General features: G+C 42.4%; 1 protein-coding gene across 3 annotated transcripts; it reads right to left on the bottom strand.

Annotated features, from left to right (window-relative positions):
* Positions 1,138-114,629, bottom strand: TMEM150C (transmembrane protein 150C). Of its 3 annotated transcripts, none has more exons than XM_005681828.1 (8): positions 114,238-114,629; positions 21,889-21,985; positions 20,737-20,790; positions 20,576-20,608; positions 20,041-20,108; positions 9,799-9,926; positions 6,868-7,045; positions 1,138-3,333 (listed from the first exon to the last, which is right to left on the bottom strand). In XM_005681828.1, exons 2-8 carry the CDS (start codon positions 21,966-21,968, stop codon positions 3,125-3,127), a joined length of 750 nt encoding a protein of 249 aa, XP_005681885.1. In that variant the 5' UTR covers positions 21,969-21,985; positions 114,238-114,629; the 3' UTR covers positions 1,138-3,124. The 3 variants fall into 3 exon arrangements, with proteins under 3 accessions (XP_005681885.1, XP_017905138.1, XP_017905136.1); XM_018049649.1 differs by having other exon boundaries at positions 114,376-114,599; XM_018049647.1 differs by lacking the exon at positions 114,238-114,629 and adding an exon at positions 113,973-114,094.

Here is a 144,179-nt window from a genome sequence, read left to right on the forward strand (position 1 = left end):
GGTCTTTGTCTTTGGTTCCTGCCAAGAGCTCCTAAAACTCTTGGGATTTTCCAAGTGATAGGGGGAGCTTTTGTTTTTCATAATGAGCCCCTCTGACCACACTAGAGTTTATGCTCATGAGATCACTATGGGTGGGGGCCTCTAGATGGCCTCAGGGTGAAGCTGGTCACCAGGAAGACCAAGTGGCCAGATCTCCTGCCGGACCTCCAGGCAGGGGTTGGGGAGGGGGCTGGAGGGGAAGGTCTATACCCACTTCAGCAGTTGAGATTCAGAGAGCTTCTGCGTTGGTGAGCACGTTGAACCCTGGGAGGATGGTGTGCCCCTGAGTCCCTCGCTTTCCTTGTCCTTTGCATCTCTTCCACTTGGCTGTTCTGAAGCTATAGCTTTTTTTTAAAAAAAAAATTGGTTTCTTTATCTTTGGTAGCACTGGGTCTTTGTTACTGCACCTGGGAGACTGGGATCCACTCTGCAGTTGTGATGCACGGGCTTCTCGTTGCAGTGGCTTCTAGCGTCACAGAGCACAGACTCTAGGCACACAGGCTTCAGTCCTTGCAGCACGCAGGCTCAATGGCTGTGGCGTACAGGCTTAGTTGCTCCGAGGCATGTGGAATCTTCCTGGACGAGGGATCGAACTTGTGTCCCCTGCATTCATAGGCGGATTCCTATCCACAGTGCCACCAGGAAAACCCAAGTGATATCTATTGTGATAAACCAGCAAATTGAATTAAACTGTCTTCCCAAGTTCTGTGAGCTGTTCTCAGGAAACCACTGAAGGGAGGGGTAGGGAGTTGTGGGAGCCCTCCAATTTTATGACCAGGTTGAACCTAAGGTAATCTGGGGAACTGACGCTTGTGACCAGCATAGGAAGTGAGGGCAATTTTACAGGGCTGAGCCTTTAAGCTGGTGGAGTCTGACAATAACTTTGGGTAGTGTCAGAATTGAACTGAATTGTAGGACACCCAGTTGGTGTCTGGAGAATCAGAGACTTGGTTGTTAGTGTTGCCAAACACCCTAGAAATATGCTATCGGTGTAACACTGAAGTTCATTTTCAACATAATGTCTCATTGGGTTTACCTATGCTTCGGTATTAGAGAAGAAATGTTCTTTGAAGAGGCCAAAAAAAAAAAAAATCACAATTCTGCATAAAAGAATTTTATTTAGCGATCAGATCTCAATGAATAATGCCAGTCATTGCTTGATTCTGTTAAAATGTGCTATTAGATATACTCTTAAAAAGTGTACAGTGCATCACCAAAAGCTATTTAACTTGGATTGTGTAGAGTAAAAGAAAACTTCATAAATCTTTGTTCTTTGATAAAATTTTTAAAATATAAAAATGAAAAAAAAAAACCCTCCAAAGCAGTATTCAAAAATAACAAATGTCACCTTGGACTATTTACAGTAAGATGCCTTTTTAATAGGAGAACACTCTTTTTCTCACATTTTACTTGGCTGTTAGAGGCATTCTCCGTGCACTGCCTCATGATTTCTTCCATTCCTATCTTGCAGGAAACGGTTATCTTCTCTCTCATTCATCTTTGAGTCTTCTCTGATACACCCTTTTCCTACTCTAAATTACCAGGAATTCTAGTCAACAGACGTTGGTTGAGCACCTAATGTGTGCCAGGCACTGTGCTAAGAAGTGGGGATAAATACAGAAGTGAAAAGTCATTGAACCCCCTCCTCAAGAAGCTCAGAGTTTGTGTTTAATTAAAAAACATTGTTCACATTATAGTCCTTGAAATCTCAAGTCCCTGCGAAGTGAATTTGGGGATTTCTTGAAACAAAGTGCACTCACAGCGTCTGTCAGCTTGGCCCACTCCAAGACATTTTGAATTTAGAATTCTGCTCATTTTTATGAAACACAGCCTCTATAAAGCCCAGGCCTACAGTTTGAGTTCTAAACTCTTTGCAGGTGGAAACTGCATGCTGGGTTGTAGGGGACCAGCTGAACCAATTTGTTTTTGGGGAGGAGGGTACCCTTCTAATTGGCTCCTACAAATTCTGAGTATGAAAAGCCCTTAACCTCCCCCACCCTAATACAAAATTTAAGCGATAGGTACATTTGAGAAACTCCCCTCTTATGTGAACCTCCAACAAGATGCTCTAAAACTCCTATCTTTGACAAATGTCCAGAAGGAGTTCTTTTTCTTACCTTTGTGCTTTTCTGTGAATATTCTTAGCTTCAAACATAAAATTGAGCCTACAGGTGACCTTTCCCCCCCGCTTTATCATGGTTGAACCCCAAACAAGTTTATTTCTGGCATTTGGTCTACACCCTCTTTATCCATGAGACCTCGAAAGACCCATGGTAGTTACTTACGGAAAAAAAAAAAGAAAGGCAAATCATGAAGTAGAAAATAAAAACCAAACATAGCATACTATGGAAGCAAAAACGAAACCACACCCTGGCTGCCCCCATCTCTCCATGCCTGGCAGACCTTGGTCCTGCAGATATTCACACTGGGAAATATTTCTCAGTCACAGGAAGTCCAACTCATGTGGCGGGCTTCCCTCTCACAGCTTATAGCGTCAAATCTGGTCAGCCAACCGCTGAACAATGATGAAGGGAGTTTCTTTGGGAAAGTTCCATCCTTGATCCCACATCGTCTGCAGGTTACGAGGGGGTCACATCTCTATACAGTGCCTGTCCAAGTAAATGATACTCAGTCCATTCAAGAGCCAGATTCACAATTTCTTCATGAGCTGGTTCCAAGCCCTTTGGGTCTGAAGGCAACGTTGGGAGTTGGCGTTGTTCCCACGTCACATTTGGCCTGCCCTACCCAAAGTAGGGTGATCACGGTGGCTGGAGTACGTGAAGAGGACAATAAGAACGCGGGTGTTGGGACAGAGGGGAAAAGAAGTGATCATGCACAAGCTTCTTGCTCTGTCGTGCGGTATATTTTCAGTGTAACAGCATGTGTTTCGACACACAGGGCTTGTGCTTTTTCGTTAAATAACTCGCCCTGAAAAGCTCATTTGGCAAATGTGGCCATGAATGTGTGTTTTTGCGGGTGTGTGTGTGTGTGGTGTGTCACGAGGTTATGTGTCAAGTCCTATGGGTGTGTCCTGGCCCCTCCCTCGCTGCCACACCCACCTCCCCAGCAAGGAAAAGCTGAAGGGTTACACTTGGTCGGTTTGATATTCGGAAGCTTCAGACAGGCTTTCTGAGAAGCTTAGGAAGTTCTCCTGGTATTCAGAGCAAACGATCTCGTAGCGATAATGCCGGAACTCCACAGCAAAGGTGCCAAAGTAAGACAGGAAGCACATGACCAGGCCCCACTGGACCCTGGCGGCGTACATGTGGATGCCTTGCGCCATGAGGATGAAGTCTGGGGAGAAGTGGTCAAGGAAAGTACCTCTGTCGGCCACGTGAAGGCTGGGCTCTTCTCTGGGCAGAGACAGGTTACAGAAAAGAGCCAAAGAACTTGACAGGGCCAGCTGAGCCCTATCTACATAAATAATACATCATGCTGCCCTTCCTTTGTGCCAGACATGCTTCTAGGTGCTTTCATGGAGCACCTAGCTTGATCCTCACAACATCCTATTATCTTCAGTTTGTTTAAAGTAGGGAGCACAGACTGATGAACCTATTTTCAGGGCAGCAGAGGAGACGCAGACATAGAGAACAGACTTGGCGGACACAGCGGGGGAAGTGGAAGGAGAGGGTGGGACGAATGGAGAGGATAGCATGGAAACATCTACACCACCAGGTGTAAAAGAAACAGCCAGTGGGAATTTGCTGTATGGCTCAGGTTAACTCAAACTGGGGCTCTGTGACAATCTCAAGGGGGTGGGAGGGAGGTTCAAGAGGGAGGAGACATATGTATACCTATGGCTGATTCATGTTGATGTATGGCAGAAACCAACATAATGTTGAAAGCAATTATAATTAATTATTTAATTGTCAATTAAAAATAAGTAGATTAAAAAAATTAGAGAGTACAGGGGCACGTGTGCATGCTCAGTTGTATCCAACTCTTTGAGACCCCATGGACTGTAGCCTTCTATCGCTCAGTCACATCTGACTCTTTGCAACTCCATGGACTGTAGCTCGCCAGGCTCCTCCATCCATGGAATTTTCCAGGCAAGAATACTGGAGTGTGTTGCCATTTCCTCCCCAAGTCTCCTGCATTGCAGGCAGATTCATTACCTATTGAGCCATCAAGGAAGCCCTTAATATAAGGAAATGGAGGCCAAATGGGTAACACACGTATTAACCAGTGGAACTGGGGTTCAAACACAAGAACTCTGACTCCTTGCCCATGCATTTGACCAGTATTCTCCATGGTGACCTAATAAACTGTGAGACTAGCTAAAGGCTTATAATTCCAAAGTAATTATTTGGCCAGAAAAATAATGTTATATTTTTAAAAGACACTGCAAATGACTATGGAGCAACGTGTACTTACCAAAGAGTGAACTACATCCATGTAAGCTGTGTTTGTCTTTGCAATGCTACTAACAATGTTTCAGTGGCATTCCTTCCTCTCTCTAATTTTTATTATTGTTTTCAGACAATATTATGTAGGCTGCTTTCATTCCTGGTGTTGTATTTAAACTTGTGCCCAAATAAAAATAGGCAACTAAGAAACCAAAGGAACAGATGATATGTCTATGCCTGAATATATATGAAGTATATGCATACATATACACATACACGCACTTCAGGATACATAAAGGTAGGAGCTTGGAAGAAGAAAGGTTCACAATATTTTTGATTATAGGAGTTTGCAACCCCAGGTCATGGACCGCTGCTGGTCCATAGCCTGTTAGGAACGGGGCTGCACAACAGAAGGTGAGTGGCAGGCGAGGGAGCGAAGCTTCATCTTTGTTTACAGCTGCTCCCCATTGCTCTCATTACACCTGAGCTCCACCTCCTATCAGATCAGCGGAGGCATTAGATTCTCATGAGAGCATGAACACTATTGTGAACTGCCTGTCCAAAGCATCTAGGTTTGGCACTCCTGATGAGAAGCATCCTGAAACCATCAGCCTCCCCTCCACCACCCCAGTCCATGGAAAAACTGTCTTCTATGAAATGTCCCCGGTGCCAAAAAGGTTGGGGACCAATGCTCTAGTGAAAGGCTAAGAGGTCAAGGACTAAATAAAGTTATTTAGAAAGTCAGAAATGTCCCCTTAGAATTAATTCTACCTTCAGAACTTAGACTTAAAATCTTGGGTAATTTTCAGAGAGTAAAAAATATGTAAGAACTACTTCAGCTAAACTTTGCTCTCCTGACTAGACTTGAATCCATTCATCAGGGAACCAAGAAATCGTTCCAAGTCTTCAGAAATAACATGGATCAGAATTGTTTAGTATAAGCTCAAAATTAAAAATAATTCAAAACCCTCACATACTCTTCTGACTGAGGGTTCAAAATATTGCCAAAACAATATTATTATTACTTAATAGGGAAGGGATACATCTTCAGATCTTACACTGGCAGAATTCTGACCTGTTTACTCATAAAATAATTTTGACTTGTTTACTCAGATTACTAGTAGTAAACAACTTTTTTTGGCTTGAATTTCAAGTCCTTTGATGTTCTTTATCTAATGTGACCATAGAACTTCAGAAAACCCCTAAAATGACTGAATGGCAGTTTGGAAAGGAAGAAGAAATAAACACTTCTAAATAATCCACTAACTAAAGAACATCTTTGAACACTAAATGTTTTCATATTTTAAAGCCACTCTAAGTAAAAGAACTGAGCCTGAGTTTAAAACAAACTGACACATTCCATGTGTGATCTTGGGTAACTAACCTCTGTTACTATTCTTGTTAATGAGGATTTAAAGCGTAGACATATTTAAAGTTGCTTAGAATAATGTCTAGCACATTATAAGTGCCCAGTAAATACTGGCTATTCATGAAGACTGTAACAGTGTTAGTTTACAGTTTGCCATCTAGGAACCTTATTCCCTTTTTCTCCATGGTTTCCAGAGGACCTATTGGAGTGAACACTTAGGAATGATTGACTGATCTGATTGGTGGGCTCAGAACTGGCCTGCTTCCACTGGGCTCTGCTATAGTAGGTGGGGTCACTGTGCCCTACCCTAGACTAGTCCCTCTGCAATCTATTTGGGGTTCAACTGAATGAAGTGCTGTTCTCTGTCTTTCCCTGATTTCTCTACTTGTTACTGGGTGGATAAGTTGAATTCTAACTTGTGAGATAGGAGACCTGCACAATTCTTTCCAAGTTTACTAGGAATAAAGGCTGATTTCTTCACACCTATTTGGCACCCATTTGGCTCCTTGTGACTGTTCTCCATTGGTTCAAACTCCAAGGGAGGAAGGGAAATAGCACATCAAAATCTCAAAATTATTTGGGATAACAGTGCATGCCGTGGTAATCTAAATCTTGAATTTCTTTTCCAGAAAAGCTTATTTGTTTTTCTGAAAGATAGAAATGTATTTTTGTCTCTCGAAATTCATTTTTACAGTTTAATAAATTAAATGAAATAACAGAGCCATGATAAAGTCACAAATGAAAAAAATATTGTCAAGATGGAAGAAATAAAGCACAATTCTCTCTTGGATTATGCATTCTATCTATTTCACAAAAGGAAGCCTTACGCCATTTGTGAAAAGGAGGATGCATGACACCATTCCTACAGATTGAAACAGTTTTGAGCAGGCAGCGCTTGTTCTATTTTTAGTAATCCATCTCCTCTTTGGCATGAAAAGTAGGTCTGAGAGTTTTCAGTTTTTACTTTTACTTTTTGTTTTTGTCTAATATTCTGAGATGATCTGACAGTATATCCTAAGCAACTGAGAATGGCAATGTTCTCATCTTCTACAAGGACAAGTCATCTGTGTTTTAATCTCACTGGCAGAGACCCTTTTCACACTCAAAGGATACAGAGGACCACGCAGAGAGTGATAGATGCTGAGAGAATAACTCGTGGAATTCCAACCTTCCGTCCTTCATTCTTGATGTTGACTTTGAGTGTCAATGCCGCCTGAATCCAGCAGGTCAACGTGCCAAACCCAAAAGTCAAGGAAGTTCCGACATTATGGATTTCTTCATCATTTGTGAGCTAAGGGATGAACAGACAATGACCTGTGGAGGCCCATTCAGAAAACACATACAGGCCAATGGAACACATGAAGGAGAACGGAACAGGTAGAGAGATGTTCTAAGAGTGGGCTAACAGATTGTAGAGAGAGCCAAATTCTTTCTCTCCACTAGCTCTCTCTGTCTATTCTCCATTGGTTTGAACTCTGAGGGAAAGAAGGGAAATGACTGGTACCCTCAAACCTCAAAACATTTGCTTAAATGAGCCAATGAATGAACAGGCTGCGGTAATTTAATTTTTGAATTTATTTTCCAGAAAAGCTTTGGAGAAAAGTAAAAGAATAAAAACAGGAAAGTTACCCATAAAAAGAGAAATGTCAAGTTTCTACAGACATAAACCCCAAACTCTGTTCTCTAGATTAAGAAATAAGAACAGAATCTGGCTGTGTATTGACTGACTGAGCATGGTCAATTCTAAGCAGGTCAAGATTTCATTGGCCTGGACAACTAACAACGCTGGTTGTTATCTATTCTTATAGAATTGTCCATTTTCTGTAATATAGCCAATTATTGTTAATGGGGTTGAACTCGTGGCCCCTGCAGGGGAAGCATGGAGTTCTAAATACTGGACTGCCAGGAAATTCCCTTTTCTCCCCCATTATAATAAGAAAAATGCACTTATGAGCTTTCGCCATATCTGGAGACCCATTAAAAGGCAACAGTGTTTGAAGATTCCTGGTCAAGACCTTCATACAGTTAATAGGTTAAAGGAGACCCATTTGGGTTGTTTCAGTTGGAAGTCAGAGATGTAAACTGCTCAAATCATTGTCCACTGATTTAAAAAATATACAGTCGTGCAGTAGGATTTTTTTCTTCTTTGAAAAAAACCACCAGCCCACAGGTCAAAACATGTATTTTTAAAACATTTTAAATAATGATTCCCCAAGTCAAATTTTACTTCTAGAAAACTGGCTTTCCATGCTATACACAATCTGTTTATTTATTTTAAAAATCTAATTTTAAAAATAGATGGTATATTTAATTACATGGGTCAAATTTTAAAAAATTACGAAAAGAGTACAGGCAACTGCATTATTTGTTTCCCGTGTAATCTCTGTAGATACTCCAGGAAATGTTCTATGAAGAACATGTAGTGTCATCATTGATGGTTTTGAATATTTGTGGTTCAATCAATCAACCCCATCAATGGAATTCTTTAGCGAACTTAAGTGAAAGACAAAATGGCTACTCAGTAACTTCCATCCAAGACCCAGTTGAAAGAAATGATAGTTATTGAGCATTTTACAACATGCCAGCCCTTGTAGCACAGAAGCATAAGTGGAAGGAAGATTCCCACCAAAATCTCAATTAAAAATGCTCTGTGTCCTAACATTTTGGAGCTCAACAGATAAACTCTCAAATATTCTCCTGATAATTCACTGTCCAAGGCAATAGGTTCTAAGAATGCAGCTTTCTCATTATTGAGGTTGATGAGACCTTGGATAATTAGAGGAACTGGTGAGATTGCATGCCTGTCTGTCAGATGACCCATTAAGTAAAAAAAAATACTGTACCAGGGGATGTCCAGGGGAATGAGATACTAATTTAATGGATTATCAGCACTGAGGACTCAGGGCAAGAGTCCGTCTTAGAAAACCCACTAGCCTATTTTCAGTGAGAACATTACGAAATGCTCACTGGAGTGCTGAGTGTCTGGAATGCCTTCACCATCTGGATTTCACTCAGTAGACAAGGGAGAAGTTTAGGATCAGCATTTAATTGCAAGGAGGAGGTTTCTAGTAGCATATTTAGCAGGAGTTGGAGGATGCTGGGGAGGAAATGGAGGCAGGGAAAACAGACAACCACTGTAAAAATGCAGTGGTCTCCATGACTTAAAAATGAAGTCAAGAGTTGGGTGATGGTGTTGACAAGGGAAATTATGCTTAAATGACCTTCGGTGTGTGTGTTAGTCACTCAGTCGTATACGCCTCTTTGCGATCCCGTGGACTGTAGCCAGCCAGGTGCCTCTGTCCATGGGATTTTCCAGGGAAGAATACTGGAGTGGGTTGCCATTTCCTCCTCCAGGAATCCCTCTTCTAGGGATCAAACTTGAGTCTCCTGCATTGAAGGCAGATTATTTACCACCTGAGCCACCAGGAAAGTCCCTAAATGACCTGGCATTTTTATACTTCTGGGAAGAAGAGTTAGGCTTAGTACATCTTTATACAAGTCATATTCTAAAGAAATTCTAAAGAAATTCTGGATTTTCAAACTAACTCCCACGTGAGCCTGCTAATCTGAAATGCAAGCTTTCATCCAATAAGGATGTTCAATGTTTAATTATAAAAAGGCAATGGTCCTATTAGTTTTCTAGAAAGACAGATTAGGTTACAATTTATTATGAAAAAAGTAGACAGTACTTTGAAAGCCCTTGTAGAAAATACACAGCTATTTTAGTAGCTGCATTTCCCAGCAGCTGTGCTATATGTCCGAGGTACAGTGAGGACTTTCCCATGTATGGACAAGGGAAGCCTGGCATGCTGCAGTCCATGGGCTTGCAAAGAGTCGGACATGATTGAGTGACTGAACTGACTGAGGTGAGGCTCAATGATCAGACAGGCTGACTGCTGGAGAACCTGTGCATATTAGGAACCACTGTAGAATGTTTAAAAGTCCATGGAGAATTTTATGGGCCACATAGTGACTATACCTCACTGGCTGTGATAATCATATAGGTGAAGATGAGATGGAGATGAAAAAGGCCAAGTGAAGTACCTGAAAATTACCAAGTAAGGTCATTCCAAAGGAAGCCAGACAGAGAGCCACCAAGCCACTAATATTCAGCCACGGATTTAAAACCTTTGGTTTCAGTTGTATGAAGCGCAGAACAGCTACCACAAGAGCTGGGAATAAAACAAAATGTTATAATTGAAAAATTGAAATCACACAGCTAGACTAGGAAATGGCATTCTAAAGCCACAATGTGCAAAAGTAAACTTCTTGCCATTGTACATTTTTAAATCTCTGAAACGACCATTTTTAAAAGAAAACCTGCAGGCAATGTTTCTGATTATTGAGATGTTTTATTCTAGCTAACCTGGGGAAAGCAGAGAGGAACTGAAGCAGCAGTGTTAACATGTTACTTGGGTGAGGCAAGATGATAGACTGGTTATAGTGTTTTTCCCAGAGTTTTCAAAAACAAGGTCAGCACAAGACAGACTGGCTTAGGAGAGCATTGCAGAGGCTTGGCACATGACAAATCAGATGCAGAGAGTCAGCCCATGGCACAAGAATTCACTGATTCAATCACCCTTTAATTGAGAACAGTGTTAGGACAGACGGGGCAAGAAAAAATGGGGAAGAAGACATGGTTATCAGTCTAGACAAACCTGCTGGTGCCTGTGCCAGAAATCATTCCTGGGTACGGGAAGGAAGATAAAGCAAGTATAGAAATCCCTTCGTTACTAGTTTACTCCCTCTCTCCTCTGATTCTACCTGTGGGTGTTCATTGTCAAAGGACAAAGATAGTTCATCCAAATTAGGGCACTGGCAGTAAGAAAATCATGGAATCTGTATTTTAACAGAGCAGATCTGGGGGTTTGGTATGTATTAAAAATCATACTGTGATTATATTAAGAAAGCTCAGTTCTTCCAAATGATGTTAATTACTCATTTTAAAAGCCCACTCTTTTCAACCAAATTGTCATCAGAGAATCTGAAGAGAGATGAAGGAAGTTACTTAGATTTCAAATCTGGCTTCTAATAGTGACCTTGAGGCTAGTCCATACTCAAGCCATTAATGTAAGAATCCCCTTTTATTAATTGCTTACTGCAGGGATATTTTCATATTTATACAAAAAGTTGGGAGAGCCTAGTTTACAAGTGATTTTTAAAAAGCACTTACAATTAATATGTTATAGCTAATATAAGGAAAGGCAGTTACTACTTCCTAAGGCAATTTATTTTGACATTAAGGTCTGGAGAAGGAAATGGCAATCCACTCCAGTACTATTGCCTGGAAAATCCCATGGACAGAGGAGCCTGGTAGGCTACAGTCTAGAGGGTCGCAGAGAGTCAGACACGACTGAGCGACTTCACTTCACTTCACTTCCTAAGGCAATTTATTTTGACATTAAGGTTTAGCAGGGAAGATGATTAGGAATTCAGGAATTATCCTATTTATACAGCAATTCAGTAGGTAGTTATTTGCTAAAAGTCTACCTTGATTACTGGCCAATATTCAGTTCAGTTCAGGTCAGTTCAGTCGCTCAGTCGTGTCCGACTCTTTGCGACCCCATGAATTGCAGCCAGGCACGCCAGGCCTCCCTTCCATCACCAACTCCCAGAGTTCACTCAGACTCAAGTAGCCATTAATAAGAAACCATCCACAAATTTACATTTCTCAAGTCTGCTGAATTTAACAGTTTCAAGCTACGAAGTTAGTTCATCGAATTGACTTTCAGTTCCAAGTACCTTTGGTGAAAGAGTGGTATACAGCTTGGATAATATTTGGATTTTGGAAGCAAAATAGAAATAAACCATAATTTATGAAATCGTAAATTGTTTGGCTCTGATTTAGCTTTTAGTATATTTATATTTAGCCCACGATTCATCATCAGATTAATAGATTATACTTGAGTTGATAATAGTTTTCCAACATAATGGTTTGAGAGATCCAGTTGGGAGCTACAGTGCAATATTTTCAGAAGTCTATTAACAGTGACAACAGTTACCCTTGTTTAGTCGCAAATTCGTGTTCGACTCTTTTGTGATCTCATGGACTGTAGCCCACCAGGCTCCTCTGTCCACATTAGGAGATGAAAAAAATTTCTATTACTTTGGGGATGGAAATAGGAGGAAGAAGTGGGGAGAGGAGAAATTCACTACAAGCGCCTCAACACAAAGTGATCTTCAGAAAAGGAAGCCATTAGATTTAGACCAGAAATCTCCACACAGGCCATCTGGGAGATACTTGCTGGTTACTTGTGTGTGGATATTAGTCAGGGCATAATGACAAAATCAATCCTAAAGGAGATCAGTCCTGGGTGTTCACTGGAAGGACTGATGCTGAAGCTGAAACTCCAATACTTTGGCCACCTGATGCGAAGAACTGACTCATTGGAAAAGACCCTGATGCTGGGAAAGATTGAAGGCAAGAGGGGAATGTGATGACAGAGGATGAGATGGTCGCAAAGAGTCGGACACGACTGAGCGACTGAACTGAACTGAATGACAAAATACCAAGGCAAATATGACAAAATGTATTTGAAATACATTTCAAATGTGCTTTTAAAAATGGCTAGTGGGAGGTATGACTCTGGGAACTCTCTGGCTGTCATTCAGTTTGGAGGGTTAGGATGGTGCTGGAACTCTGGCCGAAGCCCTGACTCACTGCTGAGGCAGACACCAAAATGGCTCTTCATGTTGGCCAGCCAGGTAGTTGGTGCCACTGTACCCCCAGGGACACAGTCACTGCCACTCTTTATGTTACTCATTTCTCGCCAGTGAACTCCGGACGTGCACCATTCCCCTGGCTCCAGTTATTCTAGCCTTCTCTTTTGTAATCTGGATGGTAAATCATTTCATCAAGAATAGATAATGAAATTAAGCAGGAAGCAGAAATCTTCCTGAAGACAGGAATCAACCCAAAACTTCCAGAACTGCATTCCAAACACCACACTTTGCCCTTTTCACCTATTAACTCCATTATAAATCAGCTGAGGGCTTCCCTGGTGGTCCAATGGTTAAGAATACTCCTTCCATGCAAGGAATACTAGTTTGATCCCTGGTCTGGGAAGATCCCACATGCCCTGGGGCAACTGAGCCTCTGTGTCATAACTACTGCGCCTACGTACTACAACTCCTGAAGACGGTGGACCTAGAATTTGTGCTCTGTAACAAAAGAAGCCACTGCGATGAGAATCCCACACACACGAGAGAGTAGCCCCTGCTCACTGCAACTAGAGAAAAAGCCAGAGCAGCAACAAAGACCCAGCACAGCCAATAAATAAATAAATCTTAAAAAAAAAATCAACTGAGACAAGGCACACTTTCCTTTTAAAATAAGATCTAGTTGAAATTTTATGGTTGTGGAAATAATAAAGTTTCTAGTCTGTTAAGAATTTTATTAAGAGGTTTAAATGGAGGCAGATTCAGACTCTCTGTTATGAAGTCCACTTACAACCAAGTAGTGATTTAATTATAGCTTCTTGAAAGGGTCTTCTGGGCAGTAGGGCAATTTCAAAGCTATCTTTATATATGCAAACCAATTTTTACCACATTAACATTCTGCTCAACAGATCTTTTTAAAGTTTCCTTAAACTTTTACAATTTTACTTAGTTTTAGAAAAGATTTAAAAAATCCACCCATCTGTGGTTTTTGATACTTACAACAGTTCTTTGCTATAGAGATGCTCTTTTTAATTTATCTCTCTGTTAAAAAATACAAATATTAGAGAGTAATTGCTTATTTTCTTTGTTAAATTTTTTATGTTGAAGCTGATAGGGTTCTTCAAGTTCAAACTCAAAATAGCAGCACTTCACTGCAGTGGTAGACTGGTGCCTGGCCAAATTCTTCTTCATTTTGTTTAGCATCAATAATACCTATTTATTGATAGAATTTGTGCTCTAGGAATGGCAAACCACTTCAGTATTCTTGCCTTGAGAACCCCATGAACAGTATGAAAAGGCAAAATGATAGGATACTGAAAGAGGAACTCCCCAGGTTGGTAGGTGCCCAATATGCTACTGGAGATCAGTGGAGAAATAACTCCAGAGAGAATGAAGGGATGGAGCCACAGCAAAAACAATACCCAGCTGTGGATGTGACTGGTGATAGAAGCAAGGTCCAATGCTGTAAAGAGCAATGTTGCATAGGAACCTGGAATGTCAGGTCCATGAATCAAGGCAAATTGGAAGTGGTCAAACAGGAGATGGCAAGAGTGAACATCGACATTTTAGGAATCAGCAAACTAAAATGGACTGGAATGGGTGAATTTAACTCAGATGACCATTATATCTACTACTGTGGGCAGGAATCCCTTAGAAGAAATGGAGTAGCCATCATGGTCAACAAAAGAGTCCAATATGCAGTACTTGGATGCAGTCTCAAAAATGACAGGATGATCTCTGTTCATTTCCAAGGCAAACCATTCAATATCACAGTAATCCAAGTCTATGCCCCAACCAGTAACGCTGAAGAAGCTGAATGGTTCTATGAAGACCTACAAGACCTTTTAGAACTAACACCCCAAACAGATGTCTTTTTCATTATAGGGGACTGGAATGCAAAAGTAGGAAGTCAAGAAACACCTGGAGTAACAGGCAAATTTGGCCTTGGAATACGGAATGAAGCAGGGCAAAGGCTAATAGAATTTTGCAAAGAGAATGCACTGGTTATAGCAAACACCCTCTTCCCACAACACAAGAGAAGACTCTACACATGGACATCACAAGATGGTCAACACCGAAATCAGATTGATTATATTCTTTGCAGCCAAAGATGGAGAAGCTCTATACAGTCAGCAAAAATAAGACCAGGAGCTGACTGTGGCTCAGATTATGAACTCCTTATTGCCAAATTCAGACTTAAATTGAAGAAAGTAGGGAAAACTGCTAGACCATTCAGGTATGACCTAAATCAAATCCCTTATGATTATACAGTGGAAGTGAGAAATAGATTTAAGGGCCTAGATCTGATAGATAGAGTGCCTGATGAACTATGGACTGAGGTTCGTGACACTGTACAGGAGACAGAGATCAAGACCATCCCCATGGAAAAGAAATGCAAAAAAGCAAAATGGCTGTCTGGGGAGGCCTTACAAATAGCTGTGAGAAGAAGAGAAGCGAAAAGCAAAGGAGAAAAGGAAAGATATAAGCATCTGAATGCAGAGTTCCAAAGAATAGCAAGAAGAGATAAGAAAGCCTTCCTCACCAGTCAATGCAAAGAAATAGAGGCAAACAACAGAATGGGAAACACTAGAGATCTCTTCAAGAAAATTAGAGATACCAAGGGAACATTTCATGCAAAGATGGGCTCAATAAAGGACAGAAATGGTATGGAACTAACAGAAGCAGAAGATATTAAGAAGAGATGGCAAGAATACACAGAAGAACTGTATAAAAAAGATCTTCATGACCAAGATAATCACGATGGTGTGATCACTCATCTAGAGCCAGACATCCTGGAATGTGAAGTCAAGTGGGCCTTAGAAAGCATCTCTACGAACAAAGCTAGTGGAGGTGATGGAATTCCAGTAGAGCTATTTCAAATCCTGAAAGATGATGCTGTGAAAGTGCTGCACTCAATATGCCAACAAATTTGGAAAACTCAGCAGTGCCCACAGGACTGGAAAAGGTCAGTTTTCATTCCAATCCCAAAGAAAGGCAATGCCAAAGAATGCTCAAACTGCTGCACAATTGGATTCAGCTTACATGCTAGTAAAGTAATGCTCAAAATTCTCCAAGCCAGGCTTCAGCAATATGTGAAACGTGAACTTCCAGATGTTCAAGCTGGTTTTAGAAAAGGCAGAGAAACAAGAGATCAAATTGCCAACATCCGCTGAATCATGGAAAAAGCAAGAGAGTTTCTGCTTTATTGACTATGCCAAAGCCTTTGACTGTGTGGATCACAATAAACTGTGGAAAATTCTAAAGGAGATGGGAATACTAGACCACCTGACCTGCCTCTTAAGAAACCTGTATGCAGGTCAGGAAGCAACAGTTAGAACTGGACATGGAACAACAGACTGGTTCCAAATAGGAAAAGGAGTACGTCAAGGCTGTATATTGTCACCCTGCTTATTTAACTTCTATGCAGGGTACATCATGAGAAATGCTGGGCTGGAAGAAGCACAAGCTGGAATCAAGATTGCGGGGAGAAATATCAGTAACCTCAGATATGCAGATGACACCACCCTTATGGCAGAAAGTGAAGAGGAACTAAAAAGCCTCTTGATGAAAATTAAAGAGGAGAGTGAAAGAGTTGGCTTAAAGCTCAACATTCAGAAAATGAAGATCATGGCACCTGGTCCCATCACTTCATAGCAAATAGATGGGGAAACAGAGGAAACAGTGTCAGACTTTATCTTCTTGGGCTCCAAAATCACTGCAGATGGTGACTGCAGCCATGAAATTAAAAGACGCTTACTCCTTGGAAGAAAAGTTATGACCAACCTAGATAGCATATTCAAAAGCAGAGACACTACTTTGCCAACAAAGGTCCATCTAGTCAAGGCTATGGTTTTTCCAGTGGTCATGTATGGATGCGAGAGTTGGACTATGAAGAAAGCTGAGCGCCAAAGAATTGATGCTTTTGAACTGTGGTGTTGGAGAAGACTCTTGAGAGTCCTTTGAACTGCAAGGAGATCCAACCAGCCCATTCTGAAGGAGATCAGCCCTGGGATTTCTTTGGAGGGAATGATGCTAAAGCTGTAACTCCAGTACTTTGGCCATCTCATGCGAAGAGTTGACTCATTGGAAAAGACTTTGATACTGGGAGGGATTGGGGGCAGGAGGAAAAGGGGACAACAGAGGATGAGATGGCTGGATGGCATCACTGACTTGATGGACATGAGTCTGAGTGAACTCCGGGAGTTGGTGATGGACAGGGAAGCCTGGCATGCTGCGATTCATGGGGTCACAAAGAGTCGGACACGACTGAGCAACTGAACTGAACTGAACTGAATACCTATTTATCACAGCAGTAAAACATAACAATCAATATGTTTTGGCTGAAGGAGGGAGAGAGGCTGGTGTTAGGTGACCAAAATCATTCAGCTAATAACTTTATCTTCACAACCTCTCCAGGGAAGAAATATTTCTATTAAGAAGTGTGTCTTACAGCAAAAGAGATGCAGATGTAAAGAACTCTGTGGGAGAAGGTGAGGGTGGGATGATTTGAGAGAGTAGCATTGAAACATGTATATTATCATATGTGAAATATATCACCAGTCCAGGTTCGATGCATGAGACAGGGTGCTCAGGGCTGGTGCACTGGGATGACCCTGAGGGATGGGATGGGGAGGGAAGTGGGAGGGGGGTTCAGGATGGGGAACACATGTACACCCATGGCTGATTCATGTCAATGCATGGCGAAAACCACTACAATATTGTAAAGTAATTAGCCTCCAATTAAAATAAGTAATTAAAAAAAAAGAAATGTGTCTTAGATCACAAAAGTGCAGATTTAGGACAAAAAATATAAATAATTCTGTAAAGAAAATCACTGAGCATTTATTGGATCTTTGCTTAGTCCATCAAAAAAAACACAAGATTTTTGCTAACTGATTTTAATAAATACCACCCCAACTCGTTTGTAAATTATAATCTATATGGCTGCCAACAAGCAGTGATTTATATGAGGTCTTTGTTGTTTCTTAGGGCTTCTTCCATGCCTCAGTAGGAAAAGGATTCTTTTTCCCTCCCAGATAAGTAAATAATAGATGGTTCGCTCTCACTGAACACTAATCTTACTCAGTTTTGTGTCTACCAGATGGCACTGAAAGTGATGAAATATAATAAACACCGGACGCTGCAATACCTTAGAGCAAAAGCCAGTAAAAACTTAATTGTTTCTTGATGGAGCAGGGGAGGATTAGAGAATCAGATGCTGACAGATGTCATCTGCAAGAGGGGAACTTGTTTTCATGACTGTGTTTTTGGAACTGCTTTTATAACAAGTTTACCATCAGCTTTGTAAAGGGATAAATTTGTGAGCTGGGAAAACCGGCATATTTCAGATGTTGCGCTAAGGACTATTGGGACATATCAATTTGTCTTAAGAATACAAAGGGTAATCTGTGGCTTCTAACATGTTCACTGGTTTCTTTAAAGCCCCATGGAGGACAGACATCTGTGACATTTCCTTGTAAGGGAAGTCTCCGGTGTATTACGATTAAAAGAGGTAATGTTTGCAAAGCACTTAGCATTGTGCCTGGAATATTAAGGGACTGTCATTAATTACTGTTATTGCTGTGCTCCGTGGGGATGATGGTATGAGTTGCTACCAACCTGCCTATGTGGTGTGATTGCTGATGGACTGGGAAAGGTCTCTGACCCTGCAAGTCCAGAGTCACTCTTGGGACTTTGTGTTCTATTAGATGCAAATATCTCCTCAGAGGTCATTTACACCTTAGCATGAGTACATTTATTACACCTTTTCAGAAGGATGGTATGAAGAGTAGGAAAAAAGAGTGAGTACTGAGTTCCTGTGCAGGAGACGCGGGTTCGATCCTTGGGTCGCAAAGATTCCTTGGAGAAGGGAATGGCAACCCACTCTAGTATTCTTGCCTGGAAAAAACCATGGACAGAGGAGCCTGGCTGGTTACAGTCCATGGGGTCTCAAAGAACTGGACACAACTGAATGACTAACATGGAGACTGAAGGCAGTGAGGACAAAACCAGGCTGGCTAGCGTTTCCCCTGGGGCCTCAAGGGAACATTCCCCATGTTTCTCTGCCTTCTTTTTTTTTTTTTTTCTCTGCCTTCTGAACCAACTGAGATTCTGCTTGTGGTGCAGGTTGGACCAACCATCTCCCTTGATTTTGCAGGGAATTTTATAGGTCTTCCCTTTTCCTATAGCAAAAATTTAAAAGAAACATGTAAGAGCCAGTAGAAAATTTGGGGGGTAGGAAAGTTATAAATCAATGAAATAACAGGCCACCTCTTTGGGGGACAGGTGCTACAAAGGTCAAACACTCCCTCAGTAATAACATCATCATTAGCTCTCACTTGGAGTGGAAGTTTCAGTATCCAAAAGGACCATGTCCAGAAAACTGCTGTTGAAGGATTTAGCTATCACTGACTGGACCCAACAAAATGCCAATGGTGATAATTGGTTGACCTTTTTTTCTTTTTTTTGGGCACGCTGCATGGCATATGGGATCTTAATTTCTAGACCCAGGATCAAACCTGTGCCCTCTGCATAGAAAGCATGGAGTTTTTAACCATTGGACCACCAGGGAAGTCCCAGCCTGTTGAAAGACACAGAGGAGTCCTTGGCCTGGAGGAGATGAGCTCCGCAATTTGAACTGTGGTGCTGGAGAAGACTCCTGAGAGTCCCTTGGACTGCAAGGAGATTAAACCAGTCAATCTTAAAGGAAATCAACACTGAATATTCATTGGAAGGACTAATGCTGAAGCTGAAGCTCCAATACTTTGGCTACCTGAGGCGAAGAGCCAACTCCTTGGAAAAGACCCTGATGCAGTTGGTGATGGCATCACCGACTCAATGGACATGAGTTTGAACAAACTCTGGGAAATGGTGAAGGACAGGGAAGCCTGGTGTGCTGCAGTCCATGGGGTCGCAAAGAGTCGGACACAGCTGAGCGACTGAACAACAAGGCTGATTTGGAGGAAGACAGAGAGTATGGCTGGTTCCCACAGCCCCCGGAGAGAAGCACTCACAGAACAAAGAGGACAGGATATTAAATGAGAGCTTTAGTCCCTGAAGGAAAAGGGAATTAGGGCCGGACATGAGTACAAAAGGTTTCTGTCTGTTTTTTATAAACCTGTGTTCCCATTTGCCAGCTTGATATGTGTATAGGAACAGGGGAGGGCATGATCCTAATGATAATGCCAACCTTTAGACTGAAAGATGATGTCTATACACATCAATATTTATCTCAGACCCTATGCATTTTCATGCTTGCCAGTGAAAGACTACATAAAGCATTCTTTTTAAAGAAAACATATTGCACAATATTATAGTCTCATGCACGATTTTGTGGCACATGAAATATATTATTTCATGCAGCAAGAGAAATAAAGTCAAGAATTTGCTGTAATGATTGAAGATGGTAAAGGGAAAAGAAAATGGAAGGTAAGCAGGTGAATGTGAAGGGATTTATGAAAAAAAAAAGACCCTCAAAACAAAAAAAAGCCCACTTTAGCATACTGACATGATATGACACTAAATTATCAACTAAGCCCACCATACTTTTGATATGAGTTTTTGGAGACTTTAAAATAAAAAAGAAATATCCCAAAGCACGTAAAGCATTCTTCATGCTCTTCTTACCTAGGAATGCTGCCATGTTGATAACTTGACTAAACACGCAGCTTGCAGGAGGTTCATCACCTGCAATGCTTGAAAAATATGAAATGTTTTATTATTTCTATAGTATAATCTATGACTGTTTGGAAGGGACTGAATGTCTATGTCCCCTCAAAATTCATATGTTGAAATCCTAACCTCCCACGTGATGGTATTAGGAGGTGGGGCCTTTGGGAGGTGATTAAGTGACGAAAGTAGAGCCCCAGTGAATGGGATTCGCGCCCTTATAAAAGGGCCCCAGAGAGCTTTCTAGTCCTCTTTCTGCCGTGTGTGGACACAATGCGAAGACAGAGTCTGAAACCCGGCAGAGGGTTCTCATCAGACCCTTGACCATGCTGGCACCCTGATCTTAGACTTCCAGCCTGCAGAGATGTGAGAAATAAGTTTCTGATGTTTATAAGCCACCCAGTCTAGGCTACTTTATCCTAATAGTCAGAACTAATACACTCTGCCAACATTGCCTAAGATACAGCAGATCAAAAGAGAATTATCAAGTTACCTTATATATGGTGCATGCTTCACACCAGGTTTCCTGGATGACAGAAAAAACCCAGAAGCTCAGGTTAACACACAGTTACTTTTGCATAGTTTAACTTTACCAGTGGCAAAGGTTTGCTAAATCTACTGATGAACAATGAGTTACCCGGAGATAAACTTTACCTTTCAGCTGAATTTAATGGGAAAATTTTGTCATCTTCCACAGCTATGAAGTATCTAGGAAGAAAAAACAATAAACTTTATAAAACAAATTAAAAAAAAGACTTATCTGATTCCCAATATTACTGGACTAACCACATTAAATCATATTTGCTCATTTAACAGTCATTGAGTATAAGGACGTCCTTATACTCAATGACTGTTAAACAAGCAGATGTTTGAATATACGTATGTGTGTGTGCTCAGCTGAGTCTGACTCTTTGTGACTCCATGGATTGTAGTGCACCAGGCTCCTCTGTCCATGAAATTTTCCAGGCAAGAATACTGGAGAGGGTTGCCATTTACTTCTCCAGGGAATCTCCTCGACCTGGGACTGAACCCTCATTTCTCGAGTCTTCTGCATGGGCAGGCAGATTTTTTACCACTGCATCAGCTGGGAAGCCCAAATCTGTAGCAGGTTAGTGTCAAATTAGCAAATCTTGCAAATAATGAGTCCATATGACCAGTATTCAATATATGCTCTGCATAATTTATTACTCATACTTATTATTTACTTTGGGTGATAGAATAAAGAAAGGGAAACGGGGACTTCAGGAAGGCTGAGTTAGCAAACATTATTTTAAAGTATTTACAGATACATTCATGAGAATATGACATAGACAGTTGTCCATCTGTATTTGCCAGGGACTGGTTCCAGGATGAGCAGTGGATACCAGAATCTGTGGATTCTCACACAGTCAGCTCCATATCCTCGAACTCAACCAACCATGGACCACATAGTACTGTAGTATTTATTGAAAAAAAAAATCCACGTGTAAGTGGACCCTCACAGTTCAAACTACTGTTGGTCAAGGGTCACCCGTACTCTTTGCACATCCTCTTGTATACTTTCATTTCTAAGTTATTGATGACACTTAATACAGTAGTTGTAAAGATAAAGTAAAATGCCATATAAGTAGTTGCCAGTGAGCAGCAAATTTAAGTTTTGCTTTTTGGAACTTTCTGGAATTTTTTTTTTCCTGAATATTTCTGATTAGGAGTTGGTTGACTCTGAGGGTGTGGAGCCTGCAGACACAAAAAACGGGGGCTGTACTATCAAGACTTCACTTTTTTAATCTACATTACACCTGAGTCCTTAAAGAAGAGAATACTCACACTATCCACAATCCAGCAGACGTAAACAAGGTAAAAACAAGAGGTAAAAACATCCATACACTGCATTTCTTCCCATCCATGCCTGATGCCTGTACCCCTGAAATAAAACAAACAAGTTTTAATAACTAAGGCAAAACTTGATCTCGCTCTTTCAAGATAGAAAGGAAGCTTACTTTAATGAAGAAAACAAAAGCATATTTTATGAAACAAAGATTCACGAGTATCATTACTGTCAACTACGCAGGTTGGAAATCCCTTGAGCAAGTAACATGTTAGACTGTTTTCTATCACTACCTTAAATATTCCAGAATTTTAGTTGAGAATTGATGGAAACTTTCTCCTAAAGATGTGCATCCTTATACAAGCATCAGTGTATTCAAGAAAGGACCAAAGAGTTTGGGTTAGGACTTTCAGGAGAAAATCCAGATACCAAAAGCATACAACCTACTTTTAGTGCCGTTAATATTACTTAATATAGTTTTCTTTTAAAAAATGTTTATGGATTTATATGTCTGTGCTAGGTCTTAGTTGTGGCATGTATGATCTTTGATCTTCCTTGCAGCATGTGGAATCTTTAGTTGAGTTATGCAAACACTTAGCTGCGGAAGGTGGGGTTGAGTTCCCTGAGCAGGGATTGAACCCTGACCCTTTGCATGGAGAGCGTGGGGTCTTAGCCACTGGATGACCAGGGAAGTCCCTAACATAGTTTTCTAGTAATATGACATTTTGAAACTATCTACATTCATCATCTTTTTATTTATTTATTGGCTGCGTGGCATGTGGGATCTTAGTTCCCTGACCAGGGATCAAACCCATGCCCTCTGCGTCAGAAGTACAGAGTCTCAACCACCGGACCACCAGTAAGTCCTAGCACTGTTATTAACATTTATGGATTTATAGAGCTACGGACCTGGCATGCATATGTCTACAACTTGGCAGACAAGAGTGTGAGAAATGGTTACTAAACAAATCAGCTGCACAGAAAGAAATGACAAATGCTTTGCAAATCTGGACTTTCCTCATGACATGCTATTGAGCAACCATCTTAGAAGACTCTGAAGATGAATGCTCTAGAAAACAATGTGTTGTGGATAACTTTACATTTGCTTCAACCAACACAACAACAAAAAAAATACAGATGTCAGGCATTTTGGATATTGTATTTTCAAGGAAAAATATGTGAACAAAACATTCTCCACAAAAATGAAATGAAAACCAGAAGCTTCAGATATATCTGTGAAAAGTTATTGGTATAAAACAGAAGGAAGTAACGAATTATCAGTTTCCTTCTTTGCCCAAATCTATCAGACAAAATTGATTTGAGACACTGGATGCCAACAATCCTTAAGGCAAAAGAGAAATCTTGTTCCAAGAAACTAAAATGTCCTAAGTGACCTCCACAGGTGACCTGACAAACAGGATAGTGTGCTTAAATGCACCTCTAACAGTGGCTATTATTTTTGTTTGGCAAAGAGGGATGTTCACAGGGAGCTAAAAGCTCTGAATGCAGGTCTCTTGTTTGAACTGGTAGAAGGTCATGGAAATTTCCACCACCATCATCTTGCCTGCTTTAGCAACACTGTTTAGAAGACACGATGACAACTAAAAGTCTCATGGCCCAGGAGTAAGAGTGGATGGCTCAGACAGTAAGGAATCTGCCTGCAATGCGGGAGACCCAGGTTCAATCCCTGGGCTGGGAAGATCCCCTGGAGAGGGTAATGGTTACCCACTCTAGTATTCTTGCCTGGGAATTCCCAAGGACAGAGGAGACTGGCTGGCTATAGTCCACGGGGTTGCAAAGGGTCGGACACGACTGAGCAACTAACACTTTCACAAGGAAATATCACTGCTCATTATTAATATTTCGGGTTTTATAATTAACCACAAAAAGTTACTTACTGGGTTTGAACCAGCGCTGCCACATTTCTGATACCTTCATGATACCTGCTTTCATGTGCTGAGATTCCCTGGCTCTTCTGAGAGGGAGAAGACAGACATCCCTTCCAGGCTGCTAACCTGCGAGGACTCAGGAAGATCCTAGTTCTCAGAACTGACCTACCTGATTAGGTACTTCTTTCACACTAAGGCACAGACGACTGGCCTAACACTGTGTCAGTGAACAATCATGCTGTTGTCTAAACATCTGTCTGAGTAGGGGTGTTAAATAAATTACAGAATCTAGAAGTTGAAACACATTAGAGCCACTTTCAATCAATTTAATTCAATCGAATCCAATCCAAACCCATTCATAACTGTTGACAACCTACTTGTGACAGGTACTATAACAGGTGGTGGAAATACGCTAATGAATACAGCTATTTATAGGTAGTAGTCTGTGTAATATATAAAAGCTGTTCTATGAGCCAGTGGTGCATAGCTATCCAGTTAATATAATATGAAAAATGATGAACGTTTTAAGCATTCACAATACAGTTTTCAGTATCCATTCATTAATTTATGTACAGAATATTGTGGGCTCATTATAAAGCTACAAATAATGCTAACAAAAATAATTCCACCAGTACTCAAAATGCAGAGGGAGTACAGAAAATAAGGACGTTAACTGAGCATGTAAACCAATTTTTCTGGATCTGCCCCTGAAATAGGGTGCTCCGTCAGGATAAGTAGAGCTGAAATGGTTATACCAGAGTAATGGGTAGGAGACCTATTTCTCAACCTTAGCTTTGCCAATAACTGATGCTGTAAGCCTGGGACAGTTACTTAAATCAGTAATACCATATCTCCATCTTGAAGACTGAATTCTGACGCCCCACAGGTTGGTGTAATACCTTGGAAGTTAACCCAAGTTCAGTATCTTATATTTTTACAGTAACAGAATTCTCCAGTATACCCAGAATTATCAGCCATAGAAGAACGCACGCCTATTAACCATTGTTAAAATGGACTGGTGACAAAATCACAATGTCAACCGATTCATGTACAGTGAGAAACTCAACTGCCAAAAGGACAAACACTCGCACTGGATCCCCTTTTAAGAACATCTATATGAGAAAGCAAAACTTGCAAGTGAGAAGAGCGAGGAGAGTTAACTAGATGATTCCAGGACCATGGCATCAAGCACGGCAGCTTCGCGCACTCACTCCAGTGTGGTGGGCAGGAGATGGCATGGCAGGCAGGGGAGCAAAGCCCAGGCCTGGCATCTTGTAGCTGCGTGATCTCTAGCAAGTTTTTCCGACTCTCTCTTTTTATTTTTTTTTAATTTACTTTTTTATTATTTACTTATTATTTACTTTATTTTGTTTTACAATACTGTATTGGTTTTGCCATACATTGACATGAATCAGCCACGGGTGTACATGAGTTCCCGATCCTGAACTCCCCTCCCACCTCCCACCCCATATCATCTCTCTGGATCATCCCCGTGCACCAGCCCCAAGCATCCTGTATCCTGTATCGAACATAGGCTGGCGATTTGTTTCTTACATGATAGTATACATGACTCTCTCTTTTTAAAATTTTGGTCATACTCCGAGGCACGCAGGACCTTGGTTTTTCCCAACCAGGGATCAAACTCGTGCCCACTGCATTGGAAAGTGACGTTTTAACCACTGGACCACCAGGGAAGTCCTAAGTTATCTCATCTCTTAAGCCTTAGTTTCATTATGGAGATAACTATTTTGTAGGGTTGTTCAGAGGATTAATGACAAGGCAGGTAAAGTACCTCATACATAATGCATGTTCTGTAAGCGGCATCTCTGTCAACTCTACCTGGCAAGCAGGCCAATACTCCTATAAGGACAAAGTACTCTCCCTCCAGGGCTGGGTTGAGGACGGGTTAATGCTTTCTGCTCTGGGTTCATGCTTTTCTAGAACAATACAGACACCCTTCCTGGTAGTAATAGTTTCTTTCTTCAGAGGACTCTTCAAAAGTTAGTTAACACCTTTTCCTTGCATATATATTGAAGGCCCACCTTTCTAAGTGTTTACCCTTTGGCTACCTTTAAGTATGCGTTGCTTTTCTTATTTTGTTTTGGAAGCAGTTAAGGTGGCTAATGGCTACTCTCCTGAACTTTACTAGCTTAATTCTCACAGGAAAACCTTATGTTCAAATTAGGAAAAAACCAGACTGTATCCTTTGTCTAACAAGAAATGAAAATTTCCCTTTTTTAACCAAAGAGATGCCTTGGGAGGTGATAAGAATAAGTTTATGGATAATTGTTTTACTTGCTTCTAATGAATCTACTTTGTGCTTCTTCATAATGTTTACTTTGGTTATTTTTTTGTCTGTTTTAGAAAATTCCAAGTTCATGGGCAGTCGTAAGAAAGAATAGAGTGATCCTGTATATCCTTCACTCTTTATCCCCGTCCTGTATAACCACAGTACAATATCAACACCAAGATACTGACACTGATACAATGCTTCACTTTATTCAGATTCCATGAGCTTTACATGCTCTCCTTTCTGTGTATGTGTATTTTGTTGCTATTCAGTCACTCAGTTGTGTCTGAATCTTTGTGACCCCATAGACTGCAGCACGCCAGGCTTCCCTGTCCTTCACCATCTCCCAGAGTTTGCCCAAACTCTTGTCCATTGAGTCGGTGATGCCATCCAATCATTTCATCTTTTGTCATCCCATTCTCCCCCTGCCTTCATTCCTTCCCAGCATCGGGGTCTTTTCCAGTGAGTTGGCTCTTCACATCAGGTAGCCAAAGTATTGGAGCTTCAGCTACAGCATCAGTCCTTCCAATGAATATTCAGGGTTGATTTCCTTTAAGATTGACTAGTTTGATCTCTTTTCTGTCCAAGGGATGCTCAAGTCTTCTCCAGGACCACAGTTCGAAAGCATCAGTTCTTCGGCACTCAGCCTTCTTTATGGTCCAACTCTCACATCCATACATAACTACTGGAAAAACTATAGCTTTGACTAGATGGACCTTTGTTAGTAAAGTGATATCTTTGTTTTTAACATACTGCCAAGGTTTGGCATAGCTTTTCTTCCAAGGAGCAAGCGTCTTTTAATTTCATGGCTGCAGTCACCATCTGCAGTGATTTTGGAACCCCCCAAAATAAAGTCTGTCACCGTTTCCACTTTTTCCCAATCTATTTGCCATGAAGTGATAGGACCAGATGCCATGATCTTAATTTTTTGAATGTTGAGTTTCAAGCCAGCTTTTTCACTCTGTGTCTTTAGTCTATGCAGTTTCACATGCGTAGATTCATATGGCTACCACTATAGTCAAGGCACGGGGCAGACAGTTTCATCACCTCAAAGACCCCTAGTGCCACCCTTTTATAGCCACACCCACTTCTCTCCTCCACATCCTTCTTAGTGATCTCCAGCACTCAATAATCTGTTCTCCAATTCTATAATTTTATCATTTCAAGAAAATTATACAAATGGGATCATGTGGAATGGAGCCTTTAGGACTGAGCTTTTTTGTTTGTTTGTTTGTTTTTTAACTCAGCATAATTCCCTGGAGACCATCTAAGGTTTGTGTTGATCAGTAGTTTGGTACCTTTTATTATTGGATAGTATTCCCTGGTATGGATGGACTAAGTGTGTTTATTCACCCCTACAAGATACCTGGTTTATTTCAAGTTTTTGGCCATTGCAAATCAAGAAGCTATGAACATTAGTCTACAGGTGTTTGTGTGAACATAAGTTTTTATTTGTCTGGAATAAACACCCAAGATTGCAATTGCTGGGTCATTTGATAATACATATCTAGCCTTTTTTTTTTTTTTTAACTCGGTCTCCATAGAGAGTGTCAGAAATTGCCATTGCAGACTATATTTCAAGTCATCACAGTGGGGTATTGGGAAAAGCTTTCAATTAGCAATAATCACACTTTGGATAAACCTCATTGCCTACAAAACTGCCACTGTGCAAAGCTAATAAGCATTTAGTTCTTTCTTAAAAATAATATATTTATCTTAATTTTATTTTTGGTTGTGCTGGGTTTTTGTGGCTATGCTCAGACTTTTCTCTAGTTTTAGCGAATGAGGGCTACTCTCTAGTTGTGGTGTGGTGGCTTCTCTTGTTTCAGAGCACAGGATCTAGGCACACGGGCTTCAGTAGTTGCAGAACAGAGGCTCCAGAGCACAAGCTCAGTAGCTGTGGTGCACGGGCTTAGTTGCTCTGCGGCAAATGGGATCTTCCCGGACCAGGGATCGAACCTATGTCCCCTGCATTGGCAGCTGGATTCTTATTCACTGTATTACCAGGGAAGTCCTACATGTTTAGTTTTTAAGGACTTGGTCAAACTGTTTCCAGAGCAGCTGTACCATATTATATTCTTACCAACAATGTATGATTGATCCAAGGTCTTCATATCATCATCAGTACTGGTGATATCACTATCTGGTGTCATCATTAAATAATTGGTGTTAGGCAGTGCTGTCACTATTTGTTATGTTAGCCATTCTGATAGTTATATATTTGATATTTCATGTAGTTTTAATTTGCATTTCCCTGGTGCTAGTGATGTTGAATATCTTTCCCTGTGCTTGTTCGCCATCTGTATGCCCTCTTCAGTGAAATGTCTATTCTTTTTACCCATTTTCAATTTGGATTTCTTTTTTTTTAACAGTTGAGGAAAAAAAAAACCAGTTTGAGATATCTTCATATATTCTAGATACTAATCTTTTTTGGGAGGATACATGGTTTGGAAATCTTCATGCCTGTAGCATCTCTGTTCTCCTAAACAAAGTCTCTTATTAAAGAATTATTTTAAGTTTTTTTATGTATGTATGGTAAAATATACATGATACTAATTTTTTTTTTTTACTATTTTAATCATTGTAAGTGTACGATTCAATGGCATCAAGTACCTTCATATCATTATGTAACCATCACCACTATTCATCTCCAGAACTTTTTAAGTACCTTCATATTGTTATGTAACCATCACCACTACTCATCTCCACAATTTTTTCATCTTCCCAAACTGCAACTATATACCTATTAAACAATAACCCTCTTTCCTCCTGCCCCAGCCCCTGTTGCCCACCATTGTACTTTCTATTTCTATGATTTTTACTAGTCTAGCTACCTCATGTGAGTGAAATCATACAATATTCATCCTTTTGTGTCTGGCTTACTTCATTTAGTATAAAGTCCTTAACGTTCATCCCTGATGTGGTGTGTATCAGAGCTTCATTTCTCTTTAAGGCTGAATAACACACCATTGGATGTATATACACACACCTATTTTGCTTGCCCATTCATCTATCAATGGACACGTGGGTTGCTTCCACTTTTTGGCTGCTGTGAATGATGCTGCTATATATTACATATAAACAAACTCATGTCCCTGTTTTCAGTTCTTTGGGGTATATACCTAGGAATGAAATTGGTCACATGGTAATTCTATGTCTAATTTTTTGAGGACCCCTCATGACAGCCACACCATTTTACACCCACACCAGTGATACACAAGAGTTCCAATTTCTCCATATCCTCACCAACTCTGGCTATTTTCTGGTTTCTTGATAGTAGCCAACCTAATGGGTGTGAAGTGAAGTGAATGTTGCTCAGTCATGTCCGACTCTTTGCGACCCCATGGACTACACAGTTTATGGAATTCTCCAGGCCAGAATACTGGAGTGGGTTGCCGTTTCCTTCTCCAAATGGGTGTGAAGTGGTATCTAACTGTGGGTTTGATTTGCATCTCCCTAATGATCAGTTTTCATTCCAATCTCAAAGAAAGGCAATGCCAAAGAATGCTCAAACTATCGCAAATTGCACTCATCTCACGCTAGTAAAGTAATGAGCAAAATTCTCCAAGCCAGGCTTCAGCAATACGTGAACCGTGAACTTCCTGATGTTCAAGCTGGTTTTAGAAAAGGCAGAGAAACCAGAGATCAAATTGCCAATATCCGCTGGATCACTGAAAAAAACAAGAGAGTTCCAGAAAAACATCTATTTCTGCTTTGTTGACTATGCCAAAGCCTTTGACTGTGTGGATCACAATAAACTGTGGAAAATTCTGAAAGAGATGGGGATACCAGACCACCTGACCTGCCTCTTGAGAAACCTATATGCAGGTCAGGAAGCAACAGTTAGAACTGGACATGGAACAACAGACTGGTTCCAAATAGGAAAAGGAGTACGTCAAGGCTGTATATTGTCACCCTGCTTATTTAACGTATATGCAGAGCACATCATGAGAAACACTGGGCTGGAAGAAGCACAAGCTGGAATCAAGACTGCCGGGAGAAATATCAATAACCTCAGATATGCAGATGACACCACCCTTATGGCAGAAAGTGAAGAGGAACTAAAAAGCCTCTTGATGAAAGTGAAAGTGGAGAGTGAAAAGTTGGCTTAAAGCTCAACATTCAGAAAACGAAGATCATGGTATCTGGTCCCATCACTTCATGGCAAATAGATGGGGAAACAGAGGAAACAGTGTCAGACTTTAATTTTTGGGGCTCCAAAATCACTGCAGATGGTGACTGCAGCCATGAAATTAAAAGATGCTTACTCCTTGGAAGGAAAATTATGACCAACCTAGATAGCATATTCAAAAGCAGAGATATTACTTTGCCAACAAAGATCCATTTAGTCAAGGCTATGGTTTTTCCAGTAGTCATGTATGGATGTGAGAGTTGGACTGTGAAGAAAGCTGAGTGCCCAAGAATTGATACTTTTGAACTGTGGTGTTGGAGAAGACTCTTGAGAGTCCCTTGGACTGCAAGGAGATCCAACCAGTCCATCCTAAAGGAGACGAGTCCTGGGTATTCATTGGAAGGACTGATGCTAAGGCAGAAACTCCAATACTTTGGCCACCTCATGCGAAGAGTTGACTCACTGGAAAAGACTTTGATGCTGGGAGGGATTGGGAGCAGGAGGAGAAACGAATGACAGAGGATGAGATGGCTGGATGGCATCATTGACTCGATGGACATGAGTCTGAGTGAACTCCAAGAGTTGGTGATAGACAGGGAGGCCTGGCGTGCTGCAATTCATGGCGTTGCAAAGAGTCAGACACGACTGAGCAACTGAACTGAACTGAACTGAATGATTAGTGATGTTGAGCATCTTTTCATTTGCTTACCGGCCATTTATATTTCTTCTTTGGGGAAAAGTCTATTCATGTCTTCTGCACATTTAATTTTTTTTTAAATTGTTGAGTTGTAGGAGTTCTTTATATATATAAATATTAATCCCTTATCAGATATATGACTTTCAGAATTTTCCCCCATTATGTGAGTTGCCTTTTTACTTTATTGATAGTCACCTTTGATGCACAGAAGTTTTAAATTTCCATGAAGTCCAGTTTATCTATTTTGGTATTGTTGTTGCCTGTGGTTTTGGTGTTCCATCCAAGAAACCACTGTCAAATCCAGTGTCATGAGACCTTCTCCTTTGCTTTATTCTAAAAGTTTTATGGTTTTATCTCTGCCTATTCAAATCTTTGCTATATCTTGATTTAATTTCTGTATGTGGTACAAGATATCTTCATCTTTTTTTGCATATAAATATCCAGGACCATGTATTTAAAAGAAAGTCTTTTTCAATTTTAATAAATTCTTACTTACCAAGTTTTCCTTGTGTGGATAATCATTCCAATGTCAAGCGTAAGAACCCTCTGTTTAGTGCTTAATATAGAAGATCTCCTTCTGTAGTTTTTTCTGATAGATATATAGTTTTAGATTGAAATCTGTGATCTGGTTATGTCTTTAAAACTATGGATCTTTACTGTTTTATTCAATTGGATTAGACTCCCAAAATCACTTTGACAGGAGTCAGGAAATAGGTGATGAGCTAAATCAGTCTTCTGACCTAGTAATACGTCGTAAAGAAGATTCTTACAATGAAGAACATGTACTCATCCATAATATATACTAACGTCACTAGGTTCTTTGGCAATTGACGAGTATAGCTTAAGGACAACGATGAGGTGTATGTGTGTAAATAGCGGAAGCTCCCTTACTTCCTTCACCTCCCTACCCACTTTTGAGTTAACATGGAGGCCAGAAGATCAAAGTAAAAAGCTCTTTTAGGACCAGCTTCAGTTTTGTGGTGACTCAGATGGTAAAGAATCTGCCTGCAGTGCTGGAGATCTGGGTTCAATTGCTGGGTGGGGAAGATCCCCTGGAGAAGGAAATGGCTACCCACTCTGGTATTCTTGCCTGGAGAATTCCATGGACAGAGGAACCTGGCTACTACAGTTCATGGGATCGCAAAGAGTAGGATGCAACTGAGCAACTAACACTTTCTGGTTTTGTTAATCTACCAATGCCCCATCTCACATATCTTGATCCTTTTCCTTCTTTCTCTTTCCCTGGTTAGAGAACAACTGTGGTAACTGAACCTGGTAACTGAACAACTATGCTGTTGTTCAGTCACTAAGTCCTGTCTGATTCTTTGTGACCCCATGGACTGTAGCACACCAGGCTCCTCTGTCCTCCACCATCTCCTGGAGTTTGCTCAAACTCATGCCCATTGAGTTGGTGATTCTATCTAACCATCTCACCCTCTGCTGGCCCCTTCAATCTTTCCCAGCATCAGGATCTTTTCCAATGAGTTGGCTCTTCGCATCAGGTGGCCAAAGTACTGGAGTTTCGGCCTCAGCATCAGTCCTTCCAATAAATATTCAGGATTGTTTTCTTTTAGGATTGATAGGTTTGATCTCCTTGCAGTCCAAGGAACCCTCAAGAATCTTCTCCAGCACCACAATTTGAAAGCATCAATCCTTCCTTGGTGCTCAGTATTTCCTTACGGTCCAGTCCTCACATCCTTGACTACATGGACCTTTGTCAGCAAAGTGACGCCTCTGCTTTTTAATTCACTGTCTTGGTTTGTCATAGCTTTCCTTACAAGGAGCAAGCATCTTTAAATTTCATGGCTGCAGTCACTGTCTGCAGTGATTTTGGAGCCCAAGGAAAGAAAATTTGTCACTTTTTCCACTTTTTCCCCTTCTATTTGCCATGAAATGATGGGACCAGATGCCATGATCTTAGTTTTTTTAATGTTGAGTTTCAAGCCAGCCTTTTCTCATGCCTCTTTCACTCTGATCAAGAGGTTCTTTAGTTCCTCTTCACTTTCTGCCGTTAGAGTGGTACTACCTGCATATCTGAGATTGTTGATATTTCTCCCAATAATCCTGATTCCAGTTTGTGACTCATCCAGCCCAGGATTTCACAGGATGTATTTTGCACAGAAGGTAAATAAGCAGGGTGACAATATACAGCCTTGTCATACTCGTTTCCCAATTTTGAACCAGTCAGTTGCTCCATGTCCAGTTCTAACTGTTGCTTGATAGTCCATGGGGTGCAAAGAGTCAGACACGACTGAGTGACTAAGCACAAGATACCCACATACAGGTTTCTCAGGAAGCAGGTAAGGTGGTCTGGTATTCCCATCTCTTTTAAGAATTTTCCACAGTTTGTTGTAATCCACACAGTCAAAGGCCTTAGCATAGTCAGTGAAGAAGAAGTAGCCATTTTTCTAGAATGCCCTTGCTTTCTCCATGAGCCAGTGAATGTTGGCAATTTGATCTCTGGCTCCTCTGCCTCTTTGAAACCAGCTTGCACATCTGGAAGTTCTGAGTTCACATACTGTGAAGCCTAACTTAAAGGACTTTGAGCATCACCTTACTAACATGTGAAATTAGCACAACTGGTAGTTTGAACATTCTTTGGCATTGCCCTTTTCGGGGGTTGGAATGAAAACTGACTTTTTCCAGTCTCAGCAGTGGCCACTGCTGAGTTTTCCAAATTTGCTGACATATTGAGTGCAGCACTTTAACAGCATCATCTTTTAGGATTTGAAACAGCTCAGTTGGAATTCCATCACCTCCACTAGCTTTATTTATAGTAATGCTTCCTAAGGCCCACTTGGCCTCACACTCTAGGATGTCTGGTTCTAGGTGAGTGACCACACCATTCTGGTTATCCAGGTCATTAAGACCTTTTTTGTTTAGTTCTTCTGTGTATTCTTGCCACTTCTTAATCTCTTCTGCTTCTGTTAGGTCCTTACTTTTTCTGTCTTTTATCATGCCCGTTCTTGCAAGAAATGTTCCCTTGATAACTCCAATTTTCTTGAAGAGATATCTGGTCTTTCCCATTCTATATTTTTCCTTTATTTCTTTTCATTGTTCATTTAAGAAGGCCTTCTTATCTCTCCTTGCTATTCTTTGGGAACTCTGCATTCAGATGGATATATCTTTCCTTTTCTCCTTTGCCTTTCTCTTCTCTTCTTTCCTCAGCTATTTGTAAAGCCTCCTCAGACAACTATTTTGCCTTCTTGTGTTTCTTTTCCTTTGGGACGGTTTTGGTCACTGCCTCCTGTACAGTGTTACAAACCTCCTGTCGTATCAGGAGGTAATTACCTATAGTGTCTGTCAGGAGTTCTTCAGGCACTCTGTCTATGAGATCTAACCCCTTGAACCTATTTGTCACCTCCACTCTATAATCCCAAGGGCCTGTGTTATACACACCCAAAGAACGGGACTCTGTTGTAAGCCCCATTTTGTCCAAAATAACCTGTCTTTCCTTAGCCCATACCTAGCTGATAATGTGACCAAAAGAAACTGCAATAGAAAAAACACTGATGTGCTCTATTCTTTCTGTGCTGGAAGAGGATTCCTGGAGGTGCCAAGAGATGAAAGTTTGATTTCTTTAAAAAAATATTTCTTTATTTGGCTGCACTGGGTCTTAGTTGCGGCACGTGGGATCTTTAGCTGTGGCACGTGGGATCTAGTTCCCTGACCAGGGATGGAACCTGGACCCCTTGCACTGGGAGCCCAGAGTCTTCGCCATTGGACAACCAGGATAGTTCCTGGTTTGGTTTTATAAGCTGTTCTGACTTGGTAAGTTCAGATATTGACTGCAAATACCTTTCAAAGAAAAAAAATGAATAGGTCTATTGAATCAACTCTCTTCACTGCCTCAGTGTTACCTGAGAGGTGGTTCTCTTTTTCTCATCTTTCCTGACACCATTAAAATAAACTGGTCCAGTGCTTCCAGTCACAGAAGCAAGCGTCACAGAAAGTTTACTTACATTTCCTAGTAAGGACAAGTTCCACTCTTTCCCTGAGTTGTATCAATGTGGTACCTACCAGCTAGGAGGCCACATTTTTTTTTTTTTTTGCCTTTTTAAAGATAAGAGGGGAAGAAGGAAGGACTATGCCATACTTCTAAGATAGCTTTATCTTTGCATTCTGAATTATGTTTCTATTTAATGTAATATTTACTCCATTGGTATTAATCTTCCAATAATATCTCACAGGAAAAAAACAGGATAATTGCTCCCATGTCCCAAATAGTAAACTATATCTGGAACAATGTCACCCAATACATTTCTGACAAAAGGAAGAAAAGAACCAGAATTGCTAAACCTTCTCAAAAGGTTCTGGCATTTAGACTCGGTTTGGAAGATTCTCCTCCAAATGGTGTCCTTTATCCAAATGATTTGCAAAGCTGTTATCCAGACGGTCAAATCCTCCTCATGTGCCAGTACTGTTAATCCTCTGTACATTTCTACTGGGTGTTTGTTTCTTTCAGTAAATAGCAATTCCTGACTTAACTTTAACTTTGGAGAAGGAAATGGCAACCCACTCCAGTATTCTTGCCTGGAGAATCCCATGGATGGAGGAGCCTGGTAGGCTACAGTCCACGGGATTGCAAAGAGTTGGACACGACTGAGTGACTTAACTGGAAGATTCTCCTCCAAATGGTGTCAATGATTTACAAAGCTGTTATCCAGACGGTCAAATCCTCCTCGCGTGCCAGTACTGCTAATCCTCTGTACATTTCTACTGAGTGTTTGTTTCTTTCGGTAAATAGAAATTGCTCAAGTCTGAGGCCTCCCTAGTGGCTCAGACAGCAAAGAATCTGCCTGCAATGTGGGAGACCTGGGTTTGATCCCCGGGTTAGGAAGATCCCAGGAGAAGGGGATGGCTACCCACTCCAGTATTCTTGCCTGGAGAATCCCATGGACAGAGGAGCCTGGTGGGCTGCAGTCAGAGGGGTTGCAAAGATTCAGACAGAACTGAGCGACTAGCACACGAGTCTGAGCAGTCTTCACTGTCTTTCGTGGTGTCTGTGGTAGGAGGGACTGCACAGCGGGGACTGTCGAACACTTGGAGTCAAAGGCTGAACACTTCAATCTGCTCCCTGGTCCCCTGAAGCTCTCCCTCTTCCTCAGAGAGAAAAATGAACTGTCAAACGCCTGCAGCGGCTCTGCCATTGCCACTTTTATTCCTCCGTAAATCTGATAGCTTTTTAAAAATCTTCTGGCTGTGCCATGGCATGCAGGATACAGGATCTTAGTTCCCTGTGTGTGTGCTCAGTCATGTCCAACTCTGCGCCCCAGTGGACTGCAGCCCGCCAGGCTCCTCTGTCAGTGGGATTTTTCCAGGCAAGAATACTGGAGTGGGTTGCCATTTCCTTCTCCAGAGGATCTTCCCCACCCATGGATCGAATCCACGTCTCCTGAGTTTCCTGAATTGGCAGGCAGATTCTTTACCACAGAGCCACCTGGGAGGCCCTCTTAATTCCCTGACCAGAAATCAAACCCTTTCCCCCTGCGTTGGCAGCGCAGAGTCTTAATCACTGGACCTCCATGGAAGTCCTAAGTCTTCTAGCTTTAATGCTCAAGGAACATCTGGTCACTTGAACACTTACAGTCTCATGGAAGCAAATAAAACGTTACCTTAAGCCCAAATTAGCTTGGCACCCAAGCCTCCAACTATGTAAACGTGATCTGAAGAGGGGGTCTTGATAATGGTCGTATATTCATATTTTTTATCATCAAATTCCAAACAGATGACTCATACAGTATTATCTACTGAAGCTACTTAAGTCAAAGACTATAGTGTACTGTTACCATGATAACCTTTGAAGACAAGCCTTCTGCTCTTTCAAGTGGTGGTAAAATTCCTCCAAGCCATGAATGGGAAAAAGTAAAGCCTACTAGATCATCTTCATTTATGGATTTTATAATTTTACCTAATGAGAAACTACTTATGACAGTGAAATGTCTCAAAAGTTAAGATAATATCTTCTGGAGCTGGAAACAATTTTCTTGTTATGAATTAGAAGGATTTTATAAAACAGAGGTTAGTGGAGAGATGCAGCTATAATTCATGGACTTGGGAGCCAGGTTACCAGAGCTTGGAATCCCAGCTCTGCCACGTATTACAGTGGGTGTGTGAATTCAGTTGTTCAGTCCCCTGTGTCTCAGTTTTTTCATAAGTAAAGTGGGTACAGTAATGGTACCCACTTCATCGGGTTTTTATGAGGATTGAAATACATTTAAAGCTCTGATAGCAGTGCCTAGCATCTGATGTCTTTTCAATGTCTTAACTACATACTACTGCAAGTGATATTCGGGGTCTTCAGTTATCTTTTTTTTTTAAATTTTGTAATTTATCAGGAAGTAAGCTCTCTGCCAAAGCAATTTTTTCATTCTGCTCTTAGGGCCAGCTGGCATGGAGCAAGAAAGATTAACAAGTCACTACTAATGACCAGGATTGTCAGAGGGTCTATGAACCCAGCGCATCTTCGATTTTTTTTTAACCTTCAGGGAATCTTGAGTTATTTTTCACATGTGTCATAGACAAATGTGGAGGGTTTGTGTTATTTCATAATTAACTTACAATTATAAATTGTAATGACAAGGACTATTTGTTTTGTTTTGTCTTTAAAATGTTTACAGAGTCTCAGATATAAGCCAGCATAGACAGACATCTGCAAAACAACAAACTCAATATGCTGGTGGTTAAAATTCTGCTTTCAATATTCTAAATCTGGGAAAGCATGATAGCTTGAGTGACCTGGTGTCACTCTAAAAATACACGACTTCCTCCAATCATAGAGATATAAACAATACTATTCAGGCTATGAGGTCAATTTCCAAAATAATTTCTCTGAGCACTGGAAAGAAACAATATATTAGTTAAAAAGGGAAATCTGTGAAATATTACCATCTCCAAAAGAATAGGATAATTTCGATATAGAACCAATGGTGATTGTTTTTTTTTCCCCAATGTACTCTTGATTTCAAAAATCAATCACTTTGGGACTACCCTAGTGGTCTAGTGGGTAAGATTCCAAGATCCCAATGCAGGGGGCCCGGGTTTGACAGCTGGGTGGGGGACTAGATCTTGCAAGCTGCGACTAAGACTCTGCATGCCACAGTGAAGATCCTGCAAGCTGCAATGAAGACCCAGTGCAGCCTAAATAAATATTAATAAAGAAATATTAAAAAAGATAGTCAATCACTTTCATTCAATTGACAGATGACTTATAAGGATCCTTTTATGTCTGTGGCCCAAATGATTCTTTTTCTCAGAAGTAGATGGAACATACTGACCTCACGTCATTCACAGAATAATCCCAGAAGGAAGTCTCTTCTTCCAGTATTTCAATTCAACAATATCCTCTTAGAGTTTCTATGCCAAGAACCTCCTCAGAGGCCATTTATATCTTCAATAATATTAAAAATATTCCCCATGTGTGGCAGATATAAATGCCAACCCAATAGTCATTTCTCGGCGTTGTCTTAGCTAACAGAATCTAGTTCAACTCAGGACACCAATGTGTTCAACCCAAGGGTCTAAGTCATGACCAGTCTAAGCCCATCATAGGTATCTCATTTTCCTATATTTCCAGACTCCCTTGCACCTAGCCAATGAGATGCAAATGGGAAGGATTTGCATCCCTGATAACAGAAAGTCTCTTTTCTGCCCACTCTCCTCGTTTCTCATTTGCAATGCTGTTGTGAAAGTATGATACCCAGTGCTACAGCATTCATCATGTAACCATGAGACCACAAATACAACGAGCCAAAGCCAACATACTGAGGATGGCAGAGCAGCAGATGGAAAGAACTGACCCCTTGATAGTATCACTGAGTGTCGAGGTCCAGCCTCAGCAGAGTCCAGGGAAATCCTCAGGATGAACGAGGTCCGCGAATGAAGAAAGACAGAGAAAGCAATAAGGAAAGAATGACACGGGGTGACCAAGCTTCAGTGAGCAAGGCCCGTTACTTTATTTTCAGAGAGGGCTTTTATACCCTGAGTTGTACATACAGCAAGGTAAAAAATGTAGAGTCAACTCAACATTCCATCAGTATTAACTTTTATCGATACCAGGTTCCTTCCTGCAAGAGTCTCATTTTTTGTACATTATCTTCTGGCCCAGAGGCCTGTTGATATTTTATGACCTCTTTTTGATAAAGGTTGGTCAGCCAGAACAATAATTTTCCCTTAAAGTGTTTTTTCTTAAATTCTTAGCCTGTGTCACCCTTAAAGTACAGAGTTACATTTTTATGGAGCAAAGATTTAGTGGGTTACAGCAAAGAAAGAACTTATTAACTCAAAGTCTAATGTTGCTAATGCTAAAGCTACTGCTTGTTATTTCTACATCCTGACCATATGCACTCCCAGGAACACAATGGATAAGGGATGTGAGAACTTGGCAGCAAGCATTGGCTCAACAATGTTGCAAGAGTCTGGATAAACCTGCCAAGTAAGCTAGAATGCTAACAGAGGGTTTGAATTGAAACACTCTTTTCATGCCCAGGAGATTTATTAGCTAGAGCCCTAAGTTGATTTTTTTCAGAGAAAGGTGGTCAGGGATAGCCCCCTGTTAATGTCAGAGGAGTTGGTGAAAGTCATGAAAAAACAGACAGATTTTGGTTTTGGGGTAGATGCTTGAGAAGGGGGGCCCCTCGAGGCCTGATCTCACCTTTGCCCGTCAGGCCTCTTCCTCATGACCTTTGTCATGGGTGGGATTCTCCATGCTGGCTCCCGGCAATTGAGACACTGCACTAAATTCTAGCTATCACCAGCTTCCAAATTTTTTTGTAATGTGAATCAATGAAGTCTTTATTGTTTTATTACTATAGGTTGGTATAGCATCAAAATCTATCCTCCCTTCTTTCATTATAGCTAGGCAAATGGCCAAGACATGGAAACAGCCTAAATGTCCATTGACAGACAAATGGATAAAGATGTGGTCCATAGATATAATGGAATATTACTCAGCCATAAAAATGCCATTTGTAGCCATACAGATGTACCCAGTGATTACCATACTAAGCGAAGTAAGCCAGACAAAGACAAATATCATATGATACCACTTATATGTGGAATCTAAAAAAAGAGATATAGGTGAACTTATTTACAAAACATAAAGAGACTCATAGACATAGAAAACAAACTTACAGTCATCAAAGGAGGATGGGAGAGGGATCAGTTAGGAGACTGGGGTTAACACGTGCATGCTACTATATGTAAAATAGATAAATTACAAGGTCCTACTGTATCACATGAGAAACCATATTCAATATTTTGTAATAACTGAATCATTTTCAGGTGCTGTACACCTGAAATTAACATGGCATTGTGAATCTACTATACTTCAATAGAAATAAAATAAGATAATTAGATAAAACTGTTCAGAAAAAAAGAACAGACACAAGAAAATTGCCTTCCAAAATTTGGTCTGTGCCAAGAAAGTCCCTTGATTCTTTAGAAGAGAAAAAGAAAACAAAAATCATCTGATATGTCTGATGGTGATTGCAGCCATAAAATTAAAAGACGCTTGTTCCTTGGAAGGAAAGTTATGACTAACCTAGGCAGCATATTAAAAAGCAGAGACATTACTTTGCCAACAAAGGTCCGTCTAGTCAAGGCTATGGTTTTTCCAGTGGTCATGTATGGATGTGAGAGTTAGACCATAAAGAAAGCTAAGCGCTGAAGAATTGATGCTTTCAAACTGTGGTGTTGGAGGAGACTCTTGAGAGTCCCGTGGACTGCAAGGAGATCCAACCAGTCCATCCTAAAGGAGATCAGTCCTGGGTATTCATTGGAAGGACTGATATTGAAGTGGAAACTCCCATACTTTGGCTACCTGTTGCGAAGAGCTAGCTCATTGGAAAAGACCCTGATGCTGGGAAAGATTGAGGAGGAGAAGGGGACGACAGAGGATGAGATGGCTGGATGGCATCACTGACTCAGTGGACTTGAGTTTGAGTAGGCTCTGGGAGTTGGTGATGAACAGGGAGGCCTGGTGTGTCTCAGTCCATGGGGTCGCAAAGAGTCAGACATGACTGAGTGACTGAACTGAACTGAACTGACAGGTGGGAAATGCCAATGGCTTCTCTATCTCAGACATCAGGAGATTAGAGATGAGAAAATGCATGCTGCCTTTCTCCTGAAGTCTACTGTTCCAGAGGCCTGCATAGAACTGCCACTGATTTCAGTGTGGGAGGCAAGGAAGTAGAGAAATAAGGCTCAAGACCCAGGGCTTGGAAAGGATTTGCGAAGAGACTTCTGGTCTATGAACTGCCAAGAAGTTAATACATCACAAGCCAGCTGAGTCTCAGAGGGATTTGTATTTGCAAAGGTACTACAGCCAAGCCAATAAAACTTTGACTGCTGTGCTGAGACCTCTGGCTGTCAGTGTGTAGAGAAAATAGCAGAACCACTAACAAGGGCATGTCTCTAAAGCTTGCTTCAGATGTGGCTAAAGGGGAAACTGAATAGGAAGAGCCTCCCCTCCCTCAAAGACGAGGCCAAAGGACACACAGAGCCATGGACAAGAGGGTCCTCCTGAAGAAGAGAGCCAGGGCCTAATCAGGGAACCCCCTCCTCTGCTAGGGCAGGGGTCTTGCCCACCACCTGCTCCATGGTACCAGCATTGCTATGGGCCAGGGGCTGCTATGTGCATTTCTTTCTCCTCTTTTTCAAATGGGAGTTCCAACTGAGGTTTTCTAACCTCTGTTCCGTCATTGTATATCAAGTGTGAGTATGAGTGTACTTGAGTTCACAGGTTGCCAGGCCATTAGAACCATATCCAAACCTGATGGAAGCGACTGTGCATTCCCCAGAGACCATGGAGTTTGAGCGGGTATGTCTACTGTGTGGGCTCTTGTCTGTCTCCCTTGGGATGAAGCAGCTGGGTTCTATGTGTTGGAAAGAGGGTATTCATGATACTTGGTGGCCAGAGGGACTGACTGTGGCAAGGCTTTAGCCATCAACCTAGGTGTCCATCAACAGAGGGATGTATAAAGGAAATGTGGTATATATACATAATGGAATATTATCTCATCCATGAAAGAGAATGAAATGCCATTTGCAGCGATACAGATGGACTTGGAGATGATCCTACTACGTGAAGTAAGTCAGACAGAGAAAGACAAATAGATGACATCACTTATAAGTGGAATTTAAATAAATGATACAAATGAATTTATTTACGAAACAGAGACAGACTCACAGACTTAGAGAATGAACTTATGGCTACCAGGGGGAAGGATGGGAGAGAGGGATAGATTGGGAGTTTGGGATGGATATGTACACACTGCTATATTTAAAATGGATAACCAACCAGGACCTACTGTATAGCACAGGGAATTCTGCTCAATATTATCAACCTAAATGGGAAAAAAAATTGAAAAAGAATAGATACATGTACATGTATAATTGAATCACTCTGCTGTACACCTGGCACTAACACAACATTGTTAATCAACTATAATATAAAGTTAAAAGTTAAACATTTAAAAAAATGATACAAATGAAATTATTTACAAAACAGAAAGAGACTCACAGACATAGAAAACAAACTTATGGTTACCAAAGGGGAAATGTTGGCGGAGGCGGGAATAAATTAGGAGTTTGGGAATAACAAATACATATTACTGTATATAAAATATTAATAGATAACCAACAAGGACCTATTGTATAGCATATAAGTAAGTGTTAGTTGCTTAGTCATGTCCGACTCTTTGCGGCCCCATGGACTGTGGCCCACCAGGCTCCTCTGTCCATGGGATTCTCCAGGCAAGAATACTGGAGTGGGTTGCCATTCCCTTCTCCAGGGGATCTACCCAACCCAGGTAACGAACCCGGGTCTCCTGCATTGCAGGCAGACTATCGTCTGAGCCATCAGGGCCATAGCTGTAAAGCATAAGGAACTATATTTAATATCTTGAAATAACCTACAATGGGAAAGAATCTAACAAAGAATACACACACACACACTATATATATATATATATATATATATATATATATCTGTATCACTCTGCTGTACAAAGGTAACTAACACAACACTGTAAATCAACTATATTTCAATAAAAATTTTAAAAAGACTAGCTGTCTATGAAAATCCATTCTCCCTTTCTTCCATCGAGTTAGAAGAACTAGGCGTTTGGCTGCCCAGCCTCCTCTGCACTGGGAATTATCCACCGGGTGAAACTCCTGCTAATGGGATGTGAACAGAGGAGTGTGTGCCACTTCCTGGCACAGTGCACACCTTTCAAACACTCATTTCCCGTGGGCTGAGCCGGGGATGATCAAAAGTAAGAAGTTATGTTGAGCATGGCTTGTCATGAAAGCCTCCTCTCCCACTGATGTGGGACACCCGCCAGGGACTGATACATGAGGAAACAGACCTTCATTTTCAAGGCACATTATTGCTAGGTTTCTTTTAACAGCAGCTGAATCTTTTACTATAGCTAACACATTCAGATACTCTGTTAACCCCAGCCCAAAGGTCTTATCTGATACCTGCCATTATTTCCCATAAAAATAATGAAGTGACTGTTCAGAGCTCCTGGAGAAGCACATGGATTCTGAGGTGATGATAATTTAACAGAACTTGCCCTGATACCCAAGAGCTCCAAGTGACCAGGTGTTTTCTCTAAGTATGGGAAATAATTAAGGCCAAGGAACGGCTTCCTCACTTAGCAGTGATTGATGTTATATATAATTTTTTTAAAAGACCTTACAAATACTCAAAACATATGTTTTTCCTAAAGAGTTAGTTGTACTTTATAGATCTGAAATCAAATGAATCCTCAGGACATCCTGGGAGGTATAATAAAGGTTGGGTAACATTATTAATTTTATAGATGACAATGAAGTGATTACTTTTAATATTTGTGATTCACCAGTTCTAAAGAATCTTCTCTAGACTTTTCGCCACATGCAATTATTTTATGAGTCTTTTGGTCCCTAAGGCAAAAAACAAACACATAAAGAAAAAAAAAAAACTATAAAGCAGTCTGATCATAGGCTAACTGAAAATGAAATCCTTGTGGTGGGAAGTCCCTGATTCAGAGCTTTGAAATAGCATCGTAACAAGCCTTTCTAACCCAAAGTCGCAGCTCCAAGAACCCAAAACAAACGACTCCTCACGATGCTGGCACTCTCTTGCCAGGCTCTGACACCAACGCCTCAGGCCTGAAACAGACGTGAAACAAACCAGAGCATAAAAGAAATCCAGGAAGATAGGTAAGTTCAGGAAGTTCAAGATCTGAGAAGGAAATGCAGGGAGAATCTTATGTGGCTTGCGGTAGGATGCTATGGCTAAGAAATGCTAGGTTACTACTGCACATAATCGTCAAGTCCTAAGCACGGAGCTTGGATCTCTTCATCCAACAAACAAGCTGCTCATAGAATAAGGCCAAAAGTGATGGTCAAAATGGTCCTTCTTCCACTGTCCATTACAGTGGGGACACAGAACTGAGCTGGATTCCTGAGAATGTGTCCCTGATCCAGAGACTCTGGTTTTAAATCTAGGCTCTGCCACTGAGTTGCTGGGTGAGTGAGGGATAGTTGCTCAGTCATGTCCGACTCATCGCAACCCCATGGACTGTAGCCCACCAGGCTCCTCTCTCCGTGGAATTCTCCAAGCAAGAATACTGGAGTGGGTAGCCTCTTCCTTCTCCAGGGAGTTGTTGGGTGATGCTGTGCAAATCCCTTAACCTATCTAAGCCTTGATTTTCTCATCTATAGAATGGGATCATAACAGTACCTCCTTCCTAGCGCTGCCATGATAATTAAGGAAGTTAATCCACATCAGGCTCTTTGATAAATATATGGCAAGAGCTCAATAACTGGAAGCCCGTTTTTATAAATTGCTGTCTTATTGTCGCTAGAGCCCACCCATTTGTGGTTGAGAAAAAGAAAGTAGAAATGCTGATTTATTCCAGCTTAACAGTGACTGCTTAGGAATTCAGTGAGGAGCCTGAAAGAGAAAGGAAGATAGGCTTTTAATGTTCTCTCAGTGGAGCAGGGTATGACCTTGTACAAAAATCCTTCAAACAGTCTCTTAGAAATTATGCTGATGATTTCTTTGGAAGGACAAAAAAAAAAAAAAAACATAAAATATCTGAGACCAGAGGTTGCTTTGCAGAGTTCAGACAGGCACCAGTAAAGGTCATATATCATCCTGCATCTTTCTCAAGGCCAGAGGAACTAATCAACAACTCAGAACCTGAACTCCCTCGAACACTCAGAACCGCTACATCACCAGAATAAAAATCAGGGAAACCAGTGACTTATAAAATGTTGTTAACTTGCCTGATGCCGAGTCTTCCACAGCCAGCTGGTGTTACACACACACTGTGTGAACAGTGACCTAAGGCAGTTTCTCATTTCACACAGTTCCCTTGCACAAAAAGCAACCTGGAGTAGACCTCAAAAATCATCAACCTTGGGGCTTCTCGGTGGCTCAGTGGTAAAGAATCCATCTGCTGATGCAAGAGGTAGGGGTTCGATCCCTGGTGCAGGAAGATCCCACATGCCTCTGAGCAATTAAGCCTGTTTGCCACAACTATTGAGCCCGAGCTCTAAAGCATGGGAGCCGTGACTAATGAGCCCACATGCTGCAACTACTGAAACCTGTGCGCCCCAGAGCCTGTCCTCCACGACAAGAGAAGCCACCACAATAAGCCTGCACGCTACAACGAAGTGTAGCCCCTGCTTGCCCCAATTAGAGGGAAGCCCGTGCAGCAATGAAGACCCAGTGCAGCCAAAAATAAATAAATAAATAAAATTATCAGTTCAGTTCAGTTCCGTTCAGTCACTCCATCGTGTCCAACTCTTTGCGAGCCCATGGACTGCAGCTTGCCAGGCCTCCCTGTCCATCACCAACTCCCGGAGTTTACTCAGACTCATATCCATTGAGTCGGTGATGCCATCCAACCATCTCATCCTCTGTTAATTTTAAGCACTTAGAAGGCTACCCTGTTGGCTCAGATGGTAAAGAATCTGCCTGCAATGTGAGAGAACTGGGTTCGATCCCCAAGTTGGGAAGATCCCCTGGAGAAGGGAAGGGCAACCCACCCCATTATTCTTGCCTGGAAAATTCCACAGACAGAGGAGCCTGGCGGCCTACAGTCCACGGGGTCGCAAAGAGTCAGACTCAGCTGAGTGGCTAACACTTTCACATTCAGAAGGCTACAGGGTATACTTAAGGGGCATGATCACAGAATTCAGAGCAAAACTAGGAAAATCACCAACAAAGGTGGCTCCATAGTGAACAATGACTTTAGCATTTAGAGGAGTAACACATCTGTCCAACCATACAATCTGTACACAATCCATACAACCTAGAAGCGAAGGAAAGTGAAGTCGCTCAGTCATGTCTGACTCTTTGCAACCCCGTGGACTGTAGCCCACCAGGCTCCTCAATCCATGGAATTTTCTAGGCAAGAATATTGGAGTGGGTTACCATTTCCTTCTCCCTGGATCTTTCCGACCCAGGGATTGAACCCGGGTCTCCCATATTTCAGGCAGACGCTTTACCACCTGAGCCCTCCCTAGAAGGCTGGAAGCATCTGCTAGCCTAGAAGCTAGAAGCATCTGCTAAGAGACTGGTCTGCTTCCCCACTCTCAGAAAGTAATGACTGGCGTGAAACTGGAACTCTAAACTGCTCAAGAGGGACCTCCCTGGTAGTCCAGTGAACTGCACTTCTAGTGCCTGGGACGCAGGCTTGATCCCTGGTCAGGGAACTAGGATTCCACATGCTGGGCGGCCAAAACAAACAAACAAACAAAATTCAAACTATGCTGGGCCCAACGGCTGGTCGTGCCCCTTGGTGGCTCTCCAAAGGCGCCAATGTCCTTCACCACACCAAGGATGCTTTGGCTTGGGTCCTGGGTTACTTTTCCAGGTCAGTGCTCTCCCAGCTGCCCACTTCCCAGCTCAGATGCCAGCTCCCTTCTGTGGTCCATCTCTAATTCTCTGTGAAGATGGGTCAGACGTATCCTGCATGCTATCCATTTCCTGAGAGTGAGAGGGAGGGGCACGGTGGAGGAGGGGAATCACCCCCTATGACACTCACACCATCCCTCCCAAGTGCCTCCTTTTGCTTTTGTTAAAATCAAACACAAATGGGACCATACTTGAAAATGCCCTGAGCAAAATCAGTTTAGTTACACAAGCAGAACTTAATTTGGTGTGTTTTGTAAGACAAGCAAGGCTAATGTGACCTGAGTCATTTCACGCTTCTGCCAGTGGGAAACTCAAAAGTGAAACTTCAATCCTTCTCTGAAACTGATAATGAGGTCATCACTAACCAGTTCCCTTTCATTTAAGAAAATTCTAATACTGTAAACAACCACTGTGAAGAATAAACAGCCAATACTATATAAGTTGGGCTTCCCAGGGGCATGGTGGTAAAGAATCCAACTGCCAATGCAGAAGGTGCAGAGGACTCAGGTTCAATCCCTGGGTCAGGAAGATTCCCTGGAGGAGGAAATGCAACCCACCCCAGTATTTTTGCCTGGGAAATCCCATGGACAGAGGAGCCTGGCGGGCTATAATCCACAGGGTCCCAAAGAGTCAGACACCACTGAGCACACACATCACACTGTGTAAGTTGCTTTATAACAATATGCCTCTGAACCTTGTTCCATGTTTTGGTTTGAGGGCTCCTGTCTTACAAACTCTTTATTTTTGGTATGTGCACAATAAACTTAAACTAATACAACTACTTCAGTGATTCACTGGTTTTACTTCTGCTTTTTTCCTAAACTTTTGACAGTTCACAGCATCCGAAGTAGAATCCAGAGAAGATCCCCAATGACTTCGAGGTCGATGAGCAACAGGTGCCGGGACCCAGGGAGCCCCCTGTGTCTGCTCCTTTCTCACGGACCCTGCAGTCTCAGGGGTAGGTCTCTCAGATCTGAGCTCTTCTCTCTGCATTCTGAGTTCTCCAACTTGACTGTGCACTATTGCTTTCTGTTTCTGTATGTGTAAGCTTCTTTAGAAGTCTGACTCGGAGGGCAGAAACCTGTGATTCCCCCGGGGTTTAGGCAGCAGTAGGATTCCTGGGCTCCGCATAGATTATTTGTTTCAGGAAAGTTCCACCTGATCTGAATCTCCTTCTCCCTTTGAAGACTTCCTCTTTCATATGTACGCCCACTATGGATCAGGATCTTGCGTCTTTCCAGGAAAATGAGTGAACTTTTAGATGATTTAGAATGATAGTGGCCACTATGGGGAAATTTCAATTTAGACAAGTCCACCTTAAGAGACACTCTTGCAAAGAGAAAGTTCCAAACTTCTCAGGGACAATGGAATGCATTCTTTGACTGGCATGAAGAAGCGTCTAAAAGACAAGATGACTCAAAAAGTATCTTCTCTAAAAGAATCCTTACAGGATGCCCCAGAAACCTTTTGCAAAAGAAGACTTTGTCCATCTAAGCAGGCTATCTTTGGAGAAGGCAATGGCACCCCACTCCAGTGTTCTTGCCGGGAGAATCCCAGGGACGGGGGAGCCTGGTGGGCTGCCGTCTATGGGGTCGCAGAGTCGGACACGACTGAAGTGACTTAGCAGCAGGTTATCTTAACTTAGTCCACCTCCCAGAAACACAGTTTGGATCCAGTTTTTCTTTTGAGTTTTGTATCTGAGATATGGCTAAAAATTTTAAGTGAAGGCTAAAAGATCTGTATTCATGTCTGTCTATGTTTATGTGTGTGTCCATGTATATTATTTTGGTGTGATATTTTAAAAAGAGTTATATTTAGTTGAGTTAAAGAAAAGCAATGTTTATATAAATTAAATTTTCCTAAACTTCTCAGAATATAAAATCTAACCCAAATGTTTTTCAGGCTAACATGATATGGGATAATCTTTGATAAATGGAAGCTAATTTAACTCCTAGACGAAAACATAGGCAGAGCACTTTTTGACATAAATCACAGCAATATTTTCTTTTTGGATCCATCTCCTAAAGTAAAGGAAATAAAAGAAAAAAAAAAGAGACCTAATAAAACTTAAAAACTTTTGCATAGTAATGTGAGCTATCGACAAAAGAAAAGACAACCTACTGAAAGGGAAAAATATTTGCAAGTGATATGACTGAAAGGGGTTAATATTCAACATGTATAAACAGTTCATACAACTCTACATAAAAAAGCAAACAATCTGATTACAAAATGGGCATAGAACTGAGTAGACATTTTTCCAAAGAAGAAATGCAGATGACCAACAGACACATGAAAGGATGCTCAACATCACTAATTAACAGGGAAATTCAAAATCATAATGAGATATCACCTCACACCTGTCAAAATGACTATCGTCAAAAAGAACACAAGTAACAAATGTCGGTGACGATGTAGAGAAAAGGGAACCCAGTGGACTCATTGATGGGAAAGTACATTATTGCATCCACTGTGGAAAACAGTATGGCGATTTCTCAAAAAACTAGAAATAGAGCTACCATATAACACAGCAATTCCACCTCTGGGCTATATATCAGAAAAAACCAAACACACTAGTTCAAATATACATGCACCCCAATGTTCACAGCAACATGATTTACAATAGCTGAGATATAGAAGCAAGCAGAGTGTCTGTCCCTCAACAGATGAACGGGTAAAGAAGATGCGGTGTACATATACAATGGAATACTACTCATCTATAAAAAATGAAATATTACCAACTGAGCAACGTGGATGGACTTAGAGGACATTATGCTAAGTGAAATAAGTCAGAGAAAGACAAATGCTATATTATATCACTTATATAAGTGGAATCTAAAAAATACATCTAAAACAGTTGTACTGAACTGTTACAGTGAATATAACAAAAAAAAGGAGTCTCAGAGATAGAACAAATTAGCAGTTACCTGTGCACGGGGGAGGGGCAACATCAGGGTGAAGAAGTGGGAAGTCCAAACAATTAGGTATAAGAGAGGCTATAAGAATGTATGGTAAGACAGCAAAAAAGACACAGATGTGTATAATGGACTTTTGGACTCAGAGGGCGAGGGAGAGGGTGGGATGATTTGGGAGAATGGCATTGTAACATGTTTACTATCATGTAAGAATCGAATCGCCAGTCTATGTCCGATGTAGGATACAGCATGCTTGGGGCTGGTGCACGGTGATGACCCAGAGAGATGTTATGGGGAGGGAGGTGGGAGGGGGGTTCATGTTTGGGAACGCATGTACACCCGTGGTGGATTCATGTCAATGTATGGCAAAACCAATACTGTATTGTAAAGTAAAATAAAGTAAAAAAAAAAAATTAAAAAAAAAAAAAGAACGTATGGTACAACTTGGGGCATGCAGTCAACATTTTGTAATAACTGTAAATGGAAAGTAAGTTTTAAAAATTGTGTAAAACTAAAAAAAATATTAATGAAAGAATACTTTGGAAAAAATGTAGTTTAAGTTTATTGGTTCAATAAAAACAGACGTGTCTTCAGAGTTGTTGACATTAAATGTAATAAAAACATACAGTTTTTCCTACCTGGGTTTGCTCTGTCACATAAGCTCATGCTATCTCTATGTTACAAAATTTGTCAATAAGAAAAATAACTTAAGAGGATGTTTAGTTGTTTGATGTCTAACAACTAAGAATGATTGTTAAAAACAAGTAATTTAAATAAACAAGATAAAAGTTTATACTAAGTTAAACTACATAATAGATATTCATTGAATATCTAGATTATTTCCAAATAAGATAATATACTGAGACATTGCTCATTAAACATGTTTATCTACTTTTGGCTTTTTAATTTTTACAGACAGACTAAAGATAATTGGGTCTATTAATAAATGTCTTTTACCACAGTAAAAGTTATACTATAAAAAACATATCTTTAAAAAGTACAAGTTTGCATAATTATACATTTATAAATTGGCTAAACTCCTGGTGGTGGTGCTCAGACGCTCAGTCACGTCTGACTCTTTGTGACCCCAAGGACTGTAGCCCGCCAGGGTCTTGTGTTCCTGGGATTACTGGAGCAGGTTGCCATTTCCGCCTCCAGGGGATCTTCCCAAATCATTCCCAAATCAGGGATCGAATTGGTGTCTCTTACTGTTCCCTCCATTCTAAAGGAGATCGGTTGGGTGTGTTCTTTGGAAGGAATGATGCTAAAGCTGAAGCTCCAGTACTTTGGCCACCTCATGCAAAGAGTTGACTCATTGGAAAAGACTCTGATGCTGGGAGGGATTAGGGGCAGGAGGAGAAGGGGACGACAGAGGATGAGATGGCTGGATGGCATCACTGACTCGATGGACGTGAGTCTGAGTGAACTCCTGGAGTTGGTGATGGACAGGGAGGCCTGGCGTGCTGCGATTCATGGGGTCGCAAAGAGCTGGACACGACTGAGCGACTGAACTGACTGACTGTCTCCTGCATTGTCAGGCATGTTCTTTACCACTGAGCCACCTGGGAAGCTAATCCCCCACAGGATGCTAACATGTGATAGACAATTGATAAGTACCTCTTTCCTAGCCTTCACTGGAAGGCAAAAGCTACTAAAGGTTAAAGTTTATAATTAATATGTAGGACAAAACTATAAGAAACAATGAAGGGAAACAACTTTCCATACAAAATATGGGAAGAAATTGGGATGTATTTTTAAATGCAGAGTATGCAAGGAATATAAAATGAGTTTTTGTTGAGGAAAAAGAGGGTAAAGGTGTCTAAAATAAAGTAACTACTTGTTCCAGAGTAAGAAAGGAAATGAATAAGACAAAACCTAAAGGAATATAGAAAGTCACAGGTTTGTAGAAAGGAATTTTATGCTGTGAAGTGAAAGCTGGGTGAAATTGAATGGACTTATTATAAAGGTTTTAAAAATAACCTTTAATAAGCAATGTCCTTATGTAAAACTAAAACTTAATATGCTTTCATCTGCTAAAAGGACAAAATTGTATTAGACCACTGGTCTGCTCCTAATAAGCTTCTGCAAGGTCTTTCTTATCCTTAAAGTAACCTGCCTAGAAAACAAGGATTCTGTGTTTTATCAAAATAATTTCTGGGGCTTCACATTGTCTTCATCACATTTTTGATTAAGAAAACTGAGTTCTCTCTATTAAAAGAGCTAAGGTTTTTTATAACTATATAACTTCCTCGATTATTCTTTGAAATCCTTTTTCACTATGGTTGAATAGATAACTAGGTATTGTTTACAATGACCTGTAATCCTATTTGTTCAAGTGTTTTAAACCTTTTGACATTTTGGACAAACTTCCCCAAATCAAATTCTGAGTTGTCTTTTTGACCTTAAACTAACTTTGGGATTTTCCAGAGGGCCCATGGAAGATCCCAAGAGATACTCTCTCTCTTCTTATAAAAGAAAAATGTTAATTTATTTAGGCTTATTTAATATGTTAAGTTGCATGGGAAACATGGTAAAATAAAAAGTAATGTTGTTTTAGATTACATCTTAGATTACATTTACATAGCTATATAAGTGCTCCAGAAATTACACAAAATTCCTAAAAATCTGATATGTCCTAGTACAATGCTCTCAGTCATAATTCCAGTTATTATTTTATAATACTGTATATCATAAAAATAACAATTTGTTTCTCAACTGTATCATTCAGGTGAACTTTCTCTCACAATATCCTGAACGATGGTTATTTTTAAGCCTTTTTATGCTCCATTCTTCTCTGCAAACATTTACAATCGCCTACAGCAAAATGAATCTGCAAACAGATTCATGGAAAAGATGCTGGCAAGAACTTTAGAATACAGGTTTCTGATAACTTTAAGATCATACTCCTGAACTGAGCAAGAATTTCTGAAGTTTAATGGAAAACTGATAGAATCATAAAGCTTCAAACCCAAGATGAAGCAAAACAAAAATTAATTACAGGAGACTGAATGAACTGATGTAGATGATTATAATTTTTATGACTTCATTTAAAATACTGTTGGTTCTTTAATGTTTTATTTTCCAGATTTAAAGGACCCTTTTTCTCTTTTCTTAAAAAAGCTATTTATACTCATATCTGTTTGATAAAGCATACTTCTGTAAACAAAAGTTAAAACATTTTTTTCTATCCAATCCCTCCAGAATTCAGAAACCTTTATTAAATATTTTTTTTAATTTTTCATGACAATATATGTGTTTATATAAGTCCAATAAGAATCTTTTCTTCTTGTAGTAGGACACAATTAGACAAGTTCTTAGCTTGGTTTCTTATCCTAAAGAAACTTTAAAAATTTAATCTGAGATTCCTTATTACCAAATAGTGTTAAAGAACTAAGGTTGACTTTAATCAATAAAACTTAGGCTAAAATGTTATATTTGAGAATATGCATAGAATTACTATTGTTACTACATTGATATGAATACTAAGACTAGATCTTTTGTTTTAACAAACAAATTAGTTTCACTGTAAATATCTTTGGCAAAAATGGGTAACTATAAAAATTGTATCTCAGTAGAAAACTCTAGCATACCCTTCTCAGATTCTGGTCCAGTTTGTTGTCATGGGGGCTGTGTTATTGACTTTAAACTTCAGAGACATCAGCACAGTAAATTTCACATGGACAACCTTCAGGCTTGTTGCTGTGTGGGCCACTCAAGAAAGTTCAACAGAACAGCTGACGACTTCATCAAAGATAGTCAAACTGCTTGATGTATGATGCAGGGAACCCAAAGTCAGTACTCTGTAACAACCTGGAGGGATGGGGTGGGGAGGGAAGTGGGGAGGGGGTTCAGGAGGGAGGGGACAAACGTATGTCTGTGGGCCGATTCATGTTGATGTATGGCAGAGGCCATTACAATATTGTAATTATCCATCAATTAACATATATATATAGTCAAACTGCAAACCAGGAAATCCATCCAACTGAGACTGCCACCCTCATTCCATCTGCTAAAGATGCTTTGAACTCAAACCTAGAAATATTCTCAACTAGCTGTTCTCCAAATTTTAAAACTGAATATATAATTTGCTGAAACTATTACCCTTGGTTTTCTTTCTGTTTCCATAGGAACACTTATTAAATTACCTGACAGTTCACATTACACAGACACCCAATTTAGGTGAGGACTCACCTGTAACACTCCCTCCTGAAATAAAACACCCTCACATTCATCCTGTTCTACGTAGTCAAGAGAATATGTGATTGCTCATACATTATGTTGGGCTATGTGAATCACTCAAAAAAGGTAGATTGACTTAGAAAGGTAAAGTCTGAATCTGATTATAACCCATTCGAGTTGTTTCACTGGTGAATCTTGGCCTCTGAAAACCTCTGCTCTGGGGAATTTTTCAGTCCTTGGCTACTAACCTCCTTATAGTCATTATATTAACCTTTCCAGTGTGTTGTATACTCTGAAGGGTTTTAAATACCTTTCGGCAGCCACACACACATCAGTGATATCCATCAGGATTAGACAACTTGAGGAACACAACGATCTGACCTCCCAGGTCTATGATGTTGATGCAACTGTTGGTAACAGCAATTACAGGACCCTCAATCATGATGACTATTGCATTCAGTGAATATGTAAATCAAAGATTCAGTGAATCTTCAGCCTGGCTACACCAAGAGTGGTAATCAAAAGTTACCAATTTGCTCATACTCTGTGGTATACAAGTTGCTCACATTCTGTGGCATACAAGTTGCTAGACAGGTTGCTCAGACTCAGAGCTTGCTGAGAGAAAGAACAAAGCAGGTAATTGTTAAAATCAAACACAAACGGAAACTAGACTTGAAAATTCCTTGAACGGACAAAATCTGTTTAGTTACAAAAGCGAAGATTAATTTACCTCATTTTGCAAGATGAATGACGCTAACTTGATCTGGGTCACTTCTTGCTTATGCCTCTGGAAACCATAAGTAAAACTAAAACTGTTTCCCTAAATTGATATGAGATCATCATGAACCAATTTCTTTCATTTAAGGAAATGTTAATATTGTCATGAAACACTGTGAAGAATAAACAATCACTGCCTCCACACTGTATAAGCTACTTTATATTAATAACAATATACTTCGGAGCCTCATTCCAAGTCTTGGTTTGTGTGCTCTTGTCTTGCAAACTATATTTTTGTGGTGTGTGCACAATAAACATACTAGTGACTTCAGTGATTCATTGGTTTTACTTCTGTTTTTGCCCCGCCTGAACTTTGGACAGTTCCCTTTACCATACGTAGACCAAGTCTCTTCCCAACTGTGGTTTGGCTGCTCAGTTTCTGGATAAGTACTGTTCTGTCTTTCAGGATGTGAGTAACACTTGCCTGTGTTACTTTTCCTTTTGCAATGGTATCTGCAAAATTCTCCTTTAAAGGTTCTGCAGCACTTGGCCCCCTTAGAAAAAACAAGTGGAAAAAAATAGTTTTCTTTTAGAAAGAGCTCATCAGCAAATAGACAATCTATTCTCTCTTTATATAACTAATTTCTAGCATATTATTCACATTTTCAAATCAGTTATATGTCCCTTAACATCTTGAATTGTTCCTTGCCCGGTGTAAATTAAGGACAGATTCTTTAACTGAGCAATTTGAACCATTAGAATTCTCAGTATGTCTCAGTATGTCAAAGTTTCTTTGATTCTAAAAGTGATTAGTTTTCCGGGGAGAAACAGCTTGACAGAAAAAAATAGCAATTTGCCAAAGTAGTCTTTTTTGATAGAAATATCCTCACTTCCATTGTTCTAAATCTATATTTACCAAGTCACATTTTGGCTTAGAATATGGTATTCTGAATGGAGTTACAAGAATGAATTTTCCTAAGCAAACAATTAATGCCACTTTCACCCCATTGTGCATACATTTCTATTCTGATTTAGAAATGTCTTATGAATTTGTTGATGTGAGTTGCCTTCCAGAGTTTGAGCACTTTCTGGTGAATGACGAAGGAAACCTGCAAAGTTGAGAGCTTAGACCTTGGTCTGATGGCCCTACCTTATCCATCTTTGCTGTTCGCCTTCTCACATGCACTGAGGGAGGGGCCACGTCATGCATTTTATGCTCCTCATATCACTGGATTTGTGGATTATATGCACATGAAAAATAGAAGGTGAAGTCCCCAATAATGCCACGCCCTAAACAGTTAATTGGTGGCACTTAAACATATGTTTTCCCAGGCTCCCCACCCCCATACGACTAAGTGTGAAATTTTTTTACTTAATATATTGTGGGCAGCTTTATACATCAGTAGACACAGATGTCCTCCTGACCTTGTTCCCCCAAACCTGTGGTCTCCACTCCTCATTATCGGTGGCTCCACCGTTTCTGATTCTCAGGCAAAATCCTCAGGGTCTCCTTCAACGGTGCAATTTCTCACCCACCCTACACTCTGTGAAGAAAGCTGAGAGCCGAAGAATGATGCTTTTGAACTGTGGTGTTGGAGAAGGCTCTTGAAAGTCCCTTGGACTGCAAGGAGATCCAACCAGTCCATCCTAAAGGAGATGAAGGACTATTTTATCAGTCCTGGGGGTTCTTTGGAAGGAATGATGCTAAAGCAGAAACTCCAGTACTTTGGCCACCTCATGCAAAGAGTTGATTCATTGGAAAAGACTCTGATGCTGGGAGGGATTGGGGGCAGGAGAAGACGACGACAGAGGATGAGATGGCTGGATGGCATCACTGACTCGATGGATGTGAGTTTGAGTGAACTCTGGGAGTTGGTGATGGACAGGGAGGCCTAGTGTGCTGCGATTCATGGGGTCGCAAAGAGTCAGACACGACTGAGCAACTGAACTGAACTGAACTACACTCAGTGTGCCAGGAAATCCTGATCCGAAACCTAGCCACTTCTTTGCACAGTGGTCTGGTCATTTTAAAACATAGATCAGATCACTGTTTACCTCAACTCCTGCTCAGGGTAAACACCAGCCCCTACCCTGAATGCTCACTCTGCTCTGACTTTGTCCATGTCTTTCTCCTGGCTCCAGACACGCCAGCCTCCAGGTGAACCTTGGATACCTTCAGCATTTCCTGCGCTACTCCCCAGAAATGGACATGATCGCCCTCTTACCCCCATAAATCTTCACCGAAATGGGACCTCCTTGGGGAGAAAGTGAAAGTGAAAAAGTGCAAGTGTTAGTCACTCAGTCCGGTCTGATTCTTTGTGAGAGTAGCCTGGATTGTAGCCCGCCAGGCTCCTCTGTCCATGGGATTCTCCAGGGAAGAATACTGGAGTGGGCTGCTATTTTGTCCTCCAGGCGATCTTCCTGACCCAGAAATTGAACCTTGGTTTCCTGTATCGCTGGTGGATTTTTTACTGCCTCCCTGAAAACCCATTTTAAATTACCCTCATGCCTCACCTCCAGAATTCCCTGAATCACCTTGCTCTATTTTTCTCAACAGAACCCAGAGTGATAATTTATCTATTTTATTAACAGACTTTCTTCTTTGGCTAAATATAAGCTCCATGAGGGTAGGGTTTTTTTTTTCTTTTTGGCCTGGATGTTTTTTTTTTTTTAAATAGTAGCATAGTTGATTTACAACGTTGTGTTAATTTCTGCAGTACAGCAAAGTGACTCAGATATATGTATGTTCTATGTACATATATGCTCTATATATTATATATATATATATTCTTTTTAAAATATTCTTTTCCATTATGATTTATCCCAGGACATTGAATATAGTTTCCTGTGTTGTACAATAAGACCTTTTACCCATTCATTCCATATGTCATAGTTTGTATCTACTAACCCCAAACATGAGGATAGGAATTTTTATATTTTATTTCTGGCTTCATCCCCAGTGTCAAGAACAAGGCCTGGCCCATGGTAGGGTGAATATTTGGTAAAGAGTGAATGAAAGGCACTCTGCTAGGAAATGGGAAATACAAAAATTTTTTAAGGCAAACAAAAGCAGAAGCGTTGGCCCAAGAAATGTAAGTGTGAAAACAAATAACTACACTCTAAGGAATAACCTGATCACTGCTACACACAAGTTGAAAACAAAGATCTATACCCATACTACAGAAAAAGTGCTTCATGCTGACGATAGCGATCAAGACTATGGTGGAGAGGGAGGCATTTGAGCTGGGTCTTGATGGGGCATAGGACTGCAATATGCTGGAAGGAAAAAAAGGTTATCAAGCAAGGTAAATTGTCCAAAAAGGACAGAAAATATTTGTGGAGAAGAACATGTGAGGCAGTGGGGCTGAGGAACAGAGAGGTGGGAAGTGCGGTCCCAGAGAGCCTGCAGCCAGGATGTGTGGGCTGGAAGGCACACTTGGGAGGGGACTACATTCTTGGGTAATGGGGAGGCACTGGCGGGTCCTCTATTAGCAATAATATGGTAAGTGAAAGCATTAGTCGCTCAATCATGTCAGTCTTTGAGACCCCAGGACTCTTGCCCACCAGGCTCCTCTGTCCATAGGATTCTCCAGGCAAGAATACTGGGTAGCCATTCTCTTCTCTAAGGGATCTTTCCGACAGTGGTTTAGGAGGATGACGTGTGCTATTTGTCTGCAGTATTCTCCAGAAACATGTGCTTGGTAACCTTCCTTTTCCTTCCAACATCTTGCAGTTCTATGCCCCATCAAGACCCAGCTCAAATGCCTCCCTCTCCACCATGGTCTTGATCGCTATAGTCAGCATGAAGCACTTTTACTGTAGTATGGGTATAGATCTTTGTTTTCAACTTGTGCGTAGCAGTGATCAGGTTATTCCTTAGAGTGTAGTTATTCGTTTTCACACTTAACACGGGAAAAAGGCTAGAAGGCTGTAGGAAGGGCTGCTATTCCCATTTCTAATCACACTTCTCTGCCTTGGGAGTTGTCTGGTTAAGAATGGTGAGCTAGGGACTTCCCTGGTGGTCCAGTGGTTAAGACTTCGCCTTCCAATGTAGGGGGTGCAGATTGGGTCCCTGGTTGGGGAGCTAAGATCCCATATGCCTTGGGGTCAAAAACTCCAAACATAAAACAGAAGTAATATTGTAACTTTTCCAGTAGTCATGTATGGATGTGAGAGTTGGACTATAAAGAAAGCTGAACGCCGAAGAATTGATGCTTTTGAACTGTGGTGTTGGAGAAGACTCTTGAGAGTCCCTTGGACTGCAAGGAGATCCAACCAGTCTATCCTAAAGGAGATCAGTTCTGAGCATTCATTGGAAGGACTGATGTTGAAGCTGAAACTCCAATATTTTGGCCACCTCATGCGAAAGGCTGACTCATTTGAAAAGATCCTGATCCTGGGGAAGATTGAGGGCAGGAGGAGAAGGGGCTGACAGAGGATGAAATAGTTGGATGGCATCACTGACTCAATGGACAGGAGTTTGGGTAGGCTCCGGGAGTTGGCGATGGACAGGGAGGCCTGACATGCTGCAGTTCCTGGGGTCACAAAGAGTCGGACAGAACTGAGCAACTGAACTGAATTGAACTGAATATTGTAACAAATTCAATAAAGATTAAAAAAAAAAAAAGAATTGTGAGGCATACCCTGTCCTTGTTACCAAAGTCCATAACTGACCAAATGAAACAATATGGAGAAATCAAACCATCGAATATTCTAGAAATGGTTCTGACATAATGGAAGTAAGCACCAACAAAACACCCCATAATATATTCTGAAAGTTAGTGGGGGTCACAGCACATAAACTTTTACTTCCTGTTGCATTAAATGATGGATTTACAAAGATAAAGAGGTACCTCTAGGTTTATTTGGGGTGCAAAGAAAATCTGACATCTTAGTGCATGAAATCAAAGCGTGTACTGTCCTGAGAGGCATCAGATAGCCAACTGTAGGGTCCTGAGCATTCTATATGATGATGACAGAGTGGCAGGAAGGACTTCCCTGGTGGTCCACATAAGAAATAAAAAACTTAAAGTGGTTCATTTTCAAGAATAGCTAGCTTTGAGTGACAGAGTGCTGATGTAATAGCCGATAGCCATACGGCTTACAAAACTGGAAAGTCCGGGCAAAGAAAGGGAAGGAGGGATGCGTAAGATTTTGGCGTGGGTTCATTCTATTGGTGAATTCAAAACATAAGAAGGAGAATAGGTGCATAGGAAAGGGGAAACAGGATGTCAGGCAGGGGGCAGCCCATAAAGAGGGAGGGAACAAACTTATGCAACGTCTGGCAAGATTTGTTCACTCCATAGAACTCAGCCATTGAGGAACTGGGGGAGGGACCTGTGTGCTAGGGATAAGACGCTCTGTGGAACTGCTGTGGGTGTGCCTGCCCATCAGACACCTGACCTTGCAACACCGTCATTAAAGCCTCGTTTCTCGCTGCACCTCATGTCTCCAAGTCCATTCTTTGAGTTTGGGCTGGTGAGCGTGTTTCTCACATCCAGAAGCTAAGACTTCAAGCTTCCAATGCAGGGGCCTGGGTTCAATCCCTGGTCAGGGAACTAGATCCCACAGGCAGCAACTAAAGACCCTGCACGCCGTAATGAAAATCGAAGATCCTGCATACAACAGCTAAGACCGGTGCAGCCCAAACAAATAAATTTTTTTTTTTTTTTAAAGAGAGCAAAGAGTGGGTAGGGTCAAAATAACCTACTTTGTTGAAACACAACACCTAAAAACATGACCATAATTCAAAATCGGGTCACAGAAACTAAGATTATCTCAGATGTACTATTTTACTCTTTGATCTTTTTTGAACAAAAACAAAATCTGTTTTTTTCTTTCTACAAAGACATTCATTGTATATTTAGGCAGGTATTACCCATTTCTAAAAAGAGTGAAGTATATCTTAGGAGCTCTGCTTTTTATCCTCTGACTGTGAAAGAATAACCCATTTCTTTTAAATTGCAAACAAGTTACTTGCAGCTTTCTCTAGTTTCTTCAGAAAAATATATAAGCAATTGTCTCCTTTATTCTCTCTTATTTATATACCAACCTAAAAAAAAAAGGAGTTATTTTTTTTTAAAGGAGATTTTGTTTTCATTTGCTCAACAAGTATTTACCAAGTGCCTTCCCTGGGTATATTTATGAAGAAGGCAAGGATTCTGTTATCAAGGTGTCTAGAGGAGGAGTGGGACAGCGTCAGATAATTAGACATGCAAATGTCATAGCTTTCATAATACAAACAAGCTCTACAAGCCCAAAGTCAGGCATGCCTAATCCCCCTGAGGAAGCTAGGGAGAGATGAATAGAGAAGGTGACATTTAAGATGGCCTGGAAGGAATTCACCAGGCAGACAAAGCTGAAAGGGAATCCTGGGCAGAGGAACAAAGCCATGGAAACACGATTAGAAAATGAACTTGTTTTACCACCAAAGAGGATTTCGGTATGGCTGTGGTACTGGGGGAGCCGAAAGCTCTTGTACTTGTCTCTCCAAGAGAGACACAGATCAGTTCAGTTCAATCGGTCAGTCGTGTCCGACTCTTTGGAACCCCACAGACTGCAGCATGGAAGTCTTCCCTGTCCATCACCAACTCCTAGAGCTTGTTCTGGAGACACGGATATCTTGAACCAAAGCAGTAGCAGTTGGGGCATCGTGAAATGCATGAATTCAAGATACTTTTTAATAAAATTTTTGGCTGTGTTGGGTCTTCATTGTTGTGCGCAGGTTTTCTCTAGTTGCAGTGTGAGGGCTTCTCATTGTGGAGCATGGGATCCAGAGTGTAGGCTGAGTAGCCTCACAGCATATGAGATCTTCCCAGACCAGGGATCGAACCTATGTCCCCTGCACTGGCAGGCAAATTCTTAACCACTGGACCACCAGGGAAGTTCGAGAAATATTCTGAAGGTGGAAGGTGAAAGCAGAAAGAATGCTTGAGGCGTTTCGTTCTTGGAAACAGCTGAGATAGGGTCTGCAAAATACACCTTTCAATGACTTGGAAACCTTTATTCTACTGAGGGAATTTTTGTAATTGGAATCAAATCAATTTGGGCTTAGAAAAGACATGATTTTTTTTTAAGAAGAAAAAAATGATTTCTTTGAAAGGATCCATAGATTTTGTTTTAAAGAAGTATATAAATGAAAATACATTCTGGGGATCCAATCAATACTGAGTTAGCTTAAAACTCAGCATTCAGAAAACTAAAATCATGTCATCCGGTCCCATCACTTCATGGCAAAAAGATGGGGAAACAGTGGAAACAGTGACAGACTTTATTTTCTTGGGCTCCAAAATCACTGCAGATGGTGACTACAGCCATGAAATTAAAAGAAACATCCTCCTTGGAAGAAAGGCTGTGACCAACCTAGACAGCATATTAAAAAGCAAAGACATTACTTTGCCAACAAAGGTCCATCTAGTCAAAGCTATGGTTTTTCCAGTAGTCATGTATGGATGTGAGAGTTGGACTATAAAGAAAGCTGAACGCTGAAGAATTGATGCTTTTGAACTGTGGTGTTGGAAAAGACTCTTGAGAGTCCCTTGGACTGCAAGGAGATCCAACCAGTCCATCCTAAAGGAGATCAGTCCTGGGTGTTCACTGGAAGGACTGATGCTAAAGCCGAAAACTCCAATACTTTGGCCACCTGATGCAAATAACTGATTCACTGGAAAAGACCCTGATGCTGGGAAAGATTGAAGGCAGGAGGAGAAGGGGATGACAGAGGATGAGATGGTTGGATGGCATCACTGACTCTGTGGACATGAGTTTGAGCAAGCTCTGGAAGTTGGTGATGGACAGGGAAACCTGGTGTGCTGCGGTCCATGGGGTCACAGAGAGTTGGACACAACTGAGCGACTGGATTGAATTGAACTGAACTGATACTGAAACTAAGTAATAAAACCAGAAGGGACTGTATTTCAAATTCCACTGCAGTGATTTTTCTCCAGTTAAAATGGTCACAAACCAGGAAATCTAATTAAAGATGGTGCGGGGTGGTGGGAGGGGGGTGGGTGGATGGTGGAGGGAGTGGATGAGACTGAAGATTTGCAGGAGATAAAGATTTATGAAAACTCAATGACAGTCAAGTAAAGAAAGAGGTTAGGATAGCTCTTTAATTAAAGGATAATATTTTGTTTGTTGTTTTTTATTGTTTAACAAAGATAAAGAAATATGCAGGTCTTTCTCTCAGGCAGAAAAAGGCTTAATAGTTTCTAATTATGGTTGTAAATTGAAACCCACGGCTGTGGGCGGACATTAGTCTATTTCTCCACGGCTCCACAGAACAAATCTCTACACTCTGCTTCAGGGAAGACCTACGACTGCTTTATTTTTGTTTAATTTTTAGTTTTTTTAAATTTCTTAATTGGAGTATAGTTGCTTTACAATGTTATGTTAGTTTCTGCTGTATAGCAAAGTGAGTCAGCCACACATATACGTAAATACCCTCTTCCTTGGATTTCCTTCCCATTTAGGTTGCCACAGAGCATTGCCCTTCAATAGCTTTAACCTCATCTCACTCCTTTCTGCTAGCACCTGAGGGTGGGTCAAGTGACCAACTATGGGGGGTGTGCACATGGACACCTCAGTCGTGAACAGGCCAGGAGGCTGGGGCTTAAGCCATATTAACTGCTGCACTTTGGGCTCTCAAACCATTCTTGCCCAAGGCTTTGTAGAGCAGATTGTAGAGAAAGGTTGCAAAGCCCATGACTTAGGCAAAGGAAAGAGAAGGTTTACAGGAAAGCAGAGGGATGAATTTTGGGGTTGAGCTGAAGAGACAAAGGCAACAACATTTAAATTCAAAGGAAAGATAAAAATAACAAGAGCAAATTTCTTCTGACAATAATGATCTTGTCTGCTGAGATCAAACGTATCACTGACTCTTTGGAACCAGCCTGCCTGGAAAGTATTTCTTAAAGAAACAATAGCAGTATCGGTAATAACAGCACCAACAATGACAATGAGATATTGGCAGCAGTTAACATACTACGTGCCTAATATTCTGCCAACCAAGTACTTGACATGCATTCTCTTATTAAGTCCTCACAACAGCTCTGTGGGGTAACTGGCACCATTATTAGTGCCAATTTACAAATGAGAACACAAAGGCTTGCAAAAGTATAATATTTTGCTTCAAGTCACAGGGCTATTAAGTGAGGAGTCCAAGCTCTCACCCACTATATTCTACTAAACTCTATTATCCTTTATTACACTCACTAGTATTCGGAGAAGGCAATGGCACCCCACTCCAGTACTCTTGCCTGGAAAATCCCATGGACGGAGGAGCCTGGTAGGTTGCAGTCCAACACGACTAAGTGACTTCATTTTCACTTTTCACTTTCATGCATTGGAGAAGGAAATGGCAACCCACTCCAGTGTTCTTGCCTGGAGAATCCCAGGGACAGGGGAGCCTGGTGGGCTGCTGTCTATGCGGTCGCACAGAGTCGGACACGACTGAAGCGACTTAGCAGCAGCAGCAGTAATAAAAAACCTCACTAAACTATAACGCATAAAGGATATTCTAATGAATTAAATTTAGATGGCTTTGTTTTAACTTTTACTGATAATCTTTCTAAAATCTGGCCTTCCTCAATAAAGATAATGTCCTCAGCATAATTACGCCTTTCACTGGTGACTGAGGATCTTGTGTTAAGAATCATGATTTGTCTCCCCTGGGACGTCCTCATCTTCCCCTATGTAATTCTTATCCATCTTTCTGGGACTAGTTCCACTGCCAGCCAATCTAAGCAGGGTTTTCCTTTATAATCCAGCTCACAGTGTGATTTTTCTTGCAAAATATTGCCTATATGGCAGTTTTCAGTTCGGAGAGTAAATCTCAGGTATTTCAGAATCATGCAGAGTACATCATGTGAAAGGCTGGGCAGGATGAATCACAAGCTGGAATCAAGCATGCTGGGAGGAATATCAATAACCTCAGATACGCAGATGACACCACATTTATGGCAGAAAGTGAAGAGGAACTAAAGAGCCTCTTGATGAATGTGAAAGAGGAGAGTGAAAACGCTGGCTTAAAACTCAACATTCAGAAAACTAAGATCAGGGCATCTGGTCCCATCACTTCAAGGCAAATAGACAGGGAAATAATGGAAACAGCAACAGACTTTATTTTTCCTGGGCTCCAAAATCACTGTGGACACTGACTGCAGCCATGAAATTAAAAGACGCTTGCTCTTTGGAAGAAAAGCTATGACCAACCTAGACAGCATATTAAAAAGCAGAGACATCACCTTGCTAACAAAGGTCTATATAGTCAAAGCTATGGTTTTTCCAGTAGTCATGTATGGATGTGAGAGTTGGACCATAAAGAAGGCTGAGCACTGAAGAATTGATGCTTTCAAACTGTGGTGTTGGAGAAGACTCTTGAGAGTCCCTTGGACAGTAAGGATATCAAACCAGTGAATCCTAAAGGAAATTGGTCCTGAATATTCACCGGAAGGACTGATGCTGAAGCTGAAGCTCCAGTACTTCGGCCACCTGATGCGAAGAGCTAACTCACTGGAAAAGACTCTGATGCTGGGAAAAATAGAGGGCAGGAAGAGAAGGAGGTGACAGAGGATGAGATGGTTGGATGGCATCACCGACTCGATGGACATGAGTTTGAGCAAGCTCCGGGAGATGGTGAAAGATAGGGAAGCCTGTCATGCTGCAGTCCATGGGGTCAGCAAAGAGTCAGACACGATTTAGCAACTGAACAACAATAACAACAGTTTCAGAATCAGACTCATGGATACTGTGGTGACTTTATAAGGTGTCAGCTTGCTAGCCTAAACTAAGTTTTCCCGAATTTCCTTCCTGGTCTGTTCTTGGTGAGAATGGGGCACAAGGCATATTTTCACATGAGATTTGGAGGCGAAAGTGAAAGAGCAGCCATTTTAAAAAAGTTTATTTTGAAGTACTTTTAGAAGCACAGAGGCATTTTATTTTCACTCTCAGAAGGTCAGGGCAGGTGTTTTTTTTTTTTCATTTTCGGCCCCACTGTGTGGCATACAGGATCTTGGTTCCATGCTAGGAGGTGAACCCATGTCCCTTGTACTATGGGTGGGAAATCTTAACCACTGGACCACCAGGGCAGTCCCTGAGGCAGGTGCTCTTACAGCTCCCACCTGAGGTTGTTTATCTGCTGGCCTTCTCTTCAGTGAGGGGCATCACTGGCCAAAGTTGCCCCCCTTTCCAGGATTCTCCTTTAGTGCCTCTGACTGCTGGGTTGGGAGTGTGTTCTGCTCCATGGCGGTGTCACTTGCTACACATGTGGGACATCCATATCATCAAGGTCTGAGGCGGAACTGTCCTGTTCCATTCTGTCCTTAGGTTCAAGTTCATGCTCATGAGTTCCACCGTGCACTTGTGGGGTCTGGTTTTCCTTCACTTTCCCCACATACTCCCTTTATAGCTCTCTCTCCCTTCCCAAATGTTGGCCCAAATGGGCTCAAGTTCCTGCATGCAAGTGAAGACAGTAGCTTTGCACAGTTAGTTTAATTAGCTTATACTCGTATGAGCTCAAATCCCTGTAACAATTATCCAAACACACACACACACACCCCTATATATATCTATCTATGGTTCTGCTCTCTTTGAACTCCAGCTGATAGATATGAACAGGTTAAACCCTTGAATCCAATGAGAACATTGCTTTTAAACAGTAAGATCTCACTGTAATGATTTATTCATGCCCAGAAGCCAGGTTCAAGGCAAGGAGGGAAGGAAAAGAATGGGTAAGAAGGGAGTGACAGGATGTCATGGAGGGCAGAATGAGTAAAAGTAATTTGTGATCAAGTAACATGTCTGCTTCATACCAGGCATCATGCCTCGTGCTTGAAATATGAAGATCAATAGTAACCCTGGACCTTATAATCTGCTGAAGAGGAAGGATTCTTAAAAAGCTAACTAAAATAGAATAAGTGCTATATAATTGGCATGGATAAAGTACTATGGGAAAACAGAGGAGGAAGTAATTAATTTTGTCTAAGAGGATTGGGGAGGGCTCTGCAGATGAGGTAACACTGATGCTGGGCCATGAAGGATGAATAGGGAATTCACTAGGTCAGGGATTTTCAAACCGTAGCAGGCCTCAGAATCTCCTGGAGAGCTTATTTTTTAAAAATATATTTACTTATTTACTTACTTACTGGCTGCGCTGGGTCTTAGTTGCAGCATGCGGGATCTTTAGTTGCAGCATGTGAGATCTAGTTCCCTGACCAGGAATTGAACCCAGGCCCCCTGCACTGGGAACACAGAGTCTTAGCCACTGGAACACCAGGGAAGTCCCTGGGGATCTTATACAAACACAAAACATAGATTTTTGGACCTGACCTCTGAGTGTCTGATTCAGTAGGCCTGGTGTAGGGCCTGAGAATCTGTATTTCTAACAAGCTCCCAGGTGATGCTGGCTGGGAGACTAGACACTGAAAACACGGCTCTAGTGTGGAAAAGTGGGTGGGGTGGTGAGCATCCCCAACACAGCAGGGGCAAAGCGGGAGAGGCATAAAAATTCACTGACAATTTTTTCCTTCCCAAGACCCTCCTTCTTCTGTTCTCCCATTTCTCTTACTATTTCTACTTTTTTTGCCCTCTCGGCCCATTATCTTGGACAAGTCAAGTTTTATGGAGTCTCTGAGGGATGAAAGCAGAGTTTTAAGAAGGCAGGAGATGATACAGGCCTGGCGTTCAGGAAAGCAGGCAGTCTGGACATATTGATTTGGGAGTTAAGCCTCCTGGTGACGGGGGAGCCATGAAAATACAGGGGAGACATCACTTAAGGAGAGTGTGGATGAGGGCAGGGGATGAGTGAGCGGGGAGGGAGCGGGAAGAGGGCAGAGCAGAGGGTGAGCTCAGCAGGGCCAAAGACAGGACCCGGGCACATCAGGAGGCGAGGACAAAGTGTGAGTCATCAGCCGGACAGGAGGACAAGGGAGAATGTGTTGCAGAAGCCAGGAAAAGGGTTTTTGCTGTTGTTGTTGTATTGGAGTGTAATTGCTTTACAATGTTGTGTTAGTTTCTGGTGTACAGCAAAATGAATCAGACAAGAGTAGCTGAAGGAAAATCAAAACGCCCAAGGAAACGAACAAGTATGATAATATGGAAAAGCTGCATCTTAAGAGGCCTTTGGGACATTCAGAAAAGAAATACACAGCTCAGAACAGAGGGTGAAGTTAAAGACAAGAGGTTTGGGAGTCAGGTCCACACAGGTTCAAGTCAAGATTCAAAGTTCAAGCCAAGCCAGCCACTGCAGTAATTCAGACAGCGTAGGATGAGAAGAGTTGACAGAAAATTAGCTGGTCTATCGAAAAGAAATGAAAATTTTAATTTGAGGGTTAAAATCTGGGAACAGCACCTCAGAAAGTTCCCAGAACTGTTCCACCCCTTACAAGTCAAAACACAGTTATGGAAGTTTTCTGAGACAGAAGGCTGAACATTAGATGACATATTGACAGTTTGCACAATCCAGATCTAAGCATCATTGTGGTCTCTTAAAAGTTCAAGAAGGAATGTTATGTTTTAAGGAGTTGTCTTGTCGATGCTGGGAAAAGGTTGCTGTTTATGGTTGAACGGGTATTTCTGCCAATGGGGGAAGTTTGGTCCTTGTATAATGCAGATATACAAGGTATGGTAGGGGAAAGAGAGGAGGCCAAAAGGCAGAAAAAATGTTTCATGTTTAAATTTTTCTTGTCTTTCTATAAAATATGAATTTTATTTTATGGAAAAAAGGTTGCAGAACACTCATGTTTAGAGGCAAGGGAGGAAGGGAAGGTTGCTCAGTGGGTAAAGAATCTGCCTTCAATGCAGGAGACGCATGAGACATGAGTTCGATCCATGGGTGGGGAAAATCCCCTGGAGGAGGGCATGGAAACCCACCCCAGTATTCTTGCCTGGAGAATTCCATGGACAGAGGAGCTTGGCGGGCTACAGTCCACAGTTGAAAAGAGTCAGACACGACTGAAGCAACTGAGCACGCACACACGGAGAAAGAGAGGCTGAGAAAACAGTCACGGAGGTTGAGCCTAAGGAAGAAAGAATATATTGTTAGAAAAGATGGCCAACAACATCAAATGTTTTGAGAGCTCAGCCAAGACCAGAAACAAGATGAGATCATTGGATCTGACAGTTCAGAAATCATTGATGATGCTGGCATGAATGGTATTCAGAGCACGGCTCAGAAGCTAGAGTGCAATTGGGTTGAGAAAAGAGTGGGGTGGGGAGGACTGTTTCAAGAGGTTTGGCTCTAAGTAGACAGATGGAGCAATAGTTCCAAGAAAAGCCAGAATCAAAGATCTTTGGGGATGGGAACTATGGCAAGATCAGCACAGTGGATTATATAAGCTGAGAATAAGAAGCCAGTGGAGAACAGAAAAGAGGAGTATAATTAAGACAATGAGATAACATGCTCGCTTCTTAAGTCAGAAAAATTTTAATAAAAATGACAAGAATTAGTGCTGGTGATAATGCATACTGGCATAACCTTTATGACTTTGTCAAATATTGTATGTAGGAAGGTGCAGGTCAGGTTATACTCAGGAATAAATGGGTGACCTTAAATATTTTCATTATAATAACAAACCGTAGAAAGAATAAAAGAAGCAGTCTCTTCATGAATTTAGGGGAAAAAAGACAAATATAAGGAAACTAAGATGGAGAATTATAGTAAAGCTAAAAGCAACAATCAATGCATTATAAAAAAGAGCAAATTAGCACAAAGAAAAATCCAAGAGCTGGTTCTTAAACCACCACTACCTCCCCCGCAGAAAATTAAATAAATCAAATATCTTAAGAATAAAAATATGCAAAACTACTGCTGGAAAATGTCTACAATATGTATTTACATTGACTGATGTTACCAACTAAAGAGTATCACTTCCCACCAGGCTCTATAACCTATAGCTCTATTAAGCAGTTCAGGCTCTGTCCTCCAACACATCCTGAAAGGAATTCAGGGCAGAGATCAGGTCATTCTGTGTTCTGGGGGAGACTGGCAGAACAGGCCTTCGGAGGGTTTGATATTTTCAGAAGAAAATTTTATGAACCCAAATTCTTTCACCTTCTCACACGTGGAAAAGCATTAAAATCATTAATGGTGACATCTGCTCCTTGTGACTAGCAGGAAGTCTCCGCCAAAATGTGTGCTTGACTGCACATACCCCCTTTGCCAAAGTCATATATATACTGACCTCACACCACCCCCACCTCTGCAGAGCAGGTCCTTGGACCTATTAAAAAGGCTGTCAGTTTACCCCCAATAAAACTGAACTCATAGCTCTTGGTTGTGTGTCTTTTTTCCCACTGTATACTGGGTATATATATGTGTGTACAGTTTTATATATACACACCATATATAAAACAAATAGTAGTTACTTGTTGGGAGGAGTGGGAATTAGGCAGATAGAGGACATAGATGAGAGGGCTTCCCAGGTGGCACTAGTGGTAAAGAACCTGCCTGCCAATGCAGGAGACGTAGGAGATTCGGGTTCGATCCCTGGGTCAGAAGGATCCCCAGGAGAAGGAAATGGCAACCCACTCCAGTATTCTTGTCTGGAGAATTTTATGGACAGAGGACCCTGGCAGGTTACAGTCCACAGAATCACACAGAGTAGGACATGACTGAAGCCACTTAGCACGCATACATGAACATAAAGGAAAGATATACATCACTATATAACTTCAAAATTTTTGATACTTGAATCATAGGACTTCAAAAATAATTTAAAAGAAAATTCTAGAAGATAGAGAAGAAAATACTGTAAGCAATTGAAAACTAATACATTTGGAAATCTCAATGAAATGGACTATATTCTGGAAATACACGAATTTCTAAAACTGAATCTAAATGTAGGCAATCCAAATGGATCAAATTTAGAAGGAACTAGTACAGCCACTATGGAGAACAGTGTGGAGATTCCTTAAAAAACTGGAAATAGAACTGCCTTATGACCCAGCAATCTCACTGCTGGGCATACACACTGAGGAAACCAAAATTGAGAGACACGTGTACCTCAATGTTCATCGCAGCACTGTTTATAATAGCCAGGACATGGAAACAACCTAGATGTCCATCAACAGATGAATAGATAAGAAAGCTGTGGTACATATACACAATGGAGTATTACTCAGCCATTAAAAAGAATACATTTGAATCAGTTCTAATGAGGTGGATGAAACTGGAGTCTATTATACAGCGTGAAGTAAGCCAGAAAGAAAAACACCAATGCAGTAACTAACGCATATATATGGAATTTAGAAAGATAGTAACAATAACCCTGTATGCGAGACAGCAAAAGAGACACAGATGTATAGAACAGTCTTTTGGACTCTGTGGGAGAGGACGAGGGTGGGATGATTTGGGAGAATGGCATTGAAACATGTATAATATCATATATGAAATGAATCGCCAGTCCAGGTTCAATACATGATACAGGATGCTTGGGGGTGGTGCACTGGGATGACCTCAAGGGATGGTACAGGGAGGGAGGTAGGAGGGGGTTCAGGATGGGGAACACATGTACACCCGTGGCAGATTCATGTTGATGTATGGCAAAACCAATACAATATTGTAAAGCAATTAGCCTCCAATTAAAATAAATAAATTTATAATAACAAAAAGAAAGAAATTGACACTGGATAGAAATTTAAACTTTTGTTGAATAAACGTATTTCTTTAGCTTTACTAATGTGTCACTTCTGTAGGAAAAAAAGTTGTGCTCAGTGGAAAACTGTATCATCTAGAGGATGGCCTTCCGGGTTATCTGATTCTATGAAAGCTATTTTATAATAATAAATTATAGGTAATTAAGAGTAACACAAAATAATTCTTATCAACAGACATGCATATTCTGTTGTGTCTGGTAGAAGCTCAACTGATTCCCCTCTTATCTGTGAAAAAACACTTTGTGTTTTCATTTGTACATTTATACATTCATTTCAATACTGAATATTCATTCAATATTCAGTACATTCATTTCAATATTCAGTATTGATCTGTAAATGCGTCCATTTGAAAAAGTTCACTTTGAACTGGTTATAACATCTGCCTGGCTCCCTCACTGACTACTGAGTATGAGTGAGTGAGTGACTGAAGTCGCTCAGTCATGTCGACTCTTTGCAACCCCATGGACTGTAGCCCACCAAGCTCCTCTGTCCACGGAATTTTCCAGGCAAGAATACTGGAGTGAGTTGCCATTTCCTTCTCCAGGGGATCTTCCTGACCCAGGGATCAAACCCAGGTCTCCTGCATTGCAGGTAGATGCTTTACCACCTGCGCCATCATGGAGGCCCCCTTTATAACAAGGCAGGGATATAATAAAGTCCATAACACATGTTCATTTTTCTATCTGTGTGAGTCAAATTTTTCCTTTTTTCTGAATATTATCCCTTTAACAGTTGCAAAATTTTAAGAAAAATCCAATTTTAAAGCTGAATATATTATATCAGAACATGAAAACTATGAGAAGCTACTCAAAGCTTTTTGAAAATTGGGTGTTTTTGATGCCAAAAACATTATCTCCAAGAAAAACTATAGACCAACTTCATTTCTGAATAAAAACAAAAGACATCAACTCTCAGTTTTGAATTGATGACATTTTATAATTCTTTACCAAAAATTATTAATTCTTCATTTTTCCACATATCCACAGTTTATGCCCTTATACCAAAAAAAAAAGGAGAAAAAGAAAAGACAATAATCATTTCTGTCCCTGGATCTTGTGTGTGAGTCTCCTGAGTGGACCAGAAAGATCTCTTTAGCTCCATCTTCCCAATCCACAGATTGGCCATTAGGGAACCACCCCAATACATGCCAGTAAGTATTCTGATAATCTTCTCAAATGACAACAGTTTAAGAAGTATTCAGCTAAATTTATAGAAACAAAGGAGACTCCAAGTCCAAAGCACACTCAGTTTCTCAATGAATCAGGAAACCACAGAAATGTTTTCTGATCAATTAGATGGCGCAGTGGTAAAGAATCCACTTGCCAATGCAGGAGACAGATTTGATCCTTGGATCGGGAAGATCCCCTGGAGAAGGCAAGGACAACCCACTCCAGTATTCTTGCCTGGGAAACTCCACGGACAGAGGAGCCTGGGGGGCTACAGTCCACGGGGCTGCAAACAGTTGGACATGACTGAGCATACTCACAAACACACACAAAGAATGTGAATCAGGAAAAAGGTTTATCAACAGGTTTTAGCATCAACAAATCTGGTTTGTGTTAGAAGAGGTTACCACCTAGAACTTTCCCTTTGAATTTGGCTCCATATTCAAAACTGAAGTTGGTGCCTTGCTTCAGTCTCCCTTTTTTTTTAACCCCCAGCTCTTTTATTTATTTTTTTTACTGCAATCTGCTTTTAAACCTTGGTCTTGACAACTGTAGTTGTGCCAGGCAATGAAAATTCTCACAGTTGGAGAGATTGCTTTTGTAAGGAATAAAACTCTGAGCGCAAGAAAAGAATAAGCTATAACTAGATATGAATTATTTCAGAAGAGTGGGGATGCCTTAGGAATTATATTAACATCCTTTTTCTCTTTTTTAAAAAAGAAAATATTATTATCACTTAAATAGACACTAAAAAGGCACTGTGTGAGATTTGAGGGGATCAGGATATGCCACCCCCAAATCTACCCCTTTGACATAGAACTATTGTGAAGTAAAGGTTTTGGAGTTCCTGAAATCCTTCATCTGCCTAAGGGATTTCCCAAGGAACTTCATTGTCCTAAATCCTCTCAGAAGCAACTGGAATCTTCTTTATGCACAGTAGAAAAGTCAGGCGTTGTCACACCATCTGCTCTCCCAAGGAAGGGCCGATTCAGCCAGAGTCATTTGCTTTTCCCTAAGTTCCCCTTCTCCCCTCCCCTTGGAAGTTAGGTATATATTCCAAATTCTTCTTTTTTTTTTTAATTGAGGTGTAATTGACGTACAACAAAATGCTTTTGTTCAGTTGCTAAGTTGCATCTGATTCCCATGGACTGCAGCATGCCAGGATCCCCTGTCCTTTACTATCTTCTGCAGTTTGCTCAGATTCATGTCCATTGAGTGACGCTATCTAACAACCTCACCCTCTGCCAGCCCCTTTCTCCTTTTGCCTTCAATCTTTCCCAGTATCAGGGTCTTTTCCAATGAATAGACTTGTCACATCAAGCGGCCAAAGTATTGGAGCTTCAGCTTCAGCATCAGTCAGTCCTTCCAATGAATACTCAGGGTTGATTTCCTTTAGGATTAACTGATTGGATCTCCTTGCCATCCAAGGGACTCTCAACAGTCTTCTCCAGCACCACCGTTCAAAAGTATCATTTCTCTGGTGCTTAGCCTTCTTTATGGTCCAGTTCTCACATTTGTACATGACTACTGGAAAAATCGTAGCTTTGACCATGCAGACCTTTGTCAGCAAAGTGATGTCTCTGCTTCTTAATAGGGTGTCTAAGTTTGTCACAGCTTTTCTTCCAAGAAGCAAGTGTCTTAATTTCATGGCTGCAGTCACCATCTGCAGTGATTTTTGAGACCCCCAAAATAAAATCTGTCACTGTTTCCATTGTTTCCCCATCTACTTGCCATGAAGTGATGGGAACAGGATCTTTGTTTTTGGAATGTTGTGTTTTAAGCCAGCTTTTTCACTCTCCTCTTTCACATTCAAGAGGCTCATTAGTTCTTCTTGGCTTTCTGCCATAAGGGTGGTATCATCTGCATATCTGAGGTTATTGATATTTCTCCTGGCAATCTTAATTCCAGCTTGTGCTTCATCCAGCCTGACATTTCATACGATGTACTCTTCATATAAATTAAATAAGCAGGATGACGATATACAACCGTCCCAATTTGGAATCAGTCCATTGTTCCATGTCCATTTCTAACTGTTGTTTCTTGACCCACATACAGGTTTCTCAGGAGACTGGTAAGGTGGTTTGGTATTCCCTATCTCTAAGAATTTTCCACAGTTTGTTGTAATCCACACAGTCAATGAAGCAGAAGTTTTTCTGGAACTCCCTTGCTTTGTCCATGACCCAGCAAATGTTGGCAATTTGATCTCTGGTTCCTCTGCCTCTTTGAAATCTAGCTTGTACATCCGGAAGCTCTTAGTTCACGTACTGCTAGCTTGAAGGATTTTGAGCATAACCTTACTAGCATGTGAAATGAGCATAACTGTATGGTAGTTTGAATGTTCTTTGGCATTGCCTTTCTTTGGGATTGGAATGAAAACTGACCTTTTCCAGTCCCATGGCCACTGCTGAGTTTTCCAAACTTCCTGACATACTAAGTACAGCACTTTAATAGCATCATCTTTTAGGATTTGAAATAGCTCAGCTGGAATTCCATCACCTCTACTAGCTTTGTTCATATTAATGCTTTCTTGCACTTCCCTGGTGGCTCAGACAGTAAAGACTCTGGGTGCCAATGCAGAGGACACAGGTCCAATCCCTGTGGTGGGAAGATCCCCTGGAGAAGGGAATGGTTACCCATGAGCAACTAAGCAGAGCAGCACGAATGTTTTCCAAGGCCACTTGACTTCACACTCCAGGATGTCTGGCTCATTGGTCCCTAGATCCTAACCACCCTTGTGAGTTATTCATCTCTGCTCACTCCCATGTGTAAGCAGGATGCACATGCTAATAAACTTGTTGGTTTTCTCTTGTTCATTTGTCTTTTGTCAGTCCAATTTATCAGGCCTCAGCTGGAACCTAGTAGGATAGAAGGAAAAAGAATTTTTTCCTTCCCACAGATTCTATACCCATTTCTTAATTTTTTTAAAAGGCAGCTTTAAGAAGAGTAGGAACAGAAGGCTATTTCCTTATCATGATTTTGTAAAGGTCCATAGAACAGCAACCCGGTGGCTCAGATGGTAAAGGGTCTGCCTGCAGTGCAGGAGACCCAGGGATCGACCCAGGTTCGATCTTCCTGGGTCAGGAAGAAGGAAATGGCAACCCACTCCAGTATTCTTGCCTGGAGAATCCCATGGAAAGAGGAGCCTGGCAGGCTAAACCTCATGGGGTCCAAAAGAGTCGGACACGGCTGAGCGACTAACACACAGAAGAGCAATGGCCAAAACTGTTCTTAACCACGAAACCATAGTAGAGACATTCCCTTTAAAATCAGGAATAAATTAAGGGTGAATCCTATGAGTGTTCGGCTTCCCTTGTAGCTCAGTTCTCCACAACAGGAGATCTGGGTTCAATTCCTGGGTCAGGAATATCCCCTGGCGAAAGAAATGGCAACCCACTCCAGCTGGACGTGACTTTGTGACTAACCTGCCACCTACGAGTGTTCATTTAGCATTGTTCTAGAAACTCTAGGCAACACAGAGACACATAAACTAGACAGAATAGTTTATGCTAAATTTAATGTTGTAAAGAAGGAAGCAAAAATCAAGTGTTCCCAGGTGCTGGGCTGGTTTACCAATCTCACTCTCCCCTTGTCCTTACAAAAGATTTAACTGAAAAACTATCAGGCTTAACAAAAGGACTCAGCAAAGTGGCTGGATAAAAAGCAAACATCTAAGAAATTAACAGCTTTCCTGTGTACTAGCAATAACAATTACAAGATATAATAGGAAAAAAAAAAACCCGCTCACAATGAGCAAGATGTAACATACGGAGGGAAAACTTGACTAAAAGATAAAAAGAATACCCAAATAAAGGGAGAGACAGTAAAAAGTTGTCAATTTCGTGCAAATTACTCCCAGCAGTGCATCTTTAACTGGGATCTAGGGATTACTGCTTTACAATCCCTCAGATGCTTATTAAAATTCAGATTCCTGGGCTGAGCCCAGACTTAAAAGAAAAACAAGAGGAGTAGTAATTTCAAGTAATTTCAAGAAAATTATCTTCTTACCAAGCCCCAAGTGATTCTAATACACATTAAAGTTTACCAACCACAGTTTTATGCAGGTTTCATAAAACTTCAAGAAGATTTCAACTTCATCTGGAATGAGAGACAAGAAGGGGGCGCCCTGACATATGTTACAGTGTATTACAAACTTAAAAAGTACACATAAAAACATCAAAAATTTCAATGATAAAAATAATGTGGCCTTTTGCAAGAAGCAACAAACAAATCAGCTGAACAGAACAGTCCCAAGAGAAATTCCTGCATTAAGTTACAGAAGTATAATTGTTTCTGTGTGTTAAATGATTACATCACCAGAAAACTGCTGCTTTTTTTTTTCCCCACCCACTTTGGAGGTTTTGTTTGGAAAGATCCGATGCTACATGCGGAAGAAGTGACTTGGTTGGGGAGGCCACAGGTACCTGGGTTGTAAGGAATAATTGTGACTTAAAATGGGTTTTTGCTGATGATCAGTCTGGTGCGAACTGGTTTAACACCACAAGGAAGGGTTTGAAAGTGAAAGAGACGGATTATATTCACATGTTCTAGAAGGGGGAGGCATGGCAGAGGACTACAAGGGAGAAGGGGGCCGGCAGTCAGTAAGTGGGTTCAGTCAAGCCAGGTAGAGAGCAGAGAGGGGGAAAGAAAGAGGGCACCTTAGGCAGATGACTTTACTGGGGGCTAGGGGAGTGTGCAGAAGCGAAAGATATGAGGGGTATCATTGGCGCTTTTGAATGTCACTAGGCCAAAAGCGGGGGAAAGGGTTTCCCTGGTGGTTCAATGGTTAAGAATCCGCCTGGCAATGCAGGGGACACGGGTTCAATCCCTGCTCTGGGGAGATTCCACATACCGAGGAACAGGTAAGCCCATGCACCACAACTACTGAAGCCCATGTACCCAGAGCCCGTGCTCTGCAACAGGAGAGGCCACCGCGATGAGAAGCCTGCACACCACAACCAGGGACCAGCCCTGCTCGCAGCAACTAGAGAAAGCATGCTTGCAGCAATGAAGACCCCAGCACAGCCAAAAATAAAGAAAATGAATACAATTTTAAAAAGAAACAAAATGAAATCAGAAGAAAACAAGAAGAAAGAAACTTGCGGTAGGCACCAGCCTATTTCTAACCTGGCCACCTGGGCAGGGGTGCGCATAGCCTGTTTGTGTGGATGTTGAGGCAGTAAGAAAATATGAAGTTTTATAAATTTATAGTAGTATACAATCGGCCTTGTGACGCTGCAACATCACTGACAATACCAGGCAGGCTGGATGACGTTTGCCACCTGGGCTGTGGAGGTGTTAAAGTGAGTGGGACAGCTTGACTTGGCCGTGGAAGGCTAACTCTGCTATAGATGACAGTATATGATAAGAGTGTGGAACCCAGTCCCACAACCAGGCATGTCACTTTGTTGGCAATAGCCAAGAAGAGAACAGGACAACATCTCTGATTCTAGAGAAATCTTTTAGAAGATGCTGGTATGAGAGAACTTTACCTCTTGGCCCATGCCTTGTAGTCTGGCCTGTATCTGAGTTAATAATGCCATACAGTAGGAGGTACTATGTGTGATGAGAAAACAGCTATTTTGAGTTGCTACTCAGGCATTTTATAGCATATTTTATATTCTGATAGTAGGCATTTGGGGCTTCCTAGGTGGCTCAGTCGGAGAAGGCAACGGCACCCCACTCCAGTACTCTTGCCTGGAAAATCCCATGGGCTGAGGAGCCTGGTAGGCTGTAGTCCATGGGGTCGCTACGAGTCGGACACGACTGAGAGACTTCACTTTCACTTTTCACTTTCATGCATTGGAGAAGGCAATGGCAACCCAGTCCAGTGTTCTTGCCTGGAAAATCCCAAGGACGGAGGAGCCTGGTGGGCTGCCATCTATGGGGTCACACAGAGTCGGACACGACTGAAGCGACTTAGCAGCAGCAGCAGGTGGCTCAGTGGTAAAGAATCCACCTGTAAATGCAGGGAGATGTGGGTTTGATCCCTGGGTCGGGAAGATCCCCTGGAGAAGGAAATGGCAACCCACTGGCCTCCTGCACTGCAGGCAGATTCTTTACCATTTGAGCTACCAAGGAAGCCCCAGATAACTAGTGGGAAGCTGTGATATAATTCAGGGAGCTCAGCCCAGCACTATGTGATGACCTAGAGGGGTGGGATGTGGGGAAGGTGTGAGGGAAGCTCAAGAGGGAGGGGATATATATATATATATATATATATGTATATATATATATATATAAAATACATATATATAGTTACAACTGATTCTCATTGCTGTACAGCACAAACCAATACAACATTGCAAAGCAATTATCCTACAGTAAAAAATAAATAACCATTTAGAGTTGAGCCCCCAGAAAAGTTAGTAACCTTGGCCCCAACCATCTTAACGGTAAAAGGTGCTTGCTACCCTGCTCGCTATATTCTGCTCCCCGCAACCACCCCACTATGGAGGGCTGCCCTTCCCCTGGCTCATTGTACGCTCCCATTTCTGGGATCTGTAAGTAACAAAGCTTGTAACTTTACTTTCATTGTGTGAGTGTACTGAAACTGAACCATCAAACAAAAGAACCCAGGCTTTCACCTTCCCAGCATGGCAGCTCAGATGCTGAGGAAGTCACCTGTCAACTTGGTATGGGTGGCCTGTGCCTCCTTGTGATTTGCATGTTTCTTTTCAAAGTATTTGTTTATTGCTGTTTATTTATTTCACTGCACTGGGTCTTAGCTGCAGCATGTGGGGTCTTTTAGTTTCGGCATGTGGGATCTAGTTGCCTGACCGGGAATTGAACCCGGACCCCTGCACTGGGCGCATGGAGTCTTAACCACTGAACCACTAGGGAAGTCTCTGATCTGCATGTTCTTAATTTAAGACAACAGGTGGGAAGAAAGGCGCACACCCATCCCTGGCTAGTAAGTAGTCAAGAGCCAGTCTGTCATCTATTACCATGTGAGTTAGGGACTCATGGGCTTGTTGCCTAAGGGACAGTATTTTGTCTGGCCTCTGAGCGATCTGAAAAGGCTATAGAAAGATGCTGGGTGGCAGTCAGGACTTGACTTTGTTTGAGAACAGCCCCTATACTGGTGCCAAGGCTAGCTGCTCCTGAGGTGAAGACAAACCTTATCAGGATAGGAATCAATATTGTTCTTGGGTTGACGGAAGCCAGAAACACCCGGTGGGTAAAGAACTTGGAAACTCTAGTGTAACCATTGCACCCTGGGGTATGGTTTCCTTAGGAAAAATGTTCGTGGGGGAGCCAACCAGGAAAAATATATAAAGTGCTGTGCTTATGAGTCTGGGTCACAATCATACCTGAAGGTGCCACTATTTAGAGCACAAGGGAGGGGAAAGAAGGTCATGGTTGGAGAAAGAAGGCAAGAGGCAAGAGACTGTGGTTGCAAGGAGTGGGTGGTCCTTTCCCCAGGAAGTCAAAGGGCTGGCTGACATGAGACAAATGCCTCTTGGAGAAAGCAACAATCTATATCAATTTAATTTAATTTTCTTTGGGAGGGGGCTGCACAGCACAGCCCTGGAACTTCCCTGATCAGAGATTGAACATGAGCCCCCTGCAGTGGACGCATGGAGTCTTAACACTGGACTACTAGGGAAATCCAAAGATTCTCTTTTTGGCTGTGCCACTTGGTTTGTGGGATCTTATTTCCCAGTTCAGTTCAATTCAGTTCAGTCGCTCAGTCGTGTCCGATTCTTTGTGACCCCATGAATCGCAGCACGCCAGGCCTCCCTGTCCATCATCATCTCCCGGAGTTCACTCAGACTCACGTCCATCAAGTCCGTGATACCATCCAGCTATCTCATCCTCGGTCATCCCCTTCTCCTCCTGCCCCCAATCCCTCCCAGCATCAGAGACTTTTCCAATGAGTCAACTCTTCGCATGAGGTGGCCAAAGTACTGGAGCTTCAGCTTTAGCATCATTCCTTCCAAAGAAATCCCAGGGCTGATCTCCTTCAGAATGGACTGGTTGGATCTCCTTGCAGTCCAAGGGACTCTCAAGAGTCTTCTCCAAGACCACAGTTCAAAAGCATCAATTCTTCGGCGCTCAGCCTTCTTCACAATCCAACTCTCACATCCATACATGACCACAGGAAAAACCATAGCCTTGACTAGACGGACTTTAGTCGGCAAAGTAATGTCTCTGCTTTTGAATATACTATTTAGGTTGGTCATAACTTTTCTTCCAAGGAGTAAGTGTCTTTTAATTTCATGGCTGCAATCACCATCTGCAGTAATTCTGGAGCCCAAAAAATAAAGTCTGACACTGTTTGCAGTGTTTCCCCATCTATTTCCCATGAAGTGATGGGACCGGATGCCATGATCTTCGTTTTCTGAATGTTGAGCTTTAAGCCAACTTTTTCACTCTCCTCTTTCACTTTCATCAAGAGGCTTTTTAGTTCCTCTTCACTTTCTGTCATAAGGGTGGTGTCATCTGCATATCTGAGGTTATTGGTATTTCTCCCGGCAATCTTGATTCCAGCTTATGTTTCTTCCAGTCCAGCGTTTCTCATGATGTACTCTGCATAGAAGTTAAATAAGCAGGGTGACAATATACAGCCTTGACATACTGCTTTCTCTATCTGAGATGTACTGTATTGTAAATTTTCAAAATTTCATGTTTTCCTGGTGCCTCGACATCCCACAGACAGGCTGTGGGCACCCTGCCTGAATGACCAAGTCAGTGTGATAGGCTGGTGGTGCCACAAGCTCCCCTCTGACCCTCCCCTGACTGTGACCTTGTGACCTTCAAACACACCAATGAAATCCGCTGGCGCCTTTGCCGTGTGCACTTTCCCCGAGCCCCTGTGAAGGCACTGGCCGTGGGGCCTCATTGTCTCGGCTGCCACCTGCCTGGTTGAGCCGCTCCCTGGGCGCTCCTCCTGCGTGGTCCCCTCCATGTCCCGCGGCATCGCCCTCTTCTAGGACTCCTGCGTTTGACCTAGCTCTTTCACTTTCATACCCCTCCCCGTGGTGGTATTCCATGTCCTTGTCAAACTGATCCTCCATAAACAAAAAAAAAACACCCCAACAACAGTTTAAGTAATGTTATGACTCCTTGCAACACAATTGGCGTGGAGGATGGGATGATCTAAGCCAGGGATGGAAAGCCCCACGGAGATGCCCCGGGACGGCTCTGGCTGATGAATGGGCTGTGGCACCTGGGCTCAGGCATTTGGAAGGCTCTGTGTCTTGGCATTCGGGCACCACCTAGACTCCAAGAATCCCCACGCTAAAGTGCAGACCATGCCCTGAGCCCAGTAGAACGTCCCAGGATCTCGTTTCCCAGTCGCGAGCCTCACAGGAGAAGGCTGGTCATCTTGGGGCTGCAGGTAAGCAGAGCCGCTGGGCAGCTAGCCTGTCATTTTGCCTGCATCCTGGTGGTTGTTGTCCAGTCGCTGTCGTGTCTGACTCTTTGTGACCCCATGAACTACAGCAGGCCAGGCTTCCCCATCCTTTACTATCTCCCTGAGTTTGCTCAAACTCACGTCTATTGAGTCAGTGATGCCTTCCAACCATCTCATCCTTTGTTGCCTGCTTCTTCTCTTGCCCTCAGTCTTTCCAGAAATAGGGTCTTTTCCAAAGAGTAAGCTTTTTGCATCAGGTGGCCAAAGTGCTTGAGTTTGAGCTTGAGCTTCAGCATCAGTCCTTCCAGTGAATAGTCAGAGTTGATTTCCTTTAGGATTGACTGGTTTGACCTCCTTGCTGTCCAAGGGACTCTCAAGAGTCCTCTCCAATACCACAGTTGGAAAGCATCAATTCTGCGCTTAGCCTCCGTTATTGTCCAACTCTCACATCCATATGTGACTACTGGAAAAACCATAGCTTTGACTAGACGGAGCTCAGACTAATTAGGGAAGGGCTGTGCTGTGCTCCGTCATGTTTGACTCTTTGCGACCCCATAGACTGTAGTCTGCCAGTCTGCTCCATGAGATTTTCCAGTCAAGGATACTGGGGTGGGCTGCCATTTCCTTCTACTAACCGTATCTTGGTTAAGGCACCGTGAAGTGGTACCAAGGGCTGAGAGTCAGCGCCCACAGCCGAGGGGTCACTATGTCCCATGGCATTGGTTCATGACCCTGTGCACACTGCCCTTGTGGCTTTGAGTGACACCAGGAGTACCCCTCCCTTCTCATTTGGTGTTGGGAGACCCCCCCACAGAGTGTCAGCCATGAGGTCCTATAAGGATCCGCCCTGCTGGGGATGGCAATCCCATCTGCAGCATCCCTCTTTCAGCCCCCAAGCCCATAGAGTATCAGGGATCCCGTTTATGCAAACAGGTGGCCCAAGTGGAAAAAAAAGGGCTGTGGGGTGTGTAGGGGGAGGGGAGGAGCACTTTAATCCTACCTCCCCCAAAATATCTGAGGCTGTTCCTTTGCCTGAGATCTCTGGGTCCACTTAAGTGCTATTGACATGCTAGAAGTCTCCTTAGAATTAAATTGGCACAAAACAAAGAAATTGAGGCTGCTCCAGATCTCCTGCTTATAGACCCCAACCCCTCTGGAGGGAGGTAGATGGGAACTCCCACCCCAAGAGAGGACATCTCCCACCCTCTTCCTCATAGCTGCAGTCACTGGAGACCACCAGGAATTTGTCCAAAGACAGAGGGGGGAAAAATATCTGCTGGGAGATACAAAACACTCAAAAAGATTTTAACAAAACAGCAAAAAAAAAAAAGAGGGAACAAAAAAATGCGCTGATTATCCTGTGGTTGGTTGGGGGCAGGAGGGGAAGGAGGTCCCAGAGAGCGGCTTCTGCCTGGAATTAAGCTGGTTCTTCCTCTTCTCCCTTCCCCTTTATCACGACTGAAGACCAGTGCTAGCAGGAAGCTAAATAAATAAAGTGTTGGGTAGACAAACTGCCACTTTTGGTGGCTGCAAGCCCAAGGGAAAAGGAAGGAAGGGAGGAAACGAGGGAGGGAGGGAGGGAGGGAGGAGCTGCAAACCTTATCAACCCAGCAAAAACCAGAGGCAGCGAGCATCATCCTAGTCCAAGAGTACTTACTGATTAAACCAACAGTGACAACAAAGAACTAAGTAGAGGAAAAATAAATCATAGCCTCCTCCAAGGACATGCACAGGACACAATTATAGTGTATGTTAATAGCTAAACATCATCTCGTCCTCTTTGGATTCTGATGACAACATACTTCTCATTTATGAATTTTGCTTACAAATTGAAATCTACAGGCACTCCTACTGGTGTCTTCAAAAACTCCTTCACTATAGAGGCTTTGGCAGCCTCTTTTCATGCCTCTCGAAAGTCTCCTGACCGCTTATTAATATAATGGCCATTGGTTGCCCCAGGGCTTCTGATGCCAGAAACTGCCCCTTGGTCTCCTGCTATACACCATTAAAACAACAAGCGATGGCTACTTACTGAGCTTTCCTGAAAACAGAGGCTCTCACAGACCTCGAGCCTGTGACCCTCCATACCCAGCTGTCCCTACTGCTTTCTATGTGTCCATTAGTTGCTCAGTCATGTCCGACTCTTTGCGACCCCATGGACAGTAGCCCACCAGGCTCCTCTGTCCATGGGATTCTCTGGGCAAGAATATTGGAGTGGGTAGCCATTTCCTTCTCAGGGGGTCTTCCCAACCCAGGAATCAAACCTGGGTCACCTGCATTGCAGGCAGATTCTTTACCATCTGAGCCACTGTGAGTGCTTCTGCTTGGATCCTAAGCATGCCGCAAGCTTAGCACGGCTCCCAAGGCCTCCTTAAGACAAGACGGAGCCCCACTTGGGCCCTTTGGTGTATTCCACCTAGAGAACGGGGTGGTTTCCCTATACCTCTGTCCCTTGCCAGATGCCAGGGTACTGGAGGAGGTCACCCCCAGACCACTTGGCTACCTGGAAGGTGTCTTTGGATTAACTGAGGGGAGAGCAGTGGGAGTTCACGTGCTGTACAGGCGGCACTTCTCGCTTCAGACAGGATGGAGTTCAGTGGGATGCTGCTCCTTTCCAGATTGTTCTGAGCCAGATTGTCCCTAATAAAGGAGGGGCCCCAAGCAACAGCATACTCAGCCACACTCCAGGGGGTCATCTCGCTGTCTGCAAACCCTGCCCAACAATGGCTCCACCTCATATTTATTACAAACTGTTGGGCTATAGCCTAAAAATTATCCCCTTCAGGGTAAAATAGTTTAGAAATCTCTTGCCTCACTGATAACCCAGAATATAAACCACAATTACACAGGTCTCTGCATATACTAAGAGGCTTCCCAGGTGGCACTAGTGGTAAAGAACCCACCTGCCAATGCAAGAGAGGAAGATCCCCTGAAGGAGGACATGCAACCCACTCCAGTGTTCTCACCTGGAAAATGGAGAATCCCACGGACAGAGGAGCCTGGTGGGCTACAGTCCATAGGGAAGCAAAGCGTCTGATGTGACTGAAGTGACTTATCACACGCACACACTGCGTATACTAAGGCCACAACACAAGGCTTTGCCAGGACACTCCTTGCCTTCAGAGTTACAGACGTTACTGGCAGTAACCAAGATGCACATTTTCACATTTCAAAATTCGCAACGTTTCAAAAACTAGCCGAGAGGTCCTGTTTTTTGGCTGTCGGATCCTAGCTGTGGCACATGGGATCTTCATTGCATCGTGTGGGATCTTTTCAGTACGATACACAGACTCTCTGCTTGTGGAGCACAGGCTCAGTAGTTACAACTTGCCGGTCTAGTTGCCCCGCTGCATGAGGGATGTTAGTTCCCTGACCAGGGGTCGAACTCAAGTCCCCTGCATTGCAAGGAAGATTCCTTACCACTGGACCATCAGGGAAGTCTCCCATAGAACGTTTATGTCCCTGAGAGATTTCAAGTAACAGTTTAATTGAGAGACATTTGATCTCTCAAATGGGCTTGCCAGGTGGCAGGCGTGGTAAGGAATCTGCCTGCTAGTGCAGGAGACACAAGAGACACGAGTTTGACCCCTGGGTTGGGAAATGGCAACCCACTCTAGTAATCTTGCCTGGAAAATTCCAAGGACAGAGGACCCTGAGGGCCTACAGCCCATGGGGTCACCAAGAGTTGACACGACTGAGCACTCAGCTTTTGGTCTCTCAAACAACCCCTTTTCAAATTCTAGTACAACCAATAGCGAACTCTCAAGTTCTCTATGTTGCCCCAAGCCTTAACTTATTTTTATAAATTTTCAATCTACCTCTCACCACTTCAGGCTAGAGGCCAGATCAAGGGCACATACTTTCCTAGGAGTCATTAACCACAGCTTATTCCACAGGCCAGGCCCCTGCTCGCCTGATATAGGACTCATTTGAACCAAAACTTTCACCAAAACTAAAATAGCCACACACCACTCTGTTGACTGTTGGTCTTATTACTGCTGTTCTAGGCATTTCCATTGGTTTACAGTCTGGAAGTTCTCAGCAACTCAAATGTGTACCCACTTGGAAAGGGTCCCCCCAGTCCCACATCCCAGACAACATTGTCCTGGCCCAGAGTCTCATGGTTGGAGATGACATTGCCCCAACCCAAGACCACAGCATTGGAGACAACTTCACCCTTGGTGTCTGAGATGTCTTCACATCTTACACTAAAACCTCCACCCCAGGGGTACCCACGGACCACCTCTCCTGTGGCACAAACTGGACATGGGACATTTTTTTTTCCTTCCTGAGCCTTTGGTCTGCTTAGCCCTCAATTCTAGTATACTCCTTGCTGTCTGTTAAAATGTACACTCCTAAAAAAAAAAATAAATAAATAAAATAAAATAAAATAAAATGTACACCCCTTACCCCCACGGCTAAAGGACGAGATCGAGGTTACTAATATAAACAGAGAGACATCCTTAGTGGTCCAGCGATTGAGACTGTGTACTTCCAATGCGGACATTTGGGGTTTGATCCTGACTATGCCAAAGCCTTTGACTGTGTGGATCACAATAAACTGTGGAAAATTCTGAAAGAGATGGGAATACCAGACCACCTAACCTGCCTCTTGAGAAATCTGTATGCAGGTCAGGAAGCAACAGTTAGAACTGGACATGGAACAACAGACTGGTTCCAGATAGGAAAAGGAGTACGTCAAGGCTGTATATTGTCACCCTGCTTATTTAACTTCTATGCAGAGTACATCATGAGAAACGCTGGGCTGGAGGAAGCACAAGCTGGAATCAAGATTGCAGGGAGAAATATCAATAACCTCAGATATGCAGATGACACCACCCTTATGGCAGAAAGCGAAGAAAAACTAAAGAGCCTCTTGATGAAAGTGAAAGAGGAGAGTGAAAATGTTGGCTTAAAACTCAACATCCAGAAAACTAAGATCATGCCATCTGGTCCCATCATTTCATGGCAAATAGATGGGGAAGCAATGGAAACAGTGAGAGACTTTATTTTCTTGGGCTCCAAAATCACTGCAGATGATGACTATAGCCATGAAATTAAAAGACACTTGCTCCTTGAAGGAAAAACTATGACCAACCTAGACAGCATATTAAAAAGCAGAGGCATTATTTTGCCAACAAAGGTCCGTCTATTCAAGGCTATGCTTTTTCCTGTGGTCATGTATGGATGTGAGAGTTGGACTATAAAGAAAGCTGAGAGCCAAAGAATTGATGCTTTTGAACTATGGTGTTGGAGAAGACTCTGAGAGTCCCTTGGACTGCAAGGAGATCCAACCAGTCCATCCTAAAGGAAATCAGTCCTGAATATTCATTGGAAGGACTGATGCTGAGCTGAAGCTCCAATGCTTTGGCCACCTGATGCGAAGAACTGACTCATTGGAAAAGACCCTGATGCTGGGAAAGATTGAAGGCGGGAGGAGAAGCGGATGACAGAGGATGAGATGGTTGGATGGTATCACTGACTCTATGGACATTAATTTGAGCAAGCTCTGGGAGTTGGTGATGGACAGGGAGGCCTGGCATGGTACAATCTATGAGGTTGGTCGCAAAGAGTCAGACATAACTGAGTGACTGAACTGACTGACAAACTGGGGAAATATTTATAAGCAGTGCAACCAAAGGATAATGTTCTTCATTTATAATGACTGTATAAATAAGAAAACAGCAAATGCATTAAAATAAAAATGGGCAAAGACATTACAATCTCTGGTTGGGGAACTAAGATTCCATGTGCCACTTGGCCAAAAAAAATTTTTTTTAACAGATAAAGAAATTTCCATGTTAAGTACACAGAATTTTGTCAAATTTATGAAAAATTCATGAAATGAACTTTTAAAAATCAGTTTCCATTTGTACCCAATCCAAAACGGGTTTTTTTCAACGGTAATACTTGGGTGAAGCTGTAGGTAAATGAGTACTCTACAATGCTGATGAACCAGGCCATCCTACGCGTTTTGGAAAACAATTTGGTAATAAGTATCAAGCGATACTTTAATACTTGTTTTTTACGTTTATATTTCTACTCAGAAAAAGTGTAGTGGGTTAAATATTGTCCCTCTCAAGTAAGATATGCCCAAGTCCTACCCCTCGTTACCTCTGAATGATACCTTATTTAAAAACAGGCCCTGTGCAGGTATAATTAACAAAGCATCTTAAAAACAAATCATCTTGAATACATACTGATGGCCAACAGGTAAATGCAAAATTGTTCAACATGCTAATTATTAGGGAAATGCAAATCAAAATACACAATGAGATTTCACCTTATGCTCATTAGAATGGCCATTATCAAAAAGATAAGAAATAACAAATGTTGGACTGTCGGAGAAAAAAGAATCCATGTACCTTGATGATGGGAAGGTAACTGATGCAATCACTATGGAAAACAATTATGGATATTTCTCAAAAAATTGAAAATAAAGCTACCATATGATCCAAAAATTAAAAAAAGAAATCATCATCATAGATTTAAGATATGGCTTAAATTCAGTGACTGATGTTCTTATAAGAAAAGGAGGGGACACAGAGAGACATACATTGAGAAGGCCACGTGAAGACAGGTAGAGACTGGAGCAATGATACCACGAGGAACGCCAGGAGGCGCCAGAAACTGGAAGAAGCCAGGAATAATTCTCCCTCTAGAGCCTTCAAAGGGAGCATGGCCCTGCCAACACCTTGGTTTTGAATTTCCGGTCTCTAGAATTATGATAAAATAAACTTCTCAGTAGCTGGATTAAGCTCCTGTGCGGGCATGCTCAGTCCAACTCTTTGCAACCCTATGGAGTATAGCTCGCCAGCCTCCTTGGTCCGTGGGATTCTCCAAGCAAGAATACTGAAGTGGGTTGCGTGCCCTCCTCCAGGGGATTTTCCCAATGCAGGGATCCAACGCATGCCTCTTACATCAAACCTGTATTGGCAAGCAAGTGCTTTACCACTAGCGTCACCTGAAAAGTCCTAGTTAAGCTACTGCTGCTGCTCCTACTGCTAAGTCTTCAGTTGATTTCAGTTCAGTCGCTCAGTCGTGTCGACTCTTTGCAACCCCATGAATCGCTTTGTATAATTTGTAGCGGTAGCCTCTGGAAATGAGTACACTACAGAAACAATCAGCAGTAAGAACAAATGTTTACACATAAAGATGCTCATCTTTGCATGACTTCTGCTTTTGCTGTTCAGCCGCTAGGTTGTTTAACTCTTTGTGATCCCATGGACTGTAGCCCAATGGGCTTCTTTGTCCTTCACTATCTCCCACAGTTTGTAGCAGTCCAAAATTAGCAAAAACTTAAAGCAATGAAAAAAAATAGGAAGATTAAGGAAGTTATGATAAACCATAACATATTGTGCAGCCATTGAAATATGTTTTGAAGAACTTCTAATGCCATAGGAAAATGCTATTGTATTCAAGTGTAAAATTCAGGATACAAAAGCATATGTACAATGTCATTCCCAAATACAACTGTATATAATATACATACTTATTTTTTGAATAACAGTGATGAACAACATGAGTAAAAAGTCCTAAATAGAAAATAGCACATAAAGTCAACAATAAAGTAAAAGAAAAGCAAATCATGCCCTAGGAGAGTTTATCTCAGGAAATAAATAGTTATTATTATGAAGATAATGCGGTACACTATTGAGTCAAATAAGATTAACCCTACGAGGATGTTGAAAAGGCTGACCACATTCAGTGCTCACTCCTTGCAAAATATCTAGGGAAACTAGGGTTAAAAGGATTTTATAATGGGTATCTCTCATAAGCCAACAGTCAATATTATCTTTTTGGCATGAAAAGGAAGCTTTCCTATTAAAACTAGGATGAATGATAACGATGTTAAAAAAAGAGACAACAGTCCCAAAATGGAGTCTCTTGTACTAAGCCCACATCACTAAACCAAGAGTTAATACCAAAGCTAGCTGCTATTTCAACCTCTCCCAGGATATAACCTTTAACCAGTCAGTCTGGAATTACTTGGTTAGTACTAGCACAGTAAGCTGCTTGACAGACCCCTGTCTTCTCCCCAAAGAAGGGGACATTGCCTGAAACAATCAACCCTGTGCTAGAATAAATTTTGTGTCCTGCCTCCTCCTGCCTATAAAAGCCTTCCATTTTGTACAGCTTCTTGGAACTCCTTTCTATCTCCTAAATGGGATGATGCCCAATTCAAGAATCATTAAATAAAGCCAGTAAGATCTTTAAATTTTACTCAGTTGAATTGTTTTTTTGAAAAAACAACTATCAACACTGTTTGGGCAGGTTTTACCAATTCCTCAAAAAAGAAACAGAAATAAGGGGCTTCATTATAAGAAATGCAGAAATGGAATTATCTGTAACAATAAGGCCAGAGAATTGATTAAAATACTATTTGAATTAATGAGCATTCATATAAAGGGTTGGATAAAAGATGAAAATTCAAACAGTTTTTTATTATACAGTAAAGAAACAGAAACACAATAGGTTTACAATAGCAACAAAACCCATAAACTATCTAGAACTATCTGTAATGAAAAATGTACATGAAAAAAACTCACAAAATTCTGAGAGACAGAAAAGCTTGAATAAATGCTTCTGGAGAGTTAATTAGAATGCTGTGAAGAAAGTCACTCTCACCAAATTAATTTAGAGATATCAAAGAATTCAATAGAAAAAAATTCAAGGGGATTAATTTGGAATTTGACAGTGTTTTTAATGTTCATCCAGAATAATTGCTGAAATACACAGCTATATATAAAAACTGTGTCTAAGTCCCCTTTTGCAATCTACTTAATAAGCCTAAAGAAAGTTAGTTTTATTTGAAGATTCACAAAATAATCATTCAACATCTCTACCTGCTCTTTTAGTGTCAAATTAATAGAGAAGATATTACCATTCATTACTTGGGAGGTTTCAAAACTGAAGGATATTTTCTTTAAAGATTTTTTTTCCCCTTGTGCATTATATCTTTTATACTTTATCCCCTTTTATCCTGGCTAATTTCCTCTAGGGAAATGACAACCTCTGCAAAGCTTTGTGGTTATTTTGAAGTATCCAACAAAACATTTTTATTTACATATCAAACTTTATTTTTATACTGGCATAAAGACAGGTTGGTATAATAAAAGACTGGGCTATATTTGAATTATAGCTATGCCTCTTTCACAGTTTGCTTCAATTTACTTGTTTTTGAAAAGTAGATTAATATATCCAACTCAAATATTTGTCAGGAGGATATATTAATAGTAACATAACTATGACCTAGCACAGAGCTTGGCACACACTAGAAAATTAGTAAGTATGATTAACTATGTTTATATACTTTCTAAGCTTGGCCTTCTCTCTCTGTATTTACCCAGTTTTCGAATGAAACTATTTACCCTTGTTTAATCCAATCTCATCGTTAGACCACCATTGTTCACATAGGTTTCCAGTGCTGGGCTGTGATCTCTTAGCAGGAGGCCATGTTTTACTCACAGAGCTCCATCGAGACCAACGCTGTCTGCATTTCAGATGCCCATTGATTGAAAGAAAAGAAAAATGAAGGAGGGAGAAAGGACAGAAGATGAAGTTGATTCTCACAATGTATGTAGTATGTTTGCACTCCAGCAATAAAATTTTATTTCAGTATGGTGGTGCATGGCGCTCAGTCACTCAGTCGTGTCCAATTCTTTCTGACCCCATGGACTGTAGCCTACTAGGTTCCTCTATCCATGGCATTTCCCAGGTGAGAACACCGGAGTGGGTTGCCATTTCCTTCTCCAGTGGATCTTCCCAACACATTATGTCTTAAGTTTAATAAAAGTCTAATATTTTAGCAGATCTACTAAATTAGTATGGAAAGGTAAACTGACACATACAGACCAGACTAAATCATTGAAGGGCCCCAAATAAACCACAGACCAATCTGTCCATAACAATTATTGAACTCCCACTATGTATTTAACTGGTTTCAGGGTTCTGGCTCTTTATTCTATCACCTGTCCATGGCTGAATAGTGAATAAATGTTGATGTACTGAAACAGCCAAAGTCTCATGTATTATAAAAGTCAAGAACTAGAGACTTATGAGTCCCATAATAGCAATAGCAGTCCTGCCTTGCTCTACAATATTATTTTGTTTTACTGCATATGGCCTGGACTCCAGGGCTTTATTTATGAGCAGTGGGGTGGAATTACAGCTGCCAAGAGGAAAAGGTTACATTTTTTAAAAACTTATACTACATATAAAACAGGTACAATTTTCCTGAATGCCTAACTGGTAAGCTTACAATAATTTTAATATTATCAAGTTAACGTCTGAGTCATTATGAGAAGATGCTAATTTTCAAAATGGTACCTAAGAAAGCTCTAAATTAAATATAATCAAATGCAAAAATACAGGAGATGCCAATCAATGTTCAGGAGGAGACAGGGTTTAGGGAAAAGGCGGGGAGAGGACCTTAAAGCTACAGGCACATGTCAGGCCTTCCCTGGTGATCCAGTGGTTAAGACTTCTCACTTCCACTGCAGGGGGCATTAGTTCGATCCCTAGTCAGGGAACTAAGATCCCGAGTGACAAGTGGTATGGCCAAAATAAAAAATAAAAACAAAATAAAAATTTTAAAAGCTATTTAAGTGTAAATAGAAGGGACAGGGAGGGCATTTCAGTGTGGGGACCTTGAAAACGAAAGACCACAAGTGAACGTGAAAGAAAGTGTTAATTGCTCAGTTGTGTCTGACTCCTTGCGGCCTCATCGACTGTAGCCCACAAGGCTCCTCTGTCCATGGGATTCTCCAGGCAAGAATACTGGAGTGGGTTGCCATCCCTTCTCCAGGGGATCTTCTCAACCCAGGGATGGAACCCGGGTCTCCTACATTGCAGACAGATTCTTTACTGTCTGAACTACCAGGAAAAAGAAGATTAGACCCCAGTGAGTGGGAAGTAAAATTCTACATTAGAGAGGAACTGGAAGTAAAACATGGGTAGATAAAATGGGCTCAGATTATGTATGGCCTTGAAAGGCAACACCGGGAGCTTGGATTTAATCCTACAGTAAGATACTGTCTCAAGAGCGTTCTTGGCCTGGGGAGACCTGACAAGAATGAAATAATGGGGAGATAAGGCAGACAGCACTGTGTGAAAGAGACTCTAATGGCCAAGAGGCAGAGAAACCAAGGTGAAAACTACTGCAGTGTTTGCACATAAGAAATCAGTATTATTTAACATCATCTTAAAAATCTCTACTGCCTAGGAATTGACCAGTTATTTATACATAGCCCTTCCCTGGTGGCTCAGACGGTAAAGAATTGGCCTGCAGTGTGGGGGACCTGGGTTCAGTCCCTGGGTTGGGAAGATCCCCTGGAGTAGGAAATGGCAACCCACTCCAGTATTCTTGCCTGGAGGATTCCATGGACAGTGGAGCCTGGCGGGCTACAGTCCATGGGGTTACAAAGAGTCGGACACGACTGAGTGACTTTCACTTTCACTCACTTCCCACAAAGCTAACAGTGGAACACAGAGCAGGCAGCAGTGCCAGGCCGGGGCAGCCCCAGGTCAGGCTTTCTTTGAACTTATACGTTGCATCCAGTGGTCATGGGTGTCACTAAAAGGGTCCAGGTGAAAGACACCCTAAGTGGGCTTTAGAAACTGTGCAATGGAATGACCACTAACTCAGTTAAGATAAGGAAAGATCCAGCACTAGTATTTCACAGTGTGTCCAACACTCGGTAAGCATGCATGCATGCTGAGTCATGTTATGTGACTCCATGGACTGTAGCCCACCCAGCTCCATGGGATTACCCAGGTAAAAATACTGGCGTGGGTTGTCATTTCTTCTCCAGAGGATCTTTCCAACCCAGGGATCAAACCCGAGTCTCCTGTGTGTCCCGCACTGGCAGGTGGATTCTTTACCACTGAGCCACCTGGGAAGCCCCTGACACTTGGTAAGACATTATCAAAATAAGTAGTACCTTTAAGTGAGTACAGAAAGGTGAACTGACCTTTCTAGGGCTCAGGCGGTAGCAGGCATAAGGTTCGCAGTTGAGCAGACACAAAACTGCTCCGTGTCTTCAGTGCCTGTGAAATTCTTTATGAAATGAGCCACCTGCGTTAAACTTATTTTTTTTTAAAAATCAGACTAAATCATCGAGGAGCCAAAAATAAACCACAAACTGATCTGTCCATAATAAGTACTGAATTCCAACTCTGTACTTCAGTGATTTCAGGGTTCTGGCTCTAAATTCTATTGCCTATCCATGGTTTAATAATGAAGAAATGCTGATATACGGAAATAGTCAAAGTCTCATGCATTATAAAAGTCAAGAACTAGAGACTTATGAGTCCCATAATAGCAATAGTAGCCCTGCCTTGCTCTACGATTCCCACTAATTCAGTTAAGGTAAAGAAAGACCCAGTACTTTCTTTAGTGTAAAATACAAGTATTTCACAGTGTGTCCAACACTTGGTTAAGACTTCAGCAAATAAGTACGTTTATGTGAGCAGCACTTTGCAAAGGCCATTCACATGTTATATCAATAGCTGGTATGTATATAGCACTTATGGTGTTCAGGCACATTGATTACAACCCTTGGAAGCAGGGAGCATCATCCACTTTCACAGATGCCCAGAGGAGAGTTACTGCTCCTTCCTGGAGCCAGAACTGGGGCCCAGGGACTGTGCTCTTAACACTACATTATACTGCTGCTCATCCTCCTTGCTCTTTCAAACAACCTATGAAATAAGTAAGACAAATCTGATTTGTTTGAAAAATATTTATAGAGTTCTTACTCACCAAGCCTCATACCACACACTGAGTTTCCAATGATGGATGAACCATACCACCCCTACTCTGAAGAAGTTTACAGTCTAGTAAGCAAAACTGACAGATAATCCACATTTTTTGATGAACAACAGAAACTCTAAGCTCCCATAAATTAAATATCTTATCCAAGCACACAGCCAGCTAGAGAGTGGTCAGGCCAGGGCTTAAATGCTGACATCACATCTCTGAGTCTAATACTTACTCCAGGTAATGGTGTTACTTCCTTTGCTGGCCTATTGGGCGAAAAAAAAAAGAAAACAAAACAACAATATCATAACCAGGACAATCTAGTCTAACTCAACTTTTATTAAAAAAAAGCCTGATCTTGGTAAGAAGGAAACATTAAACCCAGCTATTGTGATTCTGATGTAAACAGCACAGACCACCTATGCCAATTTACAAATCGTTTCAACAGCTGGAAAACCTATCATGTCAACATTAATTGTCCTGTCATCAAACATTTTGCCTAAACATATTTCAGATACTTTGGGTGAATCGCTTACATTGGGCCACTTTTCTCAAGAAAAATCAAGATAAATTCTTGTGGTCTGCGAAGCTAAAGAGGACCCCAAAAGATTCAGTTCCACAGTAATTATAACTATTTTTCATTTTCCCTTCTCTTCTTTTAATGCCCCCTAAAATTCTGAAAGAGATGAGAATTCCAGACCACCTGACCTGCCTCTTGAGAAACCTGTATGCAAGTCAGGAAGCAGCAGTTAGAACTGGACATGGAACAACAGACTGGTTCCAAATGGGAAAAGGAGTACATCAAGGCTGTATATTGTCACCCTGCTTATTTAACTTCTATGCAGAGTACATCATGAGAAATGCTGGGCTGGAAGAAGCACAAGCTGGAATCAAGATTGCCGGGAGAAATATCAACAACCTCAGATATGCAGATGACACCACCCTTATGGCAGAAAGTGAAGAAGAATTCAAAAGCCTCTTGATGAAAGTGAAAGAGGAGAGTGAAAAAGTTGGCTTAAAGCTCAACATTCAGAAAACGAAGATCACGGCATCTGGCTCCATCACTTCATGGGAAATAGATGGGGAAACAGTGGAAACAGTGTCAGATTTTATTTGGGGGGGCTCCAAAATCACTGCAGATGGTGACTGCAGCCATGAAATTAAAAGATGCTTACTCCTTGGAAGGAAAGTTATGACCAACCTAGATAGCATATTGAAAAGCAGAGACATTACTTTGCCAACAAAGGTCTGTGTAGCCAAGGCTATGGTTTTTCCAGTGGTCATGTATGGATGTAAGAGTTGGACTATGAAGAAAGCTGAGCACCGAAGAATTGATGCTTTTGAACTGTGGTGTTGGAGAAGACTCTTGAGAGTCCCTTGGACTGCAAGGAGATCCAACCAGTCCATTCTAAAGGAGATCTGTCCTGGGTGTTCTTTGGAAGGAATGATACCAAAGCTGAAACTCTAGTACTTTGGCCATCTCATGTGAAGAGTTGACTCATTGGAAAAGACTCTGATACTGGGAGGGATTGGAGGCAGGAGGAGAAGGGGACAACAGAGGATGAGATGGCTGGATGGCATCACCGACTAGATGGACGTGAATTTGAGTGAACTCTGGAAGTTGGTGATGAACAGGGAGGCCTGGCGTGCTGTGATTCATGAGGTCACAAAGAGTTGGACACGACTGAGTGACTGAACTGAACTGAACTGAAAGGAGGCCTAGAACCTTTCTTTCATATGTAAGAGAATTGTCCCAAATGACCTAACTGTACCAGCCTGCAAAATCTGTTTCACAAAACTTGGCCCATTACAGCTTTCAGAGTGAACATTACACAATAAGACTTTAAGCCCCTCTTGGCCCAGGAGTAACTGGCAACAGCAAGTACAGCAGGGATTCATTAGCTGCTTTTACACATGGGATGTTTAAACACTGCACTCAAGCCATGCCAGTAGTAGATCTTTTTACTTCTTTGTTTTTTCTCAAAAGGGTCCTGACTGGGATCAATCATACATGCGGTGTAGGCAGCTAGTCACGATCACATGACTTGGAGGGTGATAATAATGGCTTCCCAGGCCCCTAAATAATCCCCCTCCCAGCCTCTCAAAGTAGCCAAATTTAAGGAAGAGAAGTTTGATCACAGGGAGCTACTAGGGTTATTAAGGAGGTTAATAGGTATTTGTCCTTGTGATACTGGAGAAGACCCCTGAAAGTCCCTTGGACAGCAAGAAGATCAAACCAGCCAATCTTAAGGGAGATCATCCCTGAATACTTGTTGGAAGGACCAATGCTGAAGTCCAGTATTTTGGTCATCTGATGCAAACAGCCAAATCATTGGAAAAGTTCCTGATGCTGGGAAAGATTGAGGGCAGAAGAAGAGGGCATCAGAGGATGAGATGGCTGGATGGCATCACTGATGCAATTGACATGAACTTGGGCAAACTTCGGGAGATGGTGAGGGACAGGGAGGCCTGGTGTGTTGCAGTTCATGGGGTTGCAGAGTCAGACATGACTGGGCGACTGAAAAACAACAGGTATTTATCAAATGTGTGTTATGAGTCCAAGACAACAGGAGACCAATATCAGTAAGACATAAATGCAGTGCATTTCAATAATTTTAATATCTATTTTTGTTGTTGTTTGTTTAGTTGCTAAAAGTCGTGTCTGACTCTTTTCCGAATCCATGGACTGTAACCCACCGGCCTCCTCTATTCATGGGATTTCCCAGGCAAGAATACTGGAGTGGGTTGCCACTTTCTTCTCCAGGGGATCTTCCCGACTCAGGGATTGAACCCACAATTCCTATGTCTTCTGCACTGTTCACGAAGGGTATAGTAGCATGAAGGGCCTTGAGGGAGTCTTCCAGCCTCATTTCTGAGCAGCCAGGGAGCCAGCCCCTCTGAACAACCAGTGGCTCCCCAAGCTGCCCAGCGTCATTGCCCAGGGTCTGTGCTATGGCCTGCAGATACAAAGAGGTAGGCACAGTCCCCACCCCCAGGCGGCCCACAGACAACCAGGAAACAAGTGCAGTGACAGATGGGTACAGGGATTAGGGAGCGCTGAAGGGAGGAAGCTGACTCTGCACTGAGGGCAAGGGAGGGCAGGTGAGGAGGAAATGGCCCTGAGCTATGTCTCCAGGAATGCAGGGGGTTCCCACGCAGCTGTGGTGGCCCGTGCAGGTCATCCTACCACTGTGGGCACAGGAAGCAGAGTTCCGTGGTGCTCAGAGCAGAATGGGTCAGGCTGTGAGTGGTGAATGAGACGCTGGGAGGAGGGCAGCACCTGGCATGGTGGGGACGGCTACGGTGAGCTGATGCGGCTCCACTGAAGGATCCTTCAACATTTACAACAGGGAAGTGTGCTCACTGCAAATACTTTAAAAGGTACACATCAGGAAAAAGAAGATGAAAAGGGTTCCAAATCCCATAGTCTAGAAGTGAAAAACCAATCATTTCAAACATTAAATATCCTGTCATCAATCACTTTGGCTAAACATTTCAGATACTTTGGGGGAATCATTTAGACTGAGCCACTGTAAGGAGGGCCTGTTAACATTTTGATGTACAATCTTTTATACATATATGTATGTATTAATATGTTATATATTATATATTTACCTATGCTGTGCTGTGCTTAGTCACTCAGTCATGTCCGACTCTTTGTGACCCCGTCGACTGTAGCCCACCAGGCTCCTCTGTCCACGGGATTCTCCAGGCAGGAATACTGGAGTGGGTTGTCATGCCTTCCTCCAGGGTATCTTCCCAACCCCGGGACTGAACCCAGGTCTCCTGCATTACAGACGGATTCTTTACAGTCTGAGCCACCAGGGAAGCCCAAGAATACTGGAGTGGGTTGCCTATCCCTTCACCAAGGGAACTTCCTGACCCAGGAATCAAACCGGGGTCTCCTGCACAGCAGGTGGATTCTTTACCAGCTGAGCTACCTGGGAAGCCCGTATTTACCTATACTAACATACATTGTTCTTTAAAAATGAAATCATTTAAAGTGTGGTGGACTTCCCTGGTGGCTCAGACAGTAGAGGATCTGCCTGCAATTCAGGAGACCTAGGTTTGATCCCTGGATCAGCAAGATCCCCTGAAGAAGGGAATGGCTACCCACTCCAGTATTCTTGCCTGGGAAATCCCATGGAAGAAGAGCCTGGTGGGTTACAGTCCATGAGGTTGCAAAGAGTTGGATACGACTGGGTGACTAACATACACACACACATACATACAATGAAATATTATTTAGCCTTAAAAAGAAAGAAAGTTCTGGGACTTTCCTAGTGGTCCAGTGGTTGAGACTTCACCTTTCAATGCAGGGGGTGCAGGTTTGATCCCAGGTTAGGGAGCTAAGATTCCACAGGCTTCCGTGGACAAAAGAACAAAACATAAAACTGAAGCAATACTGTAATAAATTCAATATAGACTTTAAAAAAATGGTCCAAGTCAAAAAAAACCTTAAAAAAGAAAAAAGGGAAAATTCTGACATGCTACAACACAGATAAACCATCACAACATTGTGCTAAGTGAAATAAGCCAATCAGAAAAAGACAAATTCTGTACAACTCCACTTATATGAGTACCTGGAGTAGTCAAATTCATAGAGGCATAAGTAGATGGTGGTGACAGTTGCCTGGGGGAGGAGGGGGAGAAAGTCAGCAGTTGTTTAATGGGTAGAGTTTCAGGTTTGTGAGATGGTAAGATTTTGGAGATTGGTTATACCTATGTGAATATACTTAACACTCCGAAGTGAAGTGAAGTGAAGTGAAGTAAAGTGAAGTGAGCTCACTCAATCGTGTCCGACTCTTTGAGACCCCAGGACTGTAGCCCACCAGGGTCTTCCATATGGGATTCTCCAGGCAAGGATACTGGAGTGGGTTGCCATTTCCTTCTCCAGGGGAACTTCCCGACCCAGGGATCGAACCCAGGTCTCCTGCATTGTGGGTAGGCGCTTTACCCTCTGAGCCACCAGGGTATACTTAAAAATAGTTAAGATGGTAAATTTTATGTTATCTGTTTTTTTTAGCCACACAAAAGAAAAATAAATAAAATGTGAAAAAGAAATTCACTCAATAAAGCTATTTTAATACTTTTTTCACTCATTTTTTGTGATCGCCTTTCCATGTGAGATATATATATATATATATATATATATATATATATGTGTATATATATATACTGCTATACATATTTCAGATAACTCTATAGTATTCTAATGTTGTTCAGTCGCTCAGTTGTATCTGACTCTTTGCAGCCCCATGGACTGCAGCACACCAGGCTTCCCTGTCCTTCACCATCTCCCAGAGCTTGCTCAAGCTCATGTCCATTGAATCGGTGATGCCATCCAACCGTCTCGTCCTCTGTCATTTCCTTCTCCTCCTGCCTTGAATTCTAGTGTAGAGATCTACCTTAATTTACTTAACCCAGGAGAATTACTTTTTAAGATGGATGAAACCTGCAAAGTCTTGGTTGATAGGAAGGAGCCGCGATAGCCAATGGGAAGGAGCCAGTAAAGAGTTTAGAAAGATGCAGGACCACAGAAGAGAGAGGAATATTAATAGAGCAAAAGTTCCAAAGAAACCATGAGGGGACTCCCCCGGGGGTCCAGCGGTTAAGACTCCCCACCCCCAGTGCGAGGGGGCATAGGTTTGTCCCTGGTCAAGGAACTAGATCCTGCAGCCTCAACTAGGAGCCTGTGTGCCACAACTAAGACCTGGCACGGCCAAATAAATTTTTTTAAAAAGACCATGCTTATTAAAAAAAAAACAAAACAAAAGTGAAACAACAGCAACAACAAAAAACCCCCACAAAGACAGCATGAAAAGATGGCATTCAGGGTTCAAGTATTGGGCCAACCTTAAACATGGGTCAAAATGGACCACATCTCTTGAGGAAAGGAAATGAAGATGAGTACAAAAAATATATATTTGGGTTCGATTCCTGGAGAAGGAAATGGCAACCCACTCCAGTATTCCTGCCTAGAGAATCCCATGGACAGAAGAGCCTGGCAGGCTACTGTCCATGGGGTCGCAAGAGCCAGACATGACTTAGCGACTAAACCACCACCACAAATATATTTGCACGTGTAGAGAAAAGTCTGGGTAACTGAAGAAGTCAAGAGACGACATCTTAATGAAGATAAAGACGTAGAGAAGCAGGGCGTGAAAGAGTTGGAAGGATACATGGCTATGTTCAGAAATAAGACACTGACGTTAAAATTCCTGAAGGTGAAAAACAACCAGCTGGACAAGGATCTGGATGGAGGGTTGGGAGTGAGTAGCTGAGGTTCTCAGAGAACTCACTGAGCAGGTCTAGTGATTTTGAGGCCAGATTCACAATTAGATCACCTGGGATGGTGCTGTCCCCAAGGGTTATGACCAGTCAGGAAAGGGAGGTTCGGGAAGACCAGGTATTCAGTTTTTCAGACAACAAACTAAAGTGACTGGAAGCTGGATGGAGAGTAGCGGTGAGAAACAGTGAAAGGTGATTGACCACATTTAGCCTCAAAGTCGAGGATAACAAGCCTTTTCATTCAGTGACCCCTGGAAGAGGGTGACAGAGCAATCAGCCAAAAGGTCGAGAACTTTACTCACCCAGGGGCAAAGAGGAAAAGCAGGAGGGCGGGAAATCAACAGAGGACAGAAGAGCTGATGCTAAGAGACAGTGAAAATATAAGACATGACGCATGGTACGGGGGGGCAGGTGGGTTTGAGAGGTTGTGTTGGCACAAGTTACGGTCCTGCAGAAGCACATAGGGTTATGGACACAGGTGGATGGCCAGGCTTGAGCAAAGGAGGGAAAATGACTATGGAACCCAAATCCAGTCTCAGAAAAGTGGTAAGAACTGTTACTAACGGACTTCCCTGATGGCTAAGATGCTGTAGAGCAGGGGGCCTGGGTTCAAGCCCTGGTCTGAGAACAAGATCCCCCATGCCAAAACTAAAGATCTCTAATGCCACAGCTAAGGCCCAGTGCAGCCAAATATATACATATACATACATATATATATATACATACATACATATACATACATACACATATATATATATATATATATATATGAGAAGGAAATGACAACCCACTCCAGTACACTTGTCTGGAAAAACCCATGGATGGAGGAGCCTGGTAGGCTACACAGTCTGTGGGGTTGCAGAGAGTCAGATACGACTGAGCAATAGGTTCTACATATATATATGTGTGTGTGTGTGTGTATATATATATATATGTGTGTATATATATATATATATATATATATAGAGAGAGAGAGAGAGAGAGAGAGAGAGAGAGAGAGAGAGTGAGCGAGCAAGCTGCTACTAAGTTCATAGAGAAATGTGATGTGACTTCTGGTTCTCAGAGCACAGTCTCCAGAATCCCCAAGTTCCTCACCATGTTTGATTTCTTCTCTCCACCACGTCAGCCATATACTATACCATTTCCTTGTTTACTTCCGGCTAGTTTGCTCCATTAGCATATAAAGCTCCCTGAGGGCAGGAATGCTGTCTGCTTCGTTCACTGCATCCTCACCAGCACTTAGGTCATATTTGCACACAGTAATGCCTCCATAAGTCACACTTATTAACAAATAAATGATAAAGGCCAGTTAGGATAAGGATATCCCGTGAGGTTTGCTAAAACAGCAGGTAGGGTTTCTGCCAGGAGGAAGCAGTCTTATGGTATTCAGTCCTAAAGGGACAGAAAATGTTGGCCAAACTCTGCTCCCAAACTCTATCTGCTCTTTTTTGTCCATCTCCTCTTCTCGTGACTACTTCTGATCCTCCAAGACTCAGTTTGGTGTCACCTCCTCCGGGAAGCCCTCACTGATGTCTCCTCTTGGGTGCTCTCAAGGCACCCTATAATTCTTCTATTACTGTGCTTACCCTCCTGTATGATAACTGTTTACCTGTTGGTCTCCCCCACTAGACTGAGCAAGGATAGAAAATCTCATACACTCAGTAGGAACTCCATACACGCGGGCCAAATATACAAATGGAAAGTACTGGCCATGTGAGTTGGTCAATAAAAGCCTGTACTTTTCCTCCTTTGAAGCTCAACTCGGCCACACACAAATTCATACTTTGATACCACTGAACAAGAGGGCCCTTGTTGCCAGGGCATCCAGGTGGGAAAACAGCTCAACTTCCAACACTAAAAGTAAGCTGGAGCCTTTCTGTTTAAGGTGAGATGGAGTTCCACTGTCTTTCATGCATCTGTTCCCCTCTCTATCTGATTCTGGGCATCCCTGTGATACTATGGGTTGCCTTGCTCATCTGTGATGCTTCCCAAGTGAAAGAGTATGATAGAACACCTGGTGAGCCTTGTAAAAATGTCTGCTTTAACAGACCTGGGGTGCAGCCTGCATTTTTACAGATTTTCAGATGATTCTATTGCACAGCCAGAGTTGAGAACCATTACCCTCTGGCTCTTTGCCATTTTCCCCTGGCTTGTGGCGCTGTCCAAGGTAGCAGTTCACCAAGAGCTTCTTCACCCCACTGTCTGCCCAAACCAGCCATGGGCAACGGTCAGTGGTCTTTTGACTAACCCAAGAGAAGGGTGCTGCACCTTAGGACTTAACACAAGCCAAATTTATACAGTTAGCTGTGCTGGAGAAGGCCACCATTGGGTGTTCAAACTAAAACTAGGCTATCCAATAACCACACATGACTACTTAAATTTAAATTAACACAAATTTGAAATTGCTCTAATTAAAAGTCCAGCTCCTCGGCTGCACAGTCAAGTGCTCAATAGCTAGTGGCTGCTGTACTGGATAGTTCAGAAACATAGCATTTCCATTACTGTAGAAAGTTCTGTTGGAAAATGCTGATACGAAAATATTCCTTTCTTCAGAAAATGATCTATGTGGTTATATTCATCTTCTGCTAATCATGGGCAAAATGAGCCACACAATAGGCAGAGTGTGAACACACTGAATCGCTGGTCATTCCTTTTCAGATGAGTGACAGTGGCCCTTTACCTATTTTCTTTCCTTTTTTTCTTTTTTTGGCCACACTATGTGGCCTGTGTGAACTTAGTTCCTGGACTAGGGGTGAAGCCCATGGCCCCTGCAGTGGAAGTGTGGAGGATTAATCACTGGACCACCAGGGAAGTCCACCCCTTTCCGAGAATAAGAACAAAGAAAGAAGTTCTATGCTCTCTTGAACAAAAGTTTTTCTGGACAGTTCCACCTATGTATTAGGGCAGCAATGGCTTTCCAACTTTTTTGACTGTAATTGACAGTAAAAAATACATATTTCACATCATAATCTTGTATACAGATATATACATATATAACAGAAATTAAAAGTTTTACAAATCAATATTTATACTTGCTACATATTTTGCACTTGGATACTTTATTATTCTATTATTTTCTATTTTCTGTTTTATTAAAAAAAATAAACCTACTTAACTGAAACTCCAGTACTTTGGCCACCTCATGTGAAGAGTTGACTCATTGGTAAAGACTCTGATGCTGGGAAGGACTGGGGGCAGGAGGAGAAGGGGATGACAGAAGATGAGATGGCTGGATGGCATCACTGACTCGATGGACGTGAGTTTGAGTGGACTGCGGGAGTTGGTGATGGACAGGGAGGCCTGGCATGCTGCGATTCATGGGGTCACAGAGTCGGACATGACTGAGCAACTGAACTGAACTGAACTGTTCTCATAGCTCTGGTGGCCAGTATTTTGAAAAACTACTACCTTAAAACATAAGTGCTCCACACAAAACTGGGACTGAATTTCACACTGCCAGCTGAATAATAATAGCTAACATTTACTGGGCACTTACTATATGCCAGGCACTGTGTTAAATGTTCTATATTCATTGCTCAATTCTCATAATAACTCCATAGAACAGTTGTCCAAGAACTGTGAAAGGGCTGAGATTTTACTTGCAGAGGTTAGCAGAAGACACAAGACCCCCAGAGGGGAGACAAAGGACTTTAGCATCCATAGCAATAGCAGTAGCCAAAGCACCAGCATTTCCTTGCACTAATTTCCCAGCTCCAATTCCCAGGGCATTCAAAGAGGGCCATAACACCTACATATGCAGTGAGTAGCTTTACTGGAGAGGAACTCTGAGCTGCAAGAACTCAAATCCATTATACTGAATATTAGCAAGCCTGCTCTGCACTTCTGAGGGCAACAGTATTCAACCATCAAGACTGTTTACTACATAAACATCCCTGTAAAGACAATCTAGACTGAAAGGGCAGTCAGTGCCTCACTTTGTAAGTCCTGTCGAAATGCACGGGACGCAAGAACTGTCTCCCAACAGCAGGTACCGTACTTATCCCCACTTTGTACATGAGGAAACAATGATTTTAAAAGGATTAAGTAGCTTATTTAAGGTTACACAAGTCAATCTGATATCTAAGTGTATGCTGATAACACCTTCTTTCGCAGCCATTGACAGTGAAACAGGAAGAGAGAAGAGAGATGTCATTCATTTAGTCATGCAGCTGTGAAATTTGCCCCTACAGAAAGTAATTCATTATATATAATTTGTAATAAGCTATTTTTTTTCATCTTTTCTTCCAGAATCCCATAGGAAGAGTATCAAATGAACAAGTCTTGGAGTATCAAATGAAAGGGGCAAGGAGTAGAGATTTTCTGCTTTATGGGCCAGATGGATTCTGTTTCAGTTGCTACTTAACTCTGTAGAGGAAGTGCAGAAGTAGTCACAGGTAATTCATAACCAATGGGTGTGGCTATTTTCAAAATAGTGCAATTTGCTAACTCCTGTTCTCAGACAGCTCAGTGGGATACCAAAAATATTTGCATAGTAATTTCTACACACAATGATTTAATTGGAAAAAGATGATAAATAAGCAACAAGCAAGCAAACAAGTCATATGGAATGGAAGCGAGCCTGACTTCTATGCTGGAGTCCTCTTAAGTCACCCTGGATAAACAGTGTGTCAAGAACTAATGTAAAATATTCACAGATTAAAAGTAGAATAGAGTCTACACAAGGGCTCCCCTGGTGCTCAGTGGTAAAGAACTCGCCTGCCAATGTAGGAAACATAAAAGTTGCGGGTTCCATTCCTGTGTCGGGAAGATCCTCTGCAGAAGGGCTTGGCAATCCACTCCAGTATTCTTGCCTGGAGAATCCCAAGGACAGAGAAGCCTGGCGGCCTACAGTCCATAGGGTCACAAAGAGTCAGAATCGCTGAGCAACTGAGTATGCACACATGCAAAATCTACACATCACCTCTCTGTGATGACTGTGGTCATGCCAAGACTCTAAGAAATGAATCCTGTGACTTCCAAAGGCTTTTTCTAGCTCTTAGATGCTCAAGAGGGGAGCAGTTATCATCCAGAACAATCCTCTTTAATTTTCCATGTGATGACATTAGTTAGAAAACCTATGTTATAAATAAGGGGGAAGTAACATTACTTTGCCGACTAACATCCGTCTAGGCAAGGCTATGGTTTTTCCAGTGGTCATGCATGGATGTGAGAGTTGGACTGTGAAGAAGGCTGAGCGCCGAAGAATTGATGCTTTTGAAGTGCAGTGTTGGAGAAGACTCTTGAGAGTCCCTTGGACTGCAAGGAGATCCAACCAGTCCATTCTGAAGGAGATCAACCCTGGGATTTCTTTGGAAGGAATGATGCTAAAGCTGAAACTCCAGTACTGTGGCCACCTCATGCAAAGAGTTGACTCATTGGAAAAGACTCTGATGGAAGGGATTGGGGGTAGGAGGAGAAGGGGACGACGGAGGATGAGACGGCTGGATGGCATCACTGACTCGATGGACCTGAGTCTGAGTGAACTCCGGGAGTTGGTGATGGACCGGGAGGCCTGGCGTGGTGCAATTCACAGGGTCGCAAAGAGTCAGACATGACTGAGCGACTGAACTGAACTGAACTGAACTGAAGAGTGAAAAAAAAAAAAATGGTACTCTGGGCCAGGGACCATTCTAAGGATTTCACAAATAAGGCCCAGTAACTAATAAAGAATACCACTTCTGAATTGCCAAAATTTATGGCTCAGTGAGTGAACACTCACATGGCCTGATCTTTAAACACACACACACACACACACACACACACACACACACACACACACACACACACACAGTGTGCTGCTATTTGATCACAGTGGTATTTTTTCCCCAAATCAGTTTACTGGAAAATTTTTGTCTTTATTCTTACATGCATACATATACAATCAAAATTTTGTTGGTTCTTCTTTTTCTAATTCTTTTAGATGGTAGACTAGGTTGTTTATTTGATATCTTTCTTATTCATACAATGAAAATTTTGGTATACAAAATAGAATTTTTATGGAATTTTCATAGAGTCAATTTTTATGTCACATATAGCTAAAATTAAAATGGAAAAACACCAATCAAAATGTCACAGAAAAGATAATCAGCTTTCTCAAGACCAATTCTATTAGCTGCAAAAATTATAGGGAGATAAATATGATTCTTGTAAACACTGTGCTGTCGTTGACAAGACCAGCAAATTTTTCAAAATGACATAATCTTGAAGTCTAGGCTATGTGGGAACATAATACCACAAAGAAGAAAAACTGTCATCCATAAGTTAATACTCCTGTTATAACAGTTGGCACAATTTAGATACTATTGTTTCTATGTAAATATACTTTAAATTTTAGTGAAAAGTAGAACTTACAAATTCCAGGAGATAGATTGCCATTGAAATTCCAGAACAATTACATTTCATAATTCTAAGTATAATTCACAAACAAAACACTCCAAGTTCAGTAAAAAAAAAAATTTCATATTTCTATTTGGTTTGCTTTACCATGGTATCAGCACCTCTTAATTAACACCTTTCACTCATGAACCGATAGAATGAAAAATCATTTGAACACTATTTTATTAACCAGCCCAGTTAAAAAAAATACAACACTCATTTTAGCTATGTACAGTCAGTTTTAATTTATGTTTCAAAACTTCCAGTTATTACCATTTAAAATATCTCTTTGGCAGCTAAGTCATCAGGAAGACATCTACTTTGTTAATACATGAAATGCTTGATGAATGCTAAGGCTATGCTATTTTTGGAGACATTTATGTTTACATTTAGTTGAAAGCCATTATAATTCATTATAATTACTTCAGAGTTAAATAACACCAATTAAACTACAGGCTAATTTCCACTACTGCCATAGTTAATCACAATTACTTCTTAAGCTTTGTCTACATTAGCCTAAAAATATTACATGACTTTCAATGTCTTGTCAAAGACACTTCATCTCATTCCCTTGCATTCCAAAGATAGAGCCTGCATCACTGTCCTTGAAGATGGACAGTTCTGAAGCCCTGAAAAAAATCTGCGTATCTTATGGGTTTTTAGGATGTTAGACACAGCCTCTGTAGTTTTTAAAGAAGAAAAGTAACCATGATGACAAGCTGTTGCCTTTTCTATTCGACCTGACAAAGTCTATGAACAAGTGATTGCTCATATTTAGTTTGACCTTTAAGAAAAACTGAACTCTGCTTCTAAAGCGAAATTAGTTTTACTTTTCAGATTGTTCTGGAGCCAAGGAAGGGTGCAAGGAGATTCCTAGCCTCAGTTTTAGGACATCTCCTTTTATATGAAATTCTTAAAGCAACATTGTTCTCCTTTTATTATATTGAAAAATAGGTCATGAAGCACTTACAGGCAGAAAGTGATTTTGAAAAAGAATTAATTTAGAATCAAGTAAAAAAGTCGGGGGTGTATGGGACGGACATATTTAGACCTGTTGTGACTATTTGCTACAAAGTAGTGTGTAGAAGTGAGGAAGTGATCAGGAGGGAAAGAAGACTGAGTCCTCAGCTTCTGGGATGTCTGGGTTTCTTTGGGCCCCAGACTGCCTGTCCATTAAAGAGCATGCAACTTTAGAGGCCACAGGCTGGCAGCAGTGAGTTCTCTTCCAGCCAAAATGTACAACGACTCCCCTCTCACTCATCAGGCCTCGTCTTACACAGAAAACAACTGCCGTCAGCTCGTTTCCAGGCTTGTGCAATGCTGTACAATGTTGGAGTCTCACAAGTCTGCAGACGTGCCTCTGTGTCTCCCTACTGCATTGCAACATGTGAGCCAAAACAGTTGAACTTTATGGACTCTGTCACCAGACACCCAGGTGCAGCGTTCCGCGTGGAGTCCTGTCTAGACGGGTGTTTCCCAAAGTGAGTCTCAAGCCTAGTTTCAGAGGCAGTATTTTACATCACAATCCAGTATACATACATACATTTACCTAATAATAAAACACACAAGGCTTCCCTGGTGGTGCAGTGGTTAAGAGTCCATCCTGCAATGCAGGGACAGGGGTTTGATCCCTGATGGTGGAAGATTCCATATGACAAGGAGCAACTAAACCTGGGCATCACACCTACTGAGACCACGCTTAAGAGCCGTGGTCTGCAACACGAGAAGCTACTGCAATGAGAAGACCACGCACCATAACCAAGAGTAGGTCCTGGTAGCCACAACTGGAGAAAGCCCGCTGGCAGTAACAAAGACCCAGTACAGCCAAAAATAAATAAATGAGTGAAAAATGAGTAGGTTTACACAGTGCTTACTGCACAGAGAGTCATAATTGGAACCCAGGGGCCTTGATTCTGTAGTGCTTTTGACCACTACTCTCCATTGTCCCATGGCCTCACACTTACATACACGAGGGAACCAAACACTTCACCAAACCCCAGTAACTCCCACTAAGAGGGATGCACAGTGATAATTCCTATTCTAATATATATCCCATCTCATTCCCTGGTGGTTGAGTGGTTAAGAATCCGCCTTCCAACACAGGGGATGTGAGTCTGACTCCTGGTCAGAGAACTAAGATCCCACATACCATGGAGCAACTAAACCCGAGCGCAGCAACTACTGAGCCTGTGTCCTCTAGAGCCTTTGAGCCACAAGGGAAGATCCTGTATCCCAAAACTAAGACCTGACAGGAAGTGAAGTGAATTGAAAGTCACTCAGTCATGTCCAACTCTTTGCAACCTACAGTGCACGGAATTCTCCAGGCCAGAATACTGTCTTGGATAGCCATTCCCTTCTCCAGGGGATCTTCTGAACCCAGGGATTGATCCCAGGTCTCCCAAATTGCAGATGGATTTTTTTTACCAGCTGAGCCACCAGGGAAGCCCAAGGCCTGACCAAATAAATAAATAAATATTTTAAATGATACAAACCTGTTAAATTAGGCTCAGAACACGTGGTTTGAAAAATACTATGGTAAGTGCTATGTGAAAATGTTTTTGAAAAACCTCAACAATAAAAAAGTTAAATAAGTATATGCATCTCATCTTAGAAACTTAACATGAGGTAGTGCGTTGAAAATCTCCGAAAAGGGGGTGGATTATATGGAACAGTTCCTAAATTCACTCGAGCATCTCTGTCCTCTCGTGGAATGGACACTAATTTGGGAAATTTTATCCTATAGTGTTAAGACCTTAAGGGCAGGGACAAATTGGGGGTTAATTTACTTTATATTTTGTGCATTCTTAGTCACACAGTCTCTTCTGACTCTGTGACCCCCTGGACTGTAGCCTGCCAGGCTCCTCTGCCCATGGGATTTTCCAGGCAAGAATACTGGAGTGGGTTGCTATGCTCTCCTCCAGGAGATCTTCCCGATCCAGGGATCAAACCCGCTTCTCCTGCATGGCAGGTGGATTTGCCATCTCTATGCATGAACATTTGTGTCACATTTTAAAATAACTGATTGTTATTCCAGAGAAGGGGAGCACCCAGGACCTCGAGCTCTGGCCTGGGGAGAAGTATTCCAGGTGCCTAGGCTGGGTGAGGCAGCAACTTTCTGCCTCTCTAAATCCCCCTTCCCTTGGACTTCCCTGACAGTGCAGTGGATGGTAGTTCATCTGACAATGCAGGGGATGGGGGTTCGAAGGCTCCACGTGCTTCAAAGCAATTAGGCCCGTGGGCCACAACTACAGAGCCTCAGTTCCGCAGCTACTGAAGCCCCCATGCCTAGAGTTCGTGCTCCCCAACAAGAGAAGCCCACACCCAAGAGTAGACCCCTACTCGCCACAACTAGAGAAAAGCCAGCGCAAAACATTGAAGACGCAGCGCGGCCAAAAATAAAGCAATAAATAAAATTATTTAACCCTCACCTTGCAATACTGAAAAGAATAGAAAGTGACTCTAAGAACGAATGATTCCATAATGGGTAAATAAGCAAATAATAAAACAAGTTTAAGAACTCAGACACATGGGGCCAAGTATCTAAACAAATCTGAGTGATGCTTATTTTTGTGGCCAGTAGACATATGGAAATTTAAAAAGAAAAACTACTTTTAGAATAGAGTTGAACTTCAGCTTGACACACCTTCTTCGGGGTAACTGTGAGTATTTTTTCATAACAACAGGATTAGAGTCAAATCTTAATTTCTGGTTCTATTAAGGCTGATCTCTACTTTCTTCTAATTAAGGGTAATTGCCATTAAGTACTATCTCTACAGGAAATGGTGGGGGGCAGAATTTAAAGCTGCAGGGTCCAGTATGGCAGCCACAAATTAATTTAAATGAAATAAACTTTAACATTCAGTTCTTCAATTATAATAGACACATTTCAAGGATTCAACAGCGACATGGGGCTCTTGGCTACCATGTTGGGCGGACTATAGCACATTTCCATCACTGTGGGAAGTTTTATTGGACAGTACTGATCTAGAGAAAGGCCATTCGCAGATGTTAAAAAGAAAATTATTCATTTCTCCCTTCATAAAGAGTTCCAAGTGCTACCTAATGGCGCTGGCATGACTTAAAATACTGTGAAGTTGACTGTGAAGGCTACTGCCAAAGATTTCATTATTATTTCAAAGTATCATTCCAATTGGCCAAATATCTCTTTGCATTAAGATTTTCCATTTCCACAAGTTATCTTTCAAAATTCATACATGCCAGGAAATGATATGTGGTGATAATAATAACTTGTTAAAGTTCTACTAATTTATGAGCTAGTGCTAAGAGCAAATTATGAAGGAAAAAAATAAAACCATAAAGATACATGGCACCATTAGCTCTCAGAATAAAAGTTTATAGTTAAAACAAGTAGGGATGCCCTTAGGATAAAGAAAATATTTATTACACACATGGGTCTGTTTCTAGCCTTTTCATGAGTTTAGACTCAGATTCTGTAACATTTGTTTTTTGCATCACATGTTGAGAACTTTAGCTCATATATCATCTGAGCTTCACAGCACCTAATCAGCACTCTAGTGTGGATTCTGAATGTTGTAGATTCTTCTCCTGAAGGGGAAAACAGAGGTCATGCATTATCTTGTCAGTGTCTGTCTTGCTTAGTCAGTTACTGAACTGATCCCAAGCGGCCAGATTACGCTGAAACCAAATGGCTAGGATTGCAGGGGCCAGCTAGCTTTTCGTCCTTCATGTCTCCAGGCTGCCCTGCTAATCTGGCCACTGTACTGCACAGGTACACACAGGTCACAGGGAAAACAAAGCAGAAAGGCACACCAGAGTATCAAGTCAGGTGCCATCACTCTTGATGATCACACGCAGATAAAGTGAGTACAAGAAAACCCTGCAAGGTCATCATAAGCATGACCGTGGTAGTTCTAGAACAAAGCCTAAATGTAAGGCATTACTATGTTCGTGCCAAAAAAAAAAAAATTACTCCACAGAGTAACCTATCTCCCCCACAAAGCAACTAGTGAAAGGCATTTGATGAGAAATACATGAGTTAAGCAACTGCTATAAAGACACTTTAAGGTCAATTTAAATAATCCAAACAAATTGCCTTCAGCTAAATGGCAGGTTATAATAAACATGCGTTTCCCAAATACTTTAATATGTTTGTTCAATGTCATAACATCTACCAACTGTCATTATTGTTAGCAAAACTTCTTTATCCTTTTATTTACCATGTCTAGTTTATGAACTTCCAACTTGAGGAGCTTGCAAAATATTTATTAAATACTGTATAAATAAAAACCATGATTAAAATTCTTATGCTTATGCCTCGAAGATGAAACTCACATTTCTAGCTCATTAAGAGAGGGTAGCTATAGTTAATCTTTGAAACATGGTGTTTCTGGGACACACAGAAGAAAAAGTTTGGGATTTAATGCACGAGAGCTGAAATTGTAAAATTCTTTGATCTGCAAATATCATATTTTGTATGATTAAAAAAACTAACAATTTTTCCTTGAAAACTTAAAGTAGGTCAACTTATTAACTGTTGCCATGGAGTTTATACATTCACATTTGCCTATCCTTTTGATGAACTGCAGCCCAGGATGGAGTTACAGCCCTGCATTATTAAAAAACCTGCCTTTGATTCAAGCACAGAAACGGAGAAGCAGAAATTAATATTACCGTTTAGGCTGTGTTATTGTAATTCATCCAAGAACTTAAAAAAAAACCATATTATTAATATATTTGGTTGCCTAACAGGACCTCTCCTGGTCTCCCACAGGAAGTGGGAACCGGTTCACTCCAGGAGAAGGGTTTCCATCCCAACTGGGCTGTGTTCTCACATTTGTAGTCACAATCCTGGCTCGACCGGGAAAGACAGTCTGGTTGGAAAAAAAAACCTGACCAAAAAAAAAAAAAAAAAAAAAATCGGGGAAGTGTCGGGAATATAATAAAGTGCTGTGGAGCCAGGGGTGGACGGAGGAGAGGGATGAGTAGGGAAAAGGAATATGGATTTAGAATGGGAAAATAACCCGCTGGTTCTCCGCTGGATTCGTTTAAGGAGGAGAGAATCGTTCCACAAAGGCTCTCTCCATAATCCACAGCTAATCACTCTTTTATTGCAGCGAATGATCAGAGCCTCGGTCGTCACCCACTCACCGGCGTCTCGCCGGAGAAACCGAAAATCCCATTTCTTTCTCAGGGCGCACCCGGGGAAGGACGGCGAGGCTGTGGGTTTTCGAGCGGAGGGCTGCGCACAGGGCAAGGCAACTTAGAGCCCCTGCCCGGCTCCCCGCGCCAGCCCGCCGCGGCGAACGGGAAAGTGAAGAACGGCGCGCGGCGCGGAGACCCGGGAGGCCGAACTTGGGGTCGCTTCCCACCCGCGCGCCCCCGACCACCACCGAAGGCCTGGGCACCCGATGGGGCGGCGGGCGGGGACACCTGTCAAAGGACCCGGACCCGAGCCGCAGCCGGCGGGCGGCGCCGGGGCCCGGCGGACGGCACTGCGGCGGCGGCGGCGGGGACCGGGAGCGCCGGCGGCCACCGCGCCTCGCTCCGGGCGTGCGCCCGCGGGGGGTCGGGGGGCGGCCTCGCGCCCAAGGCGCCCTGGGGAGGGGGCTTAGCCGAGCAGGGCCCCGCGGCCGGGAGGACCCCGCCGCCCGAGCCCCTCTGCGGCGCCCGCCGCCCCCGGGGTCTCCGCCTCGGGGCTGGGCGCGGAGCCGAGCACGATGACCCCGGGCTGCCCGGCGGCCCCGCGCGGAGGAGGGGGCGCCGCGCCTACCTGCTCCCGGTGCGGCGAGGCCGCGGTCGCCTGGCGGGGCCGTGACCTGCGGCGGCGGCAGCAGCAGTCGCGGCGAGGAGGGCGCTTCCTTCAGGAAGGGGTGGGATCTGCCCGCCCGCCCGCCGCGCCGCGCCGCGGCCCGCCCCCGACTTATTCTGGGGTCCCGGCTGCCAGGCCACCGGGAGAGACTCCCTCCACCTCAGCCCGCCTCTCCCCACCCCGGGGTCTCAGACCTCCACCACCCCGCGGGGCCCCGCGTGGTTACCCGGGGCTGGAGCCGAGCGGCGCCGGTGGGACCGCTTCTTTCGCCTTTGTGGACGCGATCGCCTGGCGCTCGCCGCTCACCCAACAAAAGGAAGGACGGAATCTGGGATCCTCCGCCTGGCGGTTATTTATTCCTGACCTGTTGTAACCTTCTGGCCGGCTCCCTTCGGTCCACACACCTAGGGCTTTTGCACAGAGCAGCTAAAATTCATTTTCGTGCCATCGGCTGAATGCAGTTCGCCGCCGCTCGGCGCTCTCCCGCGGTTTCCTTTCATCGGCAAGAACAAACACAGGGCCAACTTCTGACCCTGGCGATGAGCGGCACTCCAAGGCCGCCCTCCCAGCGACAGCTTGCTGTCTTCCTCCCAGAGTCTCATCTCTTTGAAAACTGTCTTCATCGGTATTTGAATAGCTTTCCCCACCCGGGATCGCAGCCTATCAGGGCACCATGTCGGTGACCTCTGGCAGCGGCGTGGATCAACTATTTTTATCACACGCTCACGGGTTAACTTCTCTTCCAAAGGCATCCTTCCGGTGCTCCCACAAGAGAACCCTCTTTATTAACCTGCCGTAGGCTGACCTCCGTTCTTTTGCGGGGGGAGGGGTCTCCCCAGGCGCTCCCTACCACACCTGCCTCTTCTCTGCTGCCTCTCAAAGCACATAGTTCAAATCCTCCAATTCAACCTTCCAGAGCTGTTCCTTCACCCATGATATACTATTCCCCGACAATGCACCATTATCCGTGTATTGATTTGTTTTTGCTGGTTTCTTCTGGCTACTAAACTGTGAGCTTCTTGAGGCCAGGAACCTGGCCTCTTCTCTTTCCCTTCCCTTAAGGCAATGGCACCTCACTCCAGTACTCCTGCCTGGAAAATCCCATGGACGGAGGAGCCTGGGGGGCTGCAGTCCATGGGGTCGCTGAGGGTCTGACGCGACTGAGCGACTTCACTTTCACTTTTCACTTTCATGCATTGGAGACGGAAATGGCAACCCACTCCAGTGTTCTTGCCTGGAGGATCCCAGGGACGGGGGAGCCTGGTGGGCTGCCGTCTATGGGGTTGCACAGAGTCGGACAGGACTGAAATGACTTAGCAGAGCAGCAGCAGCAGCAAGGTTAAAACATCTGGTTAAAACAGCCACACCAAAAACTTGAAGTCCTCTGCTGCGTTTTGTAAGGGTTAGTCTGCCCATTTTTCTGAGGAGAGTGATTGTAGCTTTCATCATCTCCTCAGTGATCTCTCTCGAGAGTTCAGAATTGCGTGAGGCCAGTTCCTAAATGAACCCCAGCTCTGAAGCGAGGACCTTCCCCCAATTTCATCTCTCCTAATGCCAATCATTTCTCTCTGGGATAACTGAAGGAACCTTCTAGTTACACTTGATTCCAGTCCCTTCTTTGAAAACTTCTGAATTCATCCAAACAGTTAGTGGTCCCTTTCAACATTGCACATTTGAATCACCAGTGGGAACTGTAAAAAACAGAAACACCTTGATCTACCTCAGACTCCCCCTAAGTCTGAACCTGGCTTGGGGAATGTTGAACAGAGAAGAGCAAACTCAGCAAGGCTACGTTTTTTAAAAAGAGCCAAAGGCGATTCTGACATGCCCAAGACTAAGTTATTGCCTTTCTTTGAAGCGTTCCCTATTTGTAAAATGTCCTGACTTTTCTTTGTCTTTATGGAAGGATTGAGAACCCTTGCACTACGTTAAAGTTATTTGAACATTTTCATTTTCACTTAAAGCCAGGCCCACTTGTGCTTAAGAAACAAACTTGAATTTGTGGCATCAGGCTCAGTGCCATTTGTCAGCAGCACTAAATCATTGCCAGTTTCATCTCTAAAACGTCCATCCAAATGTTAACTCAAAGAGTGGAATAAATTACCTTCCAGACTGGGATATTGACAGCTGAAATATTATGTTAAGATGCTGGCTATGAAGGAGAGTTGGTTGTTATAAGCAGATTCCATTAATGTCACAAGAGTTCTAGTGAAGCTTCAAGAGAACCGAAGACAAACAAAATAGAAGTTTATCCATGCTTTGATCTTTCTTTTGTTGGTCTTGATATCTCACTTGTGAAAAATTCATCCACAATGTACTCAATATAATCTAGATATATTAAATCATCTACGGGTATACGAGTAAAAATCTATCCTGGAGCTGGTCCTCTTTTTAAAAAATGTATTTAAAGATCCATTCTTGGGACTTCCCTGGTGGTCCAGTGGTTAAGAATCTGCCTTCCAGTTCAGAGGACGTGAGTTTGATCCCTGGTTGGGGGACTAAAATCCCACGTTGCCTCATGGCAATTAAGCCCATGCTCCACGCAAGAGAAGGTCACATGCCACAACAAAGACCCAGTGCAGCTAGGGAAAAAAAAAAAAAATCCAGCCTGTATTCCTTTTTTTTTTTAAAGTTTCTTTAGTTGTTAATTAGTTAATTTATTTTTATTTATGTATTTTGGTTGTGCTGGGTCTTTGTTGCTACGAGTGTGCTTTTTCTGGTTGCAGTGAGCAGGAGCTACGCTGTTGCCTCAGACAGGCTTCTCATTGTGGTGGCTTCTATTGCAGAGTGCAGGCTCTAGGCTCACGGACTTCAGTAGCTGCAGTCTGAGGGCTCAGGAGTTATGGCACACAGGCTTTAGTTGCCCGCAGCAAGTGGAATCTTCCCAGACCAGGGACCGAACTCGTGCCTCCTGCGTTGGTAGGCAGATTCATATCCACTGTACCACCAGGGTAGTCCCATCCTGTATTCTAACACAATCTGTTGACAACAGAGCAAACAGGGCTTAAGACCCAGGAATTAGAGGCCAGCATTAACTTGGTGAGTAAGATGGTGATTGGTACTCAGGGACAGGATCATATCCCAGGGCCACCACATGGCGCCTGTGATTCTGACCCTGTGGTGCTCTACCAGTCCACTGACCCGACTCACAGCACAGGCATCCTGCATCTGAGTAGGGTGGTGACTTTCCAGATATAAGAGAACTTGTTATCTAACTGAAACCACTACAGAACATTTAGGGTGAAAAAAAAATTCTATATTCTCATTTCCTTTCTCTCATCAGCCAATTTATTGTTGTTTAAGATTCAGATCATTTTCTTCATTCAGTTGGCAAAATAGACTTGAGAAGCACAACTCATAAATAACACTCCCAGGATTCTGGGAATCCTGCTGCTGGTTCAATTGCAGTGAATCTCGTTATAATAATAATCTCTGTATAACAAAATCATTGCCAAGCCTTATTTGGCCACTGATCATTCAGGTCATCTTTGGTGAAAAACACCACCATACAAAGTTCATCGAAATGGTATTTGATCTTTACCAACATCTATTTTGGCCACCAGATAGGAAGACTTGACTCATTGGAAAAGACCCTGATGCTGGGAAAGATTGAGGGCAAGAGGAGAACGGGGCAACAGAGGATGAGATGGTTGAATGGCATCGTTGACTCAATGGATATGAGTTTGGGCAAACTCCAGGAGCTAGTGAAGGACAGGGAAGCTTCAGTCCATGGGTCACGAAGAGTCGGACACGACTGAGAGACTGAACAACAAAAACAACCTATTAAAGAAAATCTCATGGGGTAATTGGAAAGCCAATGAGAAAACATTGGGTGACAGGATGTTAAATGCAAGCTATTGTTTCCACTTTGACGGTGGCCCCAAATAATAGTTGCCAACCATTTTCACATTCCAGACAAGGTGCAGAACCACCAAGTAGGGCTTAGAAGGAGTGTTCCCTTAAGTTCTCACTCACCTTGAAGGTATAAAAGGGTTGAGGTGGAAGATGCAGAAGAAGGGATTCTGTGGAAGGAGTTGTTAAGTGTCCCAAGCAGCCCTCCTGTGCAGCTGCTAGCGGGAGGACGAAGAGGGCTCTTCTCTCACCTTGAGTCTGATGAGAGGGACTGAGAGCTTGAGGTGTGATACCTGCAATTTGGGGAACGCCATGGACCATTGTCTGGCTCATGCCTGAGAAATCTAAAGGGCCAGCGTTGGCAAAAGTAGCCTGAACACAGGGTAGGGACTCTGGTAGGGGAAGTAATTTACACCCACGGAAGATAAGTCTAAGATAGTGAGACAGACAGTGTGGGCTTGACTTTGATCAAGAGGACTGCTTGGAAGGGCAAAGAGACCTCAGCAGAAAGAAGCTAGAGGTTTGCCTCCGGAAGTTCACAGCCCAGGCGAAAGAATCTCAGGCAGCCAGTCAGAAGCGAAATGAACTTGCCCGTGCCAAGGATATGAGTGGTGAGAGGCTGCCCAGTAGGGTGGTGGTGGTGAGGCTGGTTCTCACAAACGCATGAAAGCACGAATGAGAGACAGTGTCACCTCCACGTCCAGAGGAAGCTCTGCCCACCTGGAGCCAGCTTTCTGCCTCCTTAGCTCTCTCTCTTCCCCGCTTTCCTCCTGGAGGAGTCAGACAGCCTCCCTCAGGTGCAGGAAGGGGAGAAACCAGGCTTGAGAAATAGAGATAGAGCCTACCATTACTCCCCTTGGCCACAAAAATGTGGGGTTTTTATCATTACTCTATACCAGACATATTAATTACTGTTATGACTATTTTTTAAAACAACATATGCAATCTGTTTTAGCAGCTAATGACTTTAAAAAAATATATGTATTCATTTGGCTGCCTCGGATCTTAGTTGTAGCACACGGGACTCCCTAGTTGTGCCACATGGATCCCAGAACTTAGTTCCCCGACCAGGGATAGAACCTGCATTCTCTGCATTGGAAGGCAAATTCTTAACCACTGGACCAGCAGGGAAGTCCTGGTATAAGCCTATTTTTGGCTATAAGTAATGAGAGGCCTTTTGTTTTGTGTGTTTTTTTAATTGAAGTATGGTTGGTTTCCAGCAGCAGCATGGTTGTTTTCCCTGATAGCTCAGTTTGTAAAGGATCCGCCTGCAGGAGACCCTGGTTCAATTCCTGGGTCGGGAAGGTCTGTTGGAGAAGGGATAGGCTACCCACTCCAGTATTCTTGGGCTTTCCTTGTGGCTCAGCTGGTAAAGAATCTGCTTGCAATGTGGGAGACCTGGGTTCGATCCCTGGGTTGGGAAGACCCCTGGAGAAGGGAACGGCTACCCACTCCAGTATTCAGGTCTGGAGAATTCCATGGACTGTATAGTCCATGGGGTCACAAAGAGATGGACACGACTGAGCGACTTTCACTCACTCACTCATGGTTGATTTACAATGTTTCAGGTGTACAGCAGAATAATTCAGTTATACATATTTATGAATATTTCCAGATTCTTTTCCATTGTAGGTTGTTATAAGTTAATGAATATGGTTCCCTGTGCTATGCAGTAATCCTTGTTGGTTATCTATGTTATATTTAGCAGTGTGTATATGTTCATCCCAAACTCCTAATTTATCCCTCTCCTCCCTCTTTCCCCTTTGGTGACCATGAGATTGTTCTCTATGTTTGTGAGTCTCTTTGTGTTTTATAAGTAAGTCTTTTTATATCATTTTTTAAAGGTTCTACAATATGAGTGATATCATATGATTATTTGTCTTTTTCAGAGGCTTTTTTCTTAAATTTATTTTTTAATTGAGAGTGACCCCAAAGTCACCAGACCTACACATTAATTTATACAAGGGGCAGGAAAACAACTAGCCCCAGACAGAGCAGGTTTCAGCAGGCATGATAGAAGGGTATCAGGCTGTTTTCTGATTATACCATGAGTCCCGCTGGGTCAATATATCAGCTATATATTCAAATATAATGTGTTCCCTATTATGTCTTAAAACTCTGGGAATGTCTCAAGTGGCCATCTTATCTGAATTACAAATAACTGAAATGTGTCAAGAAATTCCCTTCATGTATAATAAATTATAGTTAAGCTTTCCAACAAGAAAGAATTAAGGATACTGGATTAAAAGATCCAAATGGATCTAAATGTTGGTTTAACCTTCTCTGTGGCTTCCTCTTCGAGGGACCTGGGGTTCGATAAAAGATCCCTTTTAGTCAGGAAAGTCTGGGTTTTGAAAAGGCTATGGCCACATACAGCATGCCCTAGATCAGGGACCAATTAACTCTTCAGGAGATTTTCTTATTGGTCCAGTGGTTAAGAAAACCCCCCTCTCCCTCAGTGCAGGGGACGAGGTCAACTCTTGTTTGGGGAACTGAAATCCCACATGCTGTGGGGGAACTAAGATTTGGGTGCCACAACTAGAGAGAAGCCTGTACACGCCAACTAAGACCCAATGCAGCAAAATAAATATTTTTTAAAAAATTAATTCTTTGGGTCCTGTTCCACCAGTCCAGCAGCCCTCAGGCCAGCATATCTTGTGCTAGAGGACTACAATGCTTTGGAGTAAGGAGGGAGAAACATTTCTGAAATGCAGACAAATGAAGGGAGATCAACGTGTGGCTGAGGATGACGTGATTACCTTGGCGATGGTTTCCATACCACGCGCTTGGCAGCCGTGATCTGGGAATCCCCGAGCACTTTCCTGTATTCTCTTGAGTGCGAGGTATTATCATCTTGCTCTCCTCCACCAGTGGGAAGGCGGAGTTGCAAAAAGGTCTGTGGCTGGTGTTCAGAGGAAGAACCTCAAATAAACACCAGATTTTGCGTCCTGAAATTCACCCCATTTCCCCCATTTGAACTATGAGACTGTCCTTCACTATGAGAGAATCAGCCAAAAGAGTGTGAACAATTTTTATTTCAATTCATCCTCTCTCTTTAGACCGTTTGCCAACACACATTGTGTTTGTGAAAGGCATCCATTATTTATTTGATTAAAAAAATGAACCAAAAAACCCTTCCTCAGTCACAGAACTAAACATTCATCATACGATGGTATGATATTCTTTTTGTCACAAGTGACTGGTTTTGATCACTTGTATTCAGTCTTTTAGATTTCCAGCTAGGAGATGTTGCTTCAGCCCCAGTGATCTGTTTCTGCCTTGGCTGCCTCCCCAGACTCTACCCTGAGACCTCGCTTTGACCAGTAACTAAAGAGTTAACGCAGATGGAGGAGAGGGCTTCCATGTGGTGTCTGGATGCTTGGGGTCCACCCTGCCCTCATCGTTAAGTATTTAAAATTTCATCCCTGGGATGGAGGCTCAACTTCTCTCCACCAAAAAACATCTTTTTATTTTCTATAATTCTTCTCCTTGTCATTTTCTCTTAAAAAGGAAATTCCTCACTTTATTTCCAAGCCTATCTCTACCATTGGTTATTCTTTATTCTACTTCCAAGACTTTCTTAAGGGTATCTAACCTCGCCCTCTCAAATGGCTCGTTCTCTTCATCTATCAATGTGGACATATTTCACATTAAATACGCACAATGTTTTAAACATTTATTATTTACTGTTAATTGAAACATGGAACAACAGACTGCTTCCAAATAGGAAAAGGAGTACGTCAAGGCTGTATATTGTCACCCTGCTTATTTAACTTCTATGCATAGTACATCATGAGAAACACTGGGCTGGAAGAAGTACAAGCTGGAATCAAGATTGCCAGGAGAAATATCAATAACCTCAGATATGCAGATGACACCACCCTTATGGCAGAAAGTGAAGAGGAACTCAAAAGCCTCTTGATGAAAGTGAAAGAGGAGAGTGAAAAAGTTGGCTTAAAGCTCAACATTCAGAAAACGAAGATCATGGCATCTGGTCCCATCACTTCATTTCATAGCAAATAGATGGGGAAACAGTGTCAGACTTTATTTTTTGGCTCTAAAATCACTGCAGATGGTGATTGCAGCCATGAAATTAAAAGACGTTTACTCCTTGGAAGGAAAGTTATGACTAACCTAGACAGCATATTCAAAAGCAGAAACATTATTTTGCCAACAAAGATCCGTCTAGTCAAGGCTATGGTTTTTCCAGTGGTCATGTATGGATGTGAGAGTTGGACTGTGAAGAAAGCTGAGCACCGAAGAATTGATGCTTTTGAACTGTGGTGTTGGAGAAGACTCTTGAGAGTCCCTTGGACTGCAAGGAGATCCAACCAATCCATTCTAAAGGAGATCAGCCCTGGGATTTCTTTGGAAGGAATGATGCTAAAGCTGTAACTCCAGTACTTTGGCCACCTCATGCGAAGAGTTGACTCACTGGAAAAGACTCTGATGCTGGGAGGGATTGAGGGCAGGAGGAGAAGAGGATGAGAGAGGATGAGATGGCTGGATGGCATCACCGACTTGATGGACGTAAGTTTGAGTGAACTCTGGGAGTTGGTGATGGACAGGGAGGCCTAGTGTGCTGCGATTCATGGGGTTACAAAGAGTCGGACATGACTGAGAGACTGAACTGAACTGAACTGAAGTGGAGAATAGTTGCTTTACAATATTGTGGTGGTTTCTGCCATACATCAACATGAATCAGCTGTAGATACACATATGTCCCCTCCCTCTTGGACCTCCCTCTACAATTTTTGTTTTTAAAAAAGATCCGAAAATAAGTAATAATAAAGCTGAAAAAAATGTAAAAACCACTCAGTGTTCCTATTAATATTCATAAATAACCTATATGAGAAAAGAAACCAAAAAAGAATAGATACATGTATATGTATGGGCTTCCCAGGTGGTTCAGTGATAAAGAATCACTTGCAATGGAGGAACATGGGTTCGATCTCTGGATCGGGAAGATCCCCTGGAGGAGGAGCTGGCAACCCACTCCAGTATTCTTCCAGAGATAATCATATGGACAGAGGAGCCTCGGGGGGCCTATAGTTCATTGGGTTGCAAAGAGTCAGACACAACTGAAGTGACTGAGCATGCAAGCACATATGTACAACTGAACCACCTTGGTGCACACCCAAGATCAATACAGCATTGTAAATCAACCACATTCCAATCTAAAATAAAAATTAGCTTAAATTTTAAATATGTAAAAATGATTCTCAGCTTGCACCCAGCCACTATTTTAATAGCAATTGCATTGAACCTATAGATCAGTTGAGGGGATATTGCCATCGTAGCAATATTTCTTAATTAATCATCTATTTTATACATAGTATCAATTGTGTATATATGTCAATCCCAATCTCCCAATTCATCCATCCCCCTTTCCCTGTTGGTGTCCATATGTTTGATCTCTATGTCTGTATCTCTGATTGTGCCTGGCAAATAAGATCTATATTATTTTTCTAGATCCCACATATACATAGTAATATACAATATTTGCTTTTCTCTTTCTGACTTACTTTATTCTGTATAATAGTCTCTAGGTCTATCCATGTCTCTACAAACTGGGTCATTTGTAGAGAGATGGAGAGGGGACTTTCTTGCGGAACTAAACCCTTAACGTGTGAGATCTAACACTACCTCCAGGTATATCTATCAGTTCAGTTCAGTTCAGTCACTCAGTCGTGTCTGACTTTTTGCTCCGTGAACCACAGCACGCCAGGCCTCCCTGTCCATCACCAACTCCTGGAGTTTACCCAGACTCATGTCCTTTGAGTCAGTGAGGCCATCTAACCATCTCATTCTCTGCCATCCCCTTCTCCTCCTGCCTTCAATCTTTCCCAGCATCAGGGTCTTTTCAAATGAGTCAGCTCTTCACATCAGGTGGCCAAAATATTGAAGTTTCAGCCTCAACATCAGTCCTTCCAATGAACACCCAGGACTGATTTCCTTTAGCATGGACTGATTGGATCTCCTTGCAGTCCAAGGGACTCTCAAGAGTCTTCTCCAACACCACAGTTCAAAAGCATCAATTCTTCAGCCCTCAGCTTTCTTTATAGTCCAACTCTCACATCCATACATGACTATTGGAAAAACCATAGCCTTGATTAGACGGACCTTTGTTGACAAAGTAATGTCTCTGCTTTTTAATATGCTGTCTAGGTTGGTCATAACTTTCCTTCTAAGGAGTAAGAATAGAGTTAATAAGACTGGTGTCAGAGGACTATTTAATGTGTGGAAAACCCACATGTCTGGTATCAAAAGTGATAGTGCTGAAGAGTATTGAGAGTACATGGGACACACCAAGGGAGGAAAGGGTGTAGATGAATTGGGAGATTGGGACTGACATATATACACAATTGATACTATGTATAAAATAGCTGATTAATTAAGAACCTACTGTATAGCAGAGGGAATTTTACTCAATACTCTGTGGTGACCTAAATGAGAAGGAATCCAAAATGAGAGGGGATATATGCATACATATAACTGATTCACTCTACTATAAGCAAAAACTAACACAACATTGTAAAGAAACTAAACTAATAAAAATTAATTTAAAAAAAAGAAAGTCCTCCCTCCCCACTTCAGATGCCCACCTCAAGTCCAGGTTATTATCAGTGCTTCTGACCAATAAACTATAGATTGGAGATTCCAGTGACCCCTGCCTCAGGTTCAGTTAATTTGCTAGAGCTGCTCATTGAACTTAGGAGAAGAGTTTACTTACTAGATTACTGGTTATCATGAAAAAGTGAAAGCGTTAGTTGTGTCTGATTATTTGTAACCCCATGGACTCGCAGGCTTCTCTGTCCACAGGATTCTCCAGGCAAAGATACTGGATTGGGTAGCCATTCCTTGCTCCAGGAGATCTTCCTAACCCAGAGAATGAACCCAGGTCTTCCACATTGCAGGGATATTCTTCACCATCTGAGCCAACAATTATTGTTGTTCAGTCCCTCAGTCATGTCCGACTCTGCGACCCCATAGATTGCAGCTATCCAGGCCTCCCTGTCCTTCACTATATCTGAGTTTGCTCAAGCTCATGTTCATTGAGTTGATGATGCCATCCAACCATCTCATCCTCTGTCATCCCTTTCTCCTCCTGCCGTCAATCTTTCCCAGCATCAGGATCTTTTCCAATGATTCAGCTCTCCGAATCAGGTAGCCAAAGTGTTGGAGCTTGAGCTTCAGCATCAGTCCTTCCAATGAATATTCAGGGTTGATTTCCTTTAGGACTGACTGGTTTGATCTCCTTGCTGTCCAAGAGACTCTCAAAAGTCTTCTCTAGCACCACAGTTCAAAAGCATCAATTTTTTTGTGCTCAGCCTTTTTTATGGTTCAACTCTCACATCCATACATGACTACTGGAAAAACCATAGCTTTGACTAGATGGACCTTGGTTGGCAAAGTGGTGTCTCTACTTCTTAATATGCGGTCTGGGTTTATCATAACTTTTCTTCCAAGGAGCAAGCGTCTTTTAATTTCATGGCTGCCGTTACTGTCTGCAGTGATTTTGGAGCCCAAGAAAATAAAGTCTGTCACTATTTCCATTGTTTCCCCATCTATTTGCCATGAAGTGATGGGACCAGATGCCATGATCTTAGTTTTTTTGATTGTTGAGTTTTAAGCCAGATTTTTCACTCTCCTCTTTCTCATTAAGAGGCTCTTTAGTTCCTCTTCACTTTCTGCCATTAGGGTGGTGTCATCTCCATATCTGAGGTTATTGATATTTCTCCTGGGAATCTTGATTCCAACTTGTGATTCATCCAGCCTGCATTTCATATGATGTACTCTGCATATAAGTTAAATAAGCAGGATAACAATATGCAGCCTTGACGTACTCCTTTCCCAATTTTGAACCAGTCCGTGAGCCACCAGGGATGGATATAATACAGGAATAGCCATAGGGAAGAGACACATAGAGTAAGATGTATGGGAAGGAAAATGGAGCTTCTGAACACTGTTCTTTAAGCTTCATTACATAGATGTGATTGATTATATCACTGGCCATTGGTGGCTGATTGAATTTTCTTCTTCCAATTTTTTTCTAATGCTTTTACTGTTTTGTTTCTTACGGTTGGCTTTCTGATACGCTTGGAATTTCTTACTTATGTTGCAATGTCCAGGGATCTAACTTGATCTCTTTCCAGTTCAATTGATAATTATATCAATACTTTTCATTAAACAAGCTGCCATCAAATTGCAGCATTTGTCATGGGACTAATTTTAAAGCCAATTTGGATTTATTTCTGCATTCTTTGTGCCAACATCGTTCTATTTTTGATCATTTTAATAAAGTAAAGCAAATTCTTCCTTGCTGTCTTCTTTTGCATAAATTCTGTCCTCATAATTAGACATTTATTTTGTCATATTGTAGTGAACATTGTTGGTTGCCTTCTCAGCTTTCCAAACATCACTCTCCTATGGAGACGCAGCCATGAAGTTCGGATGGATTGATCCACTCTTGGCCATGAGGGTGGCCTCAGTTGTCCCAGGGCATCAGTTTAATTCTGTTTCTCTGGCTCTGCATCATGAATTCACTTATGCAAGAATGAGAACTGTATTGGTCTAATCAGAGTGAAACTTTGGACTTTTCACTAAATGCTGGGAGAAATAGCAACTAGCCTTAGTAGCAGCAGTCTTGCAAGCATAAAGATAAACTGTTTGATAATGATGCCAGCACATGGAGGAGGACAAGGCCAAGATAATCATAGAGAAATAAAACTGGGGTCTAATGAAAGTGTGCCTGTAATCTGCCCTACCTCTGGAATTTTCAGCCGTATAAACCACTGAATTCCCTTTTTTTTATGTTCATGAGAATCAGGTTTTCTGTTACTCTCAATGGAAAGCCCCCTAACTGATACACATATGGGCTTTAAAAGAATTTTCTTTTTAAAAACTGAAATGAAAATGATCTTTTATTGATCCCCAAACCCTTCAGTTTTCCCCTTGGATACAAAACTAGATTCCATCTCTTTAGCATGGGCTTTCAGTCTCACTGCAATCTGACCCTATCCCACTTCCCAGGCTTCTTTCTCATTACTGCTGTTCCTCCCCCAAACCCCCACCACCTAAATCTTGAATTTATCACCCATTTCCCATCACTCTATTGGCACCTTTGTTGGCTCAGCCTCCTAGTAAAGGTGTTCCACATGTTGACATACAGTCTCCAAATATGTATTGAGTGTCTAATCCTATGGGGATGGCCCGTGTGAGGTGTTGGAGACACAGGCCTGAGACATGAATGCGGCCTTGTGGAGTGGGGCTCAGACTCACATGCAGATGGTTTTCACACAATGTGCTGAAGACTGTTGTAGACACCTTCAGTAAACCTCATGCATGGTAGTGATGAATAAGTATTTGTTAAATAAAATGGCATTGAAGGCCATGTTAACTAACACAAACATGGATTCTAGATCCCTAAAATTTTAGGAAAAGGAGTACGTCAAGGCTGTATATTGTCACCCTGCTTATTTAACTTCTATGCAGAGTACATCATGAGAAATGCTGGACTGGAAGAAACACAAGCTGGAATCAAGATTGCTGGGAGAAATATTAATAACCTCAGATATGCAGATGACACACCCTTATGGCAGAAAGTGAAGAGGAACTCAAAAGCCTCTTGATGAAAGTGAAAGAGGAGAGTGAAAAAGTTGGCTTAAAGGTCAACATTCAGAAAACGAAGATCATGGCATCTGGTCCAATCACTTCATGGGAAATAGAAGGGGAAACAGTAGAAACAGTGTCAGACTTTATTTTTTGGGCTCCAAAATCACTGCAGATGGTGACTGCAGCCATGAAATTAAAAGATGCTTACTCCTTGGAAGAAAAGTTATGATCAACCTAGATAGTATATTCAAAAGCAGAGGCATTACTTTGCTGACTAAGATCCGTCTAGTCAAGGCTATGGTTTTTCCAGTGGTCACGTATGGATGTGAGAATTGGACTGTGAAGAAGGCTGAGTGCTGAAGAATTGATGTGTTTGAACTGTGGTGTTGGAGAAGACTCTTGAGAGTCCCTTGGACTGCAAGGAGACCCAACCAGTCCATTCTAAAGGAGATCAGCCCTGGGATTTCTTTGGAAGGAATGATGCTAAAGCTGAAACTCCAGTACTTTGGCCACCTCATGTGAAGAGTTGACTCATTGGAAAAGACTCTGATGCTGGGAGGGATTGGGGGCAGGAGGAGAAGGGGACGACAGAGGATGAGATGGCTGGATGGCATCACGGACTCTATGGACGTGAGTCTGAGTGAACGCTGGGAGTTGGTGATGGACAGGGAGGCCTGGCGTGCTGCGATTCATGGGGTCGCAAAGAGTCAGACACAACTGAGCGACTAAACTGAACTGATTCCAAGATAAAACTCTGCAAAGAAAAGCCGAATAAACAGGAAATGAATAGGACCGTTTAACAAAGTATGGTCATTTACAACTCTTTTCTTGTGATGTCTTTGTCTGGTTTTGATGTTAGGATAATCTGGCCTCAAGAAAGGTAAGTTGAATATGACAGAAACCAGCACAATATTGTGAAGCAATCATCTTCCAATTGAAAATAAATAAATTTTTTAAAAATTAAAAAAACAACCATTGACCTAAAATATTTTCCCAGGAGATATTTCTCATCATCTGATATGATCACTTAAACACATTTAATAGCACGTTTCAATAACACCAAACTTTGAATCTTGTGACACCATGGTGAACTCTCAGTGCTAAATTAGTTGTGAAATGTAATAAAATAATAAAATTTAAAAAAAAAAGAGAGTTGAGCAAAGTTTTTTTTTGACAGCCTTATAATATTCCATAATTTGCCATCACAGCTTCCCCCTCTTCCTTTCGGAACTGTGGAAGGCCCCAGACTGTTGACGATTGCAGTAGGATGAGTAGAACCAATTGATACACAGGAGAAAGTATGCCTCAGACACATGCATTCAGAGTAGAATGTGGGCCAGTGGAAGGGGGGACCTCTGCTTTGTTCACCTTACTAACCTCAGGTGCCCAATACATCCCAGTGCTTCAGCACAGCTCCTGACATATGAAGCAGGCACCCAGGTATTGCTCTCCAAATTGCAAAAACACTTCTATCTTCCGCCTCAAAAAGCTGGGCCTGTCTCTTGCTAATACAGCCGTATTTTACCTCCAGGCTATTTGTTTCCTTCTCCAACATTTTTTTCTTATTTTAATTATTTATTTAGCTGCACAGAGTCTTAGTTGCAGCATGCAAGATCTTTGATCTCCATTGCAGCATGTGGGATCTTTAGTTACAGCAGGTGGTAGCTAATTTCTTGACAAGTGATCAAACTTGGGCCACCTGCATTGGGAGCACAGTCTTAGCCACTGGACCACCAGTGAAGTTCTACCAAGGGAAGTCTTCCCAGTAGGGAAGTCCCCTCCAATATCTTTTCTTGCCCTTTTCTCCTGAAGGCTGCCTCTACCTTCATTTGAACCACAATGACCAGTAGAAGAAACTGAACAGGGCCAGTCCGCACAGAATCTGACCCGTCCTGGATTCCAGACTCACCAGAGCCCATCTCCTAGGATGAAGTTACTATCAAAACATTGACTGTACCTTTCTGGAGAACAGTTTCCTGAGAACCAGACCATGCTGTCTCTGGCCACAGCTACCACTATGTGAATCTGTCAGGTTTTTATATGCAGCTCAGCTCTGCAAATACACACCTAATTACTCCCTTCACCTTTTGTTCCTTTATATGTACTAACTGATCCTGGTGGCTTAGACGGTAAAGAATCCACCTGCGATGCAGGAGACCCCAGTTGGAACCTGGGTCGAGAAGTTCCCCTGGAGAAGGGGTAGGCTACCCAGCCCTGGAAAAGGGAGAGGCTACCCACTCCAGTATTCTTGGGCTTCCCCTGGTGGCTCAGACGGTAAAGAATTTGCCTGCAATGTGGGAGACCTGGGTTCAATCCCTGGGTTGGGAAGATCCCCTGGAGAAGAGAACTGCTATCCACACCCGTATTCTTGCCTGGAGAATCCCCATGGACAAAGGAGCCGGGCAGGCTCCATGCAGTCGCAGAGTTAGACAGGACTGAGCGACAAAGCATGGCGCATGTGCTAACTGAAAGTTAGGTATCCAATGCGGCCCTCTGGCAGTCTTGGCTGCTGGCTTCCTCAGGTCCTGTTTCCACAGCACCAGTCTTCCAGATTCCCTTCAGAGAGCTCAGAGCCTTGGAGAGGCAGGCTGGCCCGATCATTGCCCCAGGAGTGCTGGCTGGACCTCTCCTTGGCTGCCCGTTGTTGTCAACAGTTTCTGTCACTATAGATACAGTACTTGGAAGTAACAGAACTGTCCTTGTTCTAATATCTTCTACAAATTCTTCCCTTTGGCTCTCCTGCTACTTTTAAGTCAATGAGACTAAGTTTAAGTTCAGTTCTCCATGAGCACAACTTAGCAAAAGGTCATTTTGTATTATAAACAGGTATGGGAGTTCTCATCCCTGGTGGCTCGGACAGTAAAGAGTGTGCCTGCACGGCGGGAGACCTGAGTTTGATCCCTGGGTTGCCTTGATCCCCTGGAGAAGGGCATGGCAACCCACTCCAGTATTCATGCCTGGAGAATTCCATGGACAGAGGAGTCTGGCAGGCTGCAGTCCACGGGGTCACAAAGAGTCAGACACAACTGAGCAACTAGCACTTTCACTTTCAGGCTCCCAGTACCTGGTGAGAAGGATGTCCTGGCTGGAGTCAAGCCAGTTCGATTAAACTCCACCCAACAACCTCTTAGTCTAAGCTGGTTCTTGGGCCATCAGCTATTTGTGTCAACTTGAGTCAGCTAAATTCTCTGGGCCTCACTGTAAAATTAAAATCTTATAGGCTATGATTGTATTTATTTTTATTTGTTTCATTTAAAACATTTTTTTTGTTGTTGTGCAGTCGCTAAGTTGTGTCCAACTCTTTGTGACCCCATGAACTGCAACACACCAGGTTTCCCTGTCCAACACTATCTCCTGGAGCTTGCTCAAACTCAATTCCATCGAGTCAGTGATACCATCCAACCATCTCATCCTCTATTGTCCCCTTCTCCTCCTGCCCTCAATCTTTCCCAGCATCAGGGTCTTTTCCAATGAGTCGGCATTTCATATCAGGTGGCCAAAGTATCGGAGCTTCAGCTTCAGCATCAGTTCTTCCAGTGAATATTCAGGGTTGATTACTTTAGGATTGACTGGTTTGATCTTCTTGCTGTCCAATAAAACATTTTTATTGAAGTATAGTTGATCTTCTATATTGTGTTAATTTCTGCTGTACTGTAAAGTGACTCAGATATATATATATATATTCTTTTCCATTATGCCTTTTCACAGGATATTGAATATCATTCCCTGTGCTATACAGTAGGAGTTTGTTCTTTCTATCCATCCTATATATAATTGTTTGTATCTGTTAATCCCAGACTCCCAGTTCTTCCTTCCCACTTTCCATCCTTTCAACAACCACAAGTCTGCTCTCTATTATTTAGATTAGCATCACCCATTTGGTATGGAGCAGAGGCAATGGCAGCCCACTCCAGTACTCTTGCCTGGAAAATCCCATGGATGGAGGAGCCTGGTAGACTGCAGTCCATGGAGTTGCTGAGGGTCGGACACGACTGAGCGTGTCACTTTTCACTTTCATGCACTGGAGAAGGAAATAGCACCCCACTCCAGTGTTCTTGCCAGGAGAATCCCAGGGACAGGGAAGCCTTGGGGCTGCCGTCTCTGGGGTCACACAGAGTCGGACACGACTGATGCGACTCAGCAGCAGCAGCAGCAGAGGTAAGTCACTCTGGGATCCCTTGTCCTTTCCCATTAATAGATTTACACACATGGAACTGGACTAGAAATAACATCAAGAGCAACTTGGGTGATTAATTAAAGCTTCTAATGTAAAAGGGGAGGGAGCATCATGGTTACCAGATGGCTATCAGACATCCTTTTTGGCAGAGGGGTGGGACCGGCTTGGGTCTTTTTTTAGCTGCAGTTGGTGAAGCCATTCTGTGGCTTTCTTCCTTATCTTTGAATCCTGTGGAGCTCCACCCAAACCATCCTCTTGGGAGTGTAGAGACACTCCTACTTCCTCCCTAATCCCAAAGATTTCAGAGTACAGCAATGGAACTAATTTAAATCTGTATGCAGGTCAGGAAGCAACAATTAGATCTGGACATGGAACAACAGACTGGTTCCAAATAGGAAAAGGAGTACGTCAAGGCTGTATATTGTCACCCTGCTTTTTTAACTTATATGCAGAGTACATCATGAGAAACGCTGGACTGGAAGAAACACAAGCTGGAATCAAGATTGCCGGGAGAAATATCAATAACCTCAGATATGCAGATGACACCACCCTTATGGCAGAAAGTGAAGAGGAGCTAAAAAGCCTCTTGACGAAAGTGAAAGAGGAGAGTGAAAAAGTTGGCTTAAAGGTCAACATTCAGAAAACGAAGATCATGGCATCTGGTCCCATCACTTCATGGTAAATAGATGGGGAAACAGTAGAAACAGTGTCAGACTTTATTTTTTGGGCTCCAAAATCACTGCAGATGGTGACTGCAGCCATGAAATTAAAAGACGCTTACTCCTTGGAAGAAAAGTGATGACCAACCTACATAGTATATTCAAAAGCAGAGACATTACTTTGCTGACTAAGGTCTGTCTAGTCAAGGCTATGGTTTTTCCTGTGGTCATGTATGGATGTGAGAGTTGGACTGTGAAGAAGGCTGAGCACCGAAGAATTGATGCTTTTGAACTGTGGTGTTGGAGAAGACTCTTGAGAGTCCCTTGGACTGTAAGGAGATCCAACCAGTCAATTCTGAAGGAGATCAACCCTGGGATTTCTTTGGAAGGAATGATGCTAAAGCTGAAGCTCCAGTACTTTGGCCACCTCATGCGAAGAGTTGACTCATTGGAAAAGACTCTGATGCTGGGCGGAATTGGGGCCAGGAAGAGAAGGGGACGACCAAGGATGAGATGGCTGGATGGCATCACGGACTCGATGGATGTGAGTCTGAGTGAACTCTGGGAGATGGTGATGGACAGGGAAGCCTCGTGTGCTGCGATTCATGGGGTCGCAAAGAGTCGGACACGACTGAGCGACTGAACTGAACTGAACTGAACTGAACTGATAAGAGCAGGCCTTTGATTTCCCTGGTCCAGTGGTTAAGAATCCACCTTCCAATGCAGGGGACTTGGGTTTGATCCCCAGTCCGGGAACTAAAATCCCATGTGTTATCGGGCTACTGAGTTCACATGCCTCAACTAGAGGTCCCCTGGGCCATAACTACAGAGCCCATGTGCTCTGGAGCCCGGCCACCACAGTGAAAGATCCTGTGTGCTGCAAGTGAGAGCCGTCACAGCCAAAAATAAATAAATAGATATTAAAAAGAAAAGAGCAGCTCTAGCCATTGCCCTATCATATGTGTATATATGTGTCTGCTTACTGTTTGAAAGAATTAATGCAGCCTTCCCCATGGTATGGAATTCTTCCCCATTTGCCCCTGAGAGCCTGTCCCTGCCCTGGGTAAAGACAGGGGTCAACGACTTCTGAAACAGCAAACCAAGATTGCAAATACTTAGTTATTAAATCTACTTGTAAAACAGAGATTCAAATGCCTCTTTGTGCAGCAAATTTCCTATCACTACTGTGGGCCTGGGGCCTTCACTGGTGGCTCACACAGTAAAGAATCTGGGAGACTCAGGTTCGATCCCTGGGTCAGGAAGGTCCCCTGGAGGAGGGTATAGTTACTCACTCCAGTATTCTTGCCTGGAGAATCCCACGGAGAGAGGAGCCTGGCAGGCTACAGCTGATGGGATCGCAAAGACTTGAACACAGCTGAGAGACTAGCACTTTCACTTTATTTTCACAGTGAAAATAAAGGCTCCCTGAAAAAGAGGAGGAGGGGCAAGGATAATGAGGACAGAAGATTGTAAGTCTGAGAAACATCAATCCTCTTCCAGAGGAAGCCTCATTGCTCACCAGCGCCAGTGGGTCTCCAAGTCAGCATCCGGTCGTCTTCCCTGAGCTTTCCCAGTTGTCAGTGATCAGCACACACACATCCATCTTTCAGCCAGTGATGCTTGCCTCTTCTCTGACCTCCTCAAGCGGACAACTCCCTCCCTGTTCAATAGCCCTGGACCCTTGTTGGCCATCCGGAAGCAGTACTTAGAGGTGAAGTGGGTCTCTGGATATGTCAAGGAGGGATGGTGGGTTGAGAGGGCAGTCAGCGACCCCTGACCCAGGTGAGAAAATCTGGAACAGTTTGAAATCCTCCACTGAGGCAGCATAATGGTGGAACACGTGGTTCTTATTACACAAACAGTTCCCTGGACTTTTCTGTTTTCTTTGCCACTATCCTCATTCAATCTATCATCATTGTTTACAACTGGTCTCCCTGAGGCTACTGTTGTCTCCCTTCAACCCACAAAGCAGCTGGAGTGATTAAAAACAAACACATTATCACAGACAGAGAAAACAAGCTTATGGTTACCAAGACAGGGCAGGGCGGGGGTGGGGAGGCGTGGAGAGGGGTAAATGAGGAATCTGGGATATGCAGTACTCTGTATAAAACTTTCCAGGTGGTGCTAGTCGTAAAGAATCTGCCTGCAAATGCAGGAGATGCAAGAGACACAGGTTTGATTCCTGAAGTCAGGAAGATCCCCTGGAGAAGGAAATAACACCCCACTCCAGTATTCGTGACTGGAGTCAAGAATCCCATGGACAGAGGAGCCTGGCAGGCTACAGTCCATGGGGTCACAAAGAGTCGGACACGACTGAGCAACTGAGCACAGCACATGTCTAAAACAGATAACCAGCAAGGACCTACTGTATAGCACAGGGAACTCTATTTAATATCTTTTAATAACCTATGATGGAAAAGAATCTGAAATGCTGAATCACTTTGCTGTACACCTAATTGTAAATCAACTATATTTTAATTTTTAAAAAGTTTACAAAAACACCACATTATACCAACCATTTCTGTCTTTAATGGTTTCTCACTGCACTAAGACTAAAGCTCAAGAACCTTCCGCTGCCTACAAGGCACTATGCGGTCTGGGCCCTGGCCTCTTCTTCAGCCTCACCTAAGCCCCATCCCTCTTGCTCATCTTATCCTAGCCATGTTGGGTCTATGAACCAGTTTAGAACAAGCTAAATTCTTTCCTTCCCCAGAACCTGGCACTAAGTGTTCTTACCAGCTGGAAAGTTCTTCTCTTGGATGTTCGTATGACTCCTCATTCTCACCGGTCAGATCTCAGCTCAGTTGCTCCTTCTTGCTCTAAGATAATTGTTTCTTCTAGTCTCTATCTCCTCACTCTGTTTATTTCCTTCATAGCATTATCACAATCTAAAATCTTATGCATTTATTGATATTTATTATAGATTTCTTTCATCAGAACCCAAGCTCAGCAAGTTCAGGAGCAATCTATCTTGTTTTATCCAAGTGTCTAGCTCACTGCCTGGCACATATCAAAAAGTCAATAAATATTTGTTGAATAAAAGATGTGCTGCTGCTGCTGCTGCTAAGTTGCTTCAGTTGTGTCTGACTCTGTGTGACCCCATAGACAGCAGCCCACCAGGCTCCCCCATCCCTGGGATTCTCTAGGCAAGAACACTGGAGTGGGTTGCCATGTCCTTCTCCAATGCATGAAAGTGAAAAGTCAAAGTGAAGTCACTCAGTCGTGTCCAACTCTTAGCGACCCCATGGACTGCAGCCTACCAGGCTCCTCCGTCCATGGGATTTTCCAGGCAAGAGTGCTGGAGTGGGGTGCCATTTACATGCATTTGCACACATAATATCACTCATACTGTGCTTAGCTTTGCAGGTGGCTCTGCGGTAAAGAATCCGCTTGCCAGTGCAGGAGACGTGGGCTCAATCCTCGGTCATGAAGATCCCCTAAAAAAGGAAATAGCAACCCACTCCAATATTCTTGGAAAATCCCATGGACAGAGGAGCCTGGTGGGTTACTGTCTAAAGAGTTGCAGAAGAGTTAGACACGACTTAGTGGTTAAACAACGACATCAAATAAAGTGCTTATTATATACCAGGCATTGTTCTAAGAATGTTCTACCTGTAAACTCATTCAGTTCTCACATAACTCTGAATAGGTGTTATTATTATCTCTAGTTTACAGCAGAGTCAACAGGCTGATTACTGAGGTCCCCTAAGTTCACGCAGTGAGTTAGGGAAAGCTGGGATTGAAGCCTAGCAGACTTTCTCCAGAGTCTGTGCTTTTAACCCATATGCTGTAAAACCTCTGAACAAAGAATAACATATTTAGCACATTTTTAGTTTTCTCGTGTGGAGACACTCTTAGCTGCCCACTCAATATCCACCACAACCTCCTGCACCCTTGACTCTTGCCAACAGAACCCCACTTTAGTCCAGCAAGGTGGTGTGGCCAGCCCGAGCACTAAGCCAGTCCTGGTAACTCCACTCCATTCGCACTGTGCTCATATATTCAGCCTCTTTTTGCACATGGTGGTGGCATGTGACCTGGTTCTGCTCAGTGAGAGACCAGGAGGAGTCAACTGGGGGACATCCTCTTATAAAAGAAACTGGTGGGAGCTAAGAACTTACAGACACCTTTTTTCTTCTTGCTGTATATATGGATTTGTTTCCAGAGCTGCGGTAGCCGTTTTGGGGCCATGAAACGATGAGCATGAGGATCAGAGGCCAATGAGATCAGGCCAGCAGACTTAAAGCACAGTAAGAGCATGAGTCTGATGACATCGTGAAGCTGCTGGATGAAGCTGAGAATCACCTACTTCAGACATCCAGGTATAAGAGATAATTAAATATCCGTAGGCAGCTGTTTTTTTTTTTTTAATAAACAGCTGTATTAAGGTGTAATTAATTTCAGCACCATAAAATTCACCTATGTTAAGCATACTATTCTAGTTAATTTACAGAGTTGTGCAACCACTACGACAATCCAGCTTTAGAACATTCCCATCACCCCCCCAGAAGATTCCTTGCGCCTGTCTAGTCAATCTTCATTCTTACCCACAGTTCTTGGCAATCACTAGTTTGTTTTTTGATCTCTATAGATTTGCCTTTTCTGGACATTTCATTAAATGACATATGGATGTACAGATGGTAAAGAAACCCACACCCAGGTGACAGTGAAATGAAGGAAAAAGGATGGCCACCAATATGGTGTAATAGAAAGAGCCCTCAATATCAGGACTCCTTGTTCTGGCTCCAGCCCCTCTCCTAATCAGATGTGTGTTTTAGGTAAGTTTTAAAATATCTCTGAGCTGCTTTTTCTCATCCATGAAATGAAGGGATTCCAGTGAATGGTTTTTGAACTCTCTTCCAGGTATAGTTTCTAAACTATTTTCTTGAGAAATGTAGTTGAATTATTTCAGATAAAGCTGTATCATTCAACAAAAACTGACAACTCCACTCTTCTATGAATGAGTTAATCATGGTAAGTTCTATAAAAGAGTTAATCATGGTAAGGTGGATAATTACGTAACTGGGAGAACTGAAGGTGTTATGAAATATCTATCAAGAAAGAGATCTGTGTTGGGCAGGAATGTAATTGTATGCAGGAGAGAATGAGTGAATTGTTACAAAAGGATCATGTTGGATAGGACCACTTGTTAGAGAGAAGGGTGAAGGATGCTTAGAACATGTTCTGTTCATGGTACATTTGAATGCCTAGATATGAACATTTCTATTGTAAAAGGGACATTGTGAATTAGAGTGTTGTCTCTTGATTATAGATAAATAGAATCATGTTTATCTTTAAAAAATCTGTTTATTACTGTTTTTAAAGAAGTGGTGGTAAGATTGTGGTTGTAGATAAAAAGCCTTCTGGGATAATGAGACTATTCTGCATCATGATTGTAATAATGGTTACATGAATCTACACATGCATCAAAATTCATGGAAACATACACACGCAGAAAGGCAATTGTGCTGCGTGTTCATTTTAAAAATAAAATTCAGAAAGAGCCTTTACCTTTCAGAGATACATATTGAAGTATACAGTATCTAGAATTTGCTTGAAAATAATGTGGGAGGGAGGGGAATGGTAGGCTACAGATAAAAGAAGATTGGCTGTGAGTTGATAATTTTTGAAACTAGGTGTATTGTGCTCTCCAGGGGTTCAGTATGCTCTCTTCTCCCTTTCTGTGTCTGTTCAAAATTTTCATCATAAAAAGTAAAAATAAAAAGCATCGGTGAGCAAGAATAAATTTTCTTCCTGCTTGCATGTTTAAAAGAAGCTTATTTTGATTTCCTGACTGATGATTCTCTCTAAGGAAAGATGTAGTCTATAGAGGTAAAGTAGTGTCAAAAATATATCATCTCTTTTATAATCTATGCTCATTTCATGATGTGAGAATGGATATTTTTATGTATATGATCCAGCTGGGCTGAACACATTTTAAAAATTACCTTTATATTAAATCAGAATTGAAAACTACCATCTGGGGGCAGGAGAAGAAGGGGACGATCGAGGATGAGATGGCTGGATGGCATCACTGATTCGATGGACATGAGTCTGAGTGAACTCCGGGAGTTGGTGATGGACAGGGAGGCCTGGCTGCTGCGATTCATGGGGTTGCAGAGTCGGACACGACTGAGCGGCTGAACTGAACTGAACTGAACTGAACTGATTTATTGAGACTCTTGAGAGTCCCTTGGACAGCAAGGAGATCAAACCCATCAATCCTAAAGGAATTCAACCCTGAATATTCATTGGAAGGACTGATGCTGAAGCTGAAGCTCGAATACTTTGGCCACCTGATGCAAAGAGCTGACTCATTGAAAATGAGCCTGGTGCTGGGAAAGATTGAAGGCAGCTGGAGAAGGGGATGACAGAAGATGAGATAGGTGGATGGTATCACTGACTCCACAGACATGAGTTTGAGAAAATTCTGGGAGATAGTGAAGGACAGGAAAGCCTGGTGTTCTGTGGTCCATGGGGCCACCGAGAGTTGGGCACAACTTAGCGACTGAACAACAGCAATTTATTGAGCACCTGAACATCCCAGGTGGCACAGTGGTAAAGAATCCACCTGCCAATGCAGGAGCCATAAGAGATGTGAGTTCGATTCCTGAGTTGGGAAGATCCCCTGGAGAAGGAAATGGCAACCCATTCCAGTATTCTAGCCTGGGAAATCCCATGGATAGAAGAGCCTGGCGAGCTACAGTCCATGGGGTCGTAAAGAGTTGGACATGATTGAGTGACTGAGCATACTTACATGCAAGTATTGAGTACCTGTCTATTATAGTCATCAAAATAATTCTTCAAATAAAATACCTCGAATTTTTACTCCTCCCCCAGAAGATACTGTTCCCACTTCATGAAGGAAAGAACCAAATCTAGCAGGACTTGGTTGCATGTCTTGTAAATGAAGTTGGGATGCAAATCCACATCTCCTTCTAGAGAATGTGCTGACTTCCCGGGCAGTCAGATTTCCCAGCTGGATGCTGTTCCAAGCAGGATGCTTTGTCCAGGGTCTGTGTGTCCCTCCTCCACTTCTGCCTGCTTCTGATCTAGCATCTCACACCTGGGACTTTCTTCAGAGAGGTTCAGACTCCCAAGGGTTTGCTCTGCTGAAGCCCAGAGAGCCAACAGTGTGCAGAGTTTATTACATCCCCATAAACTGGCCCAAAGGCAGTGATTCTGTGCACTGGAGTACAAAAGTTCACCTTCCCTGCTTTGACGGAGACAAACTCTGAGGAATAATGAACGTATCTGAGCTCCCCTGGGGATCGGGTGTGAGCAGAAGCAGCATCTGAAATCAGGTCCTTGCTCAGCATCTTCCACATTCCTGGCCCGCTTCCCCCACTCCCTCACTGGTTTCTTCTGGAAGGGTTTCCCTAGTAAATCATTTCTTCATGAACTGTTGTGTCAAGGGCTGTTTCTTGTGAACCCAACCAAGGACAACTTGTTTTTCCTATTTAGATGCAGAGTTTTTTGCTAATAGTTTCTTACCTAGGAAACATTTATGAGACTATGATGTGTTTTCATAAAGTTAAGTTCATAAAGGTAAGTTCTTTTGTTAGAGAAAAAGATAGTAAAACTATTATTTATTTGTTTCTTTATTTAGCTGCCCTGAGTCTTAGTTGCTGCATGTGGGATCTAATTTCCTGACGAGGGATGGAACCCAAGCCCCTGCATTGGGAGTGGAAAGTCTTAGCCACTGGACTCCCAAGGAAGTTCCCACATATATTTCTGTATGAAGTTCCTGCAGTGACTGGAAAGAGACATGTCAAAGATAAAATATATTACCTGCTGTGAAGATCATGTGTGTGCCTGTGTGCTGAGTCACTTCAGTCATGCCAGACTCTATTCGACCCCATGGACTGTAGCCCGCCAGACTCCTCTGTTCCTGGGATTCTCCAGGCAAGAATACTGGAGCGGGTTGCCATGCCCTCCTCCAGGGGTTCTTCCCTACCGAGGGATCAAACCCGTGTCTCTGATGTCTCCTGCACCGACAAAGGTGTTCTTAACCACTTGTGCCATCTGTGAAGTCCTATGAAGATTGTTTTGACCCATAATGAGAGGGTAAAAATATGTGCCTTTTGTTGCCGCAGCATCCACACAAGTGATCTAGCGGCTGATTCAGAATTGGCTTCCGGACGATCATCCAAATACCATCCGCTGAACCAGCACAGCTTTAGCCCCTAAAGTTGGGGTGAGGGTTGGGAAGAGGGTCTGTTAGTGTTGGTTGAAAAGAAAAGACAGAACGGTTTGAGTAGACTCAACACTCCATCCCTGGGACTTCCCTAGTCCAGTAGCTATGACACTATACTCCCAATGCTGAGGGCCCAGGTTCAATCCCTGGTCAGGGAACTAGATCCCACATGCTAAGAGTTTGCATGCCTCAACTAAAGAATCCACGTGCCACAACTAATACCCAGCGCAGCCAAATATATGAATAAATATTTAAAACAAAACCAAAAACCTCATCCTCGAGACCTCCAAGCACGACAAGAACAATGTTTTCCAGTAAGCTCCTTGTTGGAAAGCAGCAACTGCATTTATGGAGAATAGAGCTCAACTGAGTCCCATCTCCAGTGAGAAAGGGCTTTCCATTGGTAAAAGAGTCTCCTGCTGTGGTGTGGTGCAGGAGCAAACTGTGGTGATTAATAAGAATGTGATTCCGCATCTCAATTGTGTGAATCCATAGACTGGCTCCTTCACACCTTTGAGGCTCTGTTTCTTATTCTGTACAATGAGACAATAATAATAAAGACCTCATATTGCTGTTGAGGGAATTGTATTAGGTCCATAAGCCCCCAGAATGTGATGAGAGCTTAGTAAGTGATTCTTACATTAGCAGAACTGCAAATGTTCTTCTTTGAATGTCTTTATTAAAGACACTGTGGTTGGAGAGACTGGAATGTATGCCATGTATGCTGGGGGCAGGGACCATCGGCATCCTGTTAGAAAGAAATGCAGCAAATCAAGCACCCTCCAGACAAACCCCACCTGGGCTTCTGCAGCAGTTTGTTTTTCTCTATGTTACAGTGTTTGACGGTGGTATATTCTCATTTTTCTGTTAATGTGTCTCTCCATTATCAGGAAGAAAGCTTTTGGAGGGGCAGGCATCATTTGCATCACTGTGTCCGCAACATTTAGCAGTAGGTGCTCAGTAAATATTTGTTGTTCAATGAAAACAGAGCCTGATCCCAGTAACTGGGCTGTGGGTAGAATTATTCTGACTCAAACCAAAGAAGAAAAGAATTTATACAAAGATGTCCAATGTAAGAAAGGAAGGAAGAAAGAAAAAGAAAGAGAGAAAGAAAGGAAGGGAAAAATGAAGGAAGGAAAGAAAGAAGGAAGGTGAGGGAAGGAAGAAAGAAAAAGAAAACATGTGATTCCACAATAGGAAATTTTAAGCAATTTAAAGCGTATCTAATCAATTCTGGAACAACAACAGACTGGTTCCAAATGGGAAAAGGAGTACGTTATGGCTGTACATCGTCACCCTGCTTATTTAACTTCTATGCAGAGTACATCATGAGAAACGCTGGGCTGGAGGAAGCACAAGCTGGAATCAAGATTGCCGGGAGAAATATCAATAACCTCAGATATGCAGATGACACCACCCTTATGGCAGAAAGTGAAGAGGAACTAAAATGCCTCTTGATGAAAATGAAAAAGGAGAGTGAAAAAGTTGACTTAAAGGTCAACATTCAGAAAACTAAGATCATGGCATCTGGTCCCATCATTTCATGGCAAATAGATGGGGAAACAGCAGAAACAGTGTCAGACTTTATCTTTTTAGGCTCCAGAATCACTGCAGATGGTGACTGCAGCCATGAAATTAAAAGACGCTTACTCCTTGGAAGAAAAGTTATGACCAACCTAGATAGCATATTGAAAAACAGAGACATTGCTTTGCTAACAAAGGTCCATCTAGTCAAGGCTATGGTTTTTCCAGTGGTCATGTATGGATGTGAGAGTTGGACTGTGAAGAAAGCTAAGCGGCGAAGAATTGATGCTTTTGAACTGTGGTGTTGGAGAAGACTCTTGAGAGTCTCTTGGACTGCAAGGAGATCCAACCAGTCCATTCTGAAGGAGATCAGCCCTGGGATTTCTTTGGAAAGAATGATACTAAAGCTGAAACTCCAGTACTTTGGCCACCTCATGCGAAGAGTTGACTCACTGGAAAAGACTCTGATGCTGGGAGGGATTGGGGGCAGGAGGAGAAGGGGATGAGAGAGGATGAGATGGCTGGATGGCATCACTGACTTGATGGATGAGAGTCTGAGTGAACTCTGGAAGTTGGTGATGGACAGGGAGGTCTGGTGTGCTGCGATTCATGGGATCACAAAGAGTTGGACATGACTGAGAGACTGAACTGAACTGAACTGAATCAATTCTGAAATTATAATGTATATATTTATCCATTAAAACTTCGAAAGTCTCTGTAACAACATGGAAAAAATACTGATGAATTACAGGGTTCTTTTTTTCTTTTTTAGGGGCCATGAAGCATGAGGAGAAGGGGATGACAGAGGGCAAGATGGTTGGATGGCATCACCAACTCAGTGAACATCAGTTTGAGCAAGCTCCAGGAGATGGTGAAGGACAGGGAAGCCTGGTGTGCGGCAGTCCATGGGGTCACAAAGAGTCAGACATGACTGAATGAGCAAATGTGGCTCATGGGATCTTAGTGACCTGACCAGGGATCGAACCCAGGCCACCTGCAGTGGAGGCAAGGAGTCTTAACCACTGGACTGCCAAGTAAGTCCCTAATTATGATGAATTGTTCAGTAAAAAGAAAAACATGCTGTTATCTTAATGATGACATTACCTCTGTAAAAGTTACATAAATGCATACAGACAAGGACTGGAAGGGAAATACGTAGACATGAAAACAGGCTGTTTTATGGTCATGATGACATCATGGGTGAATTTTTAAATTGTTTAGTTTTTCGTTAGTCTTGTTATACTTTGTGTGTGTGTGTGTGAAGTCAAATAATATTCTTAAATAAAGACAGTAGCTAATCTTTCACTGCAGAACTCTCAGTTTTCCCAGAACAATGGCTTCTCCAGGTCTCTTTCAGCCTAGGAGTCTGGGATTTTCCAGCTCCTAGCTCTGCACTCTGAGACTCCCAGGACAGCTTCAGAAGCAATTGTTCATACATATTGTCTGTGCTGTCAAAACCCTGTGGAAAAAGAGAGTTACAATAAGGCAGAATCAATACAAGTGGTGGAAAGGATGACCCCTGCCTCTGCAGTACTCTCTAAACATTTACTGAATATTTGCTAGTAGGCCCATCACTCCCCTAAGTGCTGGGGATACAAAGGATGAACAGAGAACAGGATGAAGTTCTTGTCTCAAGGGAGATCAAAGCCCAACAGGAAAGGGAGACAGCAAATAAACAGCTATAGTATAATACGGTAATTGCTATGGCAGAGCATGGACTAGGTGTGTGGGAAGTTTCCTTAGGGGAAAGCATGGGAATGGCTTCAGACTAGCTGAAATCAAGGAGGGCTCATATAAGGATGTGGAGAAGGCAATGGCACCCCACTCCAGGACTCTTGCCTGGAAAATCCCATGGACGGAGGAGCCTGGTAGGCTGCAGTCCATGGGGTCGCGAAGAGTCGGACACGACTGAGCGACTTCACTTTGACTTTTCACTTTCATGCTTTGGAGAAGGAAATGGCAACCCACTCCAGGGTTCTTGCCTGGAGAATACCATGGACGGGGGAGCCTGGTGGGCTGCCGTCTATGGGGTCGCACAGAGTCGGACACAACTGAAGCGACTTAGCAGCAGCAGCAGCAGCATGTAAGGATGTAGAGAAATGTCATGGAACCCAAGAAGGAAGTGTATAGTGGATCCTTAGGAT

This window comes from Capra hircus, chromosome 6 (genome assembly GCF_001704415.2).
Source record: "Capra hircus breed San Clemente chromosome 6, ASM170441v1, whole genome shotgun sequence".
Classification (NCBI taxonomy): Eukaryota; Metazoa; Chordata; class Mammalia; order Artiodactyla; family Bovidae; genus Capra; species Capra hircus.

Coding starts and splice junctions, on each gene's coding strand:
- TMEM150C (XM_005681828.1), bottom strand. CDS start 21,968: ATGGATGGGAAGAAATGCAGTGTATGGATGTTTTTACCTCTTGTTTTT. Junction 20,109..20,575: donor AAGCATGCACCATATATAAG/GTAACTTGATAA, acceptor ATATTTTTCAAG/CATTGCAGGTGATGAACCTC. Junction 3,334..6,867: donor CACTCTCTGCGTGGTCCTCT/GTATCCTTTGAG, acceptor ACTTCTCCCCAG/ACTTCATCCTCATGGCGCAA.